Genomic DNA, 144179 nt, shown 5'->3' on the forward strand with positions numbered 1-144179 from the left:
GAAAAGTGTTAGGAAGAAAATAAAGTTGGTCTATGTGAACAAAATGGCTAGAAGGACGGGTGTCAGAGAAGTTCTCTCTAAAGCGACACTGAGTCAAGAGTGGAATGGTGAGGAGGGCTCAGCCCCGGTGGGAGCAGTGAGTGCAAAGACCTGAAGGGTGGGGCCGATGTCGGTTTTAAGAAATAGAAAGAATGTGTCTGGAATGCACCGAGCGGGGAGTGGTGGGAGATGAGCCAAGATGAGATTATACATAAATAAAACATTTTGCTCTGCTGTTTTCACATAACGTTACAACGTAAGAATGTTTCATGGTTGTGAAAAATGATCTGTAAACACTTTTTATGACTATTAAAACATTTTAATGGCTGTATTTAAAAATCATTTTTTTTTTAAAGTTACTGTCTGCTTTTAAAAAAGTCATCACATGAGGTACACTCCTGATACAGAGACACCCCCTGCTCAGCCTTCAGCAGGAGTCAGTGGGCAGAAGGGCAGGTGGGAGTGAGGCGCCGCCTGCAGGGGCCCCCACTGCCACTTCTGGGCCCCTGTTGTCAAGGCTCAAGTGGCGAAAGCCCCACTGACCAAACCCTGGAGACTGTTGATATGCCCTGTTTCCAACAGACAGTCTGAGCTCCAGAAACTTCTCTCTCCAGCCTTCGTGCCCCCTCCTTTGTCTTGTTCATTCTGCTGTGAGTCATGGCTTGAGGAGAAACAATGTAAGTTCTCAGGTGACCCCTGCTAGAGACCACTTGCTTGTCTCCCATTTGCAAGGAACAGACAATGCTGACAAGGGCCTCCTCCAGAAGCTTGCTCCCCTTTCTCCTCTCTTACCCTAGTTTTTGACTTCTGGCTTCTTTGGAAAGCCAAAGGACTCCTCCAGCTTCTCTCTGCCAACACTTTAGTCTTCAGGTCTCGAGCTGCAGGGTCTGCGGAATTCCTGTCCATACTCGTGTATCCACTTGTTGGCCACTGGGGAAGAACGGGGAGGTAGAAGAGCAGGCTCAGCAGACAGAGGCGATACTCACAGGGTCATTAAATTCCATACCCTCGGTGACTCGCTCGCCTCATCTTGGTCCCAGACCTGTCACGGACTACAAGATGTTGCATCCAGTAGCAATAAAGAGCAAGAAGGGCAGTGGCCCCTGGAAAAAGTCCCCACAGGTCCTATCTACTAGAGACTTAATTTTCAAACCCATGGGTACTGTGGTCACTTACCCTTCATGTAGCTCCTGAAAGCCCCTCCTCCCACAGGGTACCATTTCAGGGTAGTAAGAGAAAAGGCCTGGATCCCCCTGGTCAGGTCCACCTCAGCACAAGAGTCCCTCCTCTACTCCTTTTTCTGTCTTAAGAGCTAAGTTCCAGTGGACACATGTATGACGTGAGCGTGTCCCTTACTTACGTATCTCTTCCTTGTCTGACCTCTCCTCATGGGAAAGCACCTGATGGTTTTCTCCTTGGAACAGAGGAGTGGGACTTTGCACCGATTCTTCTTTAGCTGTCCTGAGGAATCAGGGCCTATCTGGTCAGGCCAGTCAACTTTTACTACACTGACTATAGGACAGAAGCCTCCTCTTTACGGCCTCCTAATGTACTGGTGGCCGCTAGCCCAGAATCTGATCACCTCAATATAACGTGGCATTGTTATGAAGCTTTTTTCCCCCTAATTTTGTTATTTTCCATTTAATTTTTTTAAAGTTGATTTTTTGTATTTTCATTTTTATTCAGTTGAAGAGATTTTCTTCTTTATTTCTTTTGGCCACGCAGCATGTGGGATCTTAGTTCCCAGACCAGGGATCAAATCCAGGCCCCCTGCAATGGAAGCTCGGAGTTTTAACCACTGGGCCACCAGGGAAGTCCCTGTTATGAAGCTTTTGGAATGAAAGGCTATATTATTTTCTATCCAACCCCTATTTCACTTTCCCCTGAACCCCTCAGCCCTTTCCCATGCCCAGAAAGCCAGGCCTTACCCCATTTATCTCCTACCAGGACAGGGCAGCCAGCATGGAGTGTGTCACCATCCCCTTCACCACTCCTATGCAGGTTCCACCAAAATAGTGCTGCATTCTGAAAGCAAGCAGAGCCCGCCCCAGGGAAGGTCAGCCCAGAATCTCAGTCCTAGGGAAGCACTTGACTGAGGACAAATGCGTGCATGTCATTAACCAAGAAAACTGCCCATGCAGATGGGGGCAAGGAATACATAAAATGGCACAAAATGGTAGACAAGCTACCATTGCTCATTCACTGATGCATTGCTTATTAAAGACCCTGCCCTACTCCAGACCCTGTAGATGCAGAGACAAATCATGATCAATTCTGCTCTCAGGGAGCTCATAGTCTCGTGGGAGAGAGACATAAAAACAAACCAGGAGGAGACTGACAGGTGCCAGGGGAAAGAGAAGCACAGGGTGTCACGGGATCACTGAGGACAGGCACTCAACAAAAAGCACAAGGGGGAGCAAAATATTCTTCACACAACTAAGAACTTAATTCTGATGCTTAGCCTTTCTTAGGCACTTCCTAATAACACCCCCAGGAAGCAGGCATCATTGTCATTTCCACCTTAGCAGCAAGGAAGATGAGGCTTAGGGGCTTTAAATAATGTAACTAAGAAGATCAACGTCAGGACTCAACCCCAGGTGTTCTGACTCCAAATCTTCTATGTTCTTTCTACCTCTTATACTCAGATTTCTCTCCTACACACTTACTTTATCCCTGGCCAAACCACTGAATTTTGCTAAATACCCGGCATTTATTTATTGAATGCTTAGGATGTGCTGGGCACTGTGCTAAGTGCTAGGAGGCACGATCTCAATTATCTGTCTTCATTTCATTCCTGAAGTAATTAAGGGCTGCCATCCCTGATTGACTGACTGATTGCTCTGAAATTTGGGGGAGATACTCATTCATTAAGTAAACCTCTTACCACACTGGCCCTCTTCTAATGCCTTGCTTGACTTTATAGCTCTTTTTGCAGTATACCATTACTGCCTGTCAACCTCTCCGTGAGCTCCTGGAGGCAAGGACTATGACCTTTCCTCTGTACTCTGAGTGCCTCTAGCCCCCACTATTTACTGAAAGAATGACTGAAGGGACCAGTTGCTGCTGAGATTCTGAAGGGGAATAAACGATTTCTCTCCTTTGAGGAGTTGTATTGTAATAGAAAGGCAGACATGTAATCATCTACTTGTAATACAAGTGTAAATAAGATGAAAAAAAATAGAGGTATAAGTAAATGCAGCAGTCAAGAAAACTGAGGAACTATCTTTGATTCTGGGAATCAAGAAAGACCTCTTTTTTGCCCCCCTCCCAAGACAGGCGTACAAGCACAGATAGCACAAAAGTTGAGGTGTTAGTTCCAACAATCCTAAAAATCATCTGTTGGCATCAGACCTACACTCACCTTGACCACAGGAACGCTGAAGTTGCCATAGATGAAGGCTGTGGCTCCGCCGGCTTCCACCGAGCTCAACTACAAGGCCAGAGGGAAAGCCAGAGTTGAAATAGCCCGACTACCTTACTCTGCTCCATGTGACATCTGATGTCATTTCTGCATAAATTTCCCTCCTGTGTGCCCCTATTTCGACTCTAGGAGAAATACTTTGGAAACACAATCACCCAGTTTAGGAATGAAGACAGCCCACCCAGTGGCATCAGTGTTTGCCCACATGGCCACACGAGGACATTCGAAATCCCCCCTTTCTTTACCCTTCCAGCTAACATCCTTATTAAGGGTTACCATGGGTAGCTCCAAGCTTTGAGACCCTCAGGAAGAAATTTAGTTTATATCACAGCCCAAGACACACGTACATGTCCCTAAGTTTCATAGAACATTCTTACTACATGAGATACTGTCTGTTATTTTCCATTTTATTTTATTGTCTTCTAGTTCAGGTTTCTTAAATGCTGACCAGATCCACTAAATTGATTTCACAGCCTAGTAATGCATCATGACCAATGGCTTACAGAACACTTACTGTTTTTGAAAGCTGGACCTCATAGGAACTACTGATTGCCCCTTTGGTGTGTTTCCCAGATCACTCAGACCCTCTCCAGGTAACCTCAGCTAAAGAGCTTCACCACTAGTATATTCTAGAATTATAGATATGTTTACTTAATTTGAAGAGTTTTTACTGATTTTCAAAGAAATACACAACCTAAACATTTTGAAAAATACTGGAAAATACTTTAAAATAATTTATATTATTCATCATTTTACCATTCAGAAAAAAAAAGCACTGTTATAGTTTAACGATAATAGTTGACATTTATTGAGCAGAGATTGATGAGTGAGCAGTGAGTGGTAGGTGAGCAGTGAGTGATGAGTGAGCAGTGAGTGATGTTAGGCATCATACTAAATCCTTATTCCTCACAACAAATATATCATCCTTAGTTAGGATTGTTGTTATTCACAGTCTAGGGATAAGGAAGCCAAGTCTCAGAGAGACTGAGTGGTTTACAAAAGGTCACATAACTCCAAGCCAGGACTGGAGCTGAGCCAATGCTATCTGACTATGAAGGCCCTGCGGCTAACCATCATATGGCACTCTTGCACACTACCTGTGGTATCATAGCACAGGCGGGTGGAAGGACTTAAACAACAGATTGAAAAGAGAATTGGATCAGTGTGCTGTGAGGCTCCAGAGCAGGGCATGGATTGTGAGCTTGGTGGAGGGCAGGGAAATCTTCCCTCTGTAAACCTTCCACTGCTTTGTACTGGGACTGATCTTCCATGCCCTTAGCAGAAATCACTAACCTGATTTCAACTCAATCCTCTACTTCTTAAAGATTATTTTCCCCCTATAATATTATTCTTATATTCTCCACAAACCTTATCTCTTGTCTTCAGAAATGTTTATGATGGTCTTAACCCTAATCTGAAGATGAAAGAACTGGGAATAAGCTAGCACTTCCTAGGTCCCACAGTCCCCTTCATGGGGTCCTATACTTGCTTTCTAGGATAGAATGATAAAAACATACTGTATGAAACTTCACAGAGAGATATCCCCTCACCTGACTTCATCAGGTCCCCCTGACAGCCCTGAGGGGAGGTGCAGAGCAAGAAAACAAGCTCAGAGAATTGTGATTTGTGCTGAGGCCACATGTTAAGTGGCAGAACCTGAATCAGGCCAACTGACTCCAAACCCAAATGCATGCCATTCCACTGTGTATCAGAAGCTTAAAATCCAAACACAGATGCACTTTTGCACTTGCCATTTAAAACTGCTGGTCTCCTGCATCTATGCTACCTTTACCATAGTAACCAGGCCTCTGTAATCAGGGAGTCAGCTGCAGAAGACACTAGGGGGATAAAGAATAGAGAGACTGTGGCCCCTGGAAGTCCATTCTTTGGTGGATGTCCAAAGACATCAACTGCCTATGACTTCACACCTGCCAGCTTGAGTCATCAACCAGAGATGCACTAGCTGCTGATCCAAGCCATGTGCCCTGCCCGGAGAGCTGACGTCAGCCATCCCTCCGCCTGATCAGAATGTTCAGAATGACCACAAGAGGCCAGACACCACTGGCAGTGGCAGCTTTCCAGTTTTACAGAAAGTTAAAACCAAGCCATGTGAAAAAAGCCATGTTGGGATTGCCAGCAATAAGACTATAGAGTGCTAGCCTCGATCCTTTCTTGGCTGCACTGTGGAGACCAGATACAGGACTAAGGAAAGAGGGAATGCTAGGGTGGGGGTGTCTGCTACTCTAATGAGCCTGAAACCAGGCCCTCATCTTAGAGTGTAATGTAGAGCATTTATATTTAACAGTATAATACACATCTTATGCTTTAAATGACAGATGGCTGATATTATGACTTGTCCAAAGAGAAGGAGGCAAAACCACATGATCTGACAGGAAGAGGATCAGTGAGATAATAAAGACCAGGTCCAAATTCTATAGGGTCAGGTCAGAAACTAGGAGAAGAGGCCAATTTACTGTTTTAAAGGGGTGTAATGGTGATGGACAGGGAGGCCTGGCGTGCTGCAATTCATGGGGTCGCAAAGAGTCGGACACGACTGAGCAACTGAGCTGAACTGAACTGAATGTAGAGTTAACTGAAGACTTTATAAGGAGAAAAGGAAGAAATTTTTCATTACATATGAGAGAGCCACACTTACTGAATTTCTCTGTAGGCATCTCTGTTCTTCCTTCTCATAATCTCAGAGGCTTCATTTCTCTCCTCTCTTACCCTCACAGCTCCACGACCTCATCTATAGGTCCATGCTTTTCTACAGCAAGTAGTCTATGGGACCTCAAAGAAAGAGAACCACATCCCCTTCCCGTGTTGTTCAGGTCCCAGGATCTCCTGGCCTTCACGTAAGGCCACTTCCCATCCTAATCACAGCCAACGACAAGGTCACAGTTAGGTCTACATGTATTTTTTTACTCCTCCTATGGTGCCTAATGAGAGTGCTATATGAAATTTACAAACATCCTGGAAATTTTTCTGCTGTGAATATCACATAAAATCAGTATCTTATATTGCTTTGAAAACCATAAAGTAAAAGAGAGAGAAATAATCATTAAGTAAGTAACCCCGGTCCCTCCAGAGCAAGACTCACATAGATCATAAATGTTGCGACCCGGTTCCCAGAGTTCATCCTGTACAGTGGGCTGCTTGGTGACTGAGACAAAAATAGAACACATCATTATTTTATGCAGGAGGCACCAGAGTGGCAACCAGAAGGTACCAGTATTCCACCACAATACAGGGAGGAGAAAAATGGGGGAGTCACAGATGGGAGAGAGCTTGAGCTATACCTGGTCACATATGTGCCTGTCTTTGCTGGCAGTTACTCAATATACTTTTTTTTCCTTTTACCAATTTATTAGGTACACATATAAGTGAACTGTATACTAATCAAACTAAATTGCTTATTAGTAGTTAAAGGCTTCCCTGATAGTTCAACTGGTAAAGAATCCGCCTGCAATGCAGGAGACCCCGGTTCGATTCCTAGGTCAGGAAGAGCCGCTGGAGAAGGGATAGGCTACCCACTCCAGTATTTTTGGGCTTCCCTTGTGGCTCAGCTGGTAAAGAATCACCTGCAATGTGGGAGACCCGGGTTCAATCCTGCATTGGGAAGATCCCCTGGAGAAGGGAAAGGCTACCCACTCCAGTCTTCTGACCTGGTGAATTCCATGTACTGTATAGTCCATGGGGTTGCAAAGAGTCAGACACAACTGAGTGACTTTCACTTTCACTTTTCAATGAAAGGACTGGTGGTTCATTGTATCTTCAGGTTTTTAGTGAAATAAATTAATATATAAAATGTTACAGATAATTATTCTGTAAACGTGCCAAGTCATAAGACTGGAATTCCTAATTATTTGCCAAAGAGACATATTCTTTTGTTACAGAAGAGTTTAACTGATATAATTTACATGTCATAAAATCCAGTCATTGTAAGAGTGTTCTTCAATGAGTTTTAGTAAAAGATGAATCAGCAGCTATCAGCTTGAAACTAAGACTTTCAGATCTACCTAGAACATGAACGTTTGTTCTAAAATTTCACTCAATGTTCCCTGGGGGCCCTATTAGAGCTCTGCCTCAGAGAAATAAATAATACCCTCTTTCCCTACCCCCAGGAGATGGTCACTGACCCCATAGTTACCGTGGCATGGTCAAAGTGAGGCTCATAGTGCCCTCCAATTCCATAATTCACCACCTGGAGATACTCTGCATAGGGAGGCTGGACATCAAGGCCTGTGAGGGCAGCAATGCGATGGTCAAGGGTCACCAGCACTGGGTCAACAGTGTCCTTCAGCCAGGCACTAAAACACACCACAAGTTGAAGCATTAGTGATCTGATGCCAGAAATGACTAACTGTGAATGAATGAATGAATGATGTCAACTGCCAGAAGGCAGGCAGGCAGGGAGGACAGGAAATGCATTCATCTATCAAACGGGGGTGATAATATCTATTACAGAGACTTATGAAGATCATGACAGACAATGCTTATGAAAATGCTTTGTATGTTATATGCTGGTGATTGCTGTAAAACGCAGAAAAATCTCTGTTCTGCTCTACTCCAAGACAAACCACGATAGGTCAAAGGCCAAAGAGCAAAGTTCAGTCTTTTTTCCTGAATGTCTTATTGAAGTTCTGATAAAGTGGAGGATTTGGGATCAGAATGTAGGTCCCTGGGAAGTAAGGAAGCAAACCAGTGAGTCTCCTAGGGAGATGATGAGGGCTCTTAAGGGAAGTACCCTGGCACATATGGGTCTATAAATGATGGATTAATTTGTTTACTCCTTTGTATAGAGTGCATGCATAGTGCTATGCTATGGGCGCTAAGGTTTACAAAGGTACTCAAGACAAGGCTTCTATGTTCAAAGAGCTCATTAGAAGAGATACACAAATATACACAAACACAATGAGTATAAATCGAAGTAGAAAAATGAGAACCAGCCTTTAAAGTCCTGAGGAGCACAGAGGGAGATGTTAATTTTGACTGGCATGGCAGTAAGATGGACATGTAGGCCAAATTTTGAAGGGTGCATAAAATTTCAATAGATAGAAAAAACATAGGGGTATTTCAGGCTGAAGAAATAGTGTAAGTGCAGATGTGCTGGGCTGACATATATCAACATGAAAGCATCTGGTCTGTGAGAGAAGTAACGGGAAATTAGGCAAGAAGAGCAGGCTCAGGGCATGTTGTGTAAGCTGAGGACCCTGGGTTCAGGAATCTGGTCTTAGTGGATAAGAAAGAGTCAGTGGAGGTTTCTGTGTAGGAAAATAATTTAGTGATTAGGAGTTCACTGGTGACCTTTGAGGGACAAGTTCTAGTGAAGCTGTGAGGACAGAAAGTGAAAGGGTTAGTCACTTAGTCGTGTCTGACTCTGTGACCCCATGGACTGCAGCCCACCAGGCTCCCCTGTTCATGGGATTTCCCAGGCAAGAATACTGGAGTGGGTAGCCATTTCCTCCTCCAGGGGATCTTTCCCACCCAGGAATTGAACCCTGGCCTCCCACATTGCAGGCAGATTCTTTCACCATCTGAGCCACTGGGGAAGCCCTGTGAGGACAGAACCAAAATTCAAATGAGTGCAATGTGGTGGCTGGGCTTGGGGATGGTGAATGAGGGGAGGCAATGACGGTCTCAGTTTCTTTACCTGAAAAGTAAGGAGAATACCACCTCCTTCCCCTAAAAGCAGAACAGAAAGTTGAATTTTCCCCTTGACACTACAATGTCAGAAAGATTAGCAAAGCAATGAAGCTGAAGTTATATGGATCTTTCAAAACTTAGAAAATAACTTCCTAATGTAAAAGATCCAAAACTTAGAAAATAACTTCCTAATGTAAACCAGACCAAGTAAGTTAAGCCAAAGGATTCTGAATCCAAGCTTTCATCACTCACTTCACTTCCCAGACTACAAAAACCATCCACCCAGCCTGAGGTCTGGCCTCTCCCCAAGGATGTCCTCGCCGTCTCCCATGGCTCTGGTCGGGACCCTCCTCTTACTGTATCATCCATACTGTCCTTATGGTGCAAACCAAGGGCTGCAGTGGGGCTGATTAGGGATGGAGGGAAGGGAATGCAGCTGGATCTTCCCCTCTAGAGAAGCCACCAGATCCAGAGATTCTGGCCCTCCCTCTTGCCTGAGTGGTGGCAAGTCATGCTTTGAATATGAATCAGGAGGTGGAACTAGAATTTTGTAAGTCAAATTTTGAAAGGAGACTTTCTGGAAAAGCAATCCTGTTTAGGAGAACAACTACATACTTAATTTTTGGTCTAGGGCTTAGGAACTTTTCCAGCTCTTTCCCTAATGGTCTCCCAGTTAAGTCCTCAGACCATGTAACAGCCTGTAAAAGGCCCTTGGGTGAGGGGAGTGGATATTGCTCCCTCTCAGCAAGAATGCACAGATATAAACCTGAACTACAGGTTCTCCGGTGGCATCTCCGATGGCACCTGAATGACTGCTGCTGACCTTCAGTCACCTGTGCCAGGGCGGCCAGCAGGTGTGACCAGAGTCCCTGCCAAGGAAGGACCCCTCTTACCTCTTGCTGATGCGGTACTCCACTGGTAACTGCTTTTCTCCTGACGCCACCACGGATCTCTGTAACTGGTGTGAAGGATGTAAGAGAAAGTCCAAGTGGTTACCATGCAAAGGGAAGGACTCTCATTTGCATAGACATGCCCCTTTCTTAGCATAAGCCTAACAATTACCAGTTTCTCCTTAATTAAGGGATATTTTGCACTCGCTACTAATTTAGTGATAGCTATTGATCTTGAAAATAAAAAATAAGTGAAGTGACATAAAAACTCAAAGTTGACAATGAACTTGAGCTTCATATCTGGTAAATACTAAATGTTGAAAAAAGTCTGTTGGAACTGAAATAAAAGTGATTTTTAATCCCTTTTGCATCTGCAAGACTGTAAGTTCTGTAAGAACAAGGGCTGTTTCTTTTTTCTTTTAATATTTATTTATTTGGCTGTGTCGGGTCTTAGTTGCGGCATGTGGGATCTTTCATTGCAGCACACAGATTCTCTAGTTGTGGCACATGGGTTTATTGCTTCATGGCATGTGGGATCATCTCAGTTCCTCAGCCAGATGGAACCCATGTCCCCTGCATTGCAAGAAGGATTCTTAACCACTGGACCTCCTGAGAAGTCCCTAAGGGTTATTTCTTATTCATCTTTATATCCCAGTGTCTGGGTCAGGGCCTGACTAAGGGTCAGCTAAGCTTTGACTTTAGTGTTTGACAAATTAAATGACAATGACAGGACACTCTCTACCCTCAGAGGCAGCCTGCTCCTTCTGAACAATTCAGATAAAATCCCTTCCTTACAGAGAATCAAAATCTGTTTTGCTTGCAGCTGCCTTTGTTATGGGGAAAAAACAACCCATCAGGTCTTAGGTCACTAATTCAACTGAATGTCTCTATTTTGTTCTGAATGTTCGGATAGAAATTTTAAATTATTTTTAAATAAAGTAGCCTCTAATTGCAAAAATACTGTACCAAGGACAGAAAGAGAAATAATATCTACATGAGGATGTCTGCTTCTGCATCTGACACCAGAATGTCAGCTCCATGAGGGCAAGCGCTTGGTCCTTTTTCAGTGCTGTATCCCGAGGGTGCAGAAAAGGCCCGGCAGGGAGTAGGTGCTAAATACTGGTGAAATGCATCCAGGAGTGAATGAACCAGAGTCTTGAGCCTAAAGACACAGTCCCGGCACTCCGTGTGCAGTCAGAGTAGAGCATGGAGCAACGCAGGGCACCCTTTCCTTTCTCAGAGGCTTCAACAATATTACTGTTCCTGCCGCTAAACCAGGTAGAGAACCTTGGAGGGGGCTCTGCTCTTCCCTTCCCTGGACCCGTTTTCTCAGCTATAAAATGCAGCATGTGAACAACACACTCCTGGAGGCCTTCTCAGCCTCTCTCTCTACAATACTAGGTTGCGGAGAATCGGTAAATGACTGATAATATCTCTGTGTGGTCCTCTATCTAGCTCCTCTCCTGAGCCTTCATAGTGAGGAGAGTCCCTGCTCCTCTTCTGGGACAATATCAACGGTTTAAAAACAAATCCTACAGAATCTCCACTCCACTTTGCCAGCCCCCTCCCTTCCACAGCCACACTGCATTTACACAATTATTTGTGTAAATTATCTGTATACTGCATTATACACTCTGAATAACAATTATTTACTGTGCATCCACAAGTCATTCATTTGAGGGGACAAACACTTCCTGGTTGTCCTCTGACTAAGCACTGTGCTAGACACTGTAAACACAATATAGGATAACCATAAGTCATTCAGTGGGGCCCTACTAGAAAAGTACAGGGTTACGGAAGGGACAACCAGCCATTCTTATGAAGGGCAGGAAGGCTTCCCAGGATGCCCAAAAGACAACTGGAATCACACAGGTGAAAAGAGGCCGGGGGAAGAGTGCTTCAGGCAGAGAGGAGTGTGTGGGGAGGCCAGTGAGAGCACTGCCTGTTCATGGAGACACAAGTTGTTTTTAGTGCTTCTGGGATGTCAGTGTAAGGGGGCATGCTGCAGAAAGGGTGGCAGTAGCCAGGCCAAGGGGCTTTGTAATCATTTGAGAGCAAAAGGGACCCATTAAAGAGTTTAAGCAAGGGCTTGACTCAGTTGCAAGTGACCGGTTGCAGATTGCTCTGGCTGCAACAGGCATAATACAGGGCCATGCATTTCAAGGACAACATATGATCCCTGCTAGCTTCCAGTCTGGTTGAGGGGGACAAGGGACTAACTCATAAAACTGTGAGCAATTCCAGACAACATGTAAATGGCAGAATAAATGAAAGTACCAAACAACTGGAGACAAAAACTCTTGAGTTCAGAGGAGGAAGGTTATTGTAGGTGACCCCAAAAAGTGCTCTGGAAAAAATGTTCCTACTGAAAGAATCTGTAAAAGTGGGCCAAAGTGGTGAGGGCGGCTAGGAAGCCAAAAGAGGCGTCCGGTTTCATCTGAGTCTTCAAGAATGGGCAGAATGCAGATGGGGGAGGAATGATGAAAGAGCAGAGAAATTCTTTTTTGAGAAACAGACAGTGAACAGGAGCAGAGAAATTCAACACAAGCCACTGAGGTGGCTTGGTTCCCGCGGGGCAGCCACTACCACACACACCCAGGACTTGTTCCTGGGCAAGTCAAGGGCGAGACAGGGACCAGCAACTCTGGCAAGACACTTCTGGGGGAAGGGAGTGTGGCAAGGTCTGTGCGTGCCAGACAGATGACCTGGCCACGGGGGATTAAATGAACATCTCCAAGTGGGCCGCCTGTCCTGTTACCACAGCAACAGAGTTGTCCTGAGGAAAAGGGAACTTCAGGCCAAACGCTGCTGCTGGCTCACTGAGAAACCAAAGATATTGAAAACACATCATTCCAATTCATGGGGAGCTTAATGGCTTCAAAAATTTTCTGTACAAAGATTCCAGGTTCGTCTGAAGGGCTTTTAGATGGAATTATTTTTGCTATTCTTCTCCTCCAATTCATGTCTGCTGCCAAAGTCTCCCTCAAAATCTGCAGATCTGATCAGGGCGCTCTCCAATTTCAAACTGTCCCACTGCTTTCCCTGGCTTTTGGGATAAAATCCAAACTCCCCAGCGTGGTACTTCTGGAGCTTCTAATTGTGTCTCACCTTGCATCTCCCATCACCTCCCATACCCACCCCTGCCCACTTCAGCCCCCAGCTTCCCCTACTCTCTGAACACACCACACAGCAGGCCTGTGCAGAGACTGCCTGTCTTCCTGGACTCTCCTTTGTCACCTTTCACTCGGATGAATCTCACATCCACGGGGAAGCCTCTGTTTTTCTTCTCCCCCTGCCCCATCTGCTCTTCACCTGACTGCCTTTCCCTTGGAGGAAGGTTCTCTTTTTTATGCTGCTGCAGCACAAACACCTATGCTATTACAGGACGTATCCCAGTGCATTGTAAATATCTCTTTCCCTTTCTTCAGGAAGCTCTGAAATCAGAGGGAGCAATACTTAACCTCCGTGTAACAGCCCAGAACCCAGTACAGCATCTAGCACACAGCACGCTCTGTTCTAGTGATGAATGACGGTCTGGCTGCCAGGGCAAACAGCACACCATGAAGGGCATGATGTCTGCTTTGACACAGGAATTCTGAAACTGTCTTATGTGCCATTTGTAAAGAAGCAACATACGTATAGCAGTGAGGTCAACTGCATGACCTTTCTAAATATTTGCCACAATTCCTGGATTTTAAATAATTTAATGGAATTCTGTCACCTCCACTAGCTTTGGTCATAGTGATGCTTCCTAAAGCCCACTTGACTTTGCACTCCAGGATGACTGGTTCTAGGTGAGTGATCACACCATCGTGGTTATCCAGGTCATTAAGATCTTTTTGTATAGTTCTTCTGTGTATTTGTGCCACCTCTTCTTAATATCTTCTACTTCTGTAAGGTCCACACTGTTTCTGTCCTTTATTGTGCCCATCTTTGCATGAAATGTTCTCTTGGTATCTCTAATTTTCTTGAAGAGATCTCTAGTTTTTCCCATTCAATTGTTTTCCTCTATTTCCTCGCATTGTTCACTTAAGAAGGCTTTCTTATCTCTCCTTGCTATTCTTTGAAACTGCATTCAGATGGATATATCTTTCCCTTTCTCCTCTCTTCTTTTGCCAGCTATTTGTAAGGCCTCCTTAGACAACCATTTTGCCTTTTTGCATTTCTTGGGGATGGTTCTGGTCACCACCTCCTGTACAATGTCACGAACCTCTGTCCCTAGTGCTTCAGGCGCTCTGTCTGTCGGATCTGATCCCTTGAATCTTTTTGTCACTTCACTGTGTAATCATAAGGGAGTTCATTTAGGTCATACCTGAATGGCCTAGTGGTTTTCCCTAGTTTTTTCAATTCTAGTCCGAATTTCACAATAAGGAACTCATGATCTGAGTCATAGTCAGCTCCAGGTCTTGTTTTTGTTGACTGTATAGAGCTTCTCCATCTTTGGCTACAAAGAATATAATCAATTTGATTTTCAGTATTGATCATTTGGTGATGTCTATGTGTACAATCATTTCTTGTATTGTTGGAAGAGGGTGTTTGCTGTGACCAGTGTGTTCTCTTGGCAAAACTGTTAGCCTTTGCCCTGCTTCATTTTGTACCCCATGGCCAAACTTGCCTGTTACTCCAGGTATCTCTTGACTTCCTACTTTTGCATTCCGGCACCCTATGAGGAAAAGGACATCTTTTTTTGGTGTTAGTTCTAGAAAGTCTTGTTGGTCTTCATAGAACTGTTCAACTTCAGCTTCTTTGGCATTAATGGTTGGGGCATAGACTTGGATTACTGTGATGCTGAATGGTTTGCCTTGGAAATAAACCAAGATCATTCTGTCATTTTTGAGACCACACCCAAGTACTGCATTTTGAACTCTTTTGTTGACTATGAGGGTTATTCTATTTCTTCTAAGGGATTCTTGACCACAGTCATAGATATAATGGTCATCTGAATTAAATTCACCCATTCCTATCCATTTCAGTTCCCTGATTCCTAAAATGTTGATGTTCACACTTGCTATCTCCTGTTTGACCACTTTCAGTTTACCTTGATTCATGGATTTAACATTCCAGGTTCCTATGCAATATTGTTTATAGCATCAGACTTTACTTTCACCATCACACACATCCACAACTGGGTATCGTTTTTTGCTTTGGCTCAGGCTCTTCATTCTTTCTGGAACTATTTCTCCACTCTTCTCCAGTAGCATATTGGACACCTACCGACCTGGGGGGTTCATCTTTCAGTGTCATATCTTTTTGCCTTTTCATATGTTCATGGGTTCTCAAGGCAAGAATGCTAAAGTGGTTTGCCATTCCCTTCTCCAACGGACCACATCTTATCAGAACTCTCCTCTATGACCCACACATCTTGGGTGGCCCTGCACAGCATGGCTCATAGTTTCATTGAGTGCTGCACTTAATATGCCAGCAAATTTGGAAAACTCAGCAGTGCCCACAGGACTGGGAAATGTCAGTTTTCATTCCAACCCTAAAGAAGGGCAATGCCAAAAAATGTTCAAACTACCACACAATTGTGCAAACCCTTCAAACTAGGCTTCAACAGTATGTGAACCATGAACTTCCAGATATACAAGTCTGGATTTAGAAAAGGCAGAGGAACCACAGAACAAACTGCCAACATTCGCTGGATCATAGAAAAAGCAAGAGAATTCCAGAAACACGTCTACTTCTGCTTCATTGACTATGCTAAAGCCTCTGACTGTGTGGATCACGACAAACTGTGGAAAATTCTTAAAGAGATAGGAGTACCAGACCACCTTACCTGCATCCTGAGAAACCTGTATGCAGGTCAAGAAGCAACAGTTAGAACTGGACATGGAACAACAGACTGGTTCCAAGTAGGGAAAGGAGTATGTCAAGGCTGTATATTGTTACCTTGCTTATTTAACTTATATATGGAGTATATCATGTGAAATGTTGGGCCACATGAATCACAAGCTGGAACCAAGATTGCTGGAAAAAATAATAACCTCAGATATGCAGATGATACCATCCTAATGGCAGAAAGCAAAGAGGAACTAAAAAGCCTCTTGATGAAAGTGAAAGAGGAGTGAAAAAAAATGCCTTAAAACTCAACATTCAAAAAACTAAGATCATGGCAAATAGATGGGGAAACAATGGAAACAGTGACAGACTTTATTTTTGGGCTCCAAAATCACTGCAGATGGTGACTGCAGCCATGAAATTAAAAGATGCTTGCTCCTTGGAAGTAAAGCTATGACAAACCTAGACATCATATTAAAAAGCAGAGACATTACTTTGCTGACAAAGGTCCATCTAGTCAAAGCTATGATTTTTCCAGTAGTCATGTATGGATGTGAGAATTGGATCATAAAGAAGGCTGGAAAGTGAAAGTGAAAGTCACTCAGTCGTGTCCAGCTCTTTGCGACCCCATGGACTATACAGTCCATGGAATTCTCCAGGCCAGAACAGTGGAGTGGGTAAGCGCCGACGAATTGATGCTTTTGAACTGTGGTGTTGGAAAAGACTCTGGAGAGTCCCCTGAACTGCAAGGAGATCAAACCAGTCAATCCTAAAGGAACTCAGTCCTGAATATTCATTGGAAGGACTGATGCTGAAGCTGAAGCTCCAATACTTTGGCCACCTGATGCAAAAAGCCAACCCACTGGTAAAGACGCTGATGCTGGGTATGACTGAGGGCAGGAGGAGAAAGAGGTGAGAGAGGATGAGATGGCTGGATGGCATCACCAACTCAATGGACATGAATTTGCGCAAACTCCAGGAATTAGTGAAGGACAGGGAAACCTGGTATGCTGCAGTCCATGGGATCTCAAAGAGTTGGACACAACTGAGGGGCTGAATAACAACAACACTTTCTGGAGGACTAACTCCCCTCCCCCTCAACATAAAGCTTGGCACGGTGGCTGCAGAGCCTTCTCCATGGAAGAATGAGATATACCCACCAAGCTGACTGCAGTGTTCGCTACATGCTTTGCTTTAACCAGGGAAATGTGGATGGAAGTAATGCCTGGTGCTTCCAAGCAGAAGCTTTAAAAGCCAGCTAGTAGTTTGCTATCTTTGCCTTTTTCCTCTCCAATGAGATGGCAGTGTTCCAAACAAAGGCTGCTCTGTTGGGCTGGGTCCGAGGGTAAAGACAGAATGGGGCAGAGCAGCAACCAGCACAAGACAGACACATAACATAAGGACCAAGCCAACCTCTACTGCTGTTGTCCTCCCTGAGATTTGGGGGCTGCTTGTTACTGTCAGAGGAAATCCTAACTGTAACTGCCTATTCTCTAGGCTCCATTTGTATGAGTTATTTTACAATAGGAGGTTCTGATAAGGAAAACGGAACTAACAAGACACCACCAACCAGAAGAATTTGGGAAAATTCACCTCACATGGAGATGCTACGTGTCCTACCACCTCCCAGAATCCTCCTTGCTGGAATCCATCTTGGCTGAGCAATGTGTGCACCACCAGGAAGGACCCTGAGTCTGAATGATTGGCCAGAGGCAACCTGGAAACTAATCCCATCACCAAAAAAAACAAGACTGCGAGCCACACGGCAGAACAGTCCTCCTGGGCTCCCTTACCTTCCTGCTCTCCGCTCAAGCACCTCTTCCCAATAAAGTTTCTTGCTTTGTCAGCATGCGTATCTCCTTGGACAATTCATTACTGAGTGTTAGACAAGAGCCCACTTTCAGGCCCTGAAGGGGGTCCCCCCACTTCCTGCAACATTACCAAATGTAACAGCCTAAGTTAACTGATACATGAAGGCCAAATAGCAGAGCAGCAATCAGCGGGACCTCTGGGCTCCAATTCTGGGCCAAGCCATATATGTGACCTGAGGTCTCTTCCCCTCTCCAGGCCTCGGATTTCTCTTTAACAAAATATTAAGTTTAACTAAATAATCTTCACACTCTTTTTCTGTGCTAGGAAATCTCTCCTTTCCCCTGTCATTTGACCCCCTTTTTTTTCTTTTGGCCACACCAAATAGCTTGTGGGATCTCAGTTCCCCAACTAGGAATCAAACTCAGGCCCCAGGGAGGCATTGAAAGTGCTGAGTCTTAATCACTGAAACACCAGAGAATTCTCTCACCCTTTATTTCCTTCTATCACTTATATTGAATGACTGATATTGGGGAGGGGGGGCTTCCTTTAATTTTTTTAGATTAAATTTACATACAGTGATATACATAGATCTCAAGAGTACCATTTGCTGAGTTTTCACAAACATACTACCATGTACTCCACTAACAAGATACTGAAAGCACATTGTGAACACCCCAGAAAATCCCCTTGTACCCTTTCTCAGCCAGAAGCAACCACGACTGTGAGTTTTTTCACCGCTGATTAGTTTTATGGAATGACTGGTATTTTGAACTCCTGAACAGATGAAGTATCTAGTTGTTCAGGCTGCCTGTTCTCACACGTCTGAACATCAGTCACGCAAAGAAACAAAGGGGGGTTCTCAGCAGGCCTTGGGGACACTCACCCATGGTTCTGCAAGCCTTCTGATCTTCTGAGCCTCGGCATCACTGACAAAGTCATGGTAGAGAACAACATAGGGCTCCAGGTGGATGACCTCCTTCCGTACCGGCTGGAGCAGCAGGTAGGGACTGGAACTGGTCTCATAGGAGCAGTAGAGGCTGGGGATCTGGTAGTGAGTAGGCTGAAAGGAAAGACTAGAATCAGCTCAGAAGAAGGGTCTAGGAGTGGAAACCAATTTACGGGAACTCTAGCATAAAAAACCTGAAATTCAGGAGATTCAGAATTCAGTCACTGATGCTATCCAAGTGAACTTTATTTTTTTTTTTAATGCATCAGTTTTTCCCTTCAAATTGTCCCAATTCTACCTTTTCTCCCATCCCCCAAGCTGGTTCCCCCTTTTTATTCTCATGAGAAATGGTACCTGGGAACCCAGGGTCTGACATAACCCCTCGTAGGTGTCCCTGGTCTGCAGGTGGGGCACATTGGGTCTCTGCATGACAGTCTCAGCTACAGCCTGGTTAGGGCTCTCTGCCAAGAGCTTTTCATACTTCAAGACATTTCTGGCTACCCTCTTATTATCTGGGCCTGGAAGAAATCAGCAGGGAAAAATACAAATTAACAGATTAACAAACAGTGGTCCCAGGGAGTGCTGCCAAGGTTTCCTGCAGCTTCACTGTTACACGCCACCAGCACCTGGACAACTTCCTATGTCCACGCACAGGAGGGTGTAAGCCCCGCACCCCCAGAGTACCAGGTATTAAAAAGGATTAAGTAGGGCCTGGTAGAGCTGAAGGAACACTCTTAGACCAAGGGATCATGAGGACGGGGCTGCAGGACAGTGTGATGGTCAGTTTTATGTATAGGGAAGAAGCGTCAATCATTCATTCATTCACCCGTCCATTCAGTAACTCTCCAGTAAACATGTACCAGACACTGCGCTAGAGGCTAAACTCTCAGAGTTTAGAGTCTATCAGAGAAAAGACACATTAACTAACTACTTACAACAAAACACAACAAGAAAGTGCTATGAAAGAGAAGTCCAGAGAGCCAAAGCCTACGGCAGAGAGACTCACTCTGTTCTTCCCTAGAGAACTGGAAGCTAAATCATTCCCAACTCTACTAGATTCCTCAGAATCCCGACCTGGCCTAGACACAACAGAGCACTATGGGACAAAGGGGTTCTAGACTTTGGTTCTAGCCAAGGTCCCGACAGGGATCTTGTGTCTTGTTTGTGCCCACTTTGGTTGCAGATCCGCCATGAGTTGGCAGCTACCCATGGCCAGCTAGACTCTGCATTATCTCAGTGCATCTCAGAAGGAGGTGTTCCATTGCTGTAAGGGTCACCAAAGCATCTTTCTCTGAGGAGCTCAATGTGCTTTTAACCACTTCCACCATTACCATCATTCTGGCAAACGAGGGGACAGAAATTATCATCCTTTTTTTAACCAAAGGAGAAATAAAATTTGGAGGAATAGAAACAGTGGGCCCAAAATACCAATGAAAATACTGCGAGACCATTTATGGAACGAGGAATTTCAATTTGCTGTGTCTACTTATTCACCTTTAATAGTGCACAATTTACATTCTCTGGGATATGCAGAGATTTAAATAGTTCAAGCACAAAAAATAAAGAGGGGCTGTGTTATCAATTTGTCAGTACCACTAACTGTCCACATGTTTCCAGACCACACAGCTACTGCCTTATCCTACTGTTTGCCAAACTATCAGAAAGGAATAACGTTACTAAATGGATTCATTAAAAAGTGATACATACATTTGTGAAGTCCTACAAGAAATACTTCATAAATACTGGGTTGGCCAAAAAGTTTGTTCAGGGTTTTAACGACCTTTTTGGCCAACCTAATTTTGTGAATGGTTATTACGTATCTTAACCTATCTGATACATATACATATCTGTATATACACATATCTGTAACATGTACCTATCTTTTAGTATCCATCTTATTAAAAGAAAATCTGGGAAGCCCTCTACCACCAAAATTTTAAGCAAAAATATCTAAGCAGAGTTAAGCTAGTGAATCTCTCTCCTAGTTTAACTCTGGTGAAGCGCTGCCTGAGAGGGTTGAAGCTTAACGCTGTGGCCAGCTGGGCAGAAGGCTTGCATAGCAAAGTGAGCTCCACTATAAAGAGAAGAATTGCTATCTTTCTGTGAGCAGCCAAAGTGAACAACCCTGCTGAGTCGCTCTCCTTCTTGCACACACAGCTCTCATTGATTGCACTCGTTCCCAGGTCTATTCCCAAAACCTGGATCTTCAAATGTCCCTGAAGAAACTGGCTCCCAACCTAGGACTTGTTCCCCACTGAAGCAACACTAATACGTATGACTCAATAGGGGTGGAGGAGGAAGGCACAAGCTGGTATCTTCTTAGCACTTCCAATGAACTTAAAAACTCCCCCTGGTGCACTGAACAGTATGTTAAGACTTAATAAAAAATTAGAAATGTGCCTTGGATTATGAAATTTGAAAAATAAAAATAGACAGCTATACTTCATTTGCAGGGATGAAAGGCCAAGAGCAAGAGGGATTTCCCACAGGTCTGACCTCTGGTTATCTTTTATCATTACGTACTGTACAGAAGAAATTCCCGGGAAAGGTTGAGGGCACACAAAACATTTCCTGCCTGTAAAAAAGAAAGAAAAGGGAAAGAGTGAGTTAACTGCACTGAGGATATCTCCCCTAATGAACCATTAAATGGATTAAAAAAAAAACTCTAAAATAAGCTTACCAATAGTAGATAGTAAGACTCACTGAAATGAGCTGCAGAATAAAATGTAGAGGTTCTCTGTCCTAACTCAGGATTTGCAGCCCTGATGCAAATCAGGTCTCCTCAGTTTCCTCAATTACAAATGACTTATTACCACCCTTACCAGGGAAGGGAGAAAAATAAATGAAAATAAACTTTCTTAAAATTCTCTCAAATCTTTCAAAGCATGCAAACCCATATAATTGTAGGGTGTTGTTATTTTGGTATATTTTATTAGTAAATGTTAATATGGAACTGCAACAATCCTACTGAGAATATGATGTGTTCTCCAGGTTCAGCACTTCTGAGAATCCACAAAGTTAGTGAGAGGAAGAAAAAGGAGAGCTAAACCTGAACCATTCCCACTGCATAGCAATGACTCTCCCTGCAGCCATTCAACCTTGGGTTACACATGGTCAAAAGTAAACACAAGCTTTCCAGACAAGCCTGGGGAACAGAACTCGGGGTGGGTGGGCTGTCATCCTGCTCTGGGTGCTGTGAAATGATGATAAGTCACTAGACGTGTATTTACTTCTGATCATTTCACTTTTGCATGTTAAAAAAAAAGCATTTTTAATGATAAAAGCAAGAAGAAGGACACTATAAAACATATGAGAAATAGGGGGTAAAGGTTCCACTGAAACTCAGGCACTTCAAGCACTTTGGAATAATATATAGTGTGTACACAGTTACAGTCATATTTATTATACATTTTCATATCCTGATGGTTTCCCTCTACAGTGTAATCAGGAGTACTTTCTATATTTTTACATAGTCCTCAGAAATAGATTGTTTCTAATTAGTTAATATCATGAATTATTCTGTTCTGTACTTGAGGGGTAGTTAATTAATCTACTAATATCTTATAATGTCAGATATTAACTCAGGGTTATAGATTTTCAAACCCCTTGAGATGAATAAAGCTAAAATATTAATTTTATATATTTTTAAAACTCAAGGGCTTTATCAGGAGATAAAATTATGTTTTATCAAGAACAGTTAGAGCTACTTTTGATACCCCTGTTAAATTTCTCTGGAAATGTGTATAGTAAATAATGTTCAATGAAAAAGGAGAACACACACTTGTGTATATTGTAAAGATAGCTTACATTTATTGAGAACATATGTGTTATGAATTGGGTTAAGGGCTTTATGTGTATTAGCTCATTTAATCCTCATGCCAACCCTTTGAGGTGAGCGCTGAAGGTGCCAACTACAAACTGGCACTTGCCATGGGCACTTCCATCTACGTCCACAAAGATTAAATCACGAGCTGCTGCAGCTACTGGCTTTCGACACCCCCCTGAAAATAGTCCAGGGTGGAGAGCAGAAATGAGGCACTCTGTGCACTGGGAAAAACTGGCAGAACAGGTCTTCATATAGTTAGATATTTTCAGAAGCTGATTTTCAAAGCCTAATTCTTGTATTTCCTCATATCTAGAAAAGCACCAAAATTTTCATGGTGACAACTGCTCCTCAAGACTAACAGAAACCTTCTGCAAAAAAAATATGTGTTTGAGTGCATGCACTCCCCTTTCACTAAAATCACATATATACTGACCTTCCCCCTAACCTCTTTGGAGCAGTTTCTCAGAGCTATCTGAGGTGCTGTCTCCTGGGTTACAGTCCTCATTTTGCCCCAAATAAAACCTGATGCACAACTCTCACATTGTGCATTTTTTTAAGTCAACAAAGGGTAGCAGAATAGGCCATCCCCAAATATGCCTCTTTGGCATAAGGATTATTTTGAGCTAATTATTTTGAGAAACATCAGAGATACAGGAGAAATTTTTTAAACCAGAGTAGAAGCTACGCTTTCATAAGGGAAATTTATATTTACAATGGAAATCTCCTTTTGTGAGGGTTCTCTCCCCTGTGTACCTGAAAGAGTAGGATGACTCTGCATCACAAGAAAATCTTATCAATGGAGAAGGCACCCTAAATCTATTGGTACCTTACAGCCTTACTCTTGCTTGCTTGGTCTGGTCACCTCCCAGAACTGGCTCCCCCATACCTTTCTTTCTTTTGTCTTTAGCTGGATACATCATATTTAAGATGAAGGTTTAGATCCCCTCAGAGAGTTACTCATCCCCTGCCCCCCAATATCTCCTGTGTCTACAGGAGGTATACATGTTAGTTAACTTACGTTTATTGTTCCTCTTACTAGTCTGTCTTATATTACAGAGAGGACTCAGCCAAAAACTCAGAAGGTTATGGGGAAAATTATTTCCACACTCCCACATTATCATTAGTATTACCCTTTAAAGATAAGAAAATTAGGGACTTCCCTGGTGGTCCAGTGGTTAAGAATCTGCCTTCCAATGCAGGGGACACAAGTTTGATCCCTACTCTGGGAACTAAGATCCCATGTGCTGCAGAGTAACTAAGCCCATGGGCTGCAACTATTGAGCCTGTGCACCAAAGATCCCAAGTCCAGCAATTACAACCCAATGAAGCCAAATAAACACATAAATAAAAGTAAGTAAGTATTTTTTAAAAAAAGAAGAAAGAAGAAAAGTCTGATCATAGAGGAAAACTGAAGCTTTAAAACAAAAAGAAAGAAAATTAAGGTCTAGGGAGGTTAAGTAAGTTACCCAAGTTTTCACAGAACTTGAACCTAGGTCTGCCTGACTTCAGAGCCTATGGTTTAGTTACTACACACTGTTTCTCATTATTCGTAGTTACTGAAATGATTTTTTACTAAAACATATCCTGAAAATGTGTTAAATGCTAGTACTACATATAATATGACATATTATACTTCTTGTGGTATATATACACAGTTTTATATGATAATGAAAGATCCATGAGGAACATTCATCTCTAATTTACTAGTGGTAAAAAGGGGACCAGAAATTGCCTATAAGACAATGCCAATGTGTTTTATTATTGTGGCATAAACACACACACACACACACACTATAAGAGGACAAAGGAGATTCTGAGGGGTCTAAAGAGAATTAAAGAAGGCTGCACAAAACAGGAGACATTTGAGCTACACCTGGTAAGATGAATAATACTTACCAGACAAAGCACAACTGTAGGATGGGAGAGTTTACAAGTGAGAAGACAAGAAATCTAAGTTATCATAGGGGGAAAAAACCCCAAACTATTAGACATTGTATCTAAAACTCTATCTTTCAGATGAGCTGCTTTAGTTTATCTTCTCTGAGTCTCCATATCAATTCTCCATTTTCTTCTATTAAAATTCAATTACTTCTCACCCTTTATTGTATCACAGTGATTCTATTTCAGCTTTAATAGCAATTAAGCAGGACAGATAGGAAGAGCACCCTGGAAAGTTTTACAACAAAGAGCCAGGAACTTCTATGAGAGGAAAAGGACCATTTGCAGCACTGAGAATAAATCTGTTTTGGCAACAACACACAGATTTGGACCACCCACATCCTCCTCCCTTTCTCAGGAAAAGGGGGAAAGAAAAAGGAATGTGTGGAGCAGAAATGGTTTATTAGTTTTGGAAACTCTAGGGAACTGACTCTGTAGTGATTTTTCCAGCCTATTCTTAAAGACTATACAACTCTGGTGGACGTAGGGTTAGGATGGCAGCTCCCACAAGAAGAGAAATGAGCTTTCACGAGAGACACAACAGATCAAAGGTCAGTGGTACCAATGAAAAACAACACCTACAGGAGGCAATGAGCTGATGCTCTGGACCAATGACACCAGCTGTGTATCTGGACACGATTCACATCACAGTTGGATTTGACAGCAGATGGGAGAAGAAACAATCAAACTTCTTCCTTGACATTGGCAATATCATGGCAAGAGTTATGAATTGTTTAGAGTACAAAAAAGTGACCTGCATTAACTATGAAGCCACTAAACATTTGTAAATGCAGCTGCTACTGATACAAGTGAGAAACTGCCTCCTACATTGGAGATGATGATTTTAAAGTAGTCAGCGCATTGGAAAGAGTACTGAGGAAGAAATAGACTCAGGCTCTAATCTGACCTCTGTGAACTTTGTAACAAGTTAGGAATTCTTTGGAGATTCAGTTTACTCACATGAGAAATACGGAAATAATAAAACAACTACCTGCCTGACACATTTAGTCCTGTTGGGAAGATGAAATAAATTAAGAGACATGAAAATGCTAAAAAAGTGATAAAAGCAGATATAAAGCATTATGCTTATTGTGATGAAAGGAGTGCATCTCTTGCTTACTCCCCTACCTGGAAATAGGCGAAGGCCAAGTGATCCAAGGCATCCTCAAGACTTGCCTCATCCTCTGTCTTCCATTCTCCATAAGAGCCTCGGAAGAGACTGACAGCCTCCTCCAGCCACGGAATGGCATGGTAGTAATCCCCCATGTCATAGGCCACCTGCAGGGAACATAAGTACCATCACTAAAGTTTAGTCCACAGGTAGAGAAAGGAAATAACAATGCAAAAATGTGAGGGGCCTTTGAAACCCAAGAAGGCAAGTTTTCTTTCCAACTCATTTAAGTTAAATATACTAAGCATCTGTTATATACAAGGCAATGTAACTAGGTGTGGAGAATACTGAAGTGTTCTCGCATTTAAAAAATTTATATTGTACTTCCTTGGTAGTCCAGCGGTTAAGAACCAGCCTGCCAATGCAGGGGACACGGCCCAGTCCCTGGTCTGGGACGACTCCACATGTCGAGGAGCAGCTGAGCCTATGCGCCACAACTGCCAAGCCCATGCTCTGAAGCCTATAAGCTGCAACTACTGAAGCCCACATGCTCTAGAGCCCATGCTTTGCAACAAGGGTATGTGTGTGCTCAGTCGTGTTAGATTCTTTGCGACCCCATGGGCTGGAGCCCACCAGTCTCCTCTGCCCATGGAATTTTCCAGGCAAGAATACCAGGGTTGCTATTTCCTACTCCAGGGGATCTTCCTGACCCAGGGATCGAACCTGCGTCTCTGGCATCTCCTGTATTGGCAGGCACATTCTTTACCACTGCACTACCTGGGAGGCCACTGCAATGAGGGGTCTGCACGCCGCAACTAGAGAGTAGCCCTCACTCGTCACAACTAGAGAGAGCCCACGTGTAGCAACAAAGACCCAGAACAGCCAAAAATGGGAAGTGAGAAATATGAACTGAAGTAACTAGAATACTGAGCAGAATGGCAAGATTACTTGAAAGAAATATGTATGATATGCTGTGGAGGCATAAAGAAAGGTGGAGACTTGAGAATCTCCGCAAGCTTCATGGAAGAAGTGCCACCTGAAGAGTGGGTATATGTATGTATAACTGATTCATCTGCTGTACAGAAGAAAACAGCACAACACTGTAAATCAACTACACTCCAATAAAGTGAAGCCGCTCAGTCGTGTCCGACTCTTTGTGACCCCATGAACTGTAGCCTACCACGATCCTCTGTCCATGGGATCTTCCAGGCAAGAGTACTAGAGTGGGTTGCCATTTCCTTCTCCAGAGGATCTTTCCAACCCAGGGATCGAACCTGGGTCTCCCACATTGTAGGCAGATGCTTTACCATCTGAGCCACCAGGAAAGTTATACTCCAATAAAAAATATAGAAATTAAGAAAAAAATGCCATCTGAGTCTTCCTTAAACAAGGAAAAGAATTTCAATGAGCAGAGATTGGGATGAAGGGTATTTTATGATGAAAGAACGGTAGAAACAGAAGCCAAAATCAAGAATGTGTTCAAGTAGTATATTGTGACTATAGTCTAAGGCAAAGCGAAGCGGGGAATAAACATAAAAAGGCTATATGGGCTTCACTAAATAGAGATGTGACTGTCATGTTTTTAGGAAGATATTGTTGGGAGCAATGTGACTAATGAATTAAATGCATTTATTTATTCAATATTTACTGTATTTATAATGTACCTGGAGGTTCCTGCCCTTAAAGAGCTTGCAGTCAACCAAGGGGCACATGAGTAAACCAGTAATTGTGATACAATGCATTAGCCACCTTAATGAAGGTGGACACTGGAATGCTATGAGAGCTCAGTGAATAGCTCTCATAGCTCGTTAAATGTCAGAAAGTGGGGACTATGGCCCCATGCACTAGACATAGCTCCTGTCTCCTAAGAGCTTACAGTTAACTAGAAGACCAGACCTGCAGGTGGAATTTCCTGGAAATTGATGTCGGAAACAGCATGGAATTATAGAGTCACAGACTTGGAAGGCCTCTTGCAAAATGATCTAACTTAGGCATAATTCCCCACAGGCAGAAAAACAGCAGAACCTGGAGATACTGCAGTTCTGCTGCCCAAACAGCAAGTCCATTCCTATCCCCCATCTGCCATTAGCCTGCTGTGTTATCTTTCTGGTCCTTAAGTTTCCTATTTGAGAAAGATTAATTTGAAGAATAACCAAAAAATGACTGAAGTTTTCCTGCTAAGTTACCAATTTATTTAATTAAGATTTCTATGAGGAACTTTAAGTCTTAGCAACATGGCAGACAGGTAACTGGAATCCATCCTTAACCACAAAGACTTAGAAATTTTGAATAAAATATAATAAGTATTTAATCATATATTTTCTAGAAAGATTGGGAAATATCCAAGTACCAGAAATAAAAGAGAAGCTGAAAATCCAAGTAACAAGCTGATGAGCAGATGCTGAAGCTGCCTGGGATGGGGTGGATGTTAGTCCTAGTAACCTCCGTACTTAGTAATCTGAGGTTATAACGCCCATAGGAGGACAGTACATGAGCCTTTTGTAGACCTCGAAAAACTTAAAAACTGGATTTAAGACACAGTCATGAAACTGAAACCCATGAAAAACTATACTTGAAGAGAAAGAATTGACCAGAAAAAAAATCTATCCACTGCCACAAGGAGACAAGAAAGTTGGTTTGTTTCTGTCTGGTTTCAATTCAGAGAAATAGATGATGGAAACAACCCAAGTGTCCATCAATAGATGAATGAATGAATAAAATGACACACACACACACACATATAATTCAACCATTAAAAAGAATGAAATCTTGCCATTTGTGACAACATGGATGTACCTTGAAGCACGGTGCTAAACGAAATAAGACAGAGAAAGACAAATACCATATGATTTCACTTACATATGGAATCTTAAAAAAAAAAAAGCAGAAACAAAAACCCCCAGCCCATAAATATAGGAACCAGATTGTTTGCCAGAGGCCAGGGTAGGGGGCTGGTGAAATGGATGATGGGGGTCAAAGGGTATTAATTTCCAGTTATAAAATAAATAAGCCATGCAGATGTAATGTAGAGGGGGAAAAAGAAAGGACTCTAAGGCTAGTGATACCACAGAGTACCTGAAAGAAGAAAACCCAAAACTCTATGAAGGGATATTCCCATAATTCTGGGCAAAAAGACTCTATTTGGCGGTGGGGGAGGAATCCTGCTAAAAACAGGCTCACAATCAAACATGATAAACTATGTCAGGAAATAACAGACCATGAGCAAGAGTCAACTGACACATCAGTGGAACAGAAGAACTAGACAATAAAGCATTTCAGAAGAAAAGTAAAATAATCAATAGAGGAGGGAATTGAGGGCATGTAGATAAAACAGACTTATCTACATGCTAATAATTATCTATGTTTATTCTTCAACCCAGGTATTTAACCAAGAGAAATGAACACAAATGTCCACAAAAAGACACATCAATAAAGCAGCAGCGTTATTCCAGCTAATGCTGGAAACAAATCTAAGAATCCATCAACATGAGGTTGATAAACAGTTTGTGGTATATTCAAACAACAGAATACTATTCAGCAATAGAAAGGAATGAACTACTGATAAATGCTGCAGTCCATGGCGTGCTGCAGTCCATGGCGCTGCAAAGAGTCAGACACGACTGAGCGACTGAACTGAACTGATAAATGCAGCAACATGGATAAAATGTCACAGATACAAGGTGCTAAGTGACTCAAGAGCACTATTTGGTTTAGGACAGTGGTCGCTTGGTACCTGGGCAAGGGAAGAAAAGCACGGGTGGGGGTGGTGAGGAGGAAAAGGAGTGTGTATTTGGTTATCTTTACATTCTTTTTTAAAAATCTGGAAAAAAAAATCTGAAACAAATACAGCAAAATTTGAACATATATTTCATCTCAATTATAGATAAAATTGCTTATTTTATGTGTACTTTTCTTATATTTGAAATGTTTTATCTTTCAAAATAAGTAAGTAAATACAGAAATGATGACTGTCAGTGAGATTTTCAGGAAATGACTTAACTGAATTTTCAACATATGGTTTTAGTCTCAGAAAAATCTCACTAAGGAAGCAAATATTGGTACCATATATGGAACTGTTTTAACTGACCTCATTTTAAATTAGCCATGAACATGATGATTGAGCTTGATTCTATTAGGATCTCAGAAAAGGAAAAGTTATACATGGAGAGGCTTAGGGAAACCCACTCTGTTAATTTGGAGCATGTATCCTCAAAACTTGGATTTAGGACACATGAGGCCCACTCTCAGATTGGCTAACGAATACTGCAGGGGCTGGGAAAAATTCACTTTCCTGCAGTATGCATCTTCAAAATTAAAAAGGATTTACCCCATTACTTCTGGGCAAAGGCTAACAAAGAGTATATTGTAAAATAACCTCTAGTGTACTCAGAACTTCTAAACAAAGATCAGTTAAACATCTCATATGGAAGGTTCCTAAAGTCTATTTTCTCAAACAATCTTATAGCAATGTGGGGTTAGTTCTGGCTGCATCACTTGGCTTGTGGGATCTTACTTCCCTGACTAGGGATCGAGCTCATGCCCTTTGCAGTGGAAGCATGGAGTCCTAACCACTGGATTACCAGGGAATTCCCAAATGGTTTGTTTTTTTGACACTACTTTAGTATCTCTAAGTGGCTAGGAAATGTTGCAAGGGATTTCATGAAGTCCCAGGAGGCTGAGTTTCCATGATCTTACCTTCACATCACCATTTCCTTTCCTTTCCCCCATCCTTTGACCTTGCTTCTCCTTCCCACTTGGCTGTCCATCTACTGGAATGCTATGGTTATGGTGACCAAAGGGCCATTTTCCCCAAGATAGTCCCATTTTATGTCTCTCAGCCTGGCTAATAACACTTCCTTCACTCTCAAGAGTGTCTTAAGTATGTGATTACCCTAGCTATTATGGAGACCGCATGGGATTCAGAGTTAAAAGACACAGGTTCAAAATTTAGTTCTACTTAAACTTGTGTAACCTTGGGCAAATCATTTACCCTCTCTGAACCTCAGTTTTTTCATCTCATCTGAAAATGGAGAATAATGCCCGATTTCCAATTTTGCTGGCAGGATTAGAAATATGTATTAATAACAGCAATCAGAGTATAGTGATTTTATCCCCTAGAAACAGAGCTGAGCAATCTGCCCTCCCTCTGAATACCATTACCTTGCCAACTTGGAAGCAGTCATCCCCGGTGAGGGAGAAAAGTCGCCTGGGACTGTACAAGTCCGTGACAGCAGAGCCTGTGACTCTCTGGAAGACGCCTCGGGCAAGTCCCTTCACATTGAGCATGTACACGTCCTGCAGCCGCATCAGGGCCCTTGCTGCTCCCTCGAGGTCCTCAAAGGCTGGCAGGTCCTGCTCCACCCTCTCATAACCATCCTTGAGAGCTGTGGAAGTCATGAAAGCATCAATCCATCACTCAAAAAACAGGTGGTGAGCATTTGATACAGCGAGGCATCATCACCTTAATTACTATAATCACTAAGTTCATAATATTTTCATGAGCAAAGATAATGCTTTATCTGATCTTGTCCCCAGGGTAATAAATCTTCTGAATGAGGAATAAAGATTCCAGAGTAAAAACTAAGTATCTTTATCATGTTGTTCCATTCTATCTGTCTCCGGGAGTCTTGCCTTTTGAGGGGAAAACTTTTCTTCTTAACTTCCCCAAAGTCGACAAACTTCTTCAATTATGAAAATGAAAGTCGCTCAGTGGTGTCTGACTCTTTGCGACCCCATGGACTATACAGTCCACGGAATTCTCCAGGCCAGAATACTGGAGTGGGTTAGCCTTTCCCTTCTCCAGTGGATCTTCCCAACCCAGGGATCAAACCCAGGTCTCCAGCACTGCAGGCAGATTCTTTACTAGTTGAGCCCCAAGGGAAGCCTTTCAAGTACAAAGTAGAGTAAATTAGGAAAGTGATCTTACTACAGAACTGTAGTGGCAACTTAATAAAACAGAAATTAATAGACAACATCACTTTTACACATATGTAAATGGGATGATATAACCTATAGTTCTTCACAGGATTGGGTGAAAATCACATGAGATAATGGAGGCACTTCGCTGGCAGTCTAGCAGTTAGGACTCTGCACTTCCACTTCAGGGGACACGGGTTCACTCCCTAGTTAGGGAACTAAGATCCTACATGCCATGCGGTATAGCCAAAAAAGTATTTTAAAAAATGAGATAATGGATACAAAATTGCTTTCTAATTATAATTGCATAAATTGCATAAACATATTAACAAAAGAACCTAGTTCTCTGTAACAGAGCTAAGGAGATCACTTCATTATCCATCATCACATCCCATCAGAATCTCTCTCCTTTCTACTAAGTCAGGAGATAGAATCTTCTCTTACCCTCCAGCCCTCCTCCTCATTACCTTGGATATTCTCACTGGCCTCCAGACTATGTACCACATTCTTCCAGTCAGACTGTAGGCGTTTGATGAGAGTAAATGCAAGCAGAGGGTTAGACACAGGGGTTGCTGCATCTTCATGTAAAGATAGCACCTTGTGATAGAATCTGAAAGAGAGGAGTAGAATGACCTCAGCCACTAATACAACCGCTCTACCAAGTGAAGGCACATTTGGAGTAGCTAAAAATGAAATGCTGAACCCCTTGAGACTCATGTTATATTCTGAGCAACATGAACAAAGAGGGTGAAAACGACGAACACAACAAAAGTAGGTCCACTCATTTGTTCATTCAAGTCAGTCTCCACTGCTCAATCACTATATGTCAGGCATCATGCTAGATGCTCGAGACCCAAAGGCAAGAAAGGGTGGAGCTCTCAAGGAGGTTACAAATAAGAAGATCTTTTTTTCTCTCATTATTCTATAATCAAAACTTAGAATCTGATAGAAGCTTAAAAAACATTGTTGAATTAATTACAATAACTGTGGTATGTGCTATGAGAGAAGAGAGCATATAACGCTATGAAATGCTCTGGCAATCTGTAAGCAGGGCACCTGACCCAGGTGGGAGTTAGAAGGTGTAAGGGAGGACGTTACAGAGGATCTGGCACCTAATCTGAGTTTGGAAGGACTGGTTAAAATACTGATAGCTACTACTTATTGAGCCCTTATCATGTACTAGGCATCCTGTTGAGTGTTTTAAGCATATTGTCTCATTTAATTCCCCCCGCCCCAAATGCTCAGAATAGATATTATCACGCACATTTTACAGAAGAGGAAACTGAAACACAGCAATGCTGTTGGTAAACAACAAAGCCAGGAGTGAACTGAAGCCTGTCTGACTCTGAAGCTGGGGTTCTTGATTGATTTTACCATACTGTTTCCCATGGAATCAGAACAAAGAAGGGAGGAGAGTGGGTTTTTTGAGCCAACAGGGACCAATGTATCCAAAGGCACAGAGGCTTGACTTATATTTAATCATTCAGTAACTCGCTTGCTAGAAGTCAAACTCTATGCTGGAAGCCGGGGATAAAAAGGCAAACCAGGGTCCAATGATCAAGAATTTCATGAACAAGAAAACAGCTGATTTCTCATCACTTTTTTTTTTTTCCACATCATGCAGTGTGTGGGATCTTAGTTCCCCAACCAGAAACTGAACCTGGGCCACATCAGTGAAAGTACTACCGAGTGTTAACCACTGGACCATGGGGGAATTTCCTCTTATCACCCTTTTCCTAAGTTCAACATATATTTCTATGAAAGAATGAATAAAATATATTCTTCTATGAGCTAGGTACAAAATTTTGAATAAGTCAATAACCTTGATCTCAAAACATTTGAGATCACAAATAATTGCATTACAGATGCAACCCCAGATTTAAAACAAAGCTTAGAGGAAAAGTACACACATCTGCCAGAGCAGATCACAGTAGGTATCACAGAGGAGATAATAAACGGAGACCTGATGGGTAAAAGCAAATAATGAGAAGGAGGTCTCCCTCCAGGAAGGCAGAGACAGTTCAACATGTGTAAAACTACAGAGAGAAGCAGCAGGGAAATTACAAACCGTTGAGTATTGCTGGAGCACGCAATGTATTAGGAGGATGGGGAGACGAGACTGGAGAAGCAAGGAGTAGCTCACAGACCTTGCTGAGAAATCTGGGTTCTGCCCTGAGTGCAATTAGGAGCAGCAAAATTTTAAGTGAGAGTGGGATGGACTATGATACGTTACATATATAAATCTGTGAGAGGGTGAGGAGAAGGGGTTAGAAGTGGAAGTAACCAGAGCAGAAAGACCAGTTAGGAGGCCATTTCAAAGCTGTAAGCAAAAGACAGGACAGTCTGAACCAAAACAGTGACAGTGGGGGCAGAGAATGGAATGGTTTCAAGAGAGATATTTAGGAAGCAAATCATACAGAAACTGGTGAAGATTGTAATGGGGAATGAAAAGGTGGGTTATTCAGCACGCTTCCAACCTTTCTGGTTTGCCAACATTTGCAGTAAAGGGGCAGAAATTTAGGGGCCAGAAGTGATCATCTTTTTCATTAATTTATCTCCTCCTCAATGTCCTATAAGAGTGTTCATACAATTAAGATGTGTGTTTACTTTCCTGGCATACTATGGTTATCCCATTTCTAATTCCCTATTGGGATTTATATTATTGAAATTTATTAGTTACAGTAAGGTAGACTTAAGAGTTCTAGTCCTGCCCTCTAACACTTTTTCCCTTTGTTTTAAACATTATTTTCAAAAATAATACAATAACAATTGAAATAAAAGAAAAAGTGTGCGTGGTGCAAAGTGAATGTATGAAGAGCATGTGAGAATAGAAGAATTTTCTGGCCACAGTGGAGGACTTCAGTGAGCGGAAAGGGATGGAAGTGAGGAATAGAGGGAGTGGTGGGGTGGGGGTAAGGTGCAAGATTTCAATCCCTTGAAACAGTCTGACTTAAGGATTTCTCAAGGGTGGGGCCTCAACTATAAACACAGCCTGAAACAGAATAGTTGCTTTGGGTAGAGATGCTTCTAGTGAGCCAAGTATTCAATTCAAGCATAAACTAAGAAAAACAGTCTGCTCCTGGGTGCCCCAGGGAGGAAATAGGAAGCCTGTTAAGTCCCAGGATATCTCTGATCCCTAAGACAGGGGTTTTTTTAAATTAAACCTACTCAAGGGTTTTAAAACTAAACCAGCCTCCAGGGTGTGGGACTTTTTTTTTAATACCCATTATTTTCTGCTTCAGCTCCATATGGAACTACTTAGTGAAAGATATTCCACTGCTAGACGAAAATACAAGCAGAGACTCGGGCTTGAGTTCAGACTGAAGGGTAAGTGTCCAGGGACAACTGAGGCTGAGCGGCAGGGATTTTACAAGACAGTTGCATGGAGAGGAGCTGGGAGGAGACATGAGAGGTATCCTGAGCCAGCCTCTAGCTATCCCTCAGTTTCCTCTCCTATAAGACGGTAGACCTGGTCTAGTCTAGAAGATCTCCATGGATGCTTTCAGCACAACCATTCTATTCTTTCTTTCCATCACCTTTTCCACAACCAAATAAACAAACTCCTCATCTGGTGCTTGAGACCTACTGTATTGGGTTGGCCAAAAAATAACATCTTGACTGAAAAACCTAAACGAACTTTTTGGCCAACCCAATATAACAAGCCTCAGAGGAAACTGAGGCACAAAGGAAGCATGACGGAGGGGTGAAGATCAAAGGCACCATCTCCTTGTTCTCTTCACATCCCACTTTGTATTATGGCGTCAATTTATTTAGGACAGAGGTTTAATCTCTACTGAAGAACATAATTCAATTCAGTGTTCATGTATGTCATCATTCTGTCACACAAAGAAAAAAGAAAAAACCTATCAACTGATATCTGAGGCTGGTTTGGAATCCAAACGTTGGCCCTATGCCCAGCCTCTGAGCCAATAGCTGGTTTTCAGAGACCGAGTTACTGGATGCTGAATTCAAACCTCAGGGTTTCCTAAACAGCTTTTTTGCTTTAACAAATGCTGCGGAGAGTGGAAAATCAGATCCTTTCCTTCAAGAATCTGCACATAAAAGCTGCAACCCAATCTCTGCATTAAACATAGCTTGGGACAGGTTACCCAACCACAATATATGGGCTGTTTTAATTCAACATGTTTTTCCTTTGGAATTCATAAATGGCTTTGTTTCAGTTCTTCTGAGACATTCTGAATGCTTAATTCCTAGCACAGAAGTCATTGCTGATGATACTACTTTCTAAATCTTGGTACTTTTTAAAAACTGCAACAACAAAAGAAGCTAGGGGTTAACTATCTAAATATTATATGACAAGTATACATAATACTATATTAGTACATAGCTATATATATTGTAACTAGTATAAATTTTATTCATCAATTTGGGGTAGGGAGTATAGTTTCAACATCAAAAAATATTTAATTTCTAACTTTAGAAATTCAAAGAATATCAACTTAGGCCCCTTAGAAATAACATCTCAAGTTACATTAGACCACCAGATTGTGAGTATAGGAAAATGAGCAGGAACTGCCAGCATTCTTGTTTTAAAAGCAAACATTTCACCAGGTTTTAGAGCAGTGACTAGAGAACAGACAGTCTCTAAGTTATCAAACTAAGCTTTCTGAAATTAAATGCTCATAAGTCATATGGGAAGAGACTCTAGAATTTTTCTGATTCTTTTTTATTATCTGGGCTCTCACAACCCTAGCTACTGTGTAGAGCCAAAAGTTGTGTCTAGCTCCACCAGCAAGTCTTAAACAACAATCATAAAGAACTAACATTTGTAGAGCAATTAATACTTTCCTTTACATGGTAGTTAACGCTTCCGTTAACGCTTCCAACAACCCATATTGGTAGGTACTATTTTTATCATCATTTTACAGATTAGGAGACTAATACTTAAAGAGGTAAAGGAGCTTGCCCAAGGTCAGAGCCAAGCATTCTAACAAACGTTACATTCCTGAATCCAAACTCTTAACCACTATGTACTCCAGCTGTCCATTAAACCTCAACAGCTATGGGGCTTGGTCAGCGTCCTGGCATATCACACAAAGCAAGCAGTAGGGACATTATAGCGTGATAGAAAGAAACAGTCAAAGGAACTATGTCCTAGTCCTAGCTTTGCTACTTACTTTTTGCTGTTGTTTAGTCACTAAGTCATGTCTGACTCTTTGTGACCATATGGACTGGAGCCTGCCAGGTTTCTCTGGCCATAGGATTTATCAGGCAAGAATACTGGAGTGGGTTGCTACTTCCTGCTCCAGGGGATCTTCCCAACCCAGGAGTCAAACCGGTGTCTCCAGCATTGCTGATGGATTCTTCACCACTGAGCCACCAGGGAAGTCCTTGCTACTTACTAGATTTTATAATCTTGGATTAAGGTACAAATTGTAGTTCTCACACTTTAAAATGATTTCTCATTTGCTTAAAAGAGTAATACAAACCTATTTCAAAACACTGTGTGTGAGAATCAAATGAGATAGGGTTTGTGCAAGACCTCCCACTGTGACAAGTTTGTGACAATTACAATGGTGAGAAGACAGTAAAGGAGACCGGCATGCAGGTGGGAGGGGGGAATTCTAGCCAGCCACTCTGATCAACATCATGAGCTCTCTCTTCTGACTCTGTTCCCTACTAAGCCTAGCATCAGGATTCTGACTCTCATCTCAATCTGAGCCACCCAAATAGAGAGATTACTAGTTATGAGAACAAGCACACTGGTAGCAGGGAGCATGATGGTGCCTCAAATCAAAGGAAAAAGTCTGTTCTATTTCCACCAATGAACTTGGACTCCAATGAATATGGATTAAGAATAAAATGAAATTTTTTTTTTTTTTGGTCACACCATGTGGCTGGCAGGGTCTTGGTTCTCCCTATCAGGAATTGAATCCCGGCCCCGAGCAGCAGAAGTACAGAGTCCTAACCACTGGACCATCAAGGATTCCGCAAATTAAATCATTTTACTCTGTAAATATGGGCCCACAGAATACTAGGCAACTATGCTACTCCAAAGAGTGACAAGCATTATTAAAATTATCATCATTTATTGTTATAATTGGGCTTCCGAGGTGGTGCTAGTGGTAAAGAATCTGCCTGCTAATTTGGGAGACAAAGGAGACTTGAGTTTGATCCCTGAATTGGGAAGATCCCCTGGAGTAGGAAATGGCACCCCATTCCAGTATTCTTGCCTGGAAAATGCCATAGGCAGAGGAGCCTGGCGGGCTACAGTCCATGGACCGCAAAGAGTTGGATACAACTAAGCAACTGAGTATAGCAGATTATAATAATTAATACACACTTATATGCATTATATAGTGTGTGTGTGTGTGTGTCTGTGTCTGTGTGATCATGCTATTTTTGGCCACACCATGCACCTTGTGGGATCTTAGCTTTCGAGATAAAACTAACAGTAAATTTAAACAGGCATACAACTGCTTATATACAAGCTACATACTTAAAAGCATGTACCAAATTACATCATCATTCAGTTACCACTGAGTAACAAACAAGATCTCTCACACATACTTCCTCACACTCACTGACTCTCTTCTACATGGGCTCTCCCACATAGCCATAGTGGCCCTCACACCTTCTTCCCATATGCCCTGAAAACAGTATTACTACCACATACACTCACTCACAGTTTTATAAGCAGTACACTGTGAGACAACAGATAACCCTCTGTTGTCCCAGCTCAGTTGAGGGTCACAGGATATAAATACAGCATTAAATATTCAAGTAACTATGTGGTTACACCCGTTTCTCACTTTGTGAGTTTCTCAGTGTCCCAAGAGAAGGTGCACAGCACATATTCATACCATGGTGTTATATCCACTCATTCATCTTTCATTGTTTGAGAGAGTCAATACATGATTACAGTGCCTCAGTGTTCCAAGTCCTAAAGTAGAATTTGTTGATTGTATTTTCAGTTTCAGTTCAGTTTCTCAGTTATGTCCGACTCTTTGTGACCCCATGGACTGCAGCACGCCAGGCCTCCCTGTCCATCACCAACTCCCGGAGCCTACTCAAACTCATGTCCATTGAGTCGGTGATGCCATCCAACCACCTCATCCTCTGTCATCCCCTTCTCCTCCTGCCTTCAATCTTTCCCAGCATCAAGGTCTTTTCAAATGAGTTAGTTCTTTGCATCACGTGGCCAAATGACTGAAGTTTCAGCTTCAGCATACGTCCTTCCAATGAATATTTAGGACTGATTTCCTTTAGGATGGACTGGTTGGATCTCCTTGCAGTCCAAGGGACTCTCAAGAGTCTTCCCGAACACCACAGTTCAAAAGTATCAATTCTTCGGCACTCAACTTTCTTTATAGTCCAACTCTCACATCTACACATGACTACTGGAAAAACCACAGCTTTCACTAGATGGACCTTTGTTGGGAAAGTAATGTTTCTGTTTTTAATATGCTGTCTAGGTTGGTCATAACTTTTCTTCCAAGGAGCAAGCATCTTATAATTTCATGGCTGCAATCACCATCTGCAGCTATTTTGGAGCCCCCCAAAATAAAGTCTGTCACTGTTTCCATTGTTTCCCCATCTATTTGCCATGAAGTGATGGAACTGGATGCCATGATCTTAGTTTTCTGAATGTTGAGTTTTAAGCCAACTTTTTCACTCTCCTCTTTCACTTTCATCAAGAGGCTTGTTAGTTTTTCTTCGCTTTCTGCTACAAGTGTGGTGTCATCTGCATATTGATATTTCTCCCAGCAATCTTGATTTTAGCTTTTGCTTCATCCAGTCCAGCATTTCTCATAATGAATTCTGCATATAAGTTAAACAAGCAGAGTGACAATATACAGCCTTGACGTACTCCTTTCCCAATTTGGAACCAGTCTGTTGTTTCATGTCCAGTTCTAACTGTTGCTTCTTGACCTGCATACAGATTTCTCAGGAGGCAGGTTAGGTGGTCTGGTATTCCCATCTTTTTAAGACTTTTCCACAGTTTTCTGTGATCCACACAGTCAAAGGCTTTGGCATAGTCAATAAAGCAGAAGTAGATGTTTTTCTCATTGATTGTATCGCAAAACAATATTGGCTGAGCATCTATTAGTGTGTGCTACACTCAGCATCTCCAAGCATCAAGTATGGTTTTGCCCAGTGGTTTGGTTTTCCTGCTGTCAAATACTTTCATACACATGTACATCTCAGTGATAGTATTTAGAGTTCTTATGTGTGTGTAAAGAGAAGACATCTCAGATTAACAATCATGATATTACAGACTCCAAGCTCTTAGAGGGCAGGGTAGGGTCTTGTTCACCATTCTCTCCCCAGTGCCTGGAACAGTGCTTGGTTCACAGTAGACACTCAAACATCTATGTTGAATGAATTGATAAACCTGAAGCATTATTCCTATAGAGACCTGGACAATTACTCCGCATGATATCCATAGGGTTGTGCCCACCCAGTCACAATGACATGTAAATCTCATACACAGTCACAGAATGTCCTCCCATACTAAACATCAGTTCCCTGGGTCACATGGTCAACACACGTGTGGCTACAGTGTCACCGCATTCTCTCCGTTTCACTCTCTCAGAGTCGCTGTGTCTCTGTTAACAGCGAAACTGGGGGCCCAACAGCTTGCCTCAGTACCTTGTGAAGCTCCACTCCGCCCCACAGTCGCTCCACCGCACGTTCCTACAGCGGAGTCTGAAGTCCTACGCAGGGTGACACGGTGTCTCGGGGAGCCCCTCAGGATGACGATGGCTCTGGGGAGTCACACTGGGCCACTGTACCTTGGTCTGCGGGTTGGACACCGCGTCCGAAGTCCCAGCAGGCTGACCACGAAGCTGAGTTACCCCCGACCCTGCGGCACAAAGTCTCGGCCTCGTCCGTCCTCCGAGACTCAGTCTCTCCGGCTCGCACCCCGCCCCCCGGTGCCCTCACCTGGTCAGGTCCCGCAGCCGCGCCTCCTCCCCGCGCAGGTAGCGCCGCAGCAGTCCCAGCAGCCGGCGCTCGGGCGCCAGGGCGCGCGCCACACTGGTCAGCGCCGAGAACGTGTCCCCGCGCGCCGCGACCTCGGCCGGGTCCCCGGCCCGGAGCGCCAGCACCGCCAACAGCGCTGCCAGCCGCGCCGCGGGGCCCATCGCCGGCGCTCGCGCCCGTCCTCTCCGAGCGTCGCGCCGGGCGCTGCTCTCGCCGCTCCGCCCCCGCCAGCCCCTGGGTCCCGCCCCCGACTCCTCGCTAACCCCTCCTCTCGCTCTCCACCCCCCACCTTCCTGCCCCTCGGACAGCATGCGGGCTGCCTGCAGCCTCAGTGTCCCCCGGCCTCCCCCAATCACATCCCTGGGGAAGCATTTCCACTGTGCCTATTTCACACTTGGGGAAATTAAGGCAACGGGTGTGGTGAGGAATGAATTCATCAGTCTATGGCTGTACCACGTCATTCAAAAATATTCACTCCCTGGATCAAGGGGTGGAAATACAGAAACATCCCTGGATTCTGATGGACAAATCAAGAGAGTAAACGTTGTGGTATGGTAACAGCGGTGTGAATAAAGAGCTGTGACAGACCAGGGGAAAGGAAAACACTTCACACAGGACCTGACGTCTGAACTATCTCCAAGGATGAGTAGAATTTTGACCGGAGGTAAAGAGGGTGAAGGCCATTAGGGTCAGTGCGTGACAAATCTAGGACCTATACAATCAAAACTTCTGGGGTCCTGGGTCATTACTCTGCACGACATACCCATGGTCATTTAAGCCAACAAAAGCATTGTTAATCCTGCTACTTATCCTTTCCCCCTCTTTCCCAGGCAATGTTGATTCACTCATTCATTCAACAAATATTTAGCACCTGTTCTACTGCAAGGGAGGGATGGGCTTTCCTGGAGAAGGTGCTTACGTCGTATACCAAGGTTTGAAATGGAAAATAGTTCGAGTTGCAGAAATGATGACAAATTCCTTGGGGCTGGGACTATCAGATTGTGAAGGGGTTTTGCATGTCATACTAAGAAATTTAGCTTGTTTGCTATGAAAATCCAATGGAAACTTTTTCTTTTTTACCTCCCTCTCACCTCCCTCTGCATCTTACCAGTGGAAGTTTTTAAGGGCGTTAATAGTCGTCTAGTGACTGAGCAAGGTGAGGGAATAAAAGCCCAGTGATTTAGGCCCAACATGAGACAGCTCTGATAGGCTCTAGTCCACCTGCCACATGGACCAAGGCTTTGACCTCTTCTTTGACCTCTTCCTCTGCCCTTTTCTGCTTTCCCTGTGCTTTCACAGACCCTGATCCCTAGCAATATCTTGCACTTCAAGCATCATCTCAGCATCTGCTTCTGGAGAACCCAAGCTGTAACAGCAACACAATCAACATACACAGCCGGTAAGTGTAGAGCAGTAACCTGAACCCAGGTGGTGTGGGTCTGGGTGCCATTTTCTTAATTGCTACCAGAGGCAGATTTATCATGAAGCTTTTGAAGCTTAAGCTTCAAGGCCCCTAACTTGCACAAATCCTTTCCAACAAACACCCTCAGGATTGAGGGTGGCAGAACCCAACATTATTTTCTTATTGTTATATGTATTTGTAAAATTTGTAAATTAAAGCTATTTTAACCACAGTTGTTTAAGTTTTCTCTTTCCATTCTGACTTCCTCTTTATCACACGTCCCCTTATGGTGGCAATGTTGGAATAACTAAGGGTCTGTATTTGCAACTGAGTAGTCATCTCAGCCTGCTTTCTGCTCTTAGAAGGTTGAGCGTTGTAGTAGGAAGAATAATGCCCCCCACCCCTCCAAGATGCTAATATCCTAATTCCTAAAGCCTGTGACTATGGTGCCTCACATAGCAAAAGGAAATTTGCAGGTGTGATTAATTTAAGGATCCTGAGATGCCCCAGTTATATATTCACTTATTTGATATCAGTATGGGCTCATGAATTTCATTGAATGAATTATAATTCATTACTTGCTTATTTTGAAACTTAAATTGCCCTAGAGTTGCCCAGAGGTAGCCCCTTCAATCTGGCTCCTGTGTCCTTTTGATATGTTCCCTTTATTCCTTGAGGACTTTCATACTTTATTACTTCCAAGATATTCCAACTTGTCTGTACTTCTCCTGTCCTGGAATCAAGCATTCCCCCCATGAGCCCTGGTTCCTTGTATTCAGAAACCAAGATCTTGGTGCTAGGTATGCTCATTGCAACTGGAATGTCTCTGCTCCCAGGTCCTTTTGGCAGATAGAACTAGATAATTATATATAACTTTGTTAAACTTTTCCTAAGTGTTTTTTTCTTTTAAAAATTGAAATATATTAAAAAATTGAGATATAATTTACATACGATAAAAATTCACATTTTTAAAGTGTACAATTCATTCATTTTTACCATAGTCACAAGGTTGTACAACCACCACCACTATTGAACTCTAGAACATTTTCTTCACCCCCCCCAAAAAAAATACCCATTAGCTGTCACTCTATCTCCTTCCCATGTGACAACCACCAATCTACCTTCTGTCTATATGGATTTACCTACTATAGATGCTTCATATAAATAGTTTCCCTTTGATATTATTCAACAGTAAATGAAATTGTTTTCTTAATTTCATTTTTTTAGATTGTTCAGTGTTAGTACATAGAAATACAATTGATTTTTGTATACAGATCTTGTGTCCTGTAACTCTACTGAAATTGCTTATTATGTCTAATTGTGGTTTTGTGTGTAATCCTTATAATTATATACATGAAAGATCAAAACATTGGAAAATGAAGTTTATTTCCTCCATGTGAATCTGGATGCTATGTCTTTTTTACTAACTTATCAATACTTTCCTAGAACTTCCAGTGTAATGTTGAATAGAAGTGACAAGAGAAGATATCCTTGTCTTGTTTCAGGTGCTAGATGGATAGGTTTCAGTCTTTCACCATTAAGTATGATGTTAGCTGTGGGTTTTTTGTCAATGCTTTAAATAGGTTGAGGAAGATCTTTTCTGCTCCTAATTTTTTTAATGGTTCTGTCAAATATGTTTTATGCATCAGTTGAGATGATCATGTGGTTTTTATCTTTTGTATTAATATTTTGTATTATAATGATTGATTTTTGTTTGTTAAACCAACACTGCATTCTGGGATAAAACTTGTTCTTTGTTGCTGGATTCAGCTTGCTGTTTGTGCTTCACTGAACTTCTCACTTTGTCTTTTGTCAAATCTGGGAAATATCCATATATTATTTCTTCAAATACTTCTTTTTCAAAATCTTCTGGAATTATGATGACATAAATTAGGTACTGCATCACAGGTCATTAAGGCTGTGTTCATTTAAAAAACAATCTTTTTCCCTCTGTTGTTCAGATTAGATGATTTTAATGGAATTATCTTCAAGTTCACTGAGTTGTTCCCTTGTCAGGTGTATTCTGCTGTTGAGTAAACTGTGAAATTTTTAGTTTGGTGTTTGTATTTTCATTAGGCTCCTATTTATATCTCTTCTTTCTTCACATTTTCTGCCTTTCCATTCACTTCAAGAGCATTTACCTTTACTTCTTGGAGCATTTTATAACAATCTTCAATCATTTAAACATTTGTGTTATCTTTTCCTTGACATTTGTTGATTGTCTTCTCATACTAATGGGGATTTTCCTGGTTCTTTATATGCTGAATAACATTGGATTAAATACTAGACATGTTGAATGTATGCAAGCATGCTAAGTTGCTTTAGTATGTCTGACTCTTTGCAACCCTATGGACTATAGCCCTTCAGGCTCCTCTGTCCATTGGGATTCTCCAGGCAAGAATACTGCAGTGGGTAGTCATGCTCTCCTCCAGGGGATCTTCCCGACTCAGGGATTGAATCCATATCTGTCTTATGCATTAGTAGGCATGTTCTTACCACTACTGGGTTTCCCCAGTGGCTCAGATGGTACAGAATCTGACTGCAATGCAGGAGACCTGGGTTCAATCCCTGGGTTGGGAAGATTGCCTGGAGAAGGAATGGCAACCCACTCCAGTATTCTTGGCTGGAGAATTCCATGGACAGAGGAGCCTGGTGCTCCACAGTCCATGGGGTCGCAATGAGTTGGATATGACTGAGGAACTAACACTCTAACTTTCAAACCTCTAGTTACGACTAATGCCACCTGGGAAGCCCCAGACATTTTGAATATTATGTTATAAATGTCTCAGTTCAGTTCAGTTGCTCAGTCATGTCCGACTCTTTTCTAGATCTCATTTAAATCTAATGGATAGTCTCTTTTTCGTGGCACCTTGGAGGCTGTCGACCACTTCAGAATGAAGCTGAACATCTCTTTTCCGGCCACTGGCTGCCAGAAGCTCATTGAAGTGGATGATGAACAAAAACTTCGTACCTTCTAGGAGAAGCGTATGGCCACAGAAGTTGCTGCTGATGCTCTGGGTGAAGAATGGAAGGGATATGTGGTCCGAATCAGTGGTGGGAACGATAAGCAGGGTTTCCCCATGAAGCAGAGTGTCTTGACCCATGGCTGAGTTCGCCTGCTACTGAGTAAGGGGCATTCCTGTTACAGACCAAGGAGGACTGGAGAGAGAAAGTGCAAATCTGTATGGGGTTGTATTGTGGATGCCAATCTGAGTGTTCTCAACTTGGTCATCGTGAAAAAAGGGGAGAAGGATATTCCTGGACTCACTAATCCTACAGTGCCTCGTCGCCTGGGTCCCAAAAGAGCTAGCAGAATCCGCAAACTTTTCAATCTCTCTAAAGAAGATGATGTCCGCCAGTATGTTGTGCGAAAGCCCCTAAACAAAGAAGGTAAGAAACCTAGGACTAAAGCACCGAAGATTCAGCGTCTCGTGACTCCACGAGTTCTGCAACACAAATGCCGGCGTATTGCTCTGAAGAAACAGCGTACTAAGAAAAAACAAAGACGAGGCTGCAGAATATGCTAAACTTTTGGCCAAGAGAAGGAAGGAGGCCAAAGAAAAACGGCAGGAACAGATTGCCAAGAGACGGAGGCTGTCGTCTCTGAGAACTTCTACTTCTGAGTCCAGTCAAAAATGAGATGTTCTAAGAGTAACAAATAAATAAGATCAGACATAAAAAAAAATATAATGGATAATAGTAATTTTTTTTTTTTTTTTTTGCTGTTTGTTTTAGCATGTAGCTTGCCCAGTTTGATTCAGAAGTACTGACCTGCTTCTGTGGTTCCAAAATGTCATCCAATAGAAGACATACAGATGGCTAACAAACACATGAAAAGGTGCTCAACATTACTCATTATCAGAGAAATGCAAATCAAAACCACAATGAAGTACTATTACATGCCAGTCGGAATGGCTGCTATCCAAAAGTCTACAAGCAATAAATGCTGGAGAGGGTGTGGAGAAAAGGGAACCCTCTTACACTGTTGGTGGGAATGCAAACTAGTACAGCCACTATGGAGAACAGTGTGGAGATTCAATAAAAAACTGGAAATAGAACTGCCATATGACACAGCAATCCCACTCCTGGGCATACACACCGAGGAAACCAGAACTGAAAGAGACATGTGTACCCCAATGTTCATCGCAGCACTGTTTATAATAGCCAGGACATGGAAGCAACCTAGATGCCCATTAGCAGATGAATGGATAAGGAAGCTGTGGTACATATACACAATGGAATATTACTCAGCCATTAAAAAGAATACATTTGAATCAGTTCTAATGAGATGGATGAAACTGGAGCCATTATACAGAGTAAAGTAAGCCAGAAAGATAAACACCAATACAGTATACTAATGCATATATATGGAATTTAGAAAGATGGTAACGATAACCCTATATGCAAGACAGAAATAGAGACACAGATGTATAGAACAGACTTTTGGACTCTATGGGAGAAGGCGAGGGTGGGATGATCTGAGAGAATAGCATCGAAACATGTATATTATCAAGTGTGAAACAGATCGCCAGCCCAGGTTGGATGCATGAGACAAGTGCTCAGGGCTGGTGCACTGGGATGACCCAGAGGGATGGGGTGGGGAGGGAGGTGGGAGGGGGGTTCAGGATGGAGAACACGTGTAAATCCATGGCTGATTCATGTCAATGTATGGCAAAAACCGCTACAATATTGTAATTAGCCTCCAACTAATAAAAATAAATGGAAAAAAAAAACTTAAAAAGCAAAAAAAAAACCAAAAAAAACCCCAAAATGTCATCCAGTTTTCAAAGTTCTGCAATGTTATTTAGATTTGTCCTGGTTGTACGCCACCCAGTGGTCAGCTTCAGATCTGGACAGTGGCCCATTCCATGCTCAGTACCCAAGTACATGGTATGCTATTTAGCATCAGATTGATGCTTGCACAGTTCAGGGGTGAGGTCAGAAACTATGGGGCTGTTCTCCTGAACTCCTCCCTCTCTTGTGATTTCTCTGATACTTTCCAGTCTTTTGAACCCCCCACTTTTGAGCCCTCCGGCCAAAAATCTTGGAGGTTCAGTTGCTCTCCTCTCCACTGCATTTTTCATGTATCTGGGGCCAAGTCACGGGAGGATAGAGGGAGAAAAAAATTCAACAGCGGTTTACCCCACCCTACTGGGATTGTTGGAAGAAAAAATTACAGCATTATTTTATATGGTTTTAATGTGCGTGAATGGAATACATGAGATAACTTGAAGTTTTAGGTGGCCATATGCACTCACTACCACCACTTCCATTGTGGCCCATCACTGCAGGATTGCCTGGTGGGAGGGGTGCAGGAGGATGGAGAACAAAAGATAAAAAACAAGTGGATGTTACCCCCAACCCCACCCCTACACATCAATGTGAGGGTCCTCTTTCCCTGTTCTTGAGCCAGAGCTAGAGGGCTTCCCCTGTAGCTTTCCCAGTCCTCAACCTGGGGTCCACTTACAGGTTTAAGCCTACTGAGGATCAAAAAGAGGAAACTCACTGCCAGTTCAGCGGTGCTTCATGTTCTGGCTTCCCCCCCCACTCTGACTATAGAGTCCTCAAATGCCTGCTCTATTCTGTCTAGATTTTATAGCTGCCTTCAGTGGGCAAGACATCTTCCAACAAACAGAATTTCCTACATTATAATATTTTATTTTAATTCTGCATCAGAGAGGACTTTAAGTCACTCTAAATAACAACAGGCTTCCAAATCTGACTAAAGCCAAACTGAATTTTAACTAAATTATATTACAAAAACAAATACTTATGTGACAATAGAATCGATCTTTTCTATGAGACCTAAGTTTGTGAGGTTCAATTTTTGTTCCTGTTTGGTATTCAGCAGGGTGTTTGTTTGTTTTTTGACCTGTATTATTACACAATTTCTATTTCGGAATGCTAAAAACTAAAAAATGATGTTAGCTTTAAAGAAATGTTACTATTATTTTAGTTTTTTTAAGTGCAAAAATAGAAAGTTAAAGCAGAAATAAAAGGATCGAGGAAAAGATCATGACTTTCAAAATAAATATCAAGGCAGAGAAGAGAAAGGCTTTCCCAGAAGTCATCAGCTTCATGTCACGCCATTCTCCCCTGCTCACTCCACACCAGCCATGCTGGCCTTTGGCCTTTTCATTTCCTGCTCCTGCCAACCTCTTTCCTGATTCATGTGTAATTTCTGACTAACTCCTACTCATCCTTTGACTCATTTCCTCAAGAATCTTTCATTTGCTTGCAGATTAGGGTCGAATCCCCATAATATCAAAATACCCCCTATATTTTCCCTTGGTAGCACTTATTACAATTGTAATTTCTTTTTTCTATAATTCATGTCTATCTATTCCACCAGAGCATAAGTTTCATGTAGGCAGGACTGTGCTTAGCAGAGTAACAGGCAATAGTGGGTACTCATTTAAAAAGAATGAATAGAGCAAATAGAGCATTCAAAATAATCCTACTACTAAATCTGTTTATTGACGGTCCTCTATGTGACCGTCCTTTGCCAGGTCTTTTCTCTTATTCATCTCCTTTATCCTCACAATAAGCCTACGAGGTATGTATTGTTCCTTTGCATTTTATGGTTGGGAAAACCATAGTTCATTGAGATTAGTGATTCAGCAGCAAGCTGGTAAAGCCTGAAATTGAACCCAGGGTCTCCAGTTCTCAGCTGAGTACCCTTTCCACTATATCATTACTTCAGGTGCTCATTACCAGCTCCTGGCTCAGTCTCCCTTCAAGAAGAGTTTCTGGGATACTCATGTCTCATTCTCTTCTCCTTTGTGTTATGAAAGGATTAAACCAATAGACTGATGTTTCTACAAGCGTGGTCCACAGTACATCTGTTCCAGAATCATAGCGGGGAAAGTGGATGTGCTCAGGAGACATACTGCTACCAGACTCATTGAATCAAAATGTAGGAGAAGGGGAGGCAAAGTCTAGGATTCATTTTTTTTTTTTTTTTTTTAGGATTCATTTTTAACAGGCTCATGAGGTGATTCTCGTGCACGTTTGAGAACACTTCCTTAGATGATTTCCAAAGTTCCAGCTCTGACAGTCTTGTCTTCTAAGACATTGAATTTGGAGGCCAGGCTTCTGTAGCCCTATCATCTTTTCCAGAGCTGTGAACTCAATACATACTATTTTTCGTAAATGAATACACTTGAATTTGGAAGACAGATTCAAGTCCCTGCTTGGGTATTTACCAGCTGCGATTCCTTGGGAAAATTACTTCACCTCTTGAGCCTTAGAGTTATCATCTTTTAAGATGAAAATAATAACAACAACCCCTATTCTGGCTTTTAGTAGTTGGTGTGGAAGATAAATTAAATCATGTTTTTCAAAGCTCTTTTGATTCCAAGTTGAAGAACCACTACAGGTATAAAATGGACACCAAGAGAAGTTACTTCAGTTCTTCAGATTTGCAGATGGCTCAGTTATAGCTCTTCCAAATGGACAGAATAGGGAGTTTATTCTAACACAGAACAACCACTACCATCTCTGAAAATTGTTATTTCCTTGAAAAGATCCTACCTGCTCTTTTATAGAAACCTGAGGCATTCCTATAGCGCCCCCTGGTGAAATTTAGAAGCCAACTCAAACCCATAATCCTTGTTAAACACTTGCTGTCTGCTTAGAAACAAGATTAATACCTCAGTGTATGTATCTCTTCTCCAATAGACTAGGAGCTTTTTTTTTTTTTTTTAAATTATTTATTTATTTATGGCTATTCTGGGTCTTCGCTGCTTTGCACGGGCTTTCTCTAGTTGTTGTGAGTGGGGTCTCCTCTTTGTTGCTGTGTAAGGGCTTCTCACTACAGTGGCTTCTCTTGTTGGTGAGCACAGCTCTAGGCACGCGGGCTTCGGTAGTTGCAGTACATGGGCTCAGTAGTTACAGCATGCGGGGTCTAGAGTGTGCAGGCTCTGTAGTTGCAGCTCACAGGCTTAGTTGCTCCATGGCATGTGGAATCTTCCTGGACCAGGGACTGAACCCGTGTCCCCTGCATTGGCAGGTGAATTCTTATCCACTGTGCCACCAGGAAAGCCCCTAGACTAGGGACTAGCTCTTTGTGGAGTGTCTCTTTGTCCCCAGAGCCTACCACTCATCCATTCATTCATTTAACCATTACTGAGCATCGGTTGTGCCAGGTGCTGTTCCTGGTAACCAGCAATACAGCAGAGGAGCCAGATGACTTCCCTGTCCTCTGAGTCCTTATAGCAAGTATGAGAGACAGACAAGTAAACAGTCAAGAACGATGGTGATATATGCCATGCCGGGGGAGGTGCAAGGAACTATGGTAGTCATTTGGCTAAAAACCAATGAACAGTTTTGAGAAAAAACGCAGCACATGGAGGGATGCATGGCAAAAAAGAGGCATGAAGTAAAAGCAGGAGCCAAATGATGAAGGGCCTACTCTAAGCTTACTTTTACACTAGGGTCAATGGGAAGCAACTGAACAGTTTTAAGTAGAGGAATGATGCAATTAGATTTTTGTTTTTTAAAGATCATTCTGACTATAATGGGTAGAACTGATTGGAGGAGGCAAGGTCACAGGTAGAAAGACCAATTAGGAAGCTGCTGCATAATCCAGGTGAGAAATGAATGTTTAGTTAGGAGGTAGGTGTACATGGGAAGCTTTAAATGTATAGGTAAAATTCCATTTCTTTCTCTGAGTGGTAGGTACAAAAGTATTATTTTCTTTATATTTTACACTTAGGTTACATAAATTCTTTAGTATATATGAAGCTATTCATTTAAAGTCAAAGAAGGGGACGACAGAGGATGAGACGGTTGGATGGCATCACCGACTCAATGGACATGAGTTTGAGTAAACTCCAGGAGTTGGTGATGGACAGTGAGGCCTGGCGTGCTGCAGTCCATGGGGTTGCAAAGAGTCGGACATGACTGAGTGACTGAACTGAACTGAAAACTGACAAGATAATACCATATGTGTGCATGTATATATGTACACATACATAAATTTAAAAATTTGGAAGGGAAGGACACAAAAGATTCAAGAGGAGGGTGGCCTCTGAGAAAGCAAAGTAGACTATAAAGACAGCCATGATCCTTATTCCTCCCTGTATCCACACCCTTGGTGGTGTGAGCTTGCATCTCCCTCCATTAAGGAGTCAATTTCCCCTTACTATTTTCTTTAGCCAATGAAATACAACAAAAGGAACAATGTGTCAGCTTTGAGCCTAGGCCTCAAGAGGCCTTGCATGCTTCAGTCCTGACTTTCGGAACCCCATGCAGGCACCCATGTGAACATGTCTGGGCTCGCCTGCTGGAGCGTGGCAGAGCTTGGCCGACCCACCTGAGACCATCCTGAGCTAACCAGCACCCAGGTGACTTGGCAGCTGACTTCCATCTGATAAGTGAACCCAACTAAGACCAGAAGAACCAGCCTGCTGATCCCAGTCCAAACTGCAGAACTGTGAGATATATAAATAATTGTTGTTTTAAGTCACTAAAGTTGTGGGTAGTTTGTTTTGCAGCAAAAGTTGACTGTTACAGAACTGGTGTCTGAAATACTGCTTTTTTTAAAAAAAGTCCCAAAATTCATGGCATTGGCTTTGGGATCAGGGATGGGTGGAGACTGGAAAACTGGCAAGTAAACAGTGAAATCTGGGAAAATGATGAGGAAATTGTGACTGGTTAGAAAAATGGTAATCTGTATTTTATATTGGCAAAACTGTTGCCTGTGGTAACTAGGGGGAGATGGGGGGAAATACTAAAATTTTGATCCAACTAAGGAAATTTCTAAGGAGAATGTAGTGTCAGTTGGGTGCTCCCAGCTAGGTGTGATAACCTTATAACAGGGAGAGAGGTATGAGTTAAAGAAAGAACTGGCCTGCTTGAAACATGAATTTAGAGAGAAGAGAGAGGGCCAGGACTTACTACCTTAAAAAATAAAACTTCATCTTGAGGCTCTCTAGCCAGTGAAGAATTCTTACAGGGAAATATAGTCTAGAGATGTGAATCACACCAAAGGTGTGGCTGTAACACACTTTGTAAAGACCTTCGAGAGAATTAAAGTGATGTCTAGTAGACTCCTAGACAAAATGACTTCTTGAAATCTTAAGAGCAATATCCACAGAAACCTAATGCCAAAATAGCAATGATAAATTTGAGAGATGTCTCAAAAACGATTGCGTGAATGTGGCATTTGGAGTATGGATTAGACTACAATCAGATACATAGAAGACCCACAAAAATTTTAAATTGGTTACACATGTGAGAATATCACCAACCTGGATTAAAAGGGGCTTAAATAATTCAAATTGCCACTCAGCTGGCAATATGAGCCACTTCTTCAGAAGTAGCCAAGGAAGGTGATGGACAAAGCATAGTCCAGGGGGCAGAGCAAGAAGCACAGAGATCAATAGACTGGGAACTACTCCCAGGGGGCAGAATTTAGGCCTCAGAAAGGAATATACCCTCTCCCAGGAGAGGGGACCTGACAAATTTTGTCAACTTGGAGTCCAGAACTGCCTCTGTTTAAAGATGATTATGTATCTCTCATGCTTTTCCTTCTTGAATGGAAATGTCTGCTGTCTTTTAAATTCATAGGTATCAAGATCAGAAAGAACAACATTCATCAAGTCACCTACAAACCTGATGTAGATGATAAGATCCTAGACTTACAGCCTGATGACATAACAGCAAGAGACTTTTAGGGGTTCTGAAATGAAGGTAAGCATATTTTGCCTGTGCAAGGAATGTGAACAGTTACAGTCACAAAGTACATACTGTGGTGAATTAAAAAAGGGTCACAATCTTTCAATCCTCCTTGAATCCATACTCTTTGAGTTGTGACCCTGCTGTTCTTCCCATCAAAAGATGGAGACTATTTCTCCATTCCTTAAATCTGAAGTGGCCTTGTGACATTCTTGGCCTATGGAATGAAGCAGTGGCACTATTAAGCCTCAAGATGCCTCAAGAGCATGTGTCAGTTCTTTTTCTTGAAATCCTGTCTGGCTCTGAAGCTTAGAAAGGTCTGGCCTAAACACATAGACTTGTATGTAGGTCACCAACTTCAGAGTGATAGTTGGAACTTTGGACATTTCACCCAGAAAAAGTGTGTAAAATCTATACCATTGGCTGAGATCAGAAACCTATTTTCCAGCCTCTGCAGGATGCTTCTTCCTGCTTTCTTCTTCTTGTCTCCTGTGTCTGCAAGGTCTTTCCTCTTTTCTCTACCTCTAGCTATTCTTTCATGGAGAAGGAAATGCCAACCCACTCCAGTATTCTTGCCTGGAGAATCCCAGGGACAGGGGAGCCTGGTGGGCTGCCGTCTATGGGGTCGCACAGTCAGACACGACTGAAGTGACTTAGCAGCAGCAGCTATTCTTTCAAGGCTCCCAGCAATTGTTTAGAGCCCTTCCAGGATCCAGCAAAGATACTCCTCTATTCCTGCAGCATTCTATACTTAGTTTTACTACTGCAATTCTATTGCATTGTAATTGTTTTTGTCTTTTTAAATATGTGGGTTACGTCTTACCAACTTTTTGTTCAGGATCCTGCTCCTGGTAGGTTGAAAGTGAAAGTGTTAGTCGCTCAGTTGTGTCCAACTCTTTGCAATCCCATGGACTGTAGCCCACAAGGCTTCTTGTCCATGGAATTCTCTAGGCAAGAATACTGGAGTGGGTATCCATTCCCTTCTCCAGGGGATCTTCCTGATCCAGGGATCAAACCTGGGTCTCCTGCATTGCAGGAATATTCTTTACTATCTGAGCCACATGGAAAGCTCTGGTTACTAAATATTTATACAGAAGGAGAAAGGGACTGCCAGTTGGGAGACCTGAGTATTAGTCCCAGATTTGCCCCTGAACTGCTTTGTAAATCAAAGGATCACTGCTCTCTGGACCTTAGTTTTCTCTGAATACAAGTAGAACAGACTCCTTCTGGCTGAAGACTAAGATTCACTGACTGAGTATTATCCAGGCACCCTCAGGTCATGGGGGAAAGAAAGCAGGGGGAAGAAGATGACTTGGGTTCTGCAGGAATCCACTCTGTGGACTCAAGTTGATCCCCAACCTGACCCTCAGACTTTCCTAACTGTGAAGAATTTGCCTTCCTTCCAAGGCAGAGGTTCTGATCCCTGTCCACTAGGGGGAAGCATGCAGATGTGGGAATAGCAAACAGCTGAAAAAAAACTCTAATCCAGTTACTATTTTTTTCTGGCCTGCTCCCTGCCCACTCTCCTACCGTTTCCCTACTCCAACTTTCCTAATTTAGCCTCAGGTTGGTCTCTACCCACCCTTCCAACTTCAGCTCATGACTTTGCCGCAGCCAGTCTGGCAGGAAGGCCGCCAGCAAGTCTCAAGTCTCCCTGTCTCCCAGTTGTCACCAGTAGATTTTCTTTGCTTTAAGTTGAATTTATTCATAGACCAAGTATGCCTCATCCCCTGTGCTTATTCACAGCCTACTTACCCTTGTAACGCAGCTCAAATTCCAATTCAGTTCACTTCAGCTGAACATTCCCCGCCCCCCCCCCCCCCCCCCCCCCCCCCCGAGGGCTGATTATCCTCTTGTCTCGGTTCTGGGCTCTGGGGAACTGCACTGAGTCAGCCAATTCCAGCCCTTGGGGAGCTCACAATCCACTGGGAGCGTCTGACACACTCAGAAACCATTTCCTCGTGGTGTGGGAAGTGCTGTAACAAAGGGGGTTCTGGCAGGATGGAGTGGGGCCCTGCCCACTGTGGTTGGTGGGGTGGAGGTGGGTGGCAGGCAGGAAAGGCCTTTTTTTTTTTTTTTAAGATTTTTTTTTTTGGTGTGGACCATTTTTAAAGTCTTTATTGAATTTGTTACAACATTGCTTCTGTTATATGTCTTGGTTTTTTGACTGAGAGACATGTTAGCTCTCTGACCAGGGATCAAACCCACACCCTCTGCATTAGAAGGCAAAGTCCCAACTGCTGGATCACCAGGGAAGTCCCCAGGAAAGGCTTTTTGGAAAAGATGATGCTTGAGTTGAGGATTAAGAGAGCAGTTGTTCATAAAGCAAAAGATGTCGAAGTGTTAGGGGAAACACACTGACTGAAGCCGCCCAACCTGGCCAGGCACCATAGTAACTATTTGCCTGAGTTATTTTATGACAGAAGGTCCTAGTAAGGAACATGGAACTAATAAGCCACCGCCGACTGAAAGAGTTCAGGAAAGGTCAAAAGGAGATGTCACGTGTCCTAGCACCTCCCAGAATCCTTCTCGCTGGCATCCATCTTGGCTGAGCAATGCATGTGCCACCAGGAAGGACCCTGAGTCAGAGTGATTGGCCAGATGCAACCCAGAAACTAAGCCCATCACCATAAAACCCAGGACTGCAAGTCACATGGCAGAGCAGACCTCCCGGTTTCCCTTAACCTGCTCTGTCTAGGCGCCTCTTCGTAATAAAGTTTTTTGCTTTGTCAGCTTGTGTGTCTCATCAGACAACACATTTCCAACTCTTAGACAAAAGCCCACTCTCGGGTCCTGGAAGGGGCCTCCCTTCCTGCAACAAAAGAGTGTGCTGTAGGCCAGAGCCCTCTTCCTGACACCTGTTGTGCTGCTCCCATATTAGAAATCTCACCTTTTTCTACTCTGGGCTGGCATATATATTAATATTATTTATATATTAAATTTTATACATTAAATTTATATGTTTATATTTATCATAAAATTTATATTTTATATAAACAAAACAAAATTTATATTAAAATATAAATATATTTAATATAATTATATTTTTATAGTATATATTTATGAATTTTATATATTAAATATATACATATATATATAGATAGTATTATGGGGGCTTCCCTGATGGCTCAGACGGTAAAGAATCTGTCTGCACAGGTGACCCGGTTTGATCTCTCAGTCTGGAAGATCCCCTGGACAAGGGAATGGTACCCATTCAAGTATTCTTGCTTGGAGAATTCCATGGACAGAGGAGCCTGGCAGGCTAGAGTCCATATGGTATTATATTAATGTTGGACCCAGCTCTCAGGAAATTGTCTATGGGGTGATTAGGAAGGTGAAGGGGATCTAAAAATCAGGTCACACATGGAATAGTTACTGAATTACGCATATTCAGACTGAGGGGAAAAGCCTTCAAATGACAAGGAAACAGATTTTTGGATAACATTGAGTTTCCAAGTGCAACCAAAGAATAGAAGCTGTGGGAGGCAGATTTCAGCTGAACATAATAAAAACTCTCTACTAGTCTTTCTTTCAAAGAGAATAACTTGTCTTGGCAAGTTGTCACAGGAGAAGTTCAAATCTTTATCCCATTTGGTAGTCATATGGTAGAAAATGACGAGATTGGATAAGATGACCTTCAAGGTTCTTTCCAGTGGTGGATTCTCTCATACTTTCCCCGCCCCCACCATCATCTCTTGGAGACTTTCTGCTTAAGCCCCGCCATGGCTCTCATTATTTACTGACTGAAGTCTAAGTTCTGCAGCACAGCACGCGGGGCCCTCTCCCCAATCCCCGCTCACATCCCTGCTCCCAACATGGCGGTACTGACGTGCGCGTGGTTCTGCGCATGCTTGTGCTGTGTTCTGTGCTCAAGATGTCCCTCCTCTCCCTGTGCCGGAGCTTTTCCTTGTCCTCCAATACTCTGTCTGGCACTGTAGTCAACTGCCACCTTTGGTCTGCACCACAACTTTCAACTGGTGAGTTAACCTCCTGCCACTGTGTCTTGATGGAAGGGTAACTGCAGCTCGCTGTCTCCTGCTACCATTCAGAAGAAAGCTAGGGGTCAAATCCTTCCATTACCAGGATCTAGTTTCAGCCAGGAGGCAGGCATGTGACAAGAGTCCAGGCCCCTGAGGCCTTCTCTTCGGATACTTTGAATTCAAAGACATCAAAAATAAATACAGGTGATCTGGTGGTGTGGGGCAGTGGGAACAGTGTTTTGAACCTGCTGTTCTAGCAGTAACATGATTGCTGTGTCTTTTTTCCTACTTCTTAGCCTTCTGCACTGCCCTTGGTTCCTACAGATTTCTGGGTCAACAAATATTTATAAAATGAATGAATGAAGCAGAGAGAATAAGGGTCAAAGACATAATCTAAAGCAAATCACATGTAAGACTGGTCTATTTAATGATTAGAACCAGAGGTAAAGAGAGGGAAATAAAGATAAACAGGAGAACGGTCATATCACTAACAGGAATGAAGAAGTGCTAGTTTGGGGAAGACAAGAGAGGAAAGATGGAGAATAAATAAACATTTTTATTATAGTGAAAGTCACTCAGCTGTGTCTGACTCTTTGTGACCCTATGGACTATACAGTCCATGGAATTCTCCAGACCAGAATACTGGAATGGGTAGCCTTTCCCTTCTCCAGGGGATCTTCCCAACCTAGGGATCGAACCCAGGTCTCTTGCATTGCAGGTGGATTCTTTACCAGCTGAGCCACAAGGGAAGCCCAAAAATACTGGAGTGGGTAGCCTATCCCTTCTCCAGCAGATCTTCCCAACCCAGGAATTCAACCAGGGTCTCCTGCATTGTAGGCGGATTCTTTACCAACTGAGCTATCAGGGAAGCCTTTTTATTATAATCCCTCCTCTAAAACATCTCCATCTAAATATACATGAATTCTCCCTTGGGGATGATAACAGTCCTATTGCTATCTCAGGTTAAATTAGCTTCTTGGTCCCTGTTTTAGGTGGGTCTCAGGCCAATGGACTTGTCCTTACCTTCAGAGGCTGTTAAAGAACTTGTCAAACACAGGTGGCCAATAGGCACAAGAAAATATGCTCTCCATTGCTAATTATTAGAGAAATACAAATCAAAACTACAATGAAGTATTACCCCACACTGGTCAAAACAGTCATCCTCAAAAAGTCTACAAATAATAAATGCTGGAGTGGGTGTGGAGAAAAAGGAACCTCCTACACTGTTGATGGGAATGTAAATTGGTGCAATCATTATGGAAAACAGTCTGGAGGTTTCTCAAAAAACTAAAAATAGGGTTGCCATGTGATTCAGCAATCCTACTTCTGTGCATATATCCGGAGAAAACTAATTAAAAAAGATACATGCACCCTAACGTTCATAGCAGCATGATTTACAATGGCCAAGGCATGGGAACAACCTAAATATCCATGGAAGATGTGATATGTATATAAAATGGAATATTACTCAGCCATTAAAAAGGATGAAATGCCATTTGGAGCAACGTAGATGGACCTAGAGATTATCACACTAAGTGAAGTCAAAGGCAAATATCACATAATATCACTTCTATGTGGAATCTAAAAAATGATGCAAATGAACTGATTTATAAAAATGGAAACTGGTTCACAGACATAGAGAACAAACTAATTGGCTACCAAAGGGGAAGAGGGGTGAGGGAAGGGATAAATTAGGAGTTTGGGATTAGCAAATACAATGTATAAAACAGATAAACAACGAGGGCCTACTGTACAGCACAGGGCACTATATTCAACATCTTGTGATAAACCATAGTGGAAAAGAACATAAAAAGAAAATACACACACACACATATATACAAATACACATGCACATCTGAATCACTTTGCTGCATACCAGAAACTAACAACATTGTGAATCAACTAATATAGTACTCCAATTAAAAAAAAAAACTTGTCCATTAGTGCATATCCTGTGGCATAAATCAAAGATGACTTGGAGGTTTCAAGCCAGGAAAATATGGGGCCAGGAAAGTGGAAAGAAAATGCTTAGCTTGAGATTTCAACAGGACATGGGCAGAGATGACCCTGAGGTAGTGAGAAGTAGGTGTTGCCTGAATGAGATATTGATTAATGGGTTTGTAAATCTCTAAAGGGGGTAGAATCACGGCTGCATATTTCTCATCACATGCAACCCTGTGCAATGTGTGGAATCAAAGCAGAATTCAGGGCTTTTCTTCTGCATGCAGAAATGTGAGATGGGTTCATTCAACCAGTAAATATTACTGGATACCTTCTATGTGCCATGCACTGTTCTAGGCAATAGCAATGTAGTGAAAAGGCTATGCTTGTGGAGACTACAAAGACAGGTAATAATACTACTTAAATTTGCTGTATTGTTTACGTGCTTAAACAACAATAAAATAGAGGAAAAGGTAAGCCTGGGGTTAGCATGGTTTTCAGAATATACAAGGAAGGTGATAAAATGATCTTGTAGAATGTTACTCTCACTCATCTTACCTTTGAACCTGATCACAGGAAGCAGGCAGTGGAGACCAGGACCCCAAAATCCTAACAACCCTGGAAACTAACTGCATGACCACCACTCTATCACAGATACATAGTTACTTCTTTGAGGGATTTCCAAACCGTTAACTTTTTATTATGTTGATGCTAGCATGGGCAGACAAATTAGGTCAATTAAAGGAGAGAAGGTGAAAATAAGGAAAAAGATTTAGTATTAGTTCTTTCTTCTGGGACTTTTGGCTAACCAGCCAAATATTTACTGAGTAATGAGCTATACTACTCATTTAGGGTCAAAGTAGTTTCTAGGGTATATCATGAATATATTTCAAAAACATGTTCAGTTTGGATAGCAAACTTTATAAACTACGTAATATCTAAGATAATAAAAATTACACAGAAACTTATGCCTATGAAGAGACCTGTTTATTACTGATAACACTTCATTTGGCTAAAGCCACGCACACAAATACTTAAAGTGCAAATTCTCATAGGCAGTATTTACGATACACCCTGGTAGTCTGTAAGGAAAAATGAGAAGATGTTGACAGAAACTATTAAAACAAGGGTACAATTTTGAACTACTGGTATACAGAAAAATAATTAACTCTTAACTGCATATATTTTATCTGGCATATTCAATGACATATACAGAGAGTTTGTTTCAGCCTATAACACAAGCCCTCATCACATACAGGTGCAAATCTTGTTTGGGTGGCTCTCTTCAGATATATGATGAATCATACACTGGACAAAAATTTATCAAACAGTATCCAATTCGTTGTGACTCACTTGGAAGGCAGCATTAGTAGGCTTATAACAGCACTAACACAGACACTTTCTTAACCTTCTTGGCTGACATCTTGCTTTGAGTGTAAAAGAGTAGGCATTACATACAATTCCAAAATAGGAATATGCTCTGCTCTCTCCAAAGAAACAGTATTTAAGAGTGTGCATGCTTAATAAACATTACTTAGTGTACATATCAGTATTGAGAACTGTTTTAAAAGCTGAATCAGAAAAGTAATGTTTTTGATTGCCTAAACTATTTGTTTCTTTAGAATAAAATTCCATAATTCCTATTTTCACCAACTAAGTACTCTATAACAGGTGGTGGGTGGTGTGGATATGAAAAATAATAAACCAGGATCCCTGCTCTCAGGGAGCTGAGAGTCAGGTGCTCCTTCATAGTCAAGGGATGCTAATAATTAAGGAGAACAAACTGGTAAACGCCTTGGATTATATTATAAGGTTCGGTGCTACTAAAACTGTTTCAGGTCACTTCAATTTGGCATTAACACCTTCAAAGGTCACCTTCTAAAGGGAATATTTTATGTACGTCCTATGTATATTTGTCACACTAGAGTCAGTGTGTGTCCCCTCAGGGGTATATAGCAATTGAGGCAGGGGATGGGGGACAAAACTGAGAGCCCATACGATAAACACGGTGCCTCTTTCTGGTGGCATCAATTTCCACAAAGACTGAAGGTATCATTTTTCACTAAAACAGTTTTATTACGGAGAATGCAAAAATCACATTTTCAATCCAAACACGAAATTCCGAGTGCAGGCTGCTTCTGATTTTGCTCTCAGGCCCCTTCCCCCAAAACATTCATGCTCCTCTGCTTTAGGATTATGCTGGTGGAAAAATTCGAGAAGCAAACTTTAAAGATATGCCACTTTGCCCTTATCTTGGTCACTTCAGTCATTCTTCTATGCTCTCTTTTTTAAGTACACAGTCTTGAATTAACAAAGAGAAGATATGTCTTAATGAATTCAATAGTATGGTGAATATTTTAAAGTAACCAACAGAAAACACTAACTTTGTTTCCAACTAGGAGTAAATTTAGGCTGTGTAGAGTCCAACAATGAGATATTCCTTCCTTTCCACTTAGACTCCTTATGGTTTATGGTAAGATGGTTTGAGGGACAAATGTAAAAAAAAAAATTATTTCCTCAGATCTTGTGCTTTCGATGCCCAAAGTACAAGGAAACCTGAAATAAAATGCCAGATCAATTGACCATTGATTTTGGTTAGTATGAGTCTTTCTTCATCCGTTTCTAGAACAATCTCAGAAAACAAGTGAATTGTAAAAGGCCGTAATAAATTAAAATACAGTAGTATCCAAGCAGACCAAAAAAGATTATGCAATAGATTTAAAATTACTTCTTACAATGTCTTAAATATTCTCACAGTAATAACAAAATAACCAAAAGTCCATAAACAAAAACAGCTTAGGAATAAGTTTAAAGCATTCTGAATGAATACAGTTAAGATTTCTTATAAGTGAGGTAACAGGGCAACAGTTTTTCACAGTAACAGAATGTGGAAGGGCACCTAGGGAAAGAGGGAGGTAGAGAGAAAAAGGCATAAAACACATTTATCCAAGCTGAATTTGGATTTTTCAAGCATCACAAACATCAATGGAAAACATCTGAGAGAAACACCAACAGCAGCAGTTTGTAGAACAATTTCTCCATTAAACTTCAGCTAGTATCTTTGTTGCATCAATTCCAGAAGCAACTTGCTTGAGAAATAGGAGGTCTATTCCCTATATAGATATTCCAAAGCATCCACTCTCTTAGAACCTTTCTGTCTGCTGAAGTTACAACATCCAAGTAATAATAATTTATATTTAACACAAACTCCTCAAATATCCTATACATTCTTCAAGATGAACGGAATTGTGTTCAAGTTGCACTTAATTTACAGGTTTAATTAAGCAGGTCTTTATACAGTGAATAAAGACTGAACTCATGCATCTACTACTCAACATATACAAAAACTATCCTGTGAGCTAAATTCTTCCGATGTGAAGTGAAACTCAAATGTTACTTTCAATGCTCTTTATAGTATCATCTTTGTTCCAACCTGAGATTTCAATGAAGGAACTTTAAAAAATTGCTAAACAGCTTTTTAGCATATGCCATAATACTAAAATGTTTAATTGTATTAAAAAAAATCCTTATTCCCTCTTATACTGTCCCTGCTGGAGATGGAGAGCAGTCTTTCATATTACTTCTTGAGTTCTTCAATAAAAGATTTAAATAATAACTCAAGAGTTACTAAACTATCCTCCCCTCCAGAGTTAAATGATCTTAATCTTTTGTGCTTTTTCTTATAGGTCTTATTTATCAATCTATATTTCATTCCTTTTTATTTCTGTTATATTCTCCCCTCTCCAGTTTCCATGTGATCCAAAAACACAACATCCTAACAGGAACTGAATCCTATGAAGGGTACTTTTTCTTAACTCCTCAAAGGCCTCCTTGGCTGCTTCTTAGCAGTCACTAATAAAAGGAGACAAAAGCATCACTATCTGCTCATCATAACAAGTAAACAACTTGCCCACAGCCAGTTCATTTCCCACCTTTCAGGTGGTAAATTTGCTCTTCACATGAAGCATTTTCTCTGCCACTTTACTGACTTTTCTATTGTTTATTTCTACTGTTTATTTCCAGTGCTTTAATCTTGCCTGATTAATTCTCTTCTTTTCCCCAAAGCTCTAGAAAATATCAGTTTTGATCTACACACTTAATGAGAAGGCATTCATTTCCATGATACTGTTCATAAAGAAAAAGATAATGTAGATCCTAAGGCTCAGCCCTACTGGCCAGTACTTCTATTTTTCTTGGTTGTCTTGGGCCACTGAATTTATTTTGTTAGACACGTATACACCTACCATGTCAAGCTCTTGTTAAATATCATGCTCAGGAGCTTGGCTAGAATCAAATAATTCCTTCAATCTATACTCTTTGAGAACATTTGTAAAATTTTAATTTTAACTTTCGATATTTAAATTTTTGACATAAGAATCCAAGCCTTAATGACTTTTCACCTTGATTAAGATGACTCCTGTTGCATTATATTGTTGCATTCAAAACTGTTCTCTTTATAATAGAATGACAAGCATGGCTTTAGTGATTATGAATGAGCTATTGTATCATTTTAGCTCCACTTTGTTCTTCAGTCACTGAAACACAGATACTAAAACAGAATATACATCATTTTTCATATATATATATATATATATATAGCATTGTTCATACCACTTTGTAGAATATAGGCCATTTCCTAAATGACAATCTACATTCCTAAAAGCAAATAAAGCAAAACATTCTACACATTTCTTCTTTAGTGCAAAGCCTTTGGAAACAGACTCATTCAGGAATAGTACTCTACATTTAGCTCTATTATCTACAGTCACACAAGATTCAGCTATAAGAAAGTAAGGAAGGAACAAATGAACAATAGTGGCAATACAGTAATTTGAAAATCACATTTGGATTATCTGGAGTCAGCCAAATATTAGCTGATAACTGCAATAAATCAAATCTTGATTCAATAAATATTCTAGCCTAATTTTATATTATTATTTTTCTAGGAAATAAATTCTCTCATACCAGTTATCTCCCACAGGCAATTTGTTTAGTATAATTATGTACATCCAAGGCCCCATGATTGTTAACTCAACTATATCACGTGTGCTAAGTACTCTGTGAGCAATACAGGACAGAATACACTTTAAGAAGATTAAACAACACTTCTCTATTAACTCTTTTTTAGAGATGCAGAATCAACCAAAAGTGACATTCCCCTCCCAAAAAATTTTCCCCCACTAAAAGAGATAAATAGTACTCATGATAAAAAACTCTACAGAAGTCAGCAAGATGTTAGGATAAACTGGACTTTAGTTTTAAAACATGTAGCTTGTTTTGTAAGATCTAAAATCTTGATGTTTTATTTCTTAGTAAAATGAGCACTACTTCATGTGATAAAGAAACAAATATTCTTGTAAAAATGTAACTTCAATGTCAGACTTTTAAATTAAAAATTCACAGCTCCTTTCTTAGTTCCAGTAGTTTTCTTTACTTAGAGGCTGTGATAACCAACACAATTCTAACATGAAGATCCTTAGCTAGTTATATTGAGCCTGTTTTTATTAAGATTTTTACTTACATTCATAAGATTTTTAAATCAACAATCTATTTTTAGAGGAGAAATAACTATATAGTTTGGAAGACTTTCTTTAACTGTCTGCAAATTAACTGGTTAAATTATACTCAGTGGAAGAACACTATTTCAATTCAAACCATGCCTTGAACAGGCACTGAGAAAGAACCAAGCCACTAGGAATGTTGCCACTATTGTTTTATGTTCGATAAATGTTAGAATTTTAAATAAATACAATAAATTTACACTGCACCAAGAGCATCTGAAACAGAGGTGCTGAAACCACAAATTGTAACACCTGTTCTAACCTAGAAATGCTAAATATCCTATTTCAGATACTCTCATTTGTAAGTTAATACCTGCGATGTAACAATGGCACTTTTCCACAGTATTCTGGGAGCAGTGTCACTTTCTTGCCAATCTTATGGATTCATCTCCTTAACTAACTCTACAATTATACAACATTTATCTTCCTTTAAGAAAAACTGTGCTATACACAATCACAAGAATGTATAACTAAGCTTAATCACACTTTAATAAGAAAACGCACATTTGTATTTCGTTTCTGTTGAAGGAAGAATGACGTGTTACCATAATACTTTTAATGTAATGACTTTTGTTCAGGATTATGAAAAAATCTGAATGATTTCTTTCCAGCCATTTCATTTCATATTTATACAGTTTGTTTAGCTAGCCAACCAAAAAGAAAGAAAATAAAGGAAAAAGATACTTGGCCAGATGACACACAGAGAGAATGCTAACACGAGTACAATGCGTGGAGTTCTTGGTTGCTCTGCTCCATGGACCGGGGCAAAGCAACGATGTTCTGGTGAATGCTAAACAGAACGCCAGGTCAGTCCATTTTTACCGGGCTCAAGAAAATTCTCAATCAAAGCATCAATCAGTTTCTTCAATTCCTCTTCTAGTAAGGCAGTGTCACTGAAGAAAAAGGTTAAGAGTTTTGAAATCCTTTATTTCCATAGCCTTAAAATGTGCTTAAATTGTTGTAACTTTTTAAGAGTGCATATACTTTATGGGATAATTAAGTAACTGGTAAACAAGAGAGAAATTCACTTGGGTAAAACAAAACAAGACCAAAAGTGGAAAGAGGGGAATCACACTCACAGAAAACACCATTCTCACAAACTGAAATTGAACTGCATTAAAAGGAGGTCCTTGGTACATGAAACATGGATGAGTTTGAGTACATCTAAAGACTGCTCCTAAAGCAGGCAATTTAAATGGCTCAGAACACCAATACCAGGTATTAAGATAAACTGGCTTCCTGAAATACTTTGATGCATACCTCTTATACATTATTATGGGATGATACAGCATATCTTTTAGGAAGTAAAGATGTAAGTAAAGATGTAAGTAAAAATGTAAGATGTTTAAAAAAATACCAAGTATTCCCTTCTGTCATCACCTGAAGAGCTGCCATTACCCCAAAAATCTCTCTTTTCAGAAGCCTCCTTAAAACTGCCTTCACAGTCATTTTACAAGCTACACAACAAATTTAATTTTTATTACGTTAATAATCGCCCTTCATTTCAAACCAAAGATAGCACTGTTCAATTTGCTTTACTTTTTTTTCTTTTTAAACTTGATTTACTTTAAACTCTGCTCTGAATGACTTCAGGAGGTCATTTTCTCCCCACAAAGGAAATAAAATCTACTCTTAAACACAAAGGTTTAGAGAAATACTAAGTAATTAATGTACACTGCTCTGAAGGTAATTCCAAAAAAAATCTCCTTCCCCAATAGGTATTGACCAATGACAACATTATAGGAGATACTACTCATAAGTTTAAATACCCTCTAAACGTTATTAAAGTCAAGTTATCACAATTTATACTCTCTTAAAAGGATATTAATTCAGCATATTAAATCAAATCATATTAAATATAGAAAATGAATATTTAGCAATGAATAAATTATTTGTTGATCATTTCTTTATGCTTAGCCTAAATAGTTCAAGCTTTAAAGAGTCTTCCCAGGAATATAAATTCACTAAAAAATTAAGATTCAGTTCCCAAATAATGCAGTTTTTTTGGAAAAGAGTCTGGCAGTTCCTCAAAAAGTTAAACATAGAACTACCATATGGCCCGGCAGTTTTCCTTATGTAAGTATGATATATACCCAAGTTAAAAGAAAATATATGACCACCCAGAAACTTGACCACAAACATTCAGACCACCATTATTCATAACAGCCAAAATATGGAAATAACCTAAATGTCCCTCCTCTAATAAACAGATTAAAAATATGGTGTATCTATACAGTGGCATATCACTGGGCCATGAAAACAAAATTTCTAAAAAAGGAATAAGGTACTGATTCATGCTAACATGGATGAAACTTGAAAACATTATGCTAAATAAAAGATGCCAGTCACAAAGGACCACATATTATGTGATTCCATTTATATGAAATGTCCAGAATAAGAAAATCTATAGTGACTAGTAGTAGACTGGTGGTTGCCTAGGGCTGGGAAGAAGGAGAAAAGGGAGTGACGGCTCACTGGAAGGGGCTTTCTTTCTGATGTGATGAAAATGTTCTAAAATCGACTACAGTGATGTTTCCACAACTCTGAATATACTAAAAACCACTGTACTGTGCACTTTAAATGGGTGAGCTATTGGGTATGTGAATTACATCTCTTAATAAAGCATTTTTTAGTTAATGTTTACTGGAGTCATTGCTATACAATGTTGTGTTAGCTTCTGTGGCACAGCAAAGTGAAATCAGTTCTGAAATCAAGAAAGCTTTTAGACATACATAATATTTTAAAAGTTGATTCCTACCTCTGGTCAGGTGATGCGCACATCTCTGCATAATACTTTATCTTTGGTTCTGTTCCACTAGTCCGAAGAGTAGCGACACAGCCATTTTGAAAAGTAAATGTAATCATTTGGCTGCTTTTACTTACAGGCAGCACCTAGGCAGAATTGCAACAAAGGTTCAGTTACACTTGGTACCTTTCTCATTTTCAAGAGTTGTAAAATACATTTCACTTATATGAGGTGTGTAAAGCAGTAAAACTCATAGAAAGAGAAAGTAACAAGGCAGTTGCCAAGGGTTAGGGGGAGGGGGAAATGGAGACTTATTTAATGGGTATAGAGTTTCAGTTTAGCAAGATGAAGTAGTTCTGGAGATCTGTTACACAACAATGTGATTATTAACATTACTGAACTCTTAAAAATGGTTAAGATGATAATTTTATGTGTTTGTTATTTTTGTTTGCATGCTCAGTCATTCAGTAGTTTCCAGCTCTTGGCAACCCTACGGACTGTAGCCTGCTAGGCTCCTCTGTCCATGACGTTATCCAGGCAAGAACACTGGCGTGGGTTGCCATTTCCTCCTCCAGGGGATCTTCCTGACTCAGGGATCAAACCTACGTCTCCTGTGGCTCCTGCACTGGCAGCAGATTCTTTACTACTGAGCTACCTGGGAAGCCCCTGCATTTTTTTTTTTTTTTTACTGCGATTAAAATTTTTTAAATATTTTAAAGAACTTTAAAATACAAAAGATTACATTCATAATAATTCATAACTGTATCATTTACTATTTATAATTATAGAAGCATTGGATTATATACCTTATACACATGATCTCCAGGCCTCAACAATAATCCTACAAAGTAAATATTACTGACAATTTACAGACAAGGTTCAAAGAGGGTAAACGACCTGTTCAAGGTAATCAGCTAAGTGGCAGAGCAAGAAGTTGAAACCTGGCCTATCTCTCCCAAAGTCCAAACTACCTCTCCTTTTGCAAAGTGCTTTACAATTTCAAGACACTTTCACAGATAGTTTTTCAACAGTCTCCAAAGCAGAGTGCACACATCCTAGAGGGCAGGCAAAATAAATCCACTGGGGTGCAAATATATATAATTACCTAAAAATTAAACAAGAATGAAGTTTTACTGACATCAACATATAGATTAACACAGGTACTCTTCCTGCACCACAAATCTTCACAAATCTGTGACGGGATCTCGAGGGAACCATGGGGGTTGTACTGGGGTGGAGGAGTTGACGGTGGAGCCTTTCCTCAGGGGTCCTGAGCCTGGTCCTCTCCGTGAGTGGTACTACGAGCTGCTCAAGACAGAAACCTTCCTTCCCTCTGTTCCACTCACCAACCACCAACTAGCAAGTCCTGGTTATTCTACCCTGTATTTAACTCAACTTCGTCAGGCTCTCTCCTTCACTACTGCTACCATGTTACATTCAGGCTCCTGTCATCTCTCATCTCCGTTACTGAAACGGCGTACTAATTGATCTTCTCACCCCTCTCTAACCCACTCACCGTACACGCCATCCTTCCTTGCACCCCGTACTACTGCTGTAGAGAACTACATGCGGTTCCTTGAAAGAAAACATGACTTCTCACCTCCAGACGTAGCGCTTACTGCTCCCTTTGCCTCAAACATTCTCTGTTCCTCCTACATCTGGATAACTCCTACCCAAACTCTAGAACTCAGCTCACAAAGTCCTCTGCAGAGTCCTGCATGAGCCCCTCAAATCTGAGTAAGGGTCTTTCCTATGTTCTTTCATGGCACTCTTAGGCACCCCCTAATCATTTTGTAATCAATTTACTTGACTGTTTCCCTACTAGCCTCCTACAGTGTCTTTGTCATTACTGTCTTCTCGGTGTAGCACAGAAGGGTTGTGATAAATGCCTGTTGAACACACAGATGAATGTCAATCTGAAGCTGGAGAAGAAAGAACTCAGGAAGTCTTTGACAGTCACTATGTGACCCCAGGGGATTAACAAATATCCATACTACAAGCCTTACAAAATCTGTTGTAAGCATCAGTGGAGAATAGATAGGAAAGCACTTGGAATAACAAATATCATAAACTTTAAAGGGAGTCAAGAGGGGAAAAGCATCATACCAAGAGCTATTCTAACCATAGCAACACTAGAGAAATAAAAAGAAGCAAAACATTTGGTTCTTCTTTTCAAGTAGTTTATAAACACAGAAAAACATACGTGCATACAGACAGAATAACAACAACGAAGAACCAATTTTGGTTGACCAGATGAAAATACACAAAGGGAATATGGGTAGTATTCTACATAAGAGGCTGCAGATTTTCCAAAATATATTATGCTCCTAGACTCTTGAGACAATATCAGACCATTATACATGGAAATTTAGGTTAATAATAACAATCATAATAATAACAAAATAAATATAATCAGCAATCTATGGCATTTAAATGTTAGTTGAGCACCTACTGTGTAGGCAAGAGCTTTGAGAGGCATAAAGGTATTATTAGAAATGAATCTGCCATGCACAAGACAATGGTAACATGACATAGAAAGTGATAAGTGAGCAGAGGAAGGCACAATATATAAAGAAACCTCAGGAGGAAGATATCTGATTATGAGACCTGGAGTGTATATGGAGGAGGTGACATCTGCATGAAGTCTTAAATAATGGCTAAAGTATGAATCTGCAGCAGTAGGAAGAAAAAGTGGACTAAGGAAAAAGCTTGAGCAAAAATAGAAAAATAATTTTTTAATGTATATATATATAAGAAGTATATGTAAGTTATTCCATTTGGCTGGAGGTATAGGAAATAAGGTTGAAAAGGGATACCACTGAGCCACGTAGGAAGCCACACATTCATAGGGAATAAGACTGAAAGGGAAGTTAAAACTAGAAAGACACATAGCTTTGAAATTATAGGCATTTATTTATTTATTCATTTATTTTTTTAGGTGCTATGATGATTAGTAAAACATTCATCTTTTAAAAATTTAATTCTATTTTTAAAATTTTAATTGAAATATAGTTGATTTATAGTGTTGTATTAGTTTCAGGTGTACAGCTATATATATATATATTCTTTTTTAGATTCTTTTCCATTATAAGTTAATATAAGATATTGAGTATAGTTCATACTATGAAGTAGGTCCATGTTGGTCATTTATTTAATGTGTGTATATCTTAACTCCAAAGAAAGTTAGTGACTTAGTCATGTCTGACTCTTTGTAGTCCCATGGACTGTAGCCCAGCAGGCTCCTCTGTCCATGGAATTCTTCAGGCAAGAATACTGGAGTGGGTTGCCATTTCCTTCTCTAGGGGATCTTCCTGACCCAGGGATCGAATCCAGGTCTCCAGCATTGCAGGTGGACTCTTTACCAACTGAGCCACCTTTAACTCCAAACTCCTACTTAATCCCCTATCCCTTTTCTCCTTTTGTAAGCAAAAGTTTGTTTTCTATGTCTGTGAGTCTGTTTCTGGTTTGTAAATAAGTTCATTTGTTTAATTTTTTAGATTCCACATAAAAGCAGTATCATATGATGAAATTATAGGCTTTTAGACTTAAAAAATTTTCAACATTATTTAGCATTATCACATTTTTTCCCTCCCTCCCACCCTCCTTCCTCATCCTGTCTCTCATCCTCCTTCCCATTCCCCACCCTCAGGGTATACTATACCCTTGGGGAGTGATGAGGACAGGATGGGTGAGAGTCAGATCCAGTTAGTGAACTTACAACTGCTCTGGAGAAAAACAAGGATCCTAAGTTTTAAGAAACTCACAGGCTTGACCTTCCATTTTACTGTAGTATGAATTATTACAAATTGTTAAAAACTTTAAAATATAGGTACTTACTGATTTCTTATTAGGCTGGCTGCTGTCATATCCAGTGGTAATATCTCGTACGTGCAATATAGCAAATGTCCCACAAAACTTTGGGTATTCTTTTGGAGAATCAAAATTGCGAAGCCTTTCAAATATACTTTTGATGGTAGTTGGATCATAACATAAGAAATATGAAGTTTTTGAAATATGATAACCATATCTGTACAAAGATTTAAAGTGTTAAAATCAGATTTCAAGTCACTCTTTAGAAAAGTACAAATTAAAGATAAGCCTATTATTGTGTTAAGCAGATAGTGGCAGTTCTTCATGCGGACAATATCAGTACTTTTTAAAAAGGAATGACTATTCCTCAAAACAAGTTTATAAAGTTAAAAGTAGCACCAAAGAAATTAGAGCATGAAATTCCAAATAGTAGAACTTACTTTTCATAAACGTTAATGAGTTGCTGTTTCAATGTTATGTTCATGGTTTCCAGGTACGATGCCATCTCAGCAACAACAACGGCTGCACTCACACCATCTTTATCCAAAACTGAAGTTCCACACAGAAAACCTAAGAATTAAAAAACACCTTTAAAAAGGAGGAAAATATAAGCCTATGTATAATTTCAGTAGTTTCATATTTCTTCAGAAGGATCAATGCATTTAAGAGCCTGGTAATAAAGGAAACCCACTGATACTGAACATATGTAAGGGACCTTTAAGGGTTTTTTTTTTTCTGATGAGAAATGTATCTACACATTTCTGAGTTCTTGATAGTTTTTATAACTCAAAATGTAAAACCAGATGACAAAAATTCTGTAATTTTTCACTTGTAGAGAATTTTTTACTTGTAGAGAATTCAAGTAATTCTCTACAGAATTACTATATTTGAAAAAAGTGCTCTCATTCATATTTCAAATATTTTAATATTTACTACATACCTATAGACTCTTCAAATGAAAAAAGGACTTCTTTCCCATTTTCCAGGAGGTCTTTTATCCTACTTCCAATCCATTTAAAACCTGGTAATGTTTCCTGAAATGCAGAAGAGGCCACTCTAGTTAAGTGACTGTCTCAAAAAAAATATATATTAGAGAAAAGTCCATCACTAAATGCACATAACACCTCAATAATGATTTTCTGTTATAGTCTTCAGTCTACAAAAATTTATATAGTGGTAAACATACAGTCATAAAGTGCATGGATATATACACTGCCACGACTGATGACCTGCTATTTATCGAGTATAGTAATAGTGATACAATTCACCAAATATAATCCAATAAGTGGTGATGTATATAGTCACAAAGTACCATAAATCCACACATATATTATGATCATACACTATTTACCAAGCACTGTAATAGTTGCTTTACATCATTATCTTTTTCAATGATCACAAAAACTCTGTTACTGAAACAGAGGCTCAGAAGGTTCAGTAAATTTGCCCAAGAGTACCCTGCATATGAGAGAGCCAGGATTCAATATCACTTCTCAGAAACAGCTCTTTAAGTTGCATTATAAGCACTAAATGTAAAAGTGCCTATGAAGGTTGTAATGTAGTCCCTCTGAGTAACCAAAGGCCATAAAGCTTTTTAACAACGCACTTTCAACATTATTTCAACATATACTTGAACCAAGTATACTTTTACCATAACACCGTGGCCCAAATAAAACCATCAGGAAAGTTAGTAGGTTCTTCTTTGATAATTAGATTTGAACTTTTCATCTGATGAGCTAGTGTTCATTTTAAAGACATGAACTGCTTTAGAGGTAGAAACAGTATGTGATACACAGTGACTCTAGAGTTCTCTTACTAATTTAAGATTTCTCATTCACTTCTCCACCTCTTCACTGAGAAAAAAAAAAAAGCCCCAAATCTCTGCAGCACCACTTCCTGTAATAAAACAAGAAAGCACATATCTAATATTGGTCTTTAGAAGCATGTTTTTTCTCTTTTGTGCTCATTATGCATTTTCTTGCTACAAGGAAAAGACCCTGATGCTGGGAAAGATTGACAACAGGGGGAAAAGGGGGCAATAGAGGATGAGACGGTTGGACAGCATCACTGACTCAATGAACATGAGTCTGAGCAAACTCTGGGAGATAATAAAGGACAGAGAAGCCTGGTGTGCTGCAGTGCATGGGGCCGCAAAGAGCTGGATACGACTGAGTGACTGAACAACAACAATAGTAATTCAGAATTTTAGGTTTGAATGAATTTTCCATTTCCTCTATTTTGCTATTTGTAATTTAGAAAGCCAGAGATTGAAAGTTCTATTTCATTAAGAAAGGTATCATTTTCTTTTAGTTAGCCTATTAGTGTTAAGACCTATAGCCTGACTGTGGCTCAAGAAAAACACCCAGAGGTGACTTTTTCACTGATATTTGGCAAAGTGGGCAGAGGAAAAGCAACTTAATTGGCATTAGTCCCAGTAGCTATAAAAGGGGTCAGTTTAACTGCCCGAGGTTCACAAAGGTTAATGATCTGTGCTGGGAGAGAATCATTACGTTTTTTGGATGTAGATCACTGGGTCTTAATTTGTAACTTAGGAGACTACTTAAAGTTTCTTTTCTTTTCTTTTTTTTTTTAATTTAAAAGTTTCTTAAGACTGAACCTGAAGGGGCTAAACAAGCGGTCATGACACCTACAGTTTTTTTGGAGTGGAGTTTATGTTATTTATGAGGTCACTGGGAGCCAGATTTTCTTGGTAAGAAAGCCAGATACTGTTGTATGGAAAAATAAGCATTAATGCAATTTGTAAGAATGTTTATCTTAGTTTCAGAAACTCACATATAGGATGAATTTGGCTCAAGGTCTCCAAACTATCAAAAAGACTTAATCTTTTATTGAAGTGTTAACAGAATTTGAAAAGAGGGAATTAGAAATGAAATCAATAAAAGTCAACTTTGGTGGGGAGATAGCTTTAGCTTACAGAAATAGGTTTAGAAAAGGAGCACATAGATATTACCTATTCTTACCTCAAAGTGAAATCCTTCTTTTAGTGCAATTGCCTTCAAAATTTTGGAAGAGACTGTGGTGGCTAACATATAAATGTTCTTCACATCAGCATTTCTTGATTTACTTTTCTTCCAGCAATCAAACATCCACCACCCAAACAAGGCTGCCAACTCATTCCCTGTGAAAACTTTCCAAACACCACTGTAGAGAGAATGAAAATTCAAGTCAAGATCTTTGTAACTTCTCGTTAAAACTTCTTGACCCCAGGACCTACAAATTACCATCCTTCACAAAGGAAAACCTAAAAAAGACTCTATGGGATTTTTGAGAAAACATTTACTATTACTTTTCTAACTGATCAGGGTGAGCTTAGGGTAGGAATGGCAGCAATGTACTTTGAAAAGCTATGACACTGTTACTTGTATTTTCTTACTTGAAGAGAAAAAAGTTATAATATGGTGTCCTTTTTATGTAAGGACATTTTTCATGACATTATAATGGCAAAAATACACAACAACCCAAAGAACCATGATTAGGAAATGATTACATTCATAAAGCAATCTGTTGAGATACTACACTAGTTTAAAAATTAATATTTTAAATAATATTTAAAGATAGAGAAAAATGCTCATAGTACAATATTATGTGGAAAATAAGACACAAAAGTATTAATATATATATGGGGTGACCACAGTTTTATAAAAAAACAAATATATCTTGAATATTTGAATGAAGAAAACAGGAAGGAAATGTCAAAATATCAACCTAGGTGGTTATCTCTGGATCGTGGGCTTACAGGAGATTTCTTTTCATTTTTTAAAAAATTATTTCCAATGAGCCTGCAAGACTTAAAATCAAAAACTGCTTTTCAAAGTTTAAGATTTTAATCAAATAACAGGTTCTACTTACTTCTCCTGAAGTTCTGCCACTGCCAGTCGGTCTGCATCAGGATCTGTAGCCAGCACTATCCGGGCATTTTCTTTCTCTGCCAGTCTCAAAGAAAGTTCCTGAAATAGTGACCCAAAAAGTTGAATTACATTGAAGATGTTAAATTCAATGTTCATTTTCCTAAATGTAGGCACTACATTAGTGATAATGAGTTTTGGAAGGAATAGAGTTTGGCTAATTTTTTTTAACGTCATTTCACAGAAGTATAGTTGATTTACAAGGTTGTGTTGATGTCTGCTGTACAGTAAAATGGTTCAGGTACACATATATATATTCATTCTTTTTCATATTCTTTTCCACTATGGTTTATCATAGGATATTGAATACAGTTCCCTGTGCTATATAGCAGGACCTTGTTGTTTATCCATTCCATATGTAATAGTTTGCATCTGCTAATCTAGTTTGGCTAAATTTAAAATAAGACTAGGAAGTAGGGAAATCCACCATAGAGATTTCAAACAAAACAGAATATATGGCTCTAACATAATTTAAAAGATGTAAGCTAAAGTAGTTTTTGCTTCTGTAAGTAATCTTTGAATTGTCAGAGTCCCATCCACCTGATGAACTTTAATATACTAAATCATAATTTAAATACTGAAAAAATATACCAGCACAGATTCTCCTTCTTCAGGATTTGGGCATTTAACAGTAGAAAAGTCTGGATCAGGATCTTTTTGTTCTGGTACTGGAATTGGAGGCTTAAAACCAAATACTTGGAAAGCCAATTGTACATAGTCATGTCCGACTCCATGAAAAGATGTATGTACAAATTTCAAGGTCGTCTTTGAGTTTAATTCCCTGTAAAGGAAAATATCATTCAATCAATGTCATAAAACTCATTACTTGTGGTATAATTAAAATAATCTCGAGAAAAGGCTAAAATCTATTTTGTCAGGATAGGAAAACTACACTCAACAAACCACAATGTTTTCTGAAAACAGTGTTAGCTATTTATGGCATAGTTATAGGAACACGGAAATTGGTAAGGAAAAGTCAAATTTTAGAGGAAATTTCCTTACATACAGTGAATACATATATTGAGTTATAATTTTTAACAACTTTATGAAGAGATAATTAGTAGTAGTTAAAAAGTAGTTTAAAAGTGTTAGTGGCTAAGTCGTGTCTGACTCTTTGTGACCCCACGGACTGTAGCCTATCAGGCTCCCCTGTCCATGGAATTCTCCAGGCAAGAATACAGGAGTGGGTAGCCATTCCCTTCTCCAGGGAATCTTCCTGACCTAGAGATTGATCCCAGGTCTCTTGCATTACAGGTGAATTCTTTACCATCTGAGACACCAGGGAAACCCATCAATATACTCCAAATTCATCCTAAAGTACACAATTCAATGGTTTTCACTATATTCACAGAGTTGTTCAACCATTACCATAATCAATTTTAGAAAATTCAAATTACCCCCCAAAAAACTCCATATCCCAAAGCCACTACACCCTAACCCTCCCATTTTTCCCAGCCATAGGCAACCACTAATATACTTTCTGTTTCTATCTCTATAGATTTGTCTACACTAGACATTTCATATCAATACAACCATATAATATGTGGTCCTTTGTGACTGACTTCCTTCATTTAGCCTATTTTTAAAATTTATCCATGTTGTAGTATGCAACAGTACTTCTTTTTTACTGCTGAATAATATTTCATTGTATGGATATACTACAAATATATTTCTAGCCATTTAACTATTGGTGAATATTTGAATATTTGGGTTATTTCTACTTTTTGACTACTATGAACTGTATTATTTACATATAATTTTACTATAATGAATAGCCAACATATTTTTATCCTTATTTTTCTGTTATTTGTTAATCTTATGGTAAGGTAACATTACCCTACATTCCCTCTTGGATACCTGTAAAAACAGATCTTTTTCAGATCATCCATGTATCTCCTACAAATGTCCTGCAAAGGATCTCTCTTTAGTGGGCTGGTATCCACTAAATTATCATTCCAAGAACCATTCCAGGGTTCCACACATTCTTCTATACATTTCAGAATTTCTTTATCATGAGGAGATGTGATCTGAGCACCATTTTCCCAATAAACCTAGAAGATAGGTAAACACAGCTATAAGCACTTGAAATGTTGGCCATATGTTTTCTTAGCTACAATAGGGATATTTGACTTTACAAAGAAGCACACCAAATTAGTCAAGCAGAAAATGTCAACACTGGACTAACTTAATAAATACCTAAGGATATTGATGGTAATGATTCCATACGGACTTTTCAGCAAAATGATTCTGTATTATTTTCTCATTTAGAAGTACATTTTAATAACAATACAAGTAAAATATAATCAGGGCACCATTATGACATTGTTAAAATATGTATATATCATAGCATCCAATCATAATCTTAGATCTATAACTATATACTAAAGCAGATCTAAGAAACCATGGAAAAAACTTGATACTATGAAATTTTAGCATTATAAAGTGGTTCTGTTATATGATAAAGAAGAATTTATTTTTCAGCTATAAATTAAACTAGATTTATGTCACACCAAATAAAGTCTACTATTTCTTAGTGGAAATATAGAACAGAAAAAGCTCTGCCCACTATTACTGAAAGATGATAAGGTAGCATGTCTCTTTTCTTAAGTTCTGGGTGATTAAAAAATTTCAAATCTGAGGTCTACAGTAACATAAAAATTGCTCCCAGTTGGTGAAACTCCTGAGGTTCCTGCAGAAATTTAAAAAACAAAACCAAAAATCCAGTTGAACGGATGCTCCCACATTCCAAGCAACCAGCAAGATCCTGTTCATGAGCCCTGAAAGCTCTCCATGAAAATTTATTTAACATGAGAAAAATAATCTTGGCCTTTCTCCCTGCCTTTCTCCCTGCCTTGTATGTGAATGTGATGCCTAGAGGTACAGCACCCCTTATACAATGAGCACTTGAAGAAAAGGCCAAAACAAAACTGCAGGGATGCTAGGTCCAACAACATTGAGCTATAGAACCATACCAGCTGCCACATACTTCTGGATTTTTTGTTGTGAGAAAAATTAACTCCTATCAACTTTAGCCACTTTTATGGGTTTTCTGAACCTGTAGCAGAAAGCATCCCTCCCTGATACAGTAACAGAGAAATCTGTGCAAAAAAATAAACCCAGGAATAAACTTAAAAAGAAATGTGAAAGATAAAAAATCTTTAAAATGTTACTAAAGGGTCTAAAAGAAGTCTTGGAAGAATACATTCTGTTCTTGAATAAAGAGACTCAAAAATTACAAAAATACTGAAGCTCTCTAAAGTAATGTACAAGTGAAATATCATACCACTGAAATGCCGAAATAATTTTTCCAGATGGAGAAAAATACCATAATAACATGCATGGAAAAATAGTCAAAAGGTAAACAATAATATGTGGAGAAATACCTGAAAGACAGATGACTAAGCGCTACTTTGGAGTTTTCACAAATCTACAAGGAAAAGAGCAAAGAGCAACTACCAAAGACAAAAATGAGTAAAGCCTTTAACAGACTTTTCAGGAAAGGGAACACAAATAGCTTATAAATGTATGAAAAGACGCTCAACCTCACTCACAAGACAGGTACAGATTCAAGATAACATTTCCACATATCTGACTGGCAAAGATGAAAAGGTTTGACAAACAATAATGGACGGTGTGGGATAAAGACCCTCCTATGTTGCCAGTGAGAGCAGCAGTTGGAACAACCACCTTGAATAGAGAATGACAAACTTTATTTCACAGTTCCTTTGACTCTGAAGTTTCACATCTAGAAACTTATTCTACAGCTCAGCAGGGCCATAGAAATATAATGCCAGCCACAATGTAAACCACATATTTCACAGGCCTTTTTTGTATTAAGTCTTCGAAATCTGGTGTGTATTTTACATTTACAGCACATCTCAATTCAGACTAGTCATACTTTAAGTGTTGGGTAATCATAGGTGGCTGTTGGCTATCAGATTGGACAGTGCAGCTACAGAGAATAAGGATAAAAACAACAGGCAACATTTCTCGAGTATTTATCAGAGCCAGATACTATACAAGCATTTTTCATGCACGATTTCTCTTAATCCTAACTCTTGCCCTAAAATACTGGTTCTATTATCACTCTCAGTTTACAGATGGGGAAACCAAAGCATAGAGAAATTAAGTAATTTATCTTAGGTTACAAAGCTTCTGAGTGGTGGAGGTAAGATTCAAACCCAGTCCATAACACTCTTAACCACTATTCTATCATTATAGAATGATAATATAAATCTACTTGTGTATACGAACAAAGATGTATATAGAAAAACATTCATTGTAGCACTGTTTGTAAGCAGTAGCAGATTAGAAACAAAATAAAATGTTTATCAATAGGGATTGGTTAAATAAATTAGGACTCATCCATATAGGTTTTTAAAAATGAATGAGGCAAACCTATTTATAGACCGACTGATGTAGAGAATGATCTCTAAGACTGTTTCACACTGTTGTGTGAAAAAAAAAAAGGTGCAGAACACTATATATAATACTCTGACATTTATGAAGGAAAAAAGAGGGACTGACCAATACTACTCGTATGATTACACAGGCATAGATTACCTCTGGAAGGAAACTAAAACCAGAAACAATATTTGCTTCTGAAAAGGGATGCTCAGGGAAAGAGGTGGGAAAAATATTCTTTATTAACTTTTTATAATGTTTAACTTTTATACTTTTTACCTTGTGCTTATACTTTAAGAAAAAATAAATCTTTGAGGGTCTACTCTGTGACAAGTATGTTTACTAACAATAAATATCAAAACAAAGTCCTACCACCCATGAGCTTATATTGGGGAATTAGCGGGGGAGGAGGATCAAACAAGTCAATAAACAAACAAGATAATTCATTATAAAGAAAGCATGTAATTATAGATAGTGATAAGTTCTGTGAAGAAAATAAATAAAATGAAGAGAAGATCATTGAGAGAAGCCATTTCAGATAAGGTGGCCAGGGAAGGTCTCTTCAAGGAAGCAACATCTGGGCAGGAAACTTAAGGATGAAAATAAGCAAGTCTGTGAGATTTGGCGAAGAGCAGTTCAAGCAGAGGAACAAACAAAAGACTCAGGGCAGGAAAGGGTTTGGTATACTGGAGGAACCGGGAGAATGGAAAGAAGCTGCAGTGGGACCGGGACACAGTGAGCACAGGAGAGGACTGAACGGAATGAAGTGGAAGAGGCAGGCAGGAGGCAGAGTCCTGTAAGCCCCAAGGTAAGGAGATTGGATTTAGCAGGAAAGCTAACATGACCTGTTTATATTTTAAAAGATCCTCTGGCTGCTTGGTGGAAAATGGACTGCAGGGAAGAACAATGGAAGCAGGGAAGAGGCCAGCTAGGATGATGTTGTTCAGACAAAGACAACGGTTTAGAACCGTGGAGGGAGAAGACATGGGCAGAAGTAAACATATTCTACATAGATTTTGGATGCAGAATTTGTCTACAAATTCTGTTAGAAAATTAAATGTCTGGAGTGAAGGAAAGAGAGTAATCAAGAATGAATTTTTGTTTTTGCTTGGGTGGGTGGTAGTGTGAATTTATAGTGATGGGTAAGACTTGGGGAGGAATACATTTGAGTGTGCATATGGCAGGTTGTGGGAGAATCAAGGCCTCTGTTCTAGAGATACTAATTTTGAGACATGTTAGGCATCCCAATGGATATCAGGTTGGCAACTGGATGTAGGAGTCTGATGATCAGAGGACAGATCTGGGTTCTTTACTTTCTTTGACAATTGACCTTTCCCTCCTTGCAACTCTCTTACCCCTTTGGTTTTGTAACATCAGTCTCTTCCTGTCTTTGTCCTGACTCCAGATTCTCTTCTTTCTCCCTTCATTTGAAGTTGATATTCCCTAGGGATCCATTCTTGACCTCTTTTTCTAACCTACACTGTTTCTGGGCTGCCCATCCAAATAAAGAACTTCCAAATATTCTTAAATGCTCTAACATAATATGTACAGTGATCCCAAATTTCTCCCCTGAACAACAGATCTCCATATTCAACTGCCTACAGGTTGCTGCTGTTTGATTGACCCACAAATCCCTCAAACTTAATTATGTCCCAAACTAATGAATTAGGCTTCTTCACTGCTTCTGTAAATGGTAATACTCCCCACTTAGCTGGCAAGGGTCAAAATCTTAGATTAGTATAAAATATTCTTTCCCCAGTAAACCAGAGCTCGGTGTGCCTGGAGTCTCCCCTCTACACAAGAAGAAAAAGAAATATAAGATCATAGACTCATGAGCCAGGAGCCCCAAACGCTGGTTCAACACTGCTGTATCTTCTGTTTGCCCCTTCTGAGCACTCTTCACCCGTCCCCACCCTGCTTTCTGCCATGAAGCCTGACATGTCAAACAGATCCTGTGGCCAGTAGGGAGTCCCAGCAGAAGACTGGAGGGGAAGGAGGAGAATGAGGTCAAAGTACCATCCAGCTCTCTTCCTTCAAACTACCACTCATTCTTCAAGTTCTTGGTACAAAATGATTTTATCTCTGAAATGGCAGAGAGGATGATTTGGGATGGGCTAGGGAAATCAAGGGCAGTAAGATATCAGAAGTAAAAAGACCACTGAAGAGACTTTTGTAATAGTACATAAGTATATAAAGGACAATAATACACATTGAGACGTAATAAGGGCCAGTAAGGATACACATTTTTTGAGTGGTGGTGGTACTCAGTAACTTCAATTGTATCCCACTCTTTCTGACCCTTTGGACTGTAGCCCACCAGGTTTCTCTGTCCATGGGATTCTCCAGGCAAGAATACTGGAGTGGGTTGCCCTGCCCTTCTCCAGGTGATCTCCCCAACCCAGGAATCGAATCCACATCTCCTGTGTCTCCTGCATTGCAGGCAGATTCTTTACCCACTGAGCCACCTGGGAAGCCATTCTCTGAGGGGCAGCCTCAGTGTTTTTATCTTTCTGTTTCCAATGTCTAACCCTGCTTCCCATTGTAGAAAATATACTCAGCACGTATTATTTAAATAAAAAAGGAACTATGAAATAACCAAAGATGAAGAGTCCAAGGTTTACCTTGTATCCATTGTCTTCTTTGCGGTTGTGAGACGCCGTAATCATCACACCTGCAACTGCTTTGAGTTCCTGGACTGCATATGGCTAAAAAACCAATAATACTGTAATTCTGTTTTCTAGCTACTCATATATTTGACACAAGAATAACTTTGACTAAATAACTGGAAAAGACATTAAGATATAAATAGCCTAAAACCTTAATAATCAACTCCAGGTTCACTACGTGGGATATACCTAAAGCCACCTATTAGGTCATCAGTAACCACCTAACTGTTAGACTGAATGCTTTTTTCCCCCTCATTAAAAGTTAGTCTCATTTAACTTAGTCTTATAATTATTTTGTTCCTTTAAGAAATATTTAACAAATACCTACTATATGCCAGATATTCCACCAGACTCTGGAGATATGAGAGGGGAATCTAATCATAAAATATTAGACTTGGAAGTATTTTTAGAAATCATCTAATCTATCATATTTTACACACTGTATACTGCTTATTCAATATTAGGTAATCATAAGGGAGAACTACATAAGCATGAAACATAGGTCTCTTGCCTTTTGATTTGAAGATCTTTACATACACTCTGTGGCCTCTATAGCATATAAAAATCAATTTACCATTTCTCCCAAAGTTAATTCCCAGGTTGAATTTCCCTTTTTCATCACAGTTATTATTTGCCTAAGATGTTCCTCCATTCTAACATCACATCCAACTTCTCTCCTCCTGGCCATGGGGGAATGGGCACGTGACACTGATCTGACTACAGTAACCTATTCCTTTGATGATTTAACTCAGAGACTGGCTCATAAGACCCAATTCTTCTCCAAGATGTTTTTGCTGTAAGTAGATTTCCTCTGACTCAAAGACATGGTGATAAAGAGTGCCAAAAACAACTTCCCTAGCAGCCAGAGCAGATCCACTTGCAATAAGAGAGGAAGGCCAACACATAGTTACAGTTGGAAATGGTAACCCAGAGGCAGACTCCTACAAAAATGTTCAACATATCTGGGCCCTCCTTGATTTCTGTCATTCATTAGAGCTAATTGTTTAAAAATTCCTCAATTCTTTGATCCACTCCGTATATATCCAATAAATCACTAGTAACAGATTATGGAGACATTATCTAATCATCTAACAATTTGTAAAACTTGCCAACAAAATCATATAGACCTGACATTTTTATTTTGAGAAAATTAATAAAAATCAGTTCAATTTCTTTAATGACTACAGGTCTGTTCAGGTTTTCTATTTCTTATCAGGTTTGATGTATTAATCATTCAAGAAAATTGGCCAGTTCTCCTATGTTTCACATTTATTTGCATCACGTTCAGAATACTGTGGTTTTCTTAATCTGTTCTTAGTCACTCAGTCATGTCCGACTCTGCCACTGCATGGACTGTAGCCCACAAGGCTCCTCTGTCCGTGGGGATTCTCCAGGCAAGAATACTCTAGTGGGTTGCCATGCCTTCCTCCAGGGGATCTTCCCAACCCAGGGATCGAAGCCAGGTCTCCCACATTGCAGGAAGATTCTTTACCATCTGAGCCACCAGGGATTGTTTTTTCTCTTTTTTTCTTCAGCAGCCTTGCCAAAAGGTCTATTTTACTATTTGTCTCTTCAGAAAGCCAACTCTTGCTTTTGTTGATTCCCTCCTTTTCTTTATTTTCTATTTAGCTGATTTTTCCTTGTATCATTATTTTTTTAATTTTATTTGGATTTATTCTGTTTTTATCCTAACATACTAACTTAAAATCTTAGTTCATTACTTAAAAATTTTTTTCCTAATATATTCATCAAGACTATAAATTTCCCTTTAAGTGGAGCTTTAGTTATATCTCATAGTTTTTTTCCTACTTAGTGTTTTCATTGCTGCTCATTTTAAAATCCAGACAGTCCTTGTTTGTAAAGTTCCAATACACATAAATTTCTGATACCATGTTTAAGTAAATAATAGCAGTCTCCCAAACACATGCTCAAATTTCAGTTGCCTATGCTGTAACTATATCAAGTAAAAACTTGGCTCCTAGCTCTTCAGTCTGAAACAACTATGTATATATGAGATCCATCATGATTAGTAACTGATCATGTCACTGGTGGTCACTGTGCATCTGTGAGCTATTGCACAGACAGCAAAACATATAGCTGTGTTGCCTCTTTAGCTCCCAGAGAGAACTCATGTGGCAGTTTTGCAACACTGGATGACTGAAATTAGGAAATGGCCAACAAAGATGAAAGTGCAGCAAAGAAGCAAAAAGTGATAATGGTGGAGGTAACATTTGAATCAATCATAAATGGAGTTACAGAAAAATAACTGGGAACATTGACACTGCTGTCATTCAAGAGACTCTAGATAGGCAATCAGACCAGCTTAGTGAAGGTGAATGTATGGATATAAGTTAAGGATGTGGTTGTGATGAGAACGATGAGGTTGTCCTAGAGTAAGTGATACTGGCAAAAAAGGAATTCTCAAAAACATTTTATGACATTGAATGTACAAAAGATAAAATGTGGAAAATTAATCCAGACTTGGAAGGGAATTTGATAATTCACCAAGGCATAGAAAAGATGCACACTCATTGTTAAGTTAGGAGAAGGCAATGGCACCCCACTCCAGTACTCTTGCCTGGAGAATCCCATGGATGGAGGAGCCTGGTAGGCTGCAGTCCATGGGGTTGCTAAGAGTTGGACATGACTGAGCGACTTCACTTTCACTTTTCACTTTCATGCATTGGAGAAGGAAATGGCAACCCACTCCAGTGTTCTTGCCTGGAGAATCCCAGGGACGGGGAAGCCTGGAGGGCTGCCGTCTATGGGGTCACACAGAGCTGGCCACAACTGAAGCGACTTAGCAGCAGCAGCAGCATTGTTAAATTAAATGACAAGAAGCAAGCACGGTTCACACTCCTGAATTTTTAAAGAAGAAATGAAACACTCAAGTGAGTGTTTTATAGTAATTTTTGCCTGCTTGATAAATCTGTTTCTGAAAGAATATTAAAATATCCTGCCATGACTGTAGACTTATCAACTTGTTATAGATCAAATTCTTAGGTGGTTCAACACATGTGTGTTGAATGAAAATAAAGTCAGAGCAATATTTGTTTTTGTTAGGTCCTTTGTATCATTTAATATAGAACTTTATGCATGACAAAGATTTGAGCCCTGTTTGATTTAAGAAATGCTTTTTCAAGAGCAGCAATCTGTATGATCAATGATATAACACACTTACTACGAACGGTGTAGGAACGTATCTTGAAAAAAGATACACAGGAACATCTTTGGCCAGTAAGACTGCAGCAGTGAGCTTGGCAAGCCTGGAAAAGGGACAGAGATTTCACTTGGTCCTTAGCTTACCATCCTTAAAAAAACCAACCTCCCACAAAATAAATGCATTACAATTGTTCTGAATATACAGCAATCTAATCTAGCCAATTCTTATAATCACTAGTTATTTAAGCTTCATGCTCCAACTTTAAAATGTTAATAAACAAGATTTTTTAAAAGGAACTTTAACAAGGAACAGAATTGACGTTTTAATTTCCTCCTCCTTCCTGATTCAGCTTTTGGTGGCTATTTTAAGGCAAAAATAAAAAGGCAAAAAACATGGAAGAAAGTGAAGCCAGAGACTTTGATAAACACAATATACCTATTTACCCCCTAAAAAAAGCATCACTAGACCATGATTATCTATGTGTGAAAATATGCTAAATCTAATAAAATGGGACTATAATGAGAGAATACAGCTTACATAATATTGCTACCCAGTGCCTTTGCCAAAATAATAAAATCATAAGATAATCTATGATGTCATTCTAAATACTAACTTTAAATATTTAAAAATTTACTCTTTTCTGTAAAAACCAAAGGTTACCTTTGAAATGCTTACGTTTCAGCTCTAAATAAACACCAGCATGTGATCACATTTTTTGGACAGTTTCCTGTTTCAGAACTCCTATTACTGGGCATAAATTTTTTTTTCAGATTTTATTCCAACAGCTTAATCTCTGAAACAATTAATACTGTACCTCTGGCTGCTGCAGCTGCTAGTTACTTGACCCCGGGTGTCATACCCAACTACAAAGCCTCTTTGCTTGAAGTCTGAGAAACATCTCTCAAGGTATTTGTACATCCCCTGAAGCAGATAAACAGAAAAGATTAATTCCTGAGTAATGCCTGCATTTTCAGTGACTTAAAGTCTATGCTTTTTATGTGTGGTGTGCAGCTAATTGGCTCCCAGGGAACTGGCCTCCTCATTTTGCCCGTGTTCACCAACATGAGTGCAACAATCTTCAATCCTCAAATCTGAGATGACAAACACCCGTTTCCTGAAGTTTTGGACACATTTGATACACAGAAATATCAAGTAACTGTTAAATCTAATACAATGCATAAAACATTAGGGAAAAAATGATGGGACATGAAAGTCAGTATGCTAAAAAACAAAACAAAACTGTTTGAAGAACCAAAAGAAATTGCTGTTTGCATTAAGGCTCTAGAGAATGGAAGTTTGACCATTTTAGGTCTTACTAAATCATAAGATTGACGCTAACCATAAGAGTTGATCTATTTATGACATAAACATTTAAAATCAGCAATATAAACCTTCATTAGAATATTTAAGATGGTTGATCCCATTCCTTAGTTTTAAAATCACAAAGAAAATCTTATAAACAAGGAAAATTTGCACCAAAGGAGACAAAAAGTGGAATAAAGTATTTAATATTGAAAACACCACACTAAGCCAAAGCCATTTAACTATTTTATGAATGATATGCTAACTTTAATAAACACTTTCAACTATACAAAACTAACACTTTTAAAACTACTTTCTTGAATGTTGTTGCCACATTTAATCCTCACAATAACCCCAAAAAGAAAGAAATGCAGATACCAGTTTTATTTTTGTCTCTTTTGTTCAACATCTCTTCCAAAAAAGAGGAGACAAATAAAATTGAAGCTCTATGTAATGACTTGCCCAAGGCCATTCATTCACAATGTTATACTAATTTAATGAAGACCTATGATACGGCAGGCATTGCTAAGTAACTATGGTGCCAGTACCAAATGAGGTTCCAGTGACTTCTAGACCCTTCTTTCACAGTTCTTTCAAGTGTAATTATTCTTCCCAACCTACTTCTTATGAGTGAGTGTGTCTGTGTGTGCACGTGCACTCACACATGCAATATAGACCAAATTGACCAACTTTTTTATTTCTAATGATGATGCTATCCTAAAATCTCACAGAATCTTATATTTTGTGTAAAAATCCATCTTATCTTATCCCACTATACCTAGGTTCTGAAAAATAGCTAGAGTTTAAGAATCAGATTCAATCTGGCTTTCCTACTTCACATATTGGAATCTCAGCTCCTGTAAAAATTTGTACTTCTGTAGAAACTGATTTTCAAACACCTCCTCCACTCCTTTTTGTAAAGTCAAGGAATCTTCAGTCAAAATGAAATCTTATGAGGAAGCCCAACATATAAAAAAGATCTAACTGAAGCGTTTCTTTATCAGGAAAAGAAAGGGGATGGGGACAGGAGCCAGCAAGTATCCTACTATTCAGTCATCTTGTCATTGTTTGTTCCCAAACCCCTGCACTAGCCACTGAATTTAAAGAATTTCCTCAGAATAAGATTTATTGTTTGCCAGTATTGATTAGAATTATATCTACTGAGCAATTCTGTAGTTTAGGACTATTTTTAGTATATGCTAAATGTATTTTGGTCTCCAAAGTGGAGCTCCCTGAAACAGTTAAAGATGATTCACTGGCAAGAGAATGGTTTCTAGAATAAATTGCATAAAAATGGGGAGAAATAAAACAAATTGAATCATATCAACACTGTCTTAATTCTCAAATTATATGGAAAGCCATGTTAAATGGAAATATTTTCAACCAAAATTTCCAAATACTCTGGTTAACCTTTATCAGTGGCCACATGCCAAAATAGATCATCTTCTATCTAAGTGTGCTTCTCTGTATTAAATGAAAATGTCAATAACCATTTCCTGGTTTGAAATGCAAAGTAATACTGTCAAGAAGTTGACAATGGCAACCAAAATAACCAGAACATCAGTCTGTGACCCTAAAGATACATAGATGACCTCTAAGATGAGTCTTGTGTAAGACCAAAGGTCAGAATTTATATTACATTTTTTCATTTGTAAGAAAGTATCTTGCTGGATATAAAGCTTTTTTACTATTTTTTAAAAAAAAAACACCTAATTTATAAAGCAAAAAACAGCAATAAAAGTACACATATAACAATAATACTTACCTGTGTTGATTGTATTACTGTAAGATCATTAATATAGCAAAATCCTGCCCCCATAGCAGAACGAAGTCCTGCAGTTCCAAAAGTCATTCGGCAACAAAGCCTATCTCGCAGCTCCTTGTTCATCCCATTCCTTAACAGATTTTCAATCTGCTCTTTTGTTTTTGGATTCTATTAAAAAAAAGCATTAAAACTTAATCAGAATCACAAGTAGAGTCCTAATAGGAAGCCCTTCTGAGGAGCCAATAAGTTTTATTCATATATTACAAGGTTCTGCATTCACTATAAATTTCACAATGCTACTTAATAATATTAGTATATAGGGAAGCCTGGCATGCTGCAGCCCATGGGGTCGCAAAGAGTTGGACATGACTGAGCAACTGAACAACAAGAGTAACAAAAAAACACCTGCTATTTACTGAGTCCCCAAAGTGGCCAGACCCAGATATATATGGTTTATATATCTCTAATCATATTTTTAAAATACTATATTTAAGAAATTTTTAACAAACTGACAACCTTAAGAGCTATGGACCCAAAAGAAAACTTAGTCAAAAATGATATCAATTATTACCAACTATGTTAAGTTTTAAAAGAAATGTGGAAGCTATTAAATAAATGTGATCACAACATGCCTATTAAATACTTCCTAACATCTATAATTCAAAATGATCAGATAAGCCCTGTGTGTGTGCATGTGTATGTACTCAGTCATGTCCAACTCTTTGACACCCCATAGACTATACCCTGCCAGGTTCCTCTGTCCATGGGGTTTTCCAGGCAAGAATTCTGGAATGGGTTGCCATTTATTCATCCAAGGGATCTTCCCCACCCAGAGACTGAACCTATGTCTCTTCCATTTCCTGCATTGGCAGGTGAATTCTTTATCACTGCACCAACTGGGAAGTCACAGATAAGCCTTACTGCTCTTTAAAATCACAGAAAACTTCAATTTATCTATAGCAAAAACTGACCATAAAAAGATCTTAAGTTTAAATGTGGGCTTGTTTAAGAATGAGAATGAAAGTTCAGTTCAAACTTGGCTTGTGAAGCAAGACTTGCCAACATCTTCATTTTAGGATTCCTATTTCATTAGCACATACTTCAAGTTATTTTCATAAAGTTCAGGATGCCTATAACTGAAAATAGGGCTTCACAAGTGAGTAGCAAGTTTTGAATTGAAATGTAATTATAAATAAGAATAAAACTTAAATGGAATTTTCCAGTATTTTATTTTTAGGAGAAAGAGTCAAAAATAATAAGGTAAACCATAACTTCTCTCTTCCATTACCATACATAATATGGATTTAGTCCTTACTAACTTCTTAGATTGTCTATATCTACAGTCTATATAATGATAATGAATATTCAGAATGATAAGCCAAGATGTATGGAAGATACTAAATATTAGAGTATATTTGCACTTATAGAGAAATAAAATCATGTTACTATATAATTTAAACAAAAAAGTATTCTAGTAATGGTGAAAATTAAAGTTATTGGGATCCATGCCAAAAACTAATGAGAAGACATGGAAATTTTGATTAACGAAATTGTAATCTGCTTAAACTAGATGGATGATAAAAATGTATGTATATATACATATATATACATATATAGAGAGAGAGTGTGTGAGTATTTCTTGACTTAAGGAGTCTCTATTTCATATATGGCACAAACTAACGAATACAGAGTTACTATTAAAATATGAATAGCTATTAAGAGAAAAATCTAAACAATAAAATTATCTGGGCTACTATATATTATTCCAATGTCTGTATTATATCACCAAATTTGATACAGATGTCAAAGAGATTTGAAGAGGATTAACATTTAAAAATAGGTATAAGAAAAACAAACATGAAAAGACTAAAAAACTCCAGCACTATATAGGGTACAAGGCAGTATCATACAGTTAGTCACACTGAAATTAGGATAGTCTTTTTAGAGAGATTTTACAGCAATTATCAATATCAAACTGCACATGACTTTTGGCCCATAGATTTCTCTGTCCACAGTAATATGTTCAAATGAACAAGATTCATTCATACAAGAATATTCATTGCAGTATCTTACTATTAGTAGTATTATTACCATCATATTGATGAAGAGATTAAGATTTAGAGAGGGAGCCTCATAACACTGAGCTAATTTTGCCAGTCTAGACAGGATCTGAATCCAGGTTGATCCAGTTCTAAAGCCTGTTCAGCTCAGTTGAGTTGCTTAGTCGTGTCTGACTCTTTGCGACCCCATGGATTGCAGGACGCCAGGCCTCCCTGTCCATCACCAACTCCCAGAGCCTACCCAAACTCATATCCATTGAGTCAGTGATGTCATCCAACCATCTCATCCTCTGTCATCCCCTTTTCCTCCCACCTTCAATCTTTCCCAGCATCAGAGTCTTTTCTGAGTTGCTTCTTCACATCAGGTGGCCAAAGTATTGGAGTTTCAGCTTCAGCATCAGTCCTTCCAATGAATATTCAGGACTGATTTCCTTTAGGATGGACTGGTTGGATTTCCTTGCAGTCCAAGGGACTGTCAAGAGTCTTCTCCAACACCACAGTTCAAAGGCATCAATTCATTGGCGCTCAGCTTTCTTTTTTATAGTCCAACTCTCACATTCATACATGACTACTGGAAAAACCATAGTTTTGACTAGACAGACCGTTGTTGGTAAAGTAATGTCTCTGCTTTTTAATATACTGTCTAGGTTGGTCATAGCTTTTCTTCCAAGGAGCAAGCATCTTTTTATTTCATGACTGCAGTCACCATCTGCAGTTATTTTGGAGCCCCCCAAAATAAAGTCTGTCACTGTTTCCATTGTTTCCTCATCTATTTGCCATGAAGTGATGGGACTGGATGCCATGATCTTAGTTTTCTAAATGTTGAGTTTTAAGCCAACTTTTTCACTCTCCTCTTTCACTTTCATCAAGAGGCTCTTCAGTTCTTCACTTTCTGCCATTAGGGTGATGTCATCTGCATATCTGAGGTTACTGATATTTCTCCAAGCAATCTTGATTCCAGCTTGTGCTTCATCCAGTCCAGTGTTTTTCATGATGTACTCTGCATATAAGTTAAATAAGCAGGGTGACAATATATAGCCTTGATGTACTCCTTTTCCGATGTGGAACCAGTCTGTTGTTCCATGTCCAGTTCTAACTGTTGCTTCCTGATCTGCATACAGATTTTTCAAGAGGCAGGTCACGTGGTATGGTACTGCCATCTCTTTTAGAATTTTCCACAGTTTGTTGTGATCCACACAGTCAAAGGCTTTGGTGTAGTCAATAAAGCAGATGTTTTTCTGGAACTCCTGCTTTTTCGATGATTCAGCGGATGTTGGCAATTTGATCTCTGGTTCCTCTGCCTTTTCTAAATCCAGCTTGAACATCTGGAAGTTCACGATTCACGTATTGCTGAAGCCTGCTTGGAGAATTTTGAGCATTACTTTGCTATCATGTGAGATGAGTGCAGTTGTGCAGTAGTTTGAGTATTCTTTGGCATTGCCTTTCTTTGGGATTGGAATGAAAACTGACCTTTTCCAGTCCTGTGGCCACTGCTGAGTTTTCCAAATTTGCTGGCATATTGAGTGCAACACTTTCACAGTATCATCTTTTAGGATTTGAAATAGCTCAACTGGAATTTCATCACCTCCACTAGCTTTGTTCATAGTGATGCTTTCTGAAGCCCACTTGATTTCGCATTCCAGGATGTCTGGCTCTAGGTGAGTGATCACACCATCATGGTTATCTGGGTTGTGAAGATCTTTTTTGTATAGTTCTTCTATGTATTCTTGCCGCCTCTTCTTAATATCTTCTGCTTCTGTTAGGTCCCTACCATTTCTGTCCTTTATTGAGCCCACCTTTGCATGAAATGTTCCCTTGGTAGCTCTAATTTTCTTGAAGAAATCGCTAGTCTTTCCCATTCTATTGTTTTCCTCTATTTCTAAAGCCTGTACCATCTCACTATAAACAAAATAATTATGTAGGGCAGGTTAATAATACTTCTAACAATAATTAACTCCAGCTATGAAGCAAACAATATTCCTTTCTATTATAGCTATATAAATACAAAAACGATCACCAGACATTAATGCTATTAGGTTACTGAGTACACTTCCTAACATTTAATTGCACAATTACTAGAATAAAGCCTAAAAGTATTTTCTGTTATACATCACAACCAGTTCTAATGTAATTCTTGGTTCTTAGGAAGCCTGTAATCTGAAGAAAGAATAGATATATTAACAATTCCAAATATTAATATTGTTAAGCATCTAAACAGGAGACAATATATAAAACTGATTTTTTAGTAACTCAAATATATTTAAAATTACAAAACTGTAAACAACACTTTAAAATATTTCTGATAGAGATGAGTGTCTAAACAGTAAACATCAGCTTTATATTAACTATTAGAGAAAAAAATTTATTTTTTTCTAGTTTATTTCTAGACAAGTTAAAATAGGAAACTGCAATCTGAAAATCTGAAGGGTGAGTGCAACTGACATTTACTTCTGAGGGTCAGCCAGCTTGGAAATCCAAGTGTAGAGTCCTGAAGCAGACATGTTTTCCAAACCAGATGCTTCCTGACTGAGTCCAAAATATACTCTTGTTAAAGCAATAATTTTTTTTCTTTTAATCTTGGTGTAATTCTAAATTTAATTTCTCCATCTTTAAAAAATTATGGAAATAAATGTAAAATAAATTGGTTTAGGGAAAAAGTTGAATGACTACACTTATCATAAAAAATGATATTTACTTAATCACAACTGGCTTAATAAAATCTGAATAATAATCACTAAATGAACATAAAAATCATATCCAGTAAATAAAGATGCTAACTACTCCAAAAGTAGAAAATAAATTTAAAAAATACATTGTTACCATTTAAGTATAATATTGATTATGCCAAGATTAGTGTGAAATATAAAAACAATCAGTTTATTTCAAAACTTAAGATTATATAAAGTCTTTTTTTTAAACTCTTGGGTTTTTTTATCACAAAGCACATATGCTGAGTTGAAGTTGACCGTTCAGTGACATAGTAATATATATCTCTATAAAGGTTTAAATAAAAATATTTCTCATATAAGGTAATAAAAATAAAACATTTTGAATAGTTGCTGTTTTATTTATTGATACATCTCACCTTTTTTGACAAATGAAGAACCCAACTGTTGGTCAACTAGTTCAGGAGGTTATTGCAGGGTAATGAAGAGACCACAGACCTTATGATTCTAGGAAGAGTGGTTCTGATCTTGAGTCTGCAATTGGTTAGCTAGATAACCTGGAACAAATCACCTGACCTCCTCCTAGACCTTATATTCTCAGTAGAGTGTGATAACTTTTTAGATTATCTTTTCAAGCTCTACAGTAAGAGACCATGTGAGGAACTATATTAAATCTCTAGTCAGTAGCATCTATTACTAGTACTTTGAACAGATAAATTTACTCTAGTATTCTCCCTTGTAAGAAATAGGAATGATGTTCTGCTCTTCTTCCTGGGTACACAGCTAGAATATATTTTCCAGCCTCCCTCAGAGTTACATGAGATCATGTGACAGAGTTTTGGTCAACAGATCTGAGTAAAAGAGATTTGTGTCAATCTAGGCCATTAAACACTCCCTTACCACCAGCCACCTCTGCCCCATCACCATCCTCTCTTCCCCCATCAACCCACAAAAGAGAGAGTGTTCCAAGGACTTACAGGAGTACGTAGCATCAAGATGGAATAAATGATTCACAGAGCAAAATTCCCCTCTACCTCCTACCTCACAAATATGCAACAAATTTTGGAGTATTTGCTACTACAGTTAACCTGCCCTAGTTTAGTATTCACAGAGGAATATCACATACCACTCAAAACTTTTTTTTGGTGGCAGACTGAAATAAATTACTTCACTCTGTATCTTCAGGGCTTCTGCAGTATCCTGGCTGAGCTTCCTCTTTCCATATTGTTGTCCGTTTCTCTAACAGACTAAAACTTAGAAGCCTTGAGTTCTTTACTCAGTCTCTTTTATCGAATAAACTATGAGCCCTCGGACAGGTCACTTCTCTCTGAAGCTCATCAGTACAATTGAGGGGTTGAAATTTAATCTGAAAAGGGGTTGGAATTTAATCTGAAAAGACCTCATTCTGGTATATAGCTTCTCTATATGCATTTTTTTTTTAAAAAAGAAGAAAGAAAAGATCCCTTCAAACGCTAACATTTTGATTGTTAGATTCACTTTGGAATCTAGTCAATAGTTTAACTTCTTCATTGCTCTCTATTTAATTGTTTTTCCAATGAAGTTCATACTTGGAAATATTTTTGTCCAACAAAATACATCAATTTAAAAAATTTAAATCAAGGACAATTGCCAATTGCTAAAAATTAAACGTATCTTAAGTACTACCATGTGCTTAGTTGCTCAGTTGTGTCTGACTCTTTGCGACCACATGGACTATAGCCCGCCAGGCTCTTCTCTCCTTGGGGATTCTCCAGGCAAGAATACTGGAGTGGGATGCCATGCCCTCCTCAAGTACTACCATATACACTCCTAATTTCAATCAGAAACAAAAAGAACTTAGAATTTCAAATGGATGATAAACAGACACATATATAAGTTTCCCAAGGTGTTTTACAAGGTTGACAGTTAAGTCAGCAATCTGAGGATCCCAGATTGGTAACAGCACCCAATTACTAGATGCCTCCCATTATTTCTCTCTCCTTTAATCATACAGTTGGGTACTTCACGGGAGCCTGGCTAAGGGCTATACTGCAGTCTACCTTACAGATAAGTGTGACCATATGACTAAACTCTGGCCAATGACATGAAAGTGGGAATGATATGTTCCATTTTCAGGTCTTTCCCTGAAAAGGATTAAGTGTACACTCTCCTAAATCTTATTCTTCTTCCCACAGTTTGAAGCCATTTTGGATCAGTAGTGGCACATTTTGAGGATGGCATAGATCACCTCTACCAGCCCTGCTCAGCCACTGACCTCTGAAGGTTATGAGAGAAATTATCTTCTCTCTGCTTTGAGCCATTACGTATCATACTCTTTGCTACACAGCTTTGACTGTACCCTAATACAGTAGGTGATGGTTGAGTCCTGATGTGAAATAAGGTTGAGCCTTTTTGACTCCCAATAAAGTAGTTTTTCGATACACTGAATTCCATCCCCTATCATTTCTCCTTCTCCTACCTATATAAGCATTCTTGTCATTAATGCATTAAACCAACATTCATCAAAGTCTTTATTTTGCAAACAGTATGGGGAAAATAACTATGCTTTATATTTTTGCTACAATCCCAAGTGCAATGTCACTCAATAGTAAGTATTAATATTGAAAGTTAACAGATGATAATAGAAATTTCCTTAAAAAGAGTAATCACTTACATAATAGTGGCATGTGCTCAGCTAAGCTGTGTCCGACTTTTTGCCACCCCATGGACCGTAGCCTGCCAGGCTCCTCTGTCCATGGGATTTCTCAGGCAAGAATACTGGAGTGGGTTGCCATTTCTTTCTCCAGGGGAATCTCCCCAACCTAGAGATGAACATAGCTCTCTGCATTGGCAAGTGAATTCTTTACCACCAGGGAAGCCCAACTACATAATGGTGGTACCTTCATAGTTGATAGCAGTGACCATATTTTCAACAACCTTGTATCTCTCATAGTAGCTAACCTGTACCTTGTACACAGAAGATGTGTTGACTCAGAATCATAAATAGTGATAAAATAGCCATGTTCTTTCAGGAAACATAAATATTAGAGAAAGAAAATATCAGAACAGGTTTAAGTAACCATGCAATCAAACAGAATTCCCAACTGAAATGAATTTTCTAATTAAGTGGATATATTTTTTAAGATAAAGGCCTTTGGAAAAATAATTTCATGTTATCTCTGAGGTTAAATTAAATCACAAATATATACTACTTGTGATCAATCAAAATATTACTTTGTTTTAATTATTACTGTATCTTTGCTATCAAGAACAGAACCTGGTACCCAGTAGACACTCAAATGTTTGTTGAATTAATTAAAAATATCTCCTTTTTTAAGCACACACTATATGCTAGGCACAGTAAACGCTATAGGGAACAAGAAGATAGTGTCTCTGCTCTTGTAAAGCTCAAGATCTACTGAAGCATAACAATAAGTAAAAGGGCAATTACCCCATCAAATATAAAAAGTATTAAAATAGGAGTAAGTAACAGGGTTCTATAGGAGCACATAAGATAAGCCTCTAACCCAGAATGGATTGAAAGATAGAGAGCAGAGCCAGGGAAAGCTAACTGGAAGAAGTAATATCTGAACTGAAATATGAGTAGAAATTGGAGGGAAAAGGGTAAGGATCAAATTGAGGGTAGAGAGATAATGACTTCAGCATTAGACTTATTTATTAAGTTTGAAATGATATCTATAGCTAGCATGCCAACTATTACTTCCCTAACCAATAGCTTCTTCCCAGTAATCAAGGAAATAAAAATTGAAGTAAGATACCATTTTTCACTTAGAAATTTTATTAAGAGTTTTCAAAGTTGTAAGCCCAGTTGGGAAGAGAGGGTATATTAATTACAACGGCAGGGGTAAAAAACCACTCCAAACTTAGTGGCTTAATCAATAGTCATTTATTTCTCATAGTTTCTGTGGGTCATGAACTCAGAAAGGGCACAGTCAGGATGGGGCTAGCTGGGGCTGTCAACTGCATATTTATAGTGGCCACTATACCTGAAATGGCTCCAAGGGCAAGTATCTCAAGAACAAGCAAGCCAGGGGGAAATTACATTACCTTTTATGATCTAGCCTTGGAAGTCAGGAAGCTTCAAGGACTTCCCTGGTGCTCCAGTGGCTAAGACTCCACACTTCCAATGCAGGGGACCTGAGTTCAATCCCTGGTCGGGGAGCTAGATCCCACAAGCTGTAACTAAGAGTTCTCATGCTGCAACTAGAGATCCCACATGCTACAGCTAAAAATCAGGTGAAGCCAACTAAATAAATGTGCTGTGCTTAGTCACTCAGTTGTGTCTGACTCTTTGTGACCCCATGAACTCTAACCCACCAGGCTCCTCTGTCCATGGGATTTCCCAGGCAAGAATACCGGAGTGCATTGCCACTTCCTTCTCCAGGGGATCTTCCCAACCCAGGGATTTAACCCATGTCTCTTGTGTCTCCTGTGTTGGCAGGTGAGTTCTTTACCACTAGTGCCACATGGGAAGGCCAAATAAATAAATAATAAATATTAAAAAACAACAACAAAAAAAGAAAGTCAGGAAGCTTCACTTCCCCTGTTCTGTATTTCTAGAGACTGTTACAAAAGTCTCCCCAGGTGTCAGGGAGGAACTAAAGATCCTGCCTTTCAAATAAGGTGCACCAAAGGTACAGCATGTGAGATGGGATATGTATATATGATACAAAAAATAAAAATGCATAGGATACCAAAAAATGATACAGAGCAATATAACATTTCATACATATGATGGAAAATATACATATGAAAAATATAATCTTTCATACAGGGAATATACTTGGTGCAGTCACTCAGTCTTGTCTGACTCTTGTAGTCTTGGACTACAGGACGCTAGACTTCTGTGTCCAACACCAACTCCCGGAGCCTATTCAAACTCATGTCTGTCGAGTCAGTGATGCCATCCAACCATTTCATTCTCTTTTGTCCCCTTCTCCTCCTGCCTTAGGGTCTTTTCCAGTGAGTTGGTTCTTCGCATCAAGTGGCCAAAGTATTGGAGTTTCAGCTTCAGCATCAGTCCTTCCAGTGATCACCCAGGACTGATCTCCTTTAGGATGGACTGGTTGGGTCTCCTTGCAGTCCAAGGGACTTGTAAGAGTCTTCTCCAACACCACAGTTCAAAAGCATCAATTCTTCGGCTTTATAATCCAACTCTCATATCCAAACAAGACTACTGGAAGACTATAGCTTTGACTAGACGGACCTTTGTTGACAAAGTAATGTCTCTGCTTTTTAATGTGCTGTCTAGGTTGGTCATAGCTTTTCTTCCAAGGAGCAAACGTCTTTTAATTTCATGGCTGCAATCACCATTTGCAGTGATTTTGGAGCCACCAAAAATAAAGTCTGTCACTGTTTCCATTGTTTTCCCATCTATTTGCCATGAAGTGATGGGACCAGATGCCATGATCTTAGTTTTCTAAATGTTGAGCTTTAAGACTACTTTTTCACTCTCCTCCTTTACTTTCATCAAGAGGCTCTTTAGTTCTTCTCTTTCTGCCATAAGGGTGTCATCTGCATGTCTGAGGTTATTGATATTTCTCCCGGCAATCCTGATTCCAGCTTGTGCTTCATCCAGCCCAGCGTTTTTCATGATGTACTCTGCATATAAGTTAAATAAGCAGGGTGACAACATACAGCCTTGATGTACCCCTTTCCCGATTTGGAACCAGTCTATTGTTCCATGTCCAGTTCTAAATGTTGCTTCCTAACCTGCATACAGATTTCTCAGGAGGCAGGTCAGGTGGTCTGGTATTCCCATCTCTTGAAGAATTTTCCAGTTTGTTGTGAAGCACACAGTCAAAGGCTTTGGTGTAGTCAATAAAGCAGATGTTTTTCTGGAACTCTTGCTTTTTCAATGATCCAACAGATGTTGGCAATTTGATCTCTGGTTCCTCTGCCTTTTCTAAATCCAGCTTAACATGTGGAAGTTCATGGTTCATGTACTGTTGAAGCCTGGCTTGGAGAATTTTGAGCATTACTTTACCAGCATGTGAGATGAGTGCAATTGTGCAGTAGTTTGAGCATTCTTTGGCATTGCCTTTCTTTGGGATTGGAATGAAAACTGACCTTTCCCAGTCCTGTGCCTACTGCTGAGTTTTCCAGATTTGCTGGCATATTGAGTGCAACACTTTCACAGCATCATCTTTTGGGATCTGGAATTCCATCACTTCTACTAGCTTTGTTCGTGTGATGCTTCGTAAGGCCCACTTGACTTTGCATTCCATGATGTCTGGCTCTAGGTGAGTGATCAAATTATCGTGGTTATCTGGGTTGTGAAAATCTTTTATGTACAGCTCTTCTGTGTATTCTTGCCACCTCTTCTTAATATCTTCTGCTTCTGTTACGTCCATACCATTTCTGTCCTTTATTGTGCTCATCTTTGCATGAAATGTTCCCTTGGTATCTCTAATTTTCTTGAAGAGATCTCTAGTCTCTCCCATTCTATTGCTATACGTTGACAATTTACCAGATGTTATAAATAGCTTAAATATTAAATGGCCTTTGATCCAGTATTTTTAGAAATGTATACCAAGGGGGAAAAAAATCATTGATGCATGTTAAAATTTAATCATGAAGATATAAAATTTGTTATTATGTCAATAACAAAAATAATTATAAGCAAACTATATATCCAATAGAAAACTGGTTAAATAAAAAGTATGATGTAATAGTACATTAGAATAGTATACTAAAAATCACTTTAGAATTCTAGGATATGGGAAAAATTCATGATATATTAAGGGGAAAAGTATATATACCATATGTGCAATATGATTTCAGATTTATAAAATGGATACATACAAATACACAGAAAAATAAAACTAAGAAGAAACAGACTATTCTTTTTTAGTGGTGATTAACCTTTTTATTTCTTTATTTCCTTATACAGAAGGATCATATAATCGGAGGGAAAAGTTTAGACAATACAAATTAACCCCAAACTCTTTTATCTGTGGATTTGTGTCATTCACCAGCTTAGGAAACTTCACAGTTATTATCTCTTCAAATATTGTTTCTAGTTCATTTTCTTCCCTCTTCTTAAGAGATTTCAATTATATGTATGTTAGAACTTTTCCACACAAGGTTTTGTTTGAGCCCTCTGAACATCTCTGGAGGGTATGGGGTTTGATTCTAAACATCTAGTCAAAGCTATGGTTTTTCCAGTAGTCATGTATGGATGTAAGAGCTGGACTATAAAGAAAGCTGAGCGCCAAAGAATTGATGCTTTTGAACTGTGGTGTTAGAGAAGACTCTTGAGAGTCCCTTGGACTGCAAGGAGATCCAACCAGTCCATCCTAAAGGAAATCAGTCCTGAATATTCATTGGAAGGATGGATGCTGAAGCTGAAACTCCAATATGTTGGCCACCTGACATGAAGAACTGCTTCATTGGAGAAGACCCTGATGCTGGGAAAGATTGAAGGCAGGAGGAGAAGGGGATGACAGAGGATGAGATGGTTGGATGGTATCACTGACTTGATGGACATGAGTCTGAGTAGGCTCTGGGAGTTGGTGATGGACAGCGAAGCCTGGTGTGCTGCAGTCCATGGGGTCACAAAGAGTTAGACATGAGTGAGCAACTGAACTGAACTAGAACTTTTTCACTGTATGATCTTAAGTCTTACATTCTCCTTTATTTTCCTCTCCATCCTTTGGTCAATCCATCCTTCATTCTATATATTTTGCATGTTCTAGTTTAGTAATTCTCTCTTCAAATCTTTTAAAAATGTTCTTAAATTCATTCACTGAATTCTTGATTTTGGTTGCTGCAATTTTTCAAATCCATACTTTCTTTTAAAATCTACTATGTCTTTTTTGGTATCATTTTCATTTCTCTGCCCAATTTTTAATTGGGAAGTTGACAAGTATAGTTATTTTAAAGTCTGCATTTGATAACAGCAGTGTGAGAAGACCGTTTGATTATCTGTTGGTTCTTCAGGTTCTTGTGCATGTTGACTTACTTGTTTCCTTGTGTGTCTGGTTATCTTTGTATTGAGTATTATATTTGAAATACTATTAGTAGGAATAATTTGAAACTTGGGATTCAGGCACTTCCCTCTAGGGAAGTTTTTTTTTTTTTTATTCTCCCAGGCACCTGAAGGTAAATCTGGGTTTACCTTAACTCACTTTTCAGGCTCCAAATGACTCAGAGCTGCATGCAGCCTCTGGGCAGGATGTTTAGTTCGAGTTCACCAGTGTTTATAGGGAAGCCCTAAAGCCGAAGTATTTTCAGGGTCCCCACCTATGGTAGGCTCTAAATTCTAATACTGGTCCCTGTATCCTGGCAAGGCTAACAAAAACAGACTCCTAAACTTCTTGGCTGCCCATCCTGGATCAGTAAATGAGTACAGGTCAAAAATGGCCCTAAATGCTAAACTCAACCTCTCTCAATTTCTACCTTCTTTCAGATCTTGAACTGAAAGTTCCTAAGTAATCTATTGAGTCATCAACACCTATAAATCTATACTTCGCCTATCTTTTTTGGCTGTTAGAGGAAAGTTGTCCAGATTACCTCATCTGTCGTTGAAAGTGAAAGTCGCTGAGTCATATCTGACTCTGTGCAACCCCATGGACCATAGTCCATGGTTTTTCCAGGCCAGAATACTGGTGGGTAGTTGTTCCTTTCTCCAGGGGATCTTGCCAACCTAGGGATCGAACCCAGGTCTCTTGCATTGCAGGTGGATTCTTTATCAGCTGAGCTACCAGGGAAGCCATTACCAGACCCAGAAGTCCTTCTACTACACAATATTGTACTACATTAGTTTCATATACACTTAACTTACACATAGCAAACTATATGTACTTAGCCCTACCTCCCAAAGCATTGCTAAAAATTATATTTTGTGCATGTGCTTCATTATATATATAGTGAATTACTATATGTTGTTGTTTAGTCGTTCAGTCGTGTCCAGCTCTTCTGCAACCGCATGGACTGTAGCCCACCAGGTTCCTCTGTCCATGGCATTTTTTTTTTTTGTCCATGGCATTTCACAGCCAAGTGGAGTGGGTTGCCATTCCTTTCTCCAGGGGATCTTCCCAACCCAGGGATCAAACCTGTGTCTCCTGCACTGGCAGGCGGATTCTTTACCACTGAGCCACCAGGGAAGCCTGAACTACTATATACATTATTATTATTATATGTTACTGTATAAAGATAGATACTTGAAGTCACATATTCTATAGTTCATAGGCAATTTAAGAGTTTCCAAGAGTAATTTTTTACTTTATGAAATTTTCATTATTTATTGACTTTAGAATCTAGCTCCCAAGTAAGACAAGAGTCCCCTATACCAGGGATATTCTGACAATGAGGTTACCTATTAGGGATATTTTAGACATTTTAATTCTGAGTAGGAACTTAAACAAGATGATATGTAGAATCCTGTCAATTGAGATTCTGTAACTATACTTAATTCAATTTGTACCAGAAGAAGATTCATGGCCTGATGTTTAATATATATTTTGAAGTAGTAAAAATACTACTAACAATCAGGAAAAACTTTCCCATCAGAAAGAAAACTATCAACAAAGGAAACAATAAGATTTTTTCTTTTTTAATAAAGCCCAACTTTCATATTCTTCTGAAATCATGCTACAATTATGGTCTGACTAATGGTCTATGGTCAAAAATTAAATAGCTCTATCTCACGTATATGTCATCTTTACATATGCTACAGAAATAAACCAGAGGAAAAAAGCTATATGCAAAACAGTGCTCTCAGCATTATTTAAAATAGCTTTTAAAAAATCAGAAATACTCTTTTATCTATATGAGATGATGGATTTAACTAAACCTACTGTGGTAATCACTTCACAATATATGTAAATCAAACCATCATGCCATATATCGCTGAGACATGTGGGATTTTAGTTCCCCAACCAAGAATTAAACCTGTGCCCCCTGCAGTGGAAGCATGGACTCAAGCACTGGACCACCAGGGAAGTCCTGTACACCTTAAACTTATACAGTGATGTATATCAATTATTTCTTAAAAAAAAACAAACTGGACAAACATCAGAAACACTTTAAGATGTTCAACAAACAGAAAATGTTAAGTGTCACATGTCTTCCAAGTATTATCTGTCAATAAAATTATAATTATGTTCTGCATGATAAAAATTACATAAATAGATCCAAAAGACAAATTGAGGAAAAAATATTTGTAATCAAAACAACTAAAAACACAATAAAAAAAAAGGTGGGCAGAGGACCTCAATAGACATTTCTCCAAAGAAGACATACAGACGGCCAACAGACACATGAAAAGATGCTCAACACCTCTAAACACTAGAGAAATGCAAATCAAAACTACAGTGAAGTATCATCTCACACTATTCAGAATGGCCGTCACCAAAAAGTCCTCAAGTAATAAATTCTGAAAAGGATGTGGAGAAAGAGGAACCCTCCTACCCTGTTGGTGGGAATGTAAATTGGTGCAGACATGATGGAGAACAGTATGGAGGTTCCTTAAAAAACTAAAATAAACCCATATGATCCAGCAATTTCACTCTCTGGTATACAAAATCCCACTTTTCTGGAAAAGACAAAAACTCTAATTTGAAATTTTAGACAAATAGACAATTTTGTTCAAGGAAAAAAAACTATAAACATGCAAGAGATTAAATCATAAAATGTACCCACAAAGAGAGCTCCAGCCCCAGTTGACTTTATTGGCAAGTTCCAAAGTATATTTAAGAAATAAATCATTCAAATCTTAAAAGAACTCTTCCAGAGAAGATAAAAGAGTGTACACCCATCAATTCTTTTCCTGTGTCTAGCTTAACCTAGATACAACAGACATATCATCAGAAAGAAAAAATCATTGTCTGACCTCACCAATGAACAAAGGTGCAAAAATCCTAAGTAAAATCTATCAAACCAAATCCAGCAATATATAAAAAGAATAATAAATCATGACAATGTGTTTTTATGCCAGAGTATAATGTTGGTATAATATTTGAAAGTGAATCAAGGTTATCCACAACATTGACAGGTTTAAAAAGAAAAATGACAATCTGAACAGATACAGATACAGAGAAAGCACCTAACAAAGTAAAACACTTACTACATATGATAAAATCTTAGCAAATAAGGAATATAGAAAAACTCAGGATGTATGTGCTAAGATCCCATTAAGATTCTCCAGAGATCCTCTTAACTGGATGGTTGTGTCCATTTCTAGCAGCTATAGGTACTACTGCTATGAGCTCACACATGCAACATTCTCTGGAGAACTTCCTTGGGATGACTGGAACCAGCTTATGCAAAAGACCTGAGAGTTATACACACCTTTCCCTCATGGCCAACAGCTAATGATATTTGGTGCAGAAGTATAACTCTATTGTGCAACTAACACTCCAGAAAGCATAGAATCAAGGTGATTAAACTTGATTAATCAAACTTCACCTGAAATTATATCATTGCTTAGTTCTTTTCTTTCCCTATCCTGATTCCCTCACTCCTTTACAGGTTTCTCCTGAGAGCATTCCTATTATAAATCATTTGCACAGAAATTCCTCTTTGCTTCTAGGGACCAAAACCTGAAGATACATATGAGTAAGTTTAAATTTTCAACTTTCAGCACATAAGGAATAGAAAGGAACTTCCTGAATCTGATAATGGCAAGCTATAAGGAGGAGGAGAATGAGAAGGAGGAAGGCAGGGTGGGATGGGGTGGCAAGACAGAAAATCCTATAGTCCTAGCCAAACCTATAAAGCAAGAAAAACAGACAAAAAGTACAAGAAAAGAGAAGAAATAAAACTCACATAATTTTCAGATGAAATGATTGGGCACATTAAAAAATCTAAGAGAATAAATAATTTTTAGAATTACTAGAATATAGTAAGGGTTTTTTTGATACAAGGTCAATGTTCAAAAGACAACTGTATTTCTCTACAACAGCGAACAGAAAGAAATAATTTTAAATGGCATAAAAAATATCATGTACCATCTGTTTCCTGTATGGCCAAGTAAATTCCAACCATATCTGACCTTCCCACAGATAACAACTATAACCTCTTAGACTAAATAAAAAACAAAGAAACAAAAACAAAATCCACAAGACCTTAAAGTCCGAGAGAGTGAATAAATACAGATTTGATTCTAAAAGGGAGTTAACACTTAGGAGAAGGAACCAGCACAGATGAGTTTCCTGTTTTTATGGTTTTTGAGAACAGACAGTAGTCAGAGCCTTGCGCAGTGGCTGAAACACCAATGGAAATCCCACGGTCCTTATGCCCCGAAGAAACAAGAGCACCGGATTCAGGGCAACCGTGCCAGCTGGAGTACACATCCAAGAAAGGAGAGATCAGAAAGGAAGAACCGCACATTCTGTCCATAAACTGTCCAAAACTCTAGCTGACTCCTCTACTACATAAGTGTGGGACAGATATCAGCTAAGAAACTCCAATACTTTGGCCACCTGATGTGAAGAGCTGACTCATTTGAAAAGATCCTGATGCTGGGAAAGATTGAGGGCAGGAGGAGAAGGGGAAGACAGAGGATGAGATGGCTGGATGGCATCACCGACTCAATGGACATGAGTTTGGGTGAACTCCGGGAGTTGGTGATGGACAGGGAGGCCTGGTGTGCTGCGTTTCATGGGGTCGCAAAGAGTTGGACACGACCGAGCGACTGAACTGAACTGAAGGATAAAAAAACAAATCGAGATGTGAGAAGCCTCTCAGGAAACAGAGTGTATAGTCTGAGTTCAACCAAGTTAATTACATAATAAAATAAACACAATAAACACTCTCCAGGGGAAAAACAGATTCCAGGCTCTCCACAATATAACACTCATCATGTCCATGATGCAATCCATAATTACAAGACAAATGAAGAATTAGAGAAACACGATGCATTCTCAAGAGCAGAGATAATTAGTGGTGACCAACTCTAACATATCCAGATGTTAGAATTAGCCAACAAGGATTTTAACAGAGCTATTACAGTGACTTAAAGAAAAATGCTCTTGGAAAAATGCAGGAAAAGATAAGACATCTCACAGAAGAAATAGAAACTATAGAAAAGAACCAGACTGAAATTTTAGAACTGAAAAATACAATATCTGAGATTAAAAATTCACTGAATGGTCTTAATGGCAGAAGAGATGAAAGGGTCCATGAACCAGAAGACAGATCAATAGAAATGATCTATTCTGAAATACAAAGAGAAAAAGCTAAAAATAAATTTATAGAGTCTCAGAGATCTATCCAAGACAATACCAAGAAATCTAACGTATGTATAAAGAACACTAAGAGAATTCATTGCCAGTGAATCTGTATTATAATAAAGGCTAAAGGAAATTCTTTAAGTTGAAGGGGAGGAATATCAATTGGAAACTTGAATTTTGGGGAAAGAACAAAGAGCACTGGATATAGTAGAAAGCTGGATAAATATAAACAGACTGTTTTTTCTTCTTAATGTCTTTAAAATGCAGAGGATTGACTAAAGCAAAAACTATAACACTTTTATAAAAAGTGATACAAATGATAAAGGATGAAGGTGGTACTGATAATAAAACATGGGCCAACACTGTTGCAAGAACTTACAATAAGTGGTATAATATTAACTCTAAATAAACTGAGGAAAGTTAATTTTCCAAAATTGAAACTAATGAAACAAAATCCCCAAAGTCCAATATCTATTAAAGAAATTGTATTTGTTCTCAAAAAGCTTCAGGCCCAGATGGGTTAGGTGTCAAATTTTACCAAACATTTAAAGAAAAAATAATACCATCATACAAAAAGGTTTTCAGAAAATAAAGCAGGTAACATTTCAATTAATTTTACAAGGCCAGCATAATCCTAATACAAAAATCTAACAAATATACAAAAAGATTCTTAACAAAATATATAAAAAGAATAATACATTACAACCAAGTAATATTTATCTGAGGAATATTAGTTGAATCAACATTCAAAAATCACTATAATTCATGATATCACAAAGTAAAAAAACTGTTTAATGTTATGGTACATCCAGACAATGGACTATTTTTCAGTGATAAAAAGAAATGAGCTCTCAAGCCATGAAAAGACATGGAGGAAACTTAAAAGCATATTACTAAGTGAAAGAAGCCAATCTGAAAAGGCTAAATACTGTGTGATTCCCACTATGTGACATTCTGGAAAAGGGAAAACTGTGGAAACTAAAAGGATCAGTGGCTGCCAGAGGTTGAGGGTTGAGGAAGTGATAAACAGGTGGAACATAAAGGATTCTTGGGGTTTCCCAGGTGGTTCAGTGGTAAAGAGTCCACCTGCCAATGCAGGAGATGCACGTTCGATCCCTGGGTCAGGAAGATGCCCTGAAGGAGGAAATGGCAACCCACTCCAGTACTCTTGCCTGGAAAATCCCATGGACAGAGCAACCTGGTGGGCTATAGTCCATGGCGTCACAAAGAGTCGGACACAACTAAGCAGAGAGAGAGGATTCTTAGGATAGTGAAATTATTCTGCATGATAATATAATGGTAGACACAGATCATTACACATTTGTCCAAACCCATACAATCTACACTACCCCCATACAATCTACACTACCAAGAATAAAACATATGTATAATAAGGCTGGCCAAGATGGCTGTTCTCTTCCTCTCTGAACACACCCTATTCAATCAGTCCCTGCTTCACCTACACTCTACTCAAATGATTAACCTTCCTTCCTAATCACAGAGACATACTTGCCCCCAGCCCCAGTTAGTGATTGCTCTAATCTCCAGATCAAAACAGCTCCAATATGATAGTTTATCAAAGGGGCATTGATGCTTCTCTGCTGGTTTCCCTGGTAACTGATGTGCCAACCTGACATCAATTTCCTTTGTAACTGGTAAATTCCCTCACTGCCTTCCCCAATAACTAAGACTACTGCCATGCCATCTGCCATACATGATGGGGTGTTGCTCCGGGCCTTGCTTCAGACATGTAAGATGCCCCTGTCCATTAAATCACTGATGTCTCTGTTGCTGACTGTGAGCTCTTTCTTCAGTCTTGAGGCTAGGCAACTACAAGGCATGAAGGTCTGTGGGGTGAAACCCAACAGCATACTGGAAACAATGGATTTTGGGTGATTAATATGTGTCCGTGTAGGTTTATCGACTCTAACAAGTGTGCCACACTGGTGGGGGATGTTGATAATGAGGGAAGCTATCCATGAGTGAGGGTAGGGGGAATATGAGAAATCTCCCTCTGTACTCCACCATCAATTGTGCTGTGAACCTAAAACTGCTTAAAAAATAAAGTTTTAACTAAAAAAAAATAAACATGATCTTCTCAGTAGATGCAGAAAAAGCATCTGACACAAATTGAACCCCAACAACACAAGAGAAGACTCTACACATGGACATCACCATATGGTCAACACTGAAATCAGCTTGATTATATTCTTTGCAGCCAAAGATGGAGAAGCTCTATACAGTCAGCAAAAACAAGACTGGGAGCTGACTGTGGCTCAGATCATGAACTCCTTATTGCCAAATTCAGACTTAATTTGAAGAAAGTGCAGAAAACCAGTAGACCATTCAGGTATGACCTAAATCAAATCCCTTATGACTATACAGTGGAAGTGAGAAATAGATTTAAGGGACTAGATCTGATAGAGTGCCTGATGAACTATGGATGGAGGTTCGTGACATTGTACAGGAAACAGCAGTCAAGACCATCCCCCAAAAAAGAAATGCAAAACAGCAAAATGGCTGTCTGAGGAGGCCTTACAAATAGCTGTGAAAAGAAGAGAAGCGAAAAGCAAAGGAGAAAAGGAAAGATATACCCATTTGAATGCAGAGTTCCAAAGCAAAGCAAGGAGACAAGAAAGCCTTCCTCAGCGATCAATGCAAAGAAATAGAGGAAAACAACAGAATGGGAAAGACTAGAGATCTCTTCAAGAAAATTCGAGATACCAAGGGAACATTTCATGCAAAGATGGGCTCAATAAAGGACAGAAATGGTATGGACCTAACAGAAACATAAGATATTAAGAAGAGGTGGCAAGAACACACAGAACTGTACAAAAAAGATCTTCACGACCCAGATAACCATAATGGTGTGATCACTCACACTCACCTAGGGCCAGACATCCTGGAACGTGAAGTCAAGTGGGCCTTAGGAAGCATCACGACGAACAAAGCTAGTGGAGGTGATGGAATTCCAGTTGAGCTATTTCAAATCCTAAAAGATGATGCTGTGAAAGTGCTGCACTCAATATGTCAGCAAATTTGGAAAACTCAGCAGTGGCCACTGGACTGGAAAAGGTCAGTTTTCATTCCAAACCCTAAGAAAGGCAATCCCAAAGAATGCTCAAACTACCACACAATTGTACTCATCTCACATGCTAGTAAAGTAATGCTCAAAATTCTCCAAGCCAGGCTTCAGCAATATGTGAATCGTGAACTTCCAGATGTTCAAGCTGGTTTTAGAAAAGGCAGAGGAGCCAGAGATCAAATTGCCAACATCCGTTGGATCATCAAAAAAGCAAGAGAGTTCCAGAAAAACATCTATTTCTACTTTATTGACTATGCCAAAGCCTTTGACTGTGTGGATCACAATAAACTGTGGAAAATTCTGAAGGAGATGGGAATACCAGACCAACCTGACCTGCCTTTTGAAAAACCTCTATGCAGGTTAGGAAGCAACATTTAGAACTGGACATGGAACAACAGACTGGTTCCAAATAGGAAAAGGAATACGCCAAGGCTGTATATTATCACCCTGCTTATTTAACTTAAATGCAGAGTACATCATGAGAAACGCTGGGCTGGAATCAAGATTGCCGGGAGAAATATCAATAACCTCAGACATGCAGATGACACCACCCTTATGGCATAAAGTGAAGAAGAAGTAAAGAGCCTCTTGATGAAAGTGAAAGAAGAGAGTGAAAAAGTTGGCTTAAAGCTCAACATTCAGAAAACTAAGATCATGGCATCCGGTCCCATCACTTCATGGCAAATAGATGGGGAAACAGTGGAAGACCAGTCAATCCTAGATTAATCAGTACTGAATATTCATGAGAAGGACTGATGCTGAAGCTTCAATACTTTGGCCACCTGATGTGAAGAACTGTGTCATTGTAAAAGACCCTGATGCTGGGAAAGATTCAAGGTGGGAAGAGAAGGGGATAACAGAGGATGAAATGGTTGGATGGCATCACCGACTCGATGGACATGAGTTTGAGTAAACTTCGGGAGTTGGTGAAGGCCAGGGAAGCCTAGCGTGCTGCAGTCCATGGGGTCACGAAGAGTTGGACACCACTGAGCAATTGAACTGAACTGAATGTTCATAGCAGCAGTATTTCCAATAGCCAAGCTATGGAAGTGTCCATTAACAGGTGAACGGATAAAGAAGATGTAATACACACATACACACACAATGCAAAAGTACTTACCCATAAAAAATAACAATATTTTGCCATTTTCAACAACATGGATGGACCTGGAGGGTATTGTGTTTAATAAAATAAGACTGAGAAAGACAAATACTGTATGTGATCATTTATATGTGGAATACCGAAAATAAAACGAATGAATATAACAAAACAGAAACAGAGAAAAACCCATGGGGAGAGGAAAGAAAGGAGGGGCAAAATAGAGGTAGGTGATTAAGAGGTACAACTATGTATAAAATAAACTACAAGGATACATTGTACATCACAGGAAATAGAGCCAATGTTTTATAACTTCAAATGGAATATAATTTATAAAAATTTTGAATGACTATACTGTACACATGACATATAACATTGTATATCAACTATACCTCAATTTTAAAAATCTCTTCATTGTTATTGCATGTCCCCTGTTCAGTTTAATTTCCCTGGTAGGTTTTCAACTGCTGCAGTGTTCTAGCTTATGTATCCTTTTTCTGATTGGTGGGCATTTAGGTTTTTGATAGTTTTTACCTGCAATAAATGATGAACTATTTCAGAGGGAAAATTACATGAGAAAATTCTGAGGCAGAAACCACAAAACTACCACTTACACTGAAAAGATTTTCTAACAAAGTCTGTTGAGCTGAAAGCTAAGATGACTTTGCATCTAAGAAGCACAGTATTTTTCATTTACATTATAATTTTCATACTCTTTTGAGCATTCAATAAGACCATTTTCATAGTTTTGTTTGGTAAGATATAGTGCTCATTAAATTACTTGATATAAGAGATCCTATGCAAGCCTGGATACACTATCTGTATCGTTTCCATCAGCATTAATCATTTTCTTCATTAACTCCCAACACCAGAGGGCAGCAGCTTCAGTACTAATTAGCAATAATGCAGAGAGTAACTAATGGAAAAAAAGACTCCTTTAGCAAAATCTACACTAAATTACTACCCAACCGTTTATTTGGGGGAAAAAGTGTTTCTAAAATATAGAACAGACATATGAAATAAACAAAAACAACTAAATAAGCAAAACACACAGTCTTCCCACAAGGATAGATACATCAAATTTAGACTGTCCAGGGAGAGACCATGAAAATGCGAGTTAGTGGAATTTAATAACATTTACATTCTTTGGTTAATTTAATGTATCTTATAAGCATAGGCTTCTCTTGTTGTGGCAGTTCCAGTCATGGCTCAGAGAGTAAAGAATTTGCCTGCAATGTGGGAGACCTGGGTTCAATCCCTTGGTCAGGAATATTCCCTAGAGAAGGGAATGGTTACCCACTCCAGTATTCTTGCCTGGAGAAGTCCGAGGACAGAGGAGCCTGGTGGGCTACAGTCTGTCCATGGGGTCACAGAGTCAGACATGACTAACAACTACTACGTTCCCATGACTTCCCTGGTGGCTCAGACGGCAAAGAATCTGCCTGCAAGGTGGGAGATCTGGGTTCAATCCCTGGGCCGGGAAGATGCCCGGGGAGGAGGAAATGGCAACCCACTCCAGTATTCTTACCTGGGAAACCCCATGGACAGAGGAGCCTGGTGGCCTGCAGTTCATGGGGTCGTAAAGAGTCAGACACTACAGAGCAACTAACACTTTCACTTTTGTAAGTATAATTTGGAAGAGCCAAATAAAGACAAATTCCTTTTCATTAGCTTCTCTTGGCTCTCTGATTTTTCCAATAGGAGGAAAGGAAGAGATGGGGAAAAAATAATTCTAGATTAAAGATAATACCAAACAGACTTCTAATGGCCTTGTAGAAAACATAAAGGAACTAAACAAAAATCTTTGTTGAAAGAAAAAACAGGACAAAGAAGACCCTAAATAAAAGGAAGAAGTAGTCAGTCTACCTATTTTGACATTTTCAGATGGGAAAGAAGAGGGTGCTTTCAAATAAGAATCCTTTCCCTTTCAAGTATTATTTTTTTTAATCAAAGACTTGAATTTTTAGAAAGTTTTTGGGTTTACAGAAAATTGAGCAGGTAGTACAGGGAGTTCCCTCAAACCCTCCTACCCGACCTCTTTCCCCTGTTGTTAACACTGTTTTGGGGCTAGAGGGAATGGAGGTAAGGGGACTTCTTTAATGAGTATAGAGTTTCAGATTCACAAGACTAAAACGTTCTGGAGATCTGTTTCATAAAAATGAGAATCTGATTAACGCTATTGAACTGCACACTTAAAAACAGTGAAGATGGTAAATTTTATGTGTTTTTAACCACAATAAAAATTAAAATTTTCTGTTTTGTCTTCAGATTAATCCTCAAAACTGAAAATACTGCAAGCATTAGGTTAAGATTATCTAAATATTGTTCACTACAGACCCCGGGCTTGGATAAAATTTCATCTTTCCAGGCTCACCTTGAGTCGCCTGAAAGTGCTGAGATCAAATGGATTTTTTTTTTTTCCCTTAAGCTCCATCAATTAATTCTTCAAAAATCACACCCTATTTTAGTTTGCTTCACTTTTGAACCATAACTTGCTTATTCAAGTCTGTCTGCCTTCCTTCCTCCCTGCCCTCCCTCCTCCCCTTCCTCCCTTTCTTCCATCTGTGGTTAACTGCTTTTCTTTTTTTTGAAGTTGCTGTTGCCAGAAACAACATGCCATCTTCATCATTATCATTAACATCTTCCAGCTCTCTTTTAAGGCACAGACATTGCATTCTTTTTTAAGATACATTTCTTTAAAGCCCAGTGTCGAACTAGTGCACATTTGTCATCTGTGATTTCTTTACAATGGACTCCTGGGGTGGTTCCTTCATGTCAGCTTCTCTCATATTTTCTATTTCCTTTTGCTATAGGTTTCTTCAACTTAAACTTTTATATTTTCTATTGCATTTGGCAAGGGGTGGAGGGATCCAGTTTTTTGCCCCCCTAACTTCCAAGAGCTCATTCTTCTTTCCTGTTCCTTTTACATAGCATCTTTCTTTATTTGATAGAATAATTACCTTTTAAAATTGATTTTAAGTTGTTATGTTCCCTTACCCTGGTTCTTTTCTGGGTCCATTGCTTTGTTTTTACTCTTCATGCTGCTTGTTTTCTTTACATAATTTGACCCTTGGTAAGTCATTGATATCCACCAATTTTTCTTGGAAGCTGGTCTGGGTTTTCTCTGTTTTTTAATACATAGGCATGCTTTCTGCTAATCTCTTCTCAAACAGAATGGCTAATCGGGAGCTCTGTGTTTATGAGTTGGGCTTATGGTCCTGGAGACTTTGTTAGCACTAATTAAACTATTTAAGTTTTCAAAAGAATAACTAAAACTAATGGCATAATGTAATTTAGTCAGGACAGAGAACAGGGTGAGTGAGCTCTCATTTTTCACAGCATGCATCTGACAGATAATATGTAAAATAAATCAAGGAATAGTGGTACTAGCTTTTATGGTCATGACAATAACTAAGAAGTCAAAAATGGGTTCTAAGGAGCAAACTGAGGATGAGAATAGGCAAGTAGGAACACTGCTTTCCATTATAATCTCTTTTTACTATTTTTAAAAAAGCATAAGCATGTATTTCTTTGAAATAATAAAAATAGATTTAAAAATAAAATTGTAGAAACTAAAGAGCAAATGTAAGAAATTTGGAAATATATAAAAGGAAAAAATAAATGTGTGTATGTGTGTGTATATATATATACACACACACACATACATACATATATATTACACATATATATATGTGTAGATATATCTCCAAACCCTTATTTCTACATACTAAATGTCTTGGACAGAGGGAGACTGTTGTTGCCAAGGAAACCAAAGCAACTGTTAAGCAGCAAATTCAGCTCTTTAAAAAAAAAATCCATGGCAATTTATTCTGCAGAATATCACAGTCTACTTCAGCTTTTACAAAAACCAATAAAATGGTTTTAATGAGGTCCTTGAAACTTGGTTTATGATGTCACTAACATCTATTAAACATTCCAGTTACAGAGTCTAGTACAGTGATAAGAAAGCTAGAGTAAAGATCAGATATCCCAGGTTTAGTTCCAAGTCTACCACTTAAAAGCCGTATGTCCTTGAGCAGGTCATTTTCCATGTCTGAAACTAAGTTTCTTTAGTAGTAAAATTGGGGATAACTACACCTAACCCACTCCAGTGTTCTTGCCTGGAGAATCCCAGGGACAGGGGAGCCTGGTGGGCTGCCGTCTATGGGGTCACATAGAGTCGGACACGACTGAAGCGACACAGCAGCACACCTAACCTTGGAGAAGGAAATGGCAACCCACTCCAGTACTACTGCCTGGAAAATCCCATGGACGGAGGAACCTGATAAGACTACAGTCCGTGGGGTCACAAAGAGTCAGACACAACTGAGCGACTTCACTTTCACACCTAACCTGCCTACCATACAGGGTTGCTGTGAATATCAAATTATTTAGATCATCAAGGTTTGAAACACAACACAAATAAATTCAAGTAATAACCACTAATGTTTTCCAAAATTAACAAGGTGATAAGTATTCTTCATTGATCAAATGCCAAATTATGTAAAGTATTAGAAAAAGTTAACAAAAAATGTAATATAGACTAGTATTATTAAAAAAGAATGGAGAAGGAAATAGCAACCCACTCCAGTATTGTTGCCTGGAGAATCCGATAGACAAAGGAGCCTGGCAGTCCATGGGGGTCACAAGAGTCAGACACGACTTAGTGACTAAACCATTATAAAAACTATATTGAACTAGGTGGCAGATTCAAGTTCTGATTCAGGTTCTATCCACCACCACTAATAATTTCCACTTCTTTGGGTCTCTGCACAATGAAACTGGAATGGACAACCTCTGGAGAGGTGCTTCATGGGTGTGTTTTCCATCACGTGATGATGATTTAAAAGGAAATTCATTCACCACTTTTAAAGAAATGTGGGCTATATTTTGCTTAAAAACTTTCATTGCTAGATGTTTGAAAATCACTGACTTTAGGATGAAGTCTTTTATTTCTATGTTCAGGCATTTCATAACTGTAACCTAATTAATCTATCTTTACATTCTACTCTTTCTCAACATAAACCTACCCTCAGAGACCACAGTACTCTACTCATTATTTCTCAAAATGCCATGGCCAATTCCTGCCTCCACACTGCTGTCAATATATATATAGTTGTTGCCACTACAGCTGGCTGAGCGGCTCTGCCTGGGGTCCCATCCCACTCCCTACCCACATTTACACACCCAAACTTGGACAGGGCTTAATGTCTTTGATAAGACTGTTTTCAAAAATGGTAAAATTTACAGTATATCAAAAACAGGAGAGAGTTGTCATATTTATAGAGAACCTAGCTTCTAGCCAGCAAGACTTGTCTGTAATTTGATAGAATGTATGAAAGTATTAGGAAGGAAGTGGGGGCCTAAGCTCTAAAAGATAGAAGGGGAGAGCACTGCAGCAGTATCATCTGCGCATTGGCTGGAGGAGGAACACTTTGATCCACAGACTTGTTGGATTCCAGTGGTAGGACAGTCCTATCAGAGAGATGGATGCATTTACTTATTATAGACTAATGCTGTTAAACATTTATGCCATATATCTGACTCCTTGTGATTTGATTTCATAATCACTGCAAATCTTCAGATTCTTTCACTTCCCTTATGGTGCATTGAGAAAATGGCCTGACTGAGACAAATTCATCTATATTACATCTGTACCATAAATTAATAAAACAGCTTTCTGAATTCTGACATCAGTTACTGTGACCTTGAGCAGCATGAGTCCATCCTGAGGCAAGAGAGACTAACAAATTAGTCTGAAGGCATAAGAACCAAGGGTCAGATCCTGGACTATAGTAAACAGAACAAAAGAATGTCACTCCAAAGCGACAGCAAGGGGTACCTGGGACCTCCCCAATAATCACCCTGTCTTATTGCACTATTTTTGTTTTAACACTTTCATATACCTTTACTCAAGGCCACTAACCACATACTAATGCCTTTCTATGACCTGGTCTACATGCCTTTCCAACAGTTTCTATGTACCCTAAGCTACTGCAGAAACAAATTTTCTAAGTACACACATTAATGTTTTTATCTCTACTTGGAATATTCCTCCTCTCAATGCTGACAAGTCTAAATTTTAACTAATTCCGAAGGGTTTAGCACAGATAACACCTGTTTTATGAAGAAATTTCAAAGACCACCACCCACCATGACTAAAACTAGCAATACTGGTGACCTGGGCAAGTAACAAATTGCTTTTAGATCAACTTATGACTTAGTACTATGTATCTCACCAGAGTCATCAAGGATCAGGGCATTTGGTAGGTTCTTTTTTCCACTATAAAAAATAAATAGGTATTAATCAGGTATTACTTCACCTTCTCTATGCTGGAAGACCACACATGTCATCACCAACATGTAATGCAATAAATGCTGTAAATCCAAACTATTGTTTCACATTTCTGCACTCCACATTTCAGTGCCCTGGGACACCATAGCCTAGCTTACCTACACTATCAATCTACAATACATGTATCTTTCCTTACTAATTAAAAGCATTTTTCCCATTGAGAGAGGGATTGGTTAAGTAAATATTATTTTTATTAAATAACTATTAAACTTCTTTAAATCTGTTAAAAGCACTTGTTACTTACTCCCTGTATTATATTTATAAGCTTTTGTTTTATATTCCTTTCTATGTTCTTTGAAGATACGATCCATATCTAATTAATCTTTGTGTCTCCCACAGGTTTTCAGTCCGTACCTTGTATATAGAAGGCCCTTTAAATATAAATTAATTTCTCTTCCACTTTCGGTGAGGGCTCTCCCCATTCTTTTTATATGTATCCCATCTTCTTATTGTCTTCCTTGACTATCCCAGTCCACAGGTCACTTACTTTTAAACTCCTATAAAACCTGACTGCCTATAAACCATTAAATTGCCACCAACACCATCCCAGCATTATCTTTTTACATGTATATGTATTTCATAGTCTTTTCACATTTCAGTATACCCAACAATATCTAGGTACAGCATGGACAAATAATATCAATTCACTCAGCCAATATTTTTAAAAATAATCAAGTCAAGAGATCCATTAGGAAAAGTATAGTCAAAATTAGCACCTAAATAGAACAAAAGATTTCACCCGTGACAATGAAACAAATTCCTATTGTGAAGGGCCAAAGGCTTTGACACACATAATAGTTATCAATAAATTAAATTGTGTTGGAATTCTACAAGTGTCTTTGAATATCATACATCTTCCTTTCACTTCACAGAGACACAAGTAAAATCACATTTCTTTACTGACAGCAGATGGCTTTAAACAATAGCAATTAACTATATTAAACCTATAAAGATAACATTCATTTGTCATTTAGATTTCTCTGCTGAAGAGAGATATATGGTCAGCTTACAGTATATATCATTTCACAGTATGCTAAACCTTAGCTTTTTTTTCCTACTAGGCTTCCTCCTCCCTAATGAACCAAAAACAGAAGAGTAATCTGTAAATCTTCACTTCTTTTGTATCCTTCCACAACAAGGAACTATATTCACAGCAGGCAATAATAAAAACTGGCAAAATGGATTTAAAGTTATTCACATTTTTCACATCCTTGTAATCAATGGGACACCACAGATTTTGCATATGACTGAAAAAGGTGTGTGTACATATGTATTTTTTGTATAAATGGGCAAATCCTACAAAAAGGGTGTTAGCTCTCTAGTAGCTCATTCAGAACATTCTGGAGCCTTGCTACCCAAAGTGTGGTCCACAGACCAGCAGCATTGGTATCATTTGGGAGTTCATTATGAAGCAGAATCTCACACCACACCCCAGGCTTCATAAATCACAATCTGCATTTAAAGATCTCCAGGTGCTCTGCATGCACTTCAAGAGTTTGAAATGCACTGGTTTAGACTCCAGAGGAAGAATTAGAATGTCCAAGATACATATGACCATGTAATACTAAACAAGTCATTGCTTATTTGTTGGTCTTCCTTATTTGCTGACTGAAGGCTTTTTGAGGGTAGGAACCCTTTCTAGCCTCCTCACCACTAGCACACCCTGGACCCAACAGGTCCTGAAACACTACCCAATGCTCAATCGATATTTTTTGCTGAATGCATGAATGACTGAACAAAGTGAAAATAAAACTTTAGGAAGCTAATAATCCTTTAGGAAGCTGAATAACATGATTTCACATATGACCACATTAATTCTTTAATTCAGTATTATTAATTCTTTTTAAAATAAGTTGCCGTCTCTACTTCAACAAATGCATTTAATATACTCGACAAAGCAAAAGCTTGGATAATCTTTCTCTGTTGGAGCTAAGGGCCTCTTTTACAAGTGAGATGGCTGCATTTTAATTCTAGCTCTCATATATCCATCCCATATGCCTCCGTAAGATGAAAACACCGCAACAATTTGGAGAGAGTACCGGTGGGGGAACAGAGGAGGAATGGATACAAGTCTGTATCATCGCATGAAACCTGGAAAACATGATTTTTGGAAGAGGACACCTTCAGAAAATAACTTCTGGCCAGCGGAAAAAAGGGAACCCTTATCTTTCTCAAGAGCAAAAGGTGGTATTAGAGAATACACGGGAGCGGGAGCGATAAAAGACCAGCGACTACCTAGCGACGTAAGGTAGAAACACACCAGACCAGCGCTAAAGCAGATAGTGGTTAGATATCGTCCCAGAAGGTGGAAAAAAAAAAAAAACAACAACAAAAAACCACCCACTTTCAGATTTGCAGAGAAGGAAGTCAAGGGAGAAGAAAGGGGAAAGTAAATCTCTCTATTAAGGGTATAACTTACAATGATGATGATGATGATGATTTTTTTTTTTTTGGAGAAAAGAGACACGACATACACTTGAAGGGGGGCGGGACGGGGGGAGGAGGAAGGAAGGTAGCAATTTCTCGCCTTGCAGAAGGAAGCGACTACAGGCGTCCTTTCCCAGCTCAGATGGCCCCAGGGAGGCAGCCCAGGCATAGGTGGGTGGCAACGCCCAGCTCCGCTAGCTCCCGCCGCATGGCCTGAGCCATCTCCCCCCACAGCCTGCAGAGCACCGGGTGGGGACGGGCAAGGGCGTACACGGTGTGGGAGGGCGTGCAGGAGGAGGGGGAGGATGCCCTGCCGACCAGGTACCCACCTTATCCCAACGGAGCCACTGCCCGATGGCTGTGTCTAGCTGAGGGTCCCCAGTGTGATAGGGGGCGTGGAGCAGGTTGGAGTTCAGGTCCCCCTCTGCGTTTTCAGTCATGGCAGCCAGTCTGGGGTGCGTGACTGGGGATCCAGCCAAGACACAGAGCTGGAGGAGCTTGACGTGCGCTCACCGGGATCTCGACGCCCCCTCCTCACTGAAAGGCATCGGAGACCAACCGCAGGACTTTTGTGCCAGGTCCTGCCGCAGCTTTGAGGAAACAGGAGAGAGGAGGGACGCGGCCGCCTACTTCCCACTAGACGAGCTCCTGGTCTCTCTGGGCGAACGGACTGAGGCGGTCCCACCTCGAGAGAACAACAACAGTCCTAGATGTCTCTGGGTCGTGGCCGCCGCCGCTACCGCCGCCCTCGCAGCTTTAGGCCCCGCCCTCGCGCCTCTAGCCCCGCCCCTTCCCCGCAGATTTAAGCTCCCGGGACTCGAGGCGCGAGCCGGGAAGCGCGCTCCCGACGCCTTCCCAGCGGCGCGAGGGCGCGGGTTAGTACCCTGCTGCGGGGTGAGGAATAGGGGCATGGACCATTTTATTTCTTAATTTGCCTTTTCCCACGTGTCTTATTCTTGTTACAATCCCCACCCACCCCCACGCGTCTCCTTTTCTGCATCAGACGCCATGTCCACCACAACGCGCCTGTCTCAGAGCTCGCTTTTGTGAATACCCATGGCGCGCGAAGGGCCCCTCCTGTTTCGTCTTGGGGAGCGCGCCTGGCGGGAGAGTGCGAGGGCTGTCCCCGCATAGCCTCACGGGAGTTGTAGTTCTTTTTTTTTTTCTCTCCCCCTCGAGGCGTGTAAAGACCACCGCAGACTACAACTCCCAGCAGCTCCTTGCCCTGCCTTTTCTCAAAAGAAAAAAGCTACACCTCTAGGCTGTTCTCTATAGAAACGCCCAGTCCGCGTTAGGTCCACTGCAGTTGTGTCCCTGGGCTTCAATTAAATTAAACAAGGGCAGGTGCAGGAAGGGTACAGCTGATATCTATTCAGTGCTTTACAGTTTACGAATCGCCTTCTGTCGTCTAAACCATCGTGTGACGGAGTGAAAAGGAGGTGATCCATGCTCATTTTACACACAAAGAGGAAGCTGCCTCTGAGTGAACTGACTTTTTCAAAGAGGCGGAATTCAAAAGTAGTCGAACGAGCAATCCAACCTCATTTCAGGTCTCAGGTGGCAGATCATTTTGCTCTGCTGCTACAGTGGACTAGGAGGTAGGGAGAACAAGATAACTGGGGAAAAAAAAAACCAACAACCAAGTTGTGAAAGAGGGAAGATGTGTCAGCATTTAACCATAACACAAGAATGAATAAGCGTTAGCGTGCAAAAAGCACTGGCAATAGGAATGTGGAGCAAGAAGAAAGATTGAAAAGAAATAGTCTTAAATTTCTCCTTATTTTGCCCTCCTCTCTTCTACAGAATGTTCACCTTTCAAGTCACAGATCAGGTGTGGGAGATGCTGACAGGTGCTTGCCTGTCACACACAGCTGCTCCTGAGTCTCTTGGTGTAGCTTCTTAAACAGTGGCTCTACGATTCTAACCAAGTGACTCTTTCTCTCGTCAGTTTTTTGCAAGGATAGTGTAATAGTATTTACACCTTGGCTGCAGTAACTTAAATGGCTTTAAAGTACTTGGAGGTTCACAGATAAAAGATATAATAAATTCAAAGAATTACTTTCCTTTAAAAATGCCATTTACCATAATAAAATCCCAAATACCAAGGTATAGAAGGATTGTAGTACCCATCCCTGAAAAATAGTGTGCCATAGTTGGGAATTACAGCTTTTGCTAGTCAGTTAAGTATTTCCTTTACAGAATCAGCAGATTCTTTTATTCACACTAGGCCTGGGAAATACACATGAGTCCTGGAGAAAAATTCATCATTCACTATCGTCACTATCATTGTCTGTGATGAACGTTAAGTAAACATGTACTCTCTGTGAAGTTTTATGCTAGGGGCTGAGGCTAAGAGAAAGTATATAATAAAATTGTTCATTTCAAAAAATAAAAAAATGAAAATAAGAATGAAATCTGTCTGGGAAGACCATATGTATACAAGAAAAGAGCTCATGATAAACAGCAAGTGCTTGCCGCAGACAACTGTTAAGAAAGAAGAGTGTGAGGTAGTCGGTAAGAGCATCAAGTGGCAGAAGGGACTAGCAATGGGCTTTAAAGGACAAAAAATTAGTAAGTAGAGAAAACGGTAGAGGGCAGGGTCTTCCTAGGAGTTTGTCCTCTGGGACAGTGCCCCAGAGACTCAGAATCAGTATAGTGGAATAGGGCCTAGGTACTTGCTTATTTAACAAATACCTATTGATTGTGACGTAAGTGGTCATAATCTTGCTACTCAAAGTGTGATAGGAGGACCAGTCTGTTAGTCCTCCGGGAGCGTAATAAGAAATAAAAAATTTCAAGCCCCATCCCAATTCTATTGAATCAGAATCTGCATTTTAACAAGATCCAATGATGATTTGTATATATATTAAATGTGATTAAGCAGTGGTTTTTATAAGACAACCCTAATTCAATTCTGAGAAACACTACTGAGAACTTTCAAGAGGTGAAACTGTATAGGGCAAGTATAAAGGATGGGAGAAATGCAAGTTTTAATTCAATACCTGAATCAACTAGTCCCCATTTTTATCAGCAAGATCATGACAGACATAAAGTAGTTACCAGAAACTTTGCCCAACATCTCCAACTTGTTGCTTAGGATTTGAAGGGTAACCAAGAGAACCCAGAACTCATCAAATCGAAGAACGGTATCTAAGTGTGTCCAGAAGAGGGTGTATAATAGTTTTCCTAGTCAGGGAAGCTCAGAAGCTTTCAGTTCTGTTGGAATTTGTTTAGTATCCTGTATTTTTATTTGCTAAGTGTGACAACTCTGTGGTTATGAAAGAGAATATCTCTCTTGGTCCTAATATATACCCTTTATTTATAGTTTTAAAAAATCTAATTAAGATACTCAAAGCTCTCTTTTGGTTAGGGTAGCAAGAAATTAAATTTTCATCAATATCAGAGTCTCCCATCTCCAGCCCAGGCTTTAAATGATACTGGGGAAAGAGGAAGAGCAGATAGCTCTAGATCATCAAGGTTTCTGCTAACATCTATATTGTCCAGGGTCATAGTGGTCTTGAAGTCTGACAGCTTTATCCTTGCGTACCATTCAGGTATGGCCTGGAAACTTGACTGAGGCTACAAACCCCAAAGCTTCTGTTTAGACACATGGCCATCCCTTCTAAATCCTACCAATTCCTTGAAACACCCCCACCAAGCGGAGCTCAGGTCTTGTACCCTCCTGTGTTAAAACTTTAAAATTGGAAGAAATCTATCATTCTGCTTGTGATCACTCTGAAAAGAGAAGTATTTTCTTATTGTTCCCGAAAATGCTTGTCATAAATTCTCATGAATGCTGTATTCAAAAAAAAAAAAAAAAAGGAAGGAAAGGAAATGAGTATCTTGCAAGAAACTTTCTTCTTTTAGCTCCTTTACGTAAAACCTCTGCTGAGACAAGGGATACAACAACAACAAATAAGAAGTGGTTTTCTTTGTATAAGGGGAAAGATGCAGAGCACACGTGGGATTAGGATGGAGCAAGGCAAAGAACCTAGGGTGCAAAGTCTAAGCAGGCACTTCCTATTGGGTTTATGGAAGTGTAGAATTGGCCCCTGAGGATGTGTCTCATTACAGATTTTAAAACACCTTTATTGAGATATAGTTCACATGCCAAACAATTTACCTATTTAATGTACATAAAATTTTTTTTTTTTTTTGGTTTTATTCGCAAACATCCCTACAGTAAATTTTGGAACATTTTTACCACCTTGAGCTATATCCTGTTGCCCTGTCTCCCACTCCCAGACCTAAGCAATCACTAATCTACTTTCTATATTGGTTTGCCTGTTCTGAACATTTCATATAAATAGAATCAGAGAACATGGGGTCTTTTGTGACTGACTTCTTTCATTTAGCCTAATGTTTTCAAAGTTTATCCATGTTGTAGATGTATCAGTGTTTCATTCCTTTTTGTAATTGAATAATATTCCATTATATAGGTTTACTATATTTTATTGGTCTATTTATCCACTGATGGACATAGCCTTTGGCTATTATGAATAATGCTGCTATAAACATTTATGTAGTTTTTGTATAGAATGCTTTCATTTCCCTTTGGTATATACCTAAGACTGAATTTCCCCGATCATGTGCTACCTTCTATGTTTAATCATTTAAGAAACAGTCAGACTTTTCCACAGTAACTGCACCGTTTACATTACCACCAGCAGTGTATTTGGGTTCCAGTTTCTCCATAGATTTTCCAACACTTGTTATTATCTCAGTTTGATACTAGACATTTCAGTGACTGTGAAGTGGATTCTCATTCTGGTTTTTGTTGCATTTCCCTATAGACTAAACATGTTTAGTGTCTTTTCATGTACTTGTTGGCCATTTGTCTTTCTGGGAGAAATGTCTAGTCAGATCTTTTGCCCATTTTTTAAATTGTTTAATTATTGAGTTGTAAGTTTTCTTTATGTTTCTAGACATAGCCCCTGAGCCAAATCAGATATATGATTTGCAAATATACCCTTTCATCTGTGGGTTGTCTTTTCATACATATATTTTTAAGTATCCCTATTTATTTATTGGCAGTGACTGGTGGAATCTTAGTTCCCCGACCAGGAATTGAAACTGGGACCTTGGCAGTGAGATCTCAGAGTCCTGACCACTGAACTCCCAGGGAATTCTCCATATTCTTTTTGATACTCTTGGAAGAACAGAAGTTCTTTGTCTTGGAGAAGTCCAGTTTATTTTTTCTTTTGTTGCTCATAATTTTGGTGTCATATCTAAGAATCCTTTGCCAAATCTTAGGTTATGGAGAGTTACCCTTTATTTTCTGCTAAGCGTTTTATAGTTCTAGCTCTTACTTTTAGGTCCTTGGCTTCCCTGGGAGCTCACATGGTGAAGAATCTGCATGCAATGCAAGAGACCCATGTTGATCCCTGGGTCGGGAAGATTCCCTGGAGAAGAGAATGGCAACCCGCTCCAGTATTCTTGCCTGGAGAATTCCATGGATAAAGTTGCCTAGAGTCAGACACAACTGAGCAACTAACACTTTCACTTTCACCTTTTCAGTTAATTTTTATATATGATATTAGGAAGGGATATAACTTCTTTCTTTTAAATATGGCTATTCATTTGTCCCAGGACCATTTGTTGAAAAGACTATTCTTTCCTTATTGGATGGTTTTGACATTCTTGTTGAAAGTTGGTTGACTGTAGACATATGGATTTATTTCTGGACTCTCAGTTCTAGTCCGTTCATCTTTATGTCTGTCCTTGTGCTAGTACCACAATGTCTAAATTACTGCTACTTTGTTGTAAGATTTGAAATCAAGAAGGATAAATTAGGAGGTTGGGATCAACACATATACACTACTATGTATAAACTAGATAATCAACAAGGACCTACTGTATAATACAGTGAACTCTACTCAATATTCTGTAATAATTTACATAGGAAAAGAATCTGAAAAAGAATAAGTATATGCATAGCTGAATCATTTTGCTGTACACCTGAAAATAATACATTGTAAATCAACTACACTGTGATATAAAATAAAAATTAAAAAAAATTAAAATCTGGAAGTATGACTCCCATTTTGTCCTTCCTTCTCAAGACTATTTGACTATTCTAGGTCCCTTACAAGTCCATTCAAATTTTACAAGGAGCTTGCCAATTTTTACAAAAAAGCCAGATGGAAGTGGGATTGCATTGAATCTATAGATCAGATCGGGGAATAGTATTGTCTTAACAAGGTTCAGTCTTCCGATCTATGAACATGTGTTATTTTTCCAATTATAAACCTTCTCTAATATCTTTCAACAATGTTTTGTAGCTTTCAGAGTATAATTTTTGTACTTCTTTCATTAAATATATTCCTAAATACTTTATTCTTCTGGACGCAATTGTAAATGGAGTTGTTTTCTTAATGTCATTTTTTCTCTTTTTAAGTTAATTAATTTGGCTGCACCAAGTGTTAGTTGTGGCCCATGGGATCCTCATTGTGTCATGGGGGATATTTTGTTGCGGCCCACGAACTCTCTAGTTGTGGTACACAGACACAGTAGTTGGGGTGCACATGCTTAGTTGCTCAAAGGCATGTGGGATCTTCGTTCCCCAACTAGGGATCAAACCCACATCCCTTGCATTGCAAAGCAGATTCTTAACCACTGGATCACGAGGGAAGTCCGTTAATTTCATTTCTTGATAATTCATTGCAAGTGTATCCTACTTGGTGGTGGTATATCATTGTTTTTATATGTTTCTGCATTTGGTTTGTTAGTATTTTGTTGAGGATTAATTTGACCACATTCATAATAGATACTCGGCTTCCCTGCTGGCCCAGTGGAAAAGCATCTACCTGCAATGCAAGAGATGAGGATTTGATCCCTGGGTTGGGAAGATCTCCTGGACAAGGAAATGCCAACCCACTCCAGTATTCTTGCCTGGGAAATTCCATGGACAGAGGAGCCTGGTGGGCTATAGTCCATGAGGTTGCAAAGTGTTGGAGATGACTTAGTGACTAAACAACAAGAACAATAAAAGATATCGGTCCATAGTTGTCTTGTGATATGTTTTTCTGGCTTTGGTATCAGGGTAATACTGGCCTAGTACAATGAGTTAAGAACTGTTCTGTCCTCTTCTAATTTTTAGAGCAGTTTGTGAAGAATTGGCATTTATTCTTATTTAAACTTTTAGTGGAATTTAGTGGTGCAGCCATCCGGGTATGGGCTTTGTGGGTAGTTTTCTAATTATTGACTCAATCTCTCCACTTTTTATTAGATCTATTCATTTATCTATTTCTTCTTGACTCTATATCAGTAGTTTGGGTCTTTGTAGGAATTTGTCCATTTTATCAAGGTAATCTAATTTGTAGGCATAAAATTGTTTATAGTGTTCCTTTATAATCCCCACTTTTGTCTATAAGTTCAGTGGTAATGTCCCTTCTTTCATTTCTGATTCTAGTACTTTGAGTCTTTTTTGTTTGTTTTTTGTGTTTTCTTTTGTTTTCCCCTTGGTTAGTCTCACTAAATTTGTCCATTTTGTTGCTGTCTTCAAAGAACTGAGTTTTTGTTTTGTTGATTTTCTCTATTGCTTTTCTATTCCCTACTTCATTCAGTTCAGTTCAGTCACTCAGTCGTGTCCGACTCTTTGTGACCCCATGAATCGCAGCACGCCAGGCCTCCCTGTCCATCACCAACTCCCGGAGTTTACTCAAACTCATGCTCATCGCGTCGGTGATGCCATCCAGCCATCTCATCCTCTGTCGTCCCCTTCTCCTCCTGCCCCCAATCCCTCCCAGCATCAGGGTCTTTTCCAATGAGTCAACTCTTTGCATGAGGTGGCCAAAGTACTGGAGTTTCAGCTTCAGCATCAGTCCTTCCAATGAACACCCAGGACTGATCTCCTTTAGGATGGACTGGTTGGATCTCCTTGCAGTGCAAGGGACTCTCAAGAGTCTTCTCCAACACCACAGTTCAAAAGCATCAATTTTTCGGCACTCAGCTTTCTTCACAGTCCAACTCTCACATCCATACATGACCACTGGAAAAACCATAGCCTTGACCAGACGGCCCTTTGTTGGCAAAGTAATGTCTCTGCTTTTTAATATGCTATCTAGGTTGGTCATAACTTTCCTTCCAAGGAGTAAGCGTCTTTTAATTTCATGGCTGCAGTCACCATCCGCAGTGATTTTGGAGCCCCCAAAAATAAAGTCTGACACTGTTTCCACTGTCTCCCCATCTATTTCCCATGAGGTCATGGGACCAGATGCCATGATCTTAGTTTTCTGAATGTTGAGCTTTAAGCCAACTTTTTCACTCTCCTCTTTCACTTTCATCAAGAGGCTTTTTAGTTCCTCTTCACTTTCTGCCATAAGGGTGGTGTCATCTGCATATCTGAGGCTGTTGATATTTCTCCCGGCAATCTTGATTCCAGCTTGTGCTTCTTCCAGCTCAGAGTTTCTCATGATGTACTCTGCATATAAGTTAAATAATCAGGGTGACAATATACAGCCTTGACGTACTCCTTTGCCTATTTATAACCAGTCTGTTGTTCCATGTCCAGTTCTAACTGTTGCTTCCTGACCTGCATACGGCTTTCTCAAGAGGCAGGTCAGGTGGTCTGGTATTCCCATCTCTTTCAGAATTTTCCAGTTTATTGTCATCCACACAGTTGAAGGCTTTGGCATAGTCAATAAAGCAGAAATAGATGTTTTTCTGGAACTCTCTTGCTTTTTCGATGATCCAGCTGTCTGATCTTTATTGTTTTTCTTTTTCTAATTTGCAAATTCTCTTTTCATCAGCATACAATCTACTAAACTGGGTGGGTTTTGGGTTTTGTGTATGTGAATTCCAATAAAACTTTATTTACGAAAACAAATGGCAGACCAGATTCGGCCTTTGAGCCACCATTTACCCATTCCTGATTCAGAGTAATGGATCCCAAACTTGAATACATAGCATTTTAAGGAACTGACTCCTGGGCCTTACCCCTTAAGATTCTAATTCAAGTAATCTGAGTTGGAGCATGGTAACAAGCGGGTTTTTGCTTGCTTGTTTTTTGTTTTAAACTCTGCCAGGTGTTTCCAATGTGTAGCCAAGGCTGCAAGCTATAACTTTAGAGCAGGGATTTGACTTTGGGGGCATGTGTGTATTTGTTTTTGTCTTGAAACAACAGAAATTTATTGTCTCAGAATTTGAAAGCCTGAAGTCCAAGTTGAAGTGTCATTAAGAGGATGCTCTCTCTGAAGGCCGGAGGGGAGAATCCTTCCTTGCCATTTTCAGCTTCTGGTGGCTCTAAGTGTTCCTTAGCTTATGGCTGCATTACTCCAACCTCTGCTCCTGCCTTCACACGGCCTTCTCCTCCTCCAGGAACAGCCAAATGGAAGAGATGCACAGGCCAAAGTTTGGGTGGAATGGGGTGGTGGGGAGCTTCCATTCCCTTGCAGGGTGTGCCACCATCTTAGTACCTGAAAGTGTTCACCCACACCTTTGGGGTTTTAATTTCAGTTACTGTATGTTTTATTTCTAGAATTCTTTAAGATTCTTTTACAAACTTATTATAGCCCTTTTTGTGATTTCTTATTCTCTACAGAGATCTCCAAATTTGTGTTTTCTTTTATCTATAGTCAGCGTTGTTGTTCAGTATCTGAAATCTTTGTGAATTTGTTTCCTTTGCCTAGTTATTGCTTATAGAGTCTGGTTTCTTTGTGAGTTTTGGGTTTGTGTTGGACATTATATTTGACCAACTATTTGTGTGAATAAGTTTAGACTTGCAAGGAAGGTACTTTTATCTAGAGAGGATTTATATTTGCTTCTGCTAAGTTCCTGAGTTCAATTACATTAAGGCTTATAATTCTCTGGTGCTCTTGCTACCCTACTTAGGGTGTCATTCTGTGTAAGATATTTTCCTCCTAGTTTATATTTACTCTGGGTGTGAAGTCCCAACATGTTGTGAGAAGTTTCTCCTGAGACTCTCAGCCTTTTGTAGGCTCTAAGCTTTATTTTCTGTCTTTCTTGCCCAAAAGGCTTTTTAATTTCAGGTTCAAAATTTTAAGGATTGACAAATGCTTTCAGGAAAAAAGCCACATTTCAACTGTTACCTCTCTTTTTGGCCTGGTAATTTCTTGTTGGCTTGTCATCTTTCTCCCATGATTTAAAATAAAGTGAAAAATATTAATTGAGCTTTGTTATCTAGTTATAGCAGGAAGGTTAATTAAAAAAACCATTTTAAGAGCTATTATATTATTTTGATAATCATCTTTTGGCTGTAAAATATTACATCAAGCTGATCTGCCATATTATTTTTTTAAAATGAATCTCGTTTTGTGTGACTCTTAGCTTGTGTCCATTTTTTCTATAATAAATAACAATAGCAATGAACAGTTTGTTCTTAAAGCTGTTTTTGCCTTTTATTATTTCATACATCTAGCTTCTTGGGAGTATAATTACTGAGCAATATATTGTACATGCTTAGGACATTTAATTTCCAAAGGCTTGATATAATTTTTTGAGTTGAATTGCATGATCTTAATCTATTTATTTCTGTCACGGTAATATTGTGCTTGTATGCACGCTAAGTTGCTTCAGTCATGTTGGACTCTTTGTGACCCTATGGACCATAGCCCGCCAGGCTCCTCTCTCCATAAGATTCTCCAGGAAAGAATACTGGAGTGGGTTGCCATGACCTCCTCCAGGAGATCTTCCCGACCCAGGGATTGAACGCATGACTCTTAGATTTCCTACATTGGCAGGCAGGTTCTTTACCACTAGCGCCACCTGGGAAGCCCTATGGTAATATTACTGTCTTTTAAAATTAAGCCAGATAAACTAATCCTGGCCAGTTGTATAAATAGTTCTCAAGCAAAAGAGGATCTTTATGAATTTTCTTTTAAAATATTAACTTTTTAATAAAAATTATTTAAGTACAACTTAATGCAGTAAATACTTGCATGTCTGTAGCGTAACAGGCACCCTTCTGCAGGTGGTGCAGATTCAGTGATAAACCAGAAAGATTCTGCTCTATGCCCTTATGAAACCTAAGGTGGGGAACATAAGCAAATAATACATCATTGAAATGCACTGTGGTAAGTGCTTTAATGACGGTAGTCCAGAATTCTACAGAAGAACAGAAGAGAAACAATTAACCCAGACTGGAAGGGCCATGGAAGGTATCCTAAGAGAAGTAATAGCTATGCATAGTAAAATTTGAAAACAGGTAGCCTGAGTCCTCCAACTTTGTCCTGATTTTTCAATAGTTTTTGAGTTTTCTAGGTCCTTTGCATTTCCATGTAATTTTTAGAGCAAGCTTGTAAATTTCTACCCAAAAAAAGCCTACTGAGATTATGATTGGAATTGTGTTAAATCTCTACATCAATTTGGGGATAGTTATTTTAACAATACTGAGTTTTCCAATCCATGAAAATGATGTATCTCTTTATTTTTAAAGGGTTTCTTTAATTTCTCCCAACAAGGTTATATAGTTTTCTGTGTAGAGGTCTTATAAGTCTTAAGCATATTCCTAAATATTTTCTCTTTTAAACAGATATAAATGGTTTCATTTTATAGCATAACTTGGAGCTGGAGAATAAATAGGAGTTAGGCAATGGGGATATGGCATTTTAGACAAAATTAATAAAATAAGACAAGTCTCACTATTTTTTTAAAAAAACTTTTTATTTTGTGTTGGGGTAGAGTCAATTAACAGTGTTATGACAGTTTCAGGTGAACAACAAAAGGATTCAACCATATATATACGTATATCCATTGTCCTCCAAACTCCCCTCCCATCCAGTCTGCTACATAACATTGAGCAGGATTCCATATGTTATACAGAAGGTCCTTGTTGACTATCCATTTTAAATATAGCAGTGTCTGCATGTCCATTCCCTAACTATCCCTTCCCTCCATCCTTCTCTACAGCAACCATAAGAAGAATATTTGGATGTTGAAAGATCAAAATGACAAGTATCAAGCCTCTTTTATCATACTGCCATGGAAAAACTACCACTGAAGTAACAAGCACAACAAAAAGGACATTCTTTCTGAATTCCAGTGCCTGCAGCTGTAAACCTTGTGATAATATCTAATAATGTCTATTGGGTAGATATTATTATTTCATAATAGAAAAATAATATCTAATAAGTTGAGGACTTAGTTTAAGCTTTTTGGAGAAGGAGATACAGGTTTGATCCCTGGGTCAGAAAGAGCCCCTGGAGAAGGAAATGGCAACCCACTCCAGTATTGTTGCCTGGAAAATCCCCTGGACAGAGGAGCCTGGCAGGCTACAGTCCACAGGGTTGCAAAAGAGTCAAACACAACTGAGCAACTAAACAACAGCAACCTAGTCTTAGGACTTCAGAATACTTCCTTTACCTCTACACCTTGCCATGACAGATGACCTTGGTTTGGTGATGACTTTCTAGATATAACAGCAAAGGCACAATCCCTGAAAGAAAGAATTGGTAAGCTGAACTTCATTAAAATTAAAAATTTCTGCTCTGTGAAAGACACTGTTAAGAGAATGAAAAGAAAACATACAGACTGGGAGAAAATAATTGTAAAAGACATAGTGATAAAGGACTATTATTTGAAATATACAATGAATTCTTAAAATTCAATAATAAGAAAATGACAACCCAATTTAAAAAATGGACCCCCCAAAAAAATTGACCAAAGAGCTTAACAGACATTTCACCAAAGAAGATACACAGATAAAGTAATTAGCCTCCAACTAATAAAAAAAAAAAAAGAAGATACACAGATAGCAAGCAAACGAAAAGATGTTCCACATAATTTGTCATCATAAAAATGCAAATTAAAACAATAATAAGATACCACTACACACATATTAGAATGGCCAAAATTCAGAACACTGACAATACCAAATGCTGACAAGGATGTGTAGCAACAGGAATTCTCATTCATTGCTGTTAGGAACGCAAAATAGTACAGCTGCTTTGCAAGATAGTTTTCGTGGTATCTCATGAAACTAAACATACGCTTACCATCAAATCCAGCAATTATACTCCCTGGTATTTACTCAAAGGAGGTGAAAACTAATACCTACACAAAAACCTGCACATGGATATTTATAGTAGCAAATAAAATTTGTAATTGCCAAAACTTAGAAGCAACCAAGATGTCCTTTAGTAGGTGAATGGATAAAAACACTTGTATTATCTGGACCACATAGTACATTTGCCCCACGATATTCACACGGGATTGGTTCCAGGACTAACCACAGTTACCAAAATCCACAGATGCTTGAACTCCATAGTTGGCCTGCTATATTTGCATTTCTACCTCCTGGATTTCATACTGTTCACTTTGCCAACAAAGGTCCTTCTAATCAAAGCTATATATATATATAATATAAATTATATGTACAATATAAACATACCCTGACAATTCAAATCTGTGTTGTCCAAGAGTCAACTGTCTTATTCCCTGCTGAGAAATGAACTATCAACCCATAAGAAGACATGGAGGAAACTTAAGCCAAAAGAACCCAATCTGAGAAAGCTAATATTGTATGATTCCAAAATGCAAAACTATGGAGACAGTAAAAAGACTACAGTTTGCTAGGAGTTAGTGAGGAGAGAGGAATGAGAGAACAAAGGATTTGTAGGGCAGTGAAACTATTCCATATGATACTGTAGCAGTGGATATAGGTCACAATGCGTTTGTCCAAACTCATAGAGTATATAACCCCAAGAGTAAAAGGTAATGTAAACTATAGACGTTAGGTGAGTAAGATGTGCCAATGTAAGTTCATCAGTTGTAACAAATTACTACTCTGGTGGGGGATGTGGATAGTTGGAGAGGCTGACTATGTGTGTATGGAGGCAGGGGTATTGGGGAAATCGGTGTATCCTCATGTCCAACTCTTTCACTTAATTTTACTGTGAACCTAGAATTGCTCTTTAAAAAAAGAGACTGGTTTTAAAAGATCACTAAACCACCTTATTATTGTATCTGAATTCTAGATAAGAAGAGGAGTGAAAGGTAAAGGGCTTAAAGTGTATGTCAGTCAGGTTTGCCCACCCATCTTCTTTTAATACAGGAAAAGCAGTTGTTTTCCCATGACCCCTACCCAGTAGACTTTCCCCTTACATCTCATTGGTTAGAAGTATGCCACCTGGCCACTCCCGGGAACTCAAATTTCTAATGATAAGGAAAAAGAAGAATGGGTATTCAGTAGGTATTTAGCAAAAGTGGCAAATAGAGTCAAGATCTTGATGATCTACAAACTATATAATGTATAATTAGGGGTTTATCATCTTAACCTCTTAGAAACTATAACATGTTTTCTGGAAAGTTGATGAGCATATCAGCATGATTTAGACAACATCTAGATCAATGCCTAGCATGGTTCTGTGGCAAACACAGCAGCAGAACCCTGATCAGTTACCTTCCCTATGGTTGGAAGTCTGAAGGTACATTCTCTAGGCTGCCATAGCATTCAAAACATAACATTCTCCTACTTTTTTCCTCTACAATTTATGACATTTTTTGCTGTCTTCATTGCTGGCTTTTCTTCTATCAGTCCATTATTTAAATCCATGTTCTCTTTCAAGCCCTTAATTTTCACATTTATCCTGGGTGATTTTTTTTTTTATGTTCCCGTGGCTTCAATCATGAATTAATTGATCATGTTTGTCAACCAAGGACACAAGCCTTAGTCTCTCTTCTGGCCTCCCAATCCTATCAAGTATTTTCACTTGGATATCTCATAGACAAATATTAAGTATTCTGATTCCATTATTTTATTACTATTTTAACACCACTATTTCAACCATGAAGACATTTTGAGAGTAAAGAATCTCATCAGAATTAGGTTAATATGATGAATTTTCATTAAGAAAATATTTTATGGAGTAAATTTTATCAAATTTATTGGCATGATAAATTTTATATTTTATAAATTTTATAATTTTATACTATTTCTTCCTAGTTTTCCCTCTTATTTTTATCTTGTCTAAAATTGTTTTAAAATAAACTATTTTCCCTTTACATTTTACAACAAAGATTTGATTCATTGATAAGTTTTCATACATGTCAAATGTTTCCATAACCTCTGCCTTTGTGCATTTTCTTTTGCGGTCATTTTTTCCACAAAATCTAATTTTTCTGGTATTGATATTTTAAATGCTATTTTTTTGAGAAGCAAATAAATTACAAGGGAAAAACAGGGAAAGGCAAAACCGTAGATTAAAACAAACTTAAGAAACTTGTCATTCAAATCCAACCTGTGTAACTTGTTTGATCCTGATTTAAATAAATTGGCTATCAAAATTATGAAACAACTTAAAGGAGTCAAGGCACTCAACTGTAAAGGAAATGAACAAAATTAAAATTATATGTGAAATGTTGGAAATTACACCACTATATATGTATGTGTGTGTGTGTGTGTATATATATATATATAGTATGAAAAAGCTTGGGAAATTTTAATATTGACAGGGTATATAATGGTAATAATAAGTTATTCAGGGACTTCCCTGGTACAGCAGTGGTTAAGAATCTGCCTTTCAATGCAGGGGATGTGGATTTGATCCCTGGTCAGGGAACTAAGATCCTATAAGCCATGTGGCACAGCCAAAAAATAAAATAAAATGACTGGTGGAAATGAGTCATTCATTTTTAGGTATGATAATGCTCTTTCTGTTATCTAAGTCCATATATCTTGAACAAAATTGTTAATCTTAGAGGTATTTCATAATGAAACAATATGAGGTCTCCAGATCTGCTTCAGAATAACTGCAAGGAGATCCAACCAGTCCATCCTAAAGGTTCATTGGAAGGACTGATGTTGAAGCTGAAACTCCAATACTTTGGCCACCTGATGTGAAAAGCTGACTCATTTGAAAAGACCCTGATGCTGGGAACGATTGAGGGCAGGAGGAGAAGGGGACAACAGAGGGTGAGATTGTTGGATGGCATCACCGACTCAATGGACATGAGTTTGGGTAAACTCTAGGAGTTGGTGATGGACAGGGAGGCCTGATGTGCTGCGGTTCATGGGGTTGCGAAGAGTCAGACATGACTGAGTGACTGAACTGAACTGAACTGAATTCCAGAGATGGGCACTTCCCAGGTGGTGCTAGTGGTAAAGAACCTGCCTGCCAATGCAGGAGACAAAAGAGACATGGATTCCATCCTTGGGTTGGGAAGATCCCCTGGAGGAGGACATGGCAACCCACTCCAGTATTCTTGCCTGGAGAATCCCATGGACAGAGGAGCCTGGCAGGCTACAGTCCATAGGATCACAAAGAGTCGAACATGACTGAAGCAGCTTAGCACATACTCGCGCATTCTAGAAGTGAGGCGAGTAGGTGCGAGTATAAATAAAACAGAATTGACCTTGAGTTGACAGTTGTTGCCATTAAGTGATAAGTACATGGTACTTCATTATACTAGCTCCTGTTCTTTTGAATTATATTGAATTTTTCCAAGATAGAAAAAATGAGATAGATAAATCCTTTGAAAAGATGATTTTATTCTCTGAAAACAACAAATTTTACTGTGTGCAACTTTAGCCATTGTCAGTTTTAGTCTGGTGTTAATTGTTCAAACAGTTAATGGTTATCCAGTCCCATCACTTCATGGCAGATAAATGGGAAAACAATGGAAACAGTGACAGACTTTAATGTCTTGGGCTTCAAAATCACTGCAGATGGTGACTGCAGCCATGAAATTAAAAGACGCTTACTCCTTGGAAGGAAAGTTATGATCAACCTAGACAGCATATTAAAAAGCAGAAACATTGCTTTACCAACAAAGGTCCATATAGTCAAAGCTATGGTTTTTCCAGTAGTCATGTATGGATGGGAGAGTTGGACCATAAAGAAAGCTGAGCACCGAAGAATTGATGCTTTTGAACTATGGTGTTGGAGAAGACTCTTGAAAGTCCCTTGGACTGCAAGGAGATCAAACCAGTCAATCCTAAAGGAAATCAGTCCTGACTATTCATTGGAAGGACTGATGCTGAAGCTGAAGCTCCAATACTTTGGCCACCTGATGCGAAGAACTGACTCATTGGAAAAGACCCTAATGCTGGGAAAGATTGAAGGCGGGAGAAGAAGGGGACACAGAGGATGAGATGGTTGGATGGCATCACTGACTCGATGAACATGAGTTTGAGCAAGTTCTGGGAGTTGGTGATGGACAGGGAAGCCTGGCATGCTGCGGTCCGTGGGGTTGCAAAGAGTCAGACACGACTGAGCAACTGAACTGAATGGTTATTACATACTGAATAGAATTTGATAGTGTGTGTTCATTTCTTAGCTATCCATGGGAAACTTGTGGGAAATTTTGTTAGGATGTTTCAGCTGTGAATAACAACACACCTTAACTGGTTATGACCTCAGAGGAATGTACTATTTCCCATAACTAGAAGTTCTGCACTGGGACCACGACAGGGTTGATTCATTTAGTGGCTCAGAACTCTGCCATCCTCAGTGTGTCACTCCTATCCTCATAGTTCTAAGGGACTAATTTATTTCCAGTCGTCACATCTGAATCCAGCAATGTCTAAGAGCAAGAGAGGACTGTGTATATATTTTTATTAGCCTGAGAAACCTTTTCCAGAGGTCCTTGGCAGCTTTCTACTCATATCTAATTGCCCAAATTAGATACATGCCTAATCAGCCCCTGGCAAGGAGAATGAGACCACATGAATGCTTTGGAACACCATCCTTCACTCCTGGCATAGGCAGAAAACTGGAGAGCCTGGGGCAGGAAGATGGAATCTACTCACAAGTGCAGGTCTGATGGCATGAGAAAAGGAAGAAGTGGCATATGAAAAAGCTTCAACAATATCTGCTAAAGGCAGGAAAAGTAGCAATAAGGAGAGAAAGAGACACAAAGGAGAGCAAGAGGCAGAAGATATACAATCCTAAGCTCTTGAATGAACAGTAACACCAACATTTCCTGGGGGAGGAAGGCATCAAAACATCATATATTTTCCATAGGGTCCTCAAGAGAGAGGCAAGTTAATGTAGAGATTAGCAGGTGTTCAATTCTTTTTTTTTTTTTTTTGGTGTATGGACTTTTACATTAGAGGAAATAATAATTGACCTCATGAAACCTTTTTTCAAATATTTGGCATAACGTCTGTCCCAAGAGCAGTCCTTTCTCCCTATGATATGGACTTATGGAATACTTAGAGAAATTGTTTCTATGTTTGACCTTAAAGCAAAGTAAGCTAGGATGGAATACTATAGACTATTTGCTTTCACTTAAAGCACTCGTTATCTTTAAGAGATGGAATATTATTTGTCTGGAGTGGAATTCATTAATTTCACTGGTGAGTCCATTTAAAGTTTTTTTTTCATGAGGTCTTTAAAACCTGAAGTAGTTAAAGCAAGCTACCTTAAAGGTTGGCAACAAGCCTCTTTAAAATAGATTGAGAGGGACCTCCCTGGTGGTTCAGTGGTTAAGAATCCACCTTGCAATGCAGGGGATATGGAAGATCCCACAAGACACAATGATCTCTAGAGTGCTGCAACCACACCAGAGGCAGCCAAATAAATTAAGGGGGAAGAAAGCTTCTAAAAAAATAGGTTGAGCTAGTCCTCACAGCAACCCCCCCCACCTCCTTTCTTTAGCTAGTCAAGTTTAACAGTTAAAACCAACCACACAGACTGTAGTTTATTTATTACATGCATTCAAGATAAAAAGAAATGAAATGGCCTTAGCCAGTCACCTGGGAATAGCTCAAATTTTGTATCTACGCTTGCTACCTGATTCTTTCTTTGCACTTGTCTTGGTTACTATGACAACCGGAGAGCTCATCAGGGAGAAAGATTGTTTGACTGCTGGACCGAGTAGGAGGGAGAGTTGGGACAGGTGTAGAAACATGGATTTAGAACAGGGAACATAAGAGCTGGGGGCTATGTGGATGTGTCTCTGCTGAGCACTGCGGGAGACCTGGATTCGATTCCTGGATTGGGAATTTCTCCTGGAGAAGGGAATGGCAACCCACTCCAGTATTCCCGCCTGGAAAATTCCATGGACAGAGGAACCTGGTGGGCTACAGTCCATGGGATCACAAAGAGTTGGACACGGCTGAGCGACCAACACACTAAGAGCTGGGAGCTATGTGGATGTGACTGCTGAGCATTTTTATGTCATTTTATAGGGAAGACAGGCATGATGCTGAGTAAAATTACAATGCAGAGTGCTTGAGTATGACATGGAAAACCTAGATGCAGTGGACTAGAAAATTCTTGTGTAGCCACATCGTCCCTTGCTCTGTCCTGCCACAGATTCTGTGCCTTAATCCACCACAGGGTATGAGTGCTGATCTACCTGGTTCATCAGCCAGGCACTAACATGATGAAAATATATCTATTAAATAGCTAAATAAAAATCCCTCCCCCCCAGCCCCACTCCCCATTATTAAGACATCTTGAGCAGAAGAATACAACTTGACAAGAATACAGCTTGATGCTGTCTTGCTGAGGTGCCCTCAGGGAAGGGACTTGATGGCAGAGTAGCAGCAGCTGGCCTTGATAAGTCCTTTCCAAAGTGCAGAAGTTAGCAACTCCCTAACTCATGGGATCAGCCGAGGTGTGTGGGGGAACATCATCCACTTCAGGGACACGGGGGATCGGTACTGGCAACTGGCAAGCTGAGACTAACTTAGAAGAAGGCTGCTGTTTCCAAGCTGGACATGGCCTAATTTGGACCTGGCCTGATTCGGTACACATTGGTAAAGGCTGGAGCTCACACAGGATGCCATTCTTGGCAATTCATTCTGTCCACTTCTGCGACGGGCACAGCCACCTCTTGGGCTTCAGCTGCCGCAAGAACTGTTTCAGAACTGATTCTGATTTCTGTCCATCACAGATGCAGAACCCCTCCCTTGTTTTTCATTTTAAAACTTTTTATATTTTAAAAATATTTTTTTTTTACTCATGCCTTTTTGTTTGTTGCAATACTGATTCCAAGTAGGGATAGAATAAGTGCTTATTCCCCAAAATAGGAATTAGAAATTTTTACGGCTTAAAATTGATGAGTCATTTGACCCTCAGGAACTCTTCCATAATGAATCACTGATTTGAATCATGTCACGTTTTTATTGTAAATCTGCCTTTTGTGTTGCTTCCTCTATCTCCCTGGCCTCCTGTTAGTGAAGAGGGAGTTTGGTGGTGTGTAATCTTTGAAAAGTGCATTCATTAAGGCTCCCAGTACCACGTCATTTGAGCAGTATGATCCCGGCTTCTTATTATGTTTCTTTTCTACTTGTTCTCAGTTTTCACTCCTGAATGTTCTGCAATCTCTCTTTACTGCCTGCTTGAATTATAAGTATACACAAAAGAAGTGGCTTTTATGACATGCTAAGGCAAGGATGTTGTGTTCCAGCTTTATAATAATAGCACTAGGGAATATATTCTATTTCAAAAAGGCTAAATAGGCTCTACTTCAAAAGAGCTGTAGCTAGTTAAAGTTAGGGTGATGAAGAGCCTAAAAAGCAATTCTTTGACCTGATCGTTTTTACTTAGCTATTAATTATGTGTATTTTCATTTTATTTATAGCCTTGGATATTAATGCTGTGCTAAATCACTTCAGTTGTGTCTGACTCTTGCAACCCTATGGACCACAACCTGCCAGGCTCTTCTGTCCATGGGATTCTCCAAGTAAGAATACAGGAGTGGGTTGCCATGCCCTCTTCCAGGGGATCTTCCCGACCCAGGAATTGAACCCACGTCTCCTGCGGCTCCTGCATTGTAGGCAGGTTCTTTACCACTGAGCCACCAGGTTAGCTATTAATATTTGTTTTCAAATAGACAGACAAAAAATGCATAAGCTGAAAAGCTCAACATTACTAATTATCAGAGAAATGTAAATTGACACTGCAATGAAGTATCACCTCACACAGTTCAGAATGGCCATTATCAAAAAGTCTACAAATAACTGCTGAAGAGGGTGTGGAAAAAAGGGAACCCTCCTACACTGTTGGTGGGAATGTAAATTGCTACAGCCACTGTAGAGAACAGTATGGGGGTTTCTTTAAAAACTAAAAATAGAGTTACCACGTGATCCAGTAATCCCATTCCTGGGCATATATCTGGAAAAGGTGAAAACTCCAATTTGAAAAGATACATGCACCTTAATGTTCATAGCAGCACTATTTACAATAGCCAAGCAACCTAAATGTCCACTGACAGCTGAATGGATAAAGATGTTTTGTGTGTGTATATATACACACAGCCGTCAATATTACTCAGCCCTCGAAAAGAATCAAACAGTGCCATTTGCAGCAACATGGATGGACCTAGAGATTAGCGCACTAAGTGAAGTCAATCAGATAAAGACAATATCATATGCTATCACTTATATGTAGAATTTAAAAAAATTGATACAAACTACACTTCAATTTTAAAAAGGAAAAAATTTAAAAAGAAGAAATAATACAAATGAACTTATTTACAAAACAGAAATAGACTCACACACAAAAAACAAATTTATGGTTACCAAAGGGAAAAGATGGGGAAGGATAAATTAGGAGTTTGGGATTAACAGATACAAACTGCTGTATACAAGATAGATAAACAACAATGACCTACTGTCTAGCACAGGGAGCTATATTTCAATATCTTGTATTAATGTATAGTGGAAAGGAATCTGAAAGGATAGATAAACACACAACTGAATCAATTTTCTGTATACCTGAAACTAATACAACATTGTAAATCAACTCTAATTAAAGAAAAAAGAAAAAAATGTGTGTGCATGTTAGACTGCCTTTACTGTATTTAATTACTTCTTTTAGCTACACTGTGACCTATTAAAACTGATGTCATATACGCTGACACAGTACTGATGATTCACATTTATTGCACAGTTAATATGAGGTATGCTTTGCCTTTTTTTTTTTCCATTTATTTTTATTAGTTGGAGGCTAATTACCTTTTGAAGCAGCAGCCTGGTCATCTGTTCTGTTCTCTGCAAGCCATCTGCTTTCTCTTGTGACAGCTCTACTGCTTCCATATTCTACATGCTGCCTTTGACAAAAATTCATTTAGTCATTTACCTGACATCTGATATGTCCACAGCACAATTGTACACATTGCAGGAAATGTAAAAATAACACTACATTATATGCTGTTTTATAATTTTTAAAAATATTTTTTACAACATGGGGTGGATGGGAAGCAGTTAGGAAGGCAGCAAGATTCATTAGAGATGAACCCTATTATAGATAGTTAGGCTATTGCTAGACAGTTGAGAGAGAAGATTCATACATAGAGGTGTAAAATAGGTCAAGTTTATCCCTGTCTCTCACATCTAGCTCCTCTCTTCCCCCAAAGCTTGCTCCCAGCATGCCTCTCCATTCCTTCCCAGAATGAATGTGAGCTTCACGAGGGCAGGGTTATTTTTTTTTAATCTATTTTATTCACTGCTGCACATTCAGTATAAAAAAATACCTGGCACATGTAAATGCTATGTATTGTGAGTTGTTGAATGAATAAACATATGAATGAAATGATACTTACTTGTAAGGTTTAAGGTTTAAGTTTTCTGGACTTCTAAGGTGTCAGTTAGTTCATTTATTTCTCCCCTTAAACCTTGGCCAATACAATTAATATCAACTTTTAAAAATATGTTTTATTTTAATTTATATCTTTAAAATTATGAATGAGATTACACATCATATATATTTTGCAGCCATTTTTTTAGCTTGATATTAACTTCTGTTTGTGTTTTTTTCCATTTTTTATTGGTTGTCTCTTATTGTAAGAACTCTTTATATATCAAAATCAATTTTCTTTGTCACATGTCTTGCAAGCATTTTCTCCATCTTGTCATTTATCTTTTGACTTTATTGTATTATTTAAATTTTGATGTAGTCATCTATGTAAGTATTTTACTTTATGCTTTCAGAGTTTCTCCTTGATTATTTTAAGAAAAATTATCTCATGCTTTCTCCTAGCACTTTAATTCTTTTGCTTTTTTTCTTTTTTGCTTATATATATATCTTTGACCTATTTAGGGCAGATAATTTTTATTAGATAATCCATCTTTTTGTCATTGATTGAAATAAATATCTATGTTTTGGGGTCTGTAACTGATCTGTTTTCCATCCCATTGATCTTTTTTGTTCATTCATGTGTCTGTACCAACATGCATGCAGGAATACTGGAGTGGGTTGCCATGCTGTCCTCCAGGGAATCTTCCCAACCCAGAGATAGAACCTAGGTCTCCCCCGTTTTAGGTGGATTCTTTACCACCTGAGCCACCAGGGAAGCCCAAGAATACTGTGGTGGGTAGCCAATCCCTTCCCCAGGGGATCTTCCTGACCCAGGAATCAAACTAGGGTCTCCTGCCTTGCAGTCAATTCTTTACCAGCTGAGCTACCAGGGAAGCCCACACGCGTAGAATACTGTATCTTTAAAAATACTGTGTGTGTGTGTGTGTGTGTGTGTGTGTGTGTGTGTGTAGCTCTGCACAATTTTATGCCATATGTATATTTGTGAAACCATCACCACATTCAATATGTAAAACTGTTTCATGACTACAAAGGACCTCCCTGGCTCTACCCATTAATATTCCTGCCCCACCTTGTCAAGCTTCTGGCAACCACTTTGTCTGCCATGTCTATAGCTTTGTCATTTTGAGAATGTTATTAAATGGAGTCATGCAGTAAATAGCCCTTTTAAATTAGCTTTTATCATTAAGCATAATGCCTTTGATATCCAGGTTATTATGTTTATCACTAGTTCCCCGCCCCTACCTCCAGTTTTTTTGTTTTTTTTTTTGCTGAGTAGTATTCCACTGTATGGAGGTACAGGCTTTCTTTAACCTTTCATTACTTTGGTTGGTGTTATTTGGGTTGGATGTTTGGTTTATTTTCAGGTTCTTTATTGCAAATATAGCTGCTGTGAACACTATTCTTGGTAAAGAGAGTATTGGATTAAACACGATCCTTGGTTTATCATACAATGTCATCACTGGTCCAGTGCAGAGACCTATTATTCATATATTTCTTTTCAATTTTTTTAATCTGTACTAATAAATAAACATCCATGAATCTACCATCCAAGCTAACAACAAATAACTTACATCTTTCTGTGTTCTCCACTCCTATCCCAACCCCTAGCTTCTCCCTTAGAAGAAGCTAGATTCCCCTAGATTCCCACCTTCCTGATTTTGTTTTTATTATTACTTCAGGGGAGGGGATGTATTATTTTTTATCACACACTGCTTGTTTTACTTATTTTTTATTCTTATAAAAAGATTTTAATATTCTATGTTATCTTTTAGGATTTTCTGTGTTACTAAAGTTTTCTTGTCACTTTATTTTCATTCCTGATTAATGCTCCATTGTAAGCATATGACAAGAAAGTTTAGGTTGTTTTCAGTTTTGCTGTTATGAGCAAACATCCAACTTATAACTATTAGGCTATAATTTAATAATATACATTGTTTTAACAGTAGTAAAAATAACGCTCTAATCTAGTGGTACTACTACTAAGAAATGACATGATTGCCATCATAAAACTGCTACATTGATCTGAGATGATTTATAATAGCCTAGCCTTTTATTTTATGTTATATATTAAAAAGGTCAGTGGAAAATCTAGTAAGATCTAAACATTCTGCCCACTCATGGTAATATTTATGTTTTAGAATAAACTTCTCCCTGATACACTCTTCCAAGGTCAACTCTAGAGAGTATTTGTTGAGAGTAAGGAATTATTTACATGTTGACATTCAGATGATGTGGAAAAGAAATGCTCTTATTCTGCAGAGGCTGCTAACCTAACTGCACTGGATTCTTCCATGAAAGTGAAAGTGTTAGTTGCTCAGTTGTGTCCGACTCTTTGTGACCCGGTGGACTGTACTGTCCATGGAATTCTCCAGGCAAGAATACTGGAGTGGGTTGCTATTTCCTTCTCCAGGGGATCTTCCTGACCCAGGGATGAAACCCGGGTCTCCCACATTGCAGACAAATTCTTTACTGTCTGAGCCACCCAAATGCCCCTCTAAACCCACCCTCCACCCTTCCACAGCTCACTCTGCCTCATGGGGTTGACCTGTATGGAGTTCATCCACAGGGTTCCTTCTCCTCCACTTCCAGTCTGTTTGGGCAAGGGAGAACACCAGCAGCTAACTAGAGGAAGGAGGAGATTTAGGTTGGAACTCAGTCTGATTTATCCCTTGGCACAACTCCTGTCAGGTGACCCTCTTCACACAGCTTTTTGGTCTCTGATTCCAGTAACTGTTACCTCCCATATCCTGTCAGGCTTTGGAGAGGTAACATCTCCCCACCAGGCTGTTTCGAGCCTGGGCACTACATTATCCTTTGTGGTATTTCTACCCATATTTTTGTATGCAATCTCTTTGTACTCTCCTCATGACTCAAACCGAAAGGCCTCTCTTTCCTGTCAGCACTCTCTCTGATACCCTGAGGTGGCAGGTGATCATTTATTTGCCATATAGTGGAACAGGCATGCCTCAAGTAGAAAAGAATGAGAGAGAATGAAAGTACCAGATGAAGAGGGAAAGTCCTGATGCCACCAAGATTTGAATTTCAGTCCCTGGAGCACTTGTTTCTGCAGCTCTTCCTTCCATTTCTTCAGTTACCTTAGTAGACTCCATGGCAAACAGGCAAGTAACAAGAAGCCAATGAGTGTCTATGCCAATTTGAGTCGAGTTTTCTATTACTTGCCATGAAGTATACCAAGATAGCTCATGGCTTATGAAACTCTTAAGTCCAGAGATATATTGGGCTTCCAAA

The 144179-nt window shown here is 39.4% G+C and overlaps 2 protein-coding genes across 3 annotated transcripts; both read right to left on the minus strand.

The window, feature by feature from the left end:
• Positions 1–345: 345 nt before the first annotated feature.
• On the minus strand, positions 346–40480 carry P4HA3 (prolyl 4-hydroxylase subunit alpha 3). 2 transcript variants are annotated; one of them, XM_043481860.1, is made up of 13 exons: positions 40231–40480; positions 31791–31933; positions 30568–30791; positions 25425–25574; positions 21056–21107; positions 18887–19050; positions 18470–18646; positions 10000–10064; positions 7611–7770; positions 6561–6623; positions 3401–3469; positions 1984–2064; positions 346–969 (listed from the first exon to the last, which is right to left on the minus strand). In XM_043481860.1, the coding sequence occupies exons 1-13, from the start codon at positions 40428–40430 to the stop codon at positions 739–741; spliced, it is 1779 nt and encodes a 592-aa protein (XP_043337795.1). In that variant the 5' UTR covers positions 40431–40480; the 3' UTR covers positions 346–738. The 2 variants fall into 2 exon arrangements, with proteins under 2 accessions (XP_043337795.1, XP_043337796.1); XM_043481861.1 differs by having other exon boundaries at positions 1968–2064; positions 40231–40479.
• An 18764-nt stretch (positions 40481–59244) lies between these two features.
• PGM2L1 (phosphoglucomutase 2 like 1) lies at positions 59245–119253 on the minus strand. Its single transcript, XM_043481672.1, has 14 exons — positions 118812–119253; positions 87616–87783; positions 85363–85469; positions 84567–84651; positions 81341–81424; positions 76173–76366; positions 74907–75096; positions 74260–74357; positions 73371–73551; positions 71330–71423; positions 70830–70959; positions 70417–70606; positions 66592–66725; positions 59245–64726 (listed from the first exon to the last, which is right to left on the minus strand). The coding sequence occupies exons 1-14, from the start codon at positions 118920–118922 to the stop codon at positions 64624–64626; spliced, it is 1869 nt and encodes a 622-aa protein (XP_043337607.1). The 5' UTR covers positions 118923–119253; the 3' UTR covers positions 59245–64623.
• Between the last annotated feature and the right edge of the window lie 24926 nt (positions 119254–144179).

The sequence above is a fragment of the Cervus canadensis genome, chromosome 11, assembly GCF_019320065.1.
Source record: "Cervus canadensis isolate Bull #8, Minnesota chromosome 11, ASM1932006v1, whole genome shotgun sequence".
In the NCBI taxonomy this organism is placed as follows: Eukaryota; Metazoa; Chordata; class Mammalia; order Artiodactyla; family Cervidae; genus Cervus; species Cervus canadensis.

Bases quoted from the DNA above. Each gene is read 5' to 3' on its own strand.
- PGM2L1 (XM_043481672.1), bottom strand. From the start codon at position 118,922: ATGACTGAAAACGCAGAGGGGGACCTGAACTCCAACCTGCTCCACGCC. The intron at 81,425-84,566 runs GTAAGTGTGTTA...TTGGTTTTTTAG, and splicing joins ACGTTCCTACACCGTTCGTA to CCATATGCAGTCCAGGAACT. The intron at 76,367-81,340 runs GTAAACCTTGGA...CCTATCTTCTAG, and splicing joins AAGAAGACAATGGATACAAG to GTTTATTGGGAAAATGGTGC.
- P4HA3 (XM_043481860.1), bottom strand. From the start codon at position 40,430: ATGGGCCCCGCGGCGCGGCTGGCAGCGCTGTTGGCGGTGCTGGCGCTC. The intron at 6,624-7,610 runs GTAACTATGGGG...TTTTTGTCTCAG, and splicing joins CTCACTTTGACCATGCCACG to TCACCAAGCAGCCCACTGTA. The intron at 2,065-3,400 runs GTGAGTGTAGGT...GCTTGCTTTCAG, and splicing joins TCAGCGTTCCTGTGGTCAAG to AATGCAGCACTATTTTGGTG.